This window comes from Prionailurus viverrinus, chromosome A3, assembly GCF_022837055.1.
Source record: "Prionailurus viverrinus isolate Anna chromosome A3, UM_Priviv_1.0, whole genome shotgun sequence".
Lineage (NCBI taxonomy): Eukaryota > Metazoa > Chordata > Mammalia > Carnivora > Felidae > Prionailurus > Prionailurus viverrinus.
Window position 1 is genome coordinate 51,910,618 of NC_062563.1, and position 120,656 is coordinate 52,031,273.

Sequence of the window (120,656 nt, forward strand, 5' to 3'; positions counted from 1 at the left end):
TATCCTCTGCCTCTGTGGTACCTTCTTGAGGACATAGAATTTGACCGTCTTTCTCATTGTGGTATCCCAGCACTCATTTAGGGCCTGGCTCCTAGAGGTGTGCCATATGCACTTGCCAAATGAATAAATGATGGCTGAACACATGCTACCTGTAGATGAATGCTATTTTGACAGAATGAGTGGGTATCAAGAGTCCTCTTGAAGCTCTCCCAATGATCATCACCTAGTGACAACCAGGAGAGGGCTCAGTTTTGCTCACAGGTTAATTATCTGATCTTTGAGATCATTCCCACCAATCCATGCATGTTTTCTGAATCTCTGCAATCATTTGTAAAGCCAGAGATCCCTGGTGCTGAGAGCTGGCACCTGCCCCCTGAAGCAAGCTGTGGCCATCCACTGGGTTCCTGGCTGCATCGGTGATGGCTCAGTGAAAGGGGAGGGCAGGCAGGTCAGGGTTCCATTATGTGTATCAAGCATGTGCTCTAAATTACCGTCCATTTTCCACAGCCCCAAAAGATCCCATTTACCCAGCTGTGGTCTGCAGTCTTGATTCATGTTCTTATTTAGAGAAATACTACTGATAACCTTTTGCGATTTCTCCCTCAGTCTTTTAGAAAAGTGCAAAACAGAAAAGACATACCTTCAAAGCTCTGGGACCTCACATGATGAAGATAAGCAATAATCTCTCTTGTTTCCTTCTTTCTCTTAATCAGCTGAATTAATTTGTATACTTATTTTCATTTGGGTATGATGACTATGAGCATTTCAAGTGTAACCATCTACAACCTTTCTTAATGGCATAATGTTTTGGATTTTTCAGAAGAGTAAAAAAGAACTTTTTTGTACTTCTGCTATAGCATCCATATTCAGTGCCTGTTCAGATTTTTTCTCCTTTTTTCCTGTCTTCTGGCAATATCAGTGTCCTCTCTCTTTAATAAATTTAAAGTTGCCATTTAATTTCCAATAGAAAATGGTTACACCTAAAATAATCTCCATCCTCAAACACACTTATCAAAATGAACATGCTAAAAAGTCAATAGAAGATATCAGCCCAGAATACTTACTTCCTTTTCATTTTGTTGGTTCCTACTTAATAATTTTTAGTAATTTCAATTTATCACAAACCCTCACTTTGAGTTCAACATGGGTATATATAAATGATTGAACCTGAACATTCAGGTTGGAATTCTTACTTGGGAACCTATGTAATCTGGATTAACCATTGACATTGGTCAAGTAATGGTTCTACCCAACTCCCTGAAGGCAGAATGAGTCTTAATTCATGATTCCAGCCCCCGCTGCAAGTCCCAAACATTTTGGTCTCTGTGTCTCTCTTAAGTTCTTTACTTTCTCGTGTGTGAATTAAATTGCATGTATCCAGGGTAGAGATGGAAATGGAGACAAGATGGAAAGGCAGAATATAGAAATCGAGCCTCGAGAAGTTGTTCTGTTCTTCTGTATGTTAGTGGCTTTGGGGGAACAGAAGGTCAGGAAAAATTCTTAAATGTTGGGGATTTTCCCAATCAATTAACTTGTGAGAAAGAATGGACAGACACTGAAAGGCGGTGTCCTTTCAAAATGTTTGTGTTTCAAATGTCTTCCTGATGATCTGCTTGTAGCTGGGGCGGAGGGGTACAAGAGCATCTGGCTTTGGGGTCCTAAGCAGACCAAGCTCTGCCACTCACTCCTGACAAAATCCAAAGGCAGAGGCAGGAGTGGTAGTGACACAAGAAATGAATTTATTTCAGTGAGGCCAACACTGGGAAGTAGGCTAACTTCTCAAGACTGTCTCCAAAGTGCTGAAAATACATCCAGGTTTATGTAAGGAAAATGTGGGACAGGGGTTGATGGGTACATGCAGGTGGGCAGTAAAGGTCAGGTCCTTCATTGTCCTGGGGTCAGTCAGGGGGGTCTTGCTGGCTTAGGACAGTCCTTCTAGCTTGAGGGAGTAGTTTTGGTCCCCATCAGGGGGTGCTTTGCCCACAGGGTCTTTTGCCTGAATTAAGAGATCCACTGGAAAGGAGAATTTTATCAGTTAGAAAGTACAGACAGTACTTTCAAAATGGAGGTAGTTGAAGTTGTCTTTCATACTTGTATATAAGAAGGATATATGGAGTTACATGGGGTATATATGGCTATCTAGCGTTTAATGGGTACATATGGCTCTCTAGGGTTTAATGGAGTATATATATGGCTATCTGAACTTTAATGCAGTATATATGGCTACCTGGAATTTAATGGGGATATATGTGGCTCTGGAGTTTAATGGGGCAAATGTGGATGTCTAGAGTTTAATGGGTATATGTGGCTATCTGGAGTTTAACTGGGAATATGTAGCTATTTGGAGTTTAATGGGGTATCTGTGGCTGTCTGGATTTTAATGGGGTAAATGTGGCTGTCTGGAGTTTAATGGGGAATATATAGCTATCTGGCATTTAATGGGGTATATATGGCTATGGGGAGTTTAATGGAGTATTTTTGCCTGCCATTTAATGGGGTGTATACGGCAGTTTGGAGTCTTATGGAGTATATATGCCTATCTAGAATTTAATGAGGTATGTGTGGCCATTTGGAGTATAATGGGGTATATATGGCTCTTTGGAGTTTAATGGAGTAAATGTGGCTATCTGGAGTTTAATAGGGTATATGTGGCTGTCTGGAATTTAATGGAGTATATGTATATATCTGGAGTTTAAGAGGGAATATGTGGCTGTTTGGAGTTTAAGGGGGGGTATATATAGCTATCTGGGGTTTAATGGGATATATATGGCTACCTGGGGTTACTTGGGGAATATGGTGGTGGGGTGTCCAGGGACAGGAGAGAAAGAATGGATCTGATGACTTAAAGTCTGCTGTAGGTGTGGGGGGAGGGGAGAGGAGGACAGGAATGTGTACAAACATGTGAACATATCTCAAATGGATGCAGTAGCACCCATGCCTGTGGCCATCTCAGTGGGGGGTCCTTGAGTGAAGATGTCTTCATTAATGGAATTTTAATGCTAATTTAGTTTTTTGGCACTCCAGTGTCCAAAGGCTTTAGTTGTTCTGAAGGAAGCAAGGGTCCCTCTCTAAAAAAAAAAGAAATCAATGATTTTACAAATTCCAACTTCTGTCTTTCAGGACAGGAAGTCAAGAGCCAGGTGTGTGTGTCCAGTCAGGCTGCAGAGGGGGCTAACCTGCAGAGTGAGGCACCAGCATCTCAGTGCTGGGAGAGGCCTCTAGATGGTGCAGGTGAGTCTGCAGTGAGGGAAAGCCCCTCCACAAGGACTAAGTTCCCACACTCGCAGACAGGACGAGCAGTCAAGGAGTTCCCGGGCAGTCCTTTGCAATAGAAGGAAAGTGGGGCTGGCAGCACAGAGGTGTGTTGCCCCAGGCAGCTCTGCCGGCCTCCAGCGTCGCTGGCCACCTGCCTCTCAGAACACTGCCAGACGGCCACCTGTGAAACCTGGTGGCCTCAGGCGGGACCGTGCCTGCCTTTCTCCACAGACCATCTTCTGCTTGGATTAGAAACTGACCCGCCAGCAGGGTCCAGGTAAGCCTTGGTTCTTCTCTCTGGGTTTTCTAAACTCTTCGGCTGTTTGAGACTGAGGTGTCATCGGCTGAGAAACGGCCTGAGTGCATTTTTGAAATGCACGTCATTTTTGGGTTGCGTTTGAACAAGCTTTACCAATTACTGTGCGTCTGCACTACCAAATCTAAGACCTGAGATTGTTCCTTTGTTTTCAGAAAAACATTAGAAACCCCATTTTGCTCTTGGTTGCACATTTGGTTCGTAAGCCAAACTCTGTGTGTGTTTCGCTGGCTTTAAGATTTTGGCTGCTAAGACCACGGGTGTCTCCAGAGAGCATGAAAAGTTTGTTTCTGAGATTTGCCCTTGAGCCGGGCTCATGGGGAACACACAGCAGATGGGATTTAGCTGGGCTCGGTACCTGCATCCCCGCCCCAAGTTACCTATGGTGCCTTAAGAGACCTTCCAGGTGTGATTTTGAATCAAGTATGAGACCCGATGTCTCAGATGTCTCTGTTTTCGGGTGCGCAGTGGGGAAAGTACATATTTCTGATGATTAAGGCATTCATTTCCTTCCAAGAGGCTCTTCTCTTCTCAGTGCTCTGACAGATCAGAGTAGTTTGGGTTCCTGCACAAGAGCCAGCTCTGATTCTCCAGCATCCTGTAGCAACTGCTCCTGTCCTGGGGAGGTGGGGGGGAGGGAGGGGTGGGGCTTCACAGGTTAGGGTAGAGCAAAAGGGGGCAGCTGACTGGGAGGGCAGCATTTGGGGGTCCAAGAGGGACAGTTAAAACAGTAAGGTGCCAGAGTGTAGAGACAGAGTGACAGAGCAGAAGCCCGTCAGTAGGGACATTTGAGAGTTGGTGGGACACAGGATACAACATGGCTGGAGTATAGGACAGAGAGGGGAGGTTGGCCCCGCTTTTCTGCTGTCGGGCTCACCACTGCTCTGTAGCTCTGAGGTTACATGTCTGAGACACTCTCTAAGAACAAAACAGCAGCTAATTCAAAGTATTAAGGTAAAAAGTTATAATGGACTAAGGAGAAAGGAATCAACTCAAATAGCTAACATAGAGAATATTCTTGCCTGACTTGATGCTGTAAGATTTCAAAGGGGTAGCCATTTAAAACAGTAAGAGTTACCTTTTGACAAAGTCCACCAAAAAGAGTGTTACTCATCAAAGTTGGGAGACTAGCATTTGTCCATGTGTACCCTTCCCCACTGAAGGAGAAAACTGGGGGCCCTGCTCCGTGCTGAGTCAGCTGGGGCTTCTATGGCACTTTCTCCCCATCCTTCAGTGAGGCAGGCTGTATGTAGGAATATTAATTTGTGACAGTACAGTGGGAGGGTAATCCTGGAAGCACATGTCTTTGGGAGGAAAAGTAAAAAAAATTTCCCTGAAAAGTTTGATTTTCACTCTCTGGCATTACCTGATTCTAAAAGTAAAGAAGGTTTTAATATTGTTCAAGATACATATTTGCAAAGCTCAGAAATGTCAGGGGCTCACCCTTCTTTCTTAAGCATCAGCCTGTCCCCGTACCCAGCACAGTGCCTGCCACAGGTAAGAGTCTTACCCCCTGGTCTTACCCCCTATTTCACATGGTACAAGTCAAATTGACTCTTAACTATGAAGCACCTTCTCATCAAAGTTCCTTAGGTCCCAAAAGACCAAAGATAGAATCTAGATCACCTGAGTCTCCTTTCTAGGTCCAGGTGAGTAAGTTTTGTGTTTTCCAAAAAATGAAATTGTTCTCAAGGAAATGCCCAGGAACCCAGCTGCCAAGACTCAGGTAGATCTGAAATTCTAACACAGGAGCTATAAACAGGATGGCATTTGAAAAGCCAGCCCCTCCCGTCACCTTCCTTCCCTCCCTCTACCCATCTCACAATCCCTGGCCTCCTCAGTGTCTTGCCTGCAAGCCTCTCGGCAGCTTTCCTCTGGGCCCTTGTTTTCTTAATTATCCCAGAGAACACCTGCCTGCTCTTCACTTTGATGCTGTTTGAGGCTCTGCCTAGGTGATTCTACCCTCCAATAGTATCATTAATTAACTTACATTAAGCTCACTTAGCACATTAGGTCAATTAGGAAACAGAAGCCCCAACCCTGCCTCAGAGAATGCTGCGTATCACAGCCTATCACAGTGTATCATGCAGTCTGCCTTGAATTCATGTACTGGGGCAGACTCTTATTCAATCTCTGATTATTATTTTCTGAAAGAATAAAGAAGGGAAAATAAAATGATGTCCCATCGTTTAACTTCTGCCCTACATTTCCAGACCATTTTACAAATCATTTTTCGTACAAGTCTTCCCTATTTTCAGAATAAGGAGGTGGAACCTTAGAAAGGTTAAGTGACCTGCTCACCCCCATATAACCTCTAATGATCGTGATGCCAATAGTAACCCAGGGCATCATGCTGTGTAACTTATAATTAGGAGGACAGGGACTAGACCTCTGTTCCCTGCCTCTGCGGCTGATACGCTTGCCTCTGTAAGGACATGTGGAGAAGGTTCTGGGACAACCACCTGGTAAACCTGAGGGTAGCGGGAGCAAAATTCTGCCCTTTGTAGATCCCAGCCCTCACACCACACTGTTTGCTGGCATCTGTCATCATCAGAGACAGGGCAAAGGAGAAAGCAATCTACATTCCATTGCTGTGAGCCATCTCTGTGAAGGCTTGGAGATAGAGGAAATATTGGTGTAAGAAATACAAAGCTGCTGTTTGTATATAGTACAAATGTAGCCAAATATCAGTGGTCTCAGGTACTCCAATCCAGGAATAAATGGCTTTGGGGTTCAGGCATCCCAGTGAATTTGGGCCTGTTAGTACAAACAAATGAGACTGGACTAGTTTTTCACCATTGCCCTGAGGTCATCACAGAGCAGTGCCCAAGGTGGTGACCCTGAACAATGAAAGCCAAGGAAAAAGCTTTGCCCAAGGACTTAGCATTAGGGTGGGCCATTCATTTGCTAGCAAATAAGGGAACCTACAATCTGAGGTGACTTCAATTCTTCCAGCATAGTGGATACTCAGTGAAAGTGCAGTTGACCCTTGAACAGTACAGGTTTGAACTGCATGGGTCCACTTACATGTGGATTTTATATATATATACAGTACAGTACTGTAAATGTGTTTTCTTTAGGATTTTCATTTATTTATTTATTTACTTATCTATTTATTTATTTATGAGAGAGAGAGAGAGAGAGAGAGAGAAGGCATGAGCAGGGGAGGGCAGAGAATAGGGAGACACAGAATTTAAAGTAGGCTTCAGACTCTGAACTGTCAGCACAGAGCCCAATGCGAGGCTCAAACTCACCAACAGTAAGATCATGACCTAAGCCAAAGTTGGACGCTAAACTGACCGAGCCACCCAGGTGCTCCAGAATTTTCTTAATGACATTTTATTTTCTCTAGCTTATTTTTTTTGTAAGAATACACTCTATAATATATATAACATACAAAATATGTTATTCAACTGTGTTTCTTATCAGTAAAGCTTCCAGTCAACAGTAGGCTTTTAGTAGTTAAATTTGGGGGGAGTCAAAAGTTATATGTGGATTTTTGACTGCTCAGGGGTTGGTGTACCAACCCCCACATTGTTCAAGGGTTAGCTGTATGTCCAATGAATGAATGAATGAATGAGATCCTTCCAAGAAAGGCCACTAGTTGTTCTAATCACACAGTGAGGAGCAAGGGGTTTCCCAACATCACAGTACCCTAAATCAACAAGCAAACAAATTCCAATTAACAAAGATACCCTCTGGGTGCAGAGACATGTGTGATTTCTTAAAGGGTAGGTGCCCACAAGTGTTAAACACAGTTTGGCTACAAGGTGGAACAGACACATGCTGGCAAAGCTGGAGACCCTGCCTCCTCTACCCAGCTTCCCACCCCCAGAAATGCCCAGAGGTCTGTACACACTGTTACCCATGTAACTAACCAGGAGGCCTTTGTTTTCCACTTCTAACAAGTCAGATCACTGTGGAAAGTAGATGAGTGGTAATAAGCCTTGTGTAGGGAAATGCATGTGTGTTGATAGCCACAGCTGTGCCACCCACCAAGCTTATATCATCCCCAGTCACTTCCCAACCCAGTAAATCAAACTCTGCACATGGCAGGAAGGTGCCTTGGCTTCTGAGTTCCAATGGAATCAGCAAGCAGAGGAGTAACAGCCACAGTCATGTTGTCATTACTAGTAGTGACGAGGCCCAGGGTGCATGGAAGCCAAGCTTAGCTGTGGTATTTCTAGATCCCTTAAGATTGATACTGTTAAATGATACCACTAAGTGGCTGTACACAAGCTACTAAGAGGTGAACCCAAATACTGAAATAGGATATTAGTCTCCTGAAAAGAATAGGGAGATAATTCTGCCGACAACACTCTAATCCTGACAAAAGGTGCTTTCTTAGGAGATGAAGAAAGACATGTAGATCTAGACAACAGATGAGAAGGGGGGGGGCAGTGTCATACTTTTGACAACTGTCAGATGAGTACCAAATCTTTTCTCTTAAAATTTCCTTTTTTGCCATATTTCCAATTCCATATTTCTTAAACGTCAGGCACAGAAAGAGATGAAGGTAGGATTTCATGTTGATTTTAATATACAATACCATGGGTGAGGACAGGAGATTCCCTGTTTCATGGAGCTTACATACTAGTGCAAAGAGGGAAGCTATAGTACATTAACATGGATGTAGTTTCAGGTAAATCCAATGCCATGAAGAAATAAATAATCAGGGCAAGCCGAGAGAAAGCACTGGGGGGAAAGGGCCCCCTGAGATGTTATCTGAGTAAAACCCTAAGTGAGGGAGGAAACCAAGCAGAGGCCCTGGGGTGGGACAAACCCAAGACATGCCATCACCAGCAGGAAAGCAATGTGGCTACAGCAGAGGGAAAGGTGGGAAAAACAGGAGATGAGAGAAGAGAGCCAGGAGTCAGAGCATGCCAGGCTACAGACTGTGGTAAGAAGTCTGGGTTTTCATGGCAGGAGATGGGAAGGCAACGAAAACCATACATGAACTCAGTGCTGAGATTCAGCTGTGATTATTCATGCCCTGTGCCATTCTGGGACCATCAGTGCCCGTAGCATGCCAGTTGGTATGTTGTGAAACCCACCTCCACCTGTCGTGAGTCAGGTCTTCAGGTGTGCTCTTTCTGAGAGGGCCAGTCTGGCTGACGAGCAAGCAGAAGGGGCAGTCAGCAGGAGAAACTTGGCAGGGTGGTAGGATGACCCCTTTCTTAAATTTTTTTTTTGTTTATTTATTTTTGAGAGAGAGAGGGCATAAGCAGGGGAGGGCCAGAGTTAGAGGGAGACATAGAATCTGAAGCAGGCTCCAGGCTCCGAGCTGTCAGCACAGAGGTTCAAACCCACAGACTATGAGACCATGACCTGAGCCAAAGTTGGACACCTAACCGACTGAGCTACCCAGGCACCCCAGGATGATTCCTTTCAATCCAACATCTGTTCCCATTGCAATTAACAAACAACAGGCCCCTCCTGAGAAAATTTTTGAAGATTCCAACTTGAAACGCATGCTTACATTTTTTTAAATTTTTTAATGTTTATTTTTGAGAGAGAGAGACAGAGTGTGAGCAAGGAAGGGGCAGAGAGAGAGAGGACACAGAATCTGAAGCAGGCTCCAGGCTCTGAGCTGTCAGCACAGAGCCCGATGTAGGGCTCAAACCCACAAACCACGAGATCATGACCTGAGCTAAAGTCAGATGCTCAACCAACTGAGCCACCCAGGTGCCTGCATGCTTACATTTTTTAAAGTCTCAAACTAGAAAGAAAACACTGAACATTCTTATAGAGTCCAACATTGCCTCCTACCTCTTTGCACCCTACCTGATCCTCCCACAGCCAACTCTGAGCCCCAAGCCAGCTCCACTCACCCCATTTCTCAGTTGGAGGTATGCAGGCCAAGAAGCTCTGATAGCACAGCCCAGCGCACTGACATTCAGTTAGGAAGCCTCTTCTGGGCATGCTGTTGGGGAACTAATTGAGAGATCAATTTCATACCCAGTTTGGCATGCCAGAGCTATTCTTGTCCATTGCACATGGTCCTAGGAGCTGGGGAGAACGCTGGATGCCCAGCCCTGTGCAGCAGGTGGCTCACCAACACCTGGCAAGTTTGATTTCTTTCCAAGTAATAAGATGGATTAGGGTGGAAGGTCAGCCCAAAGGAAGAGACCCTATCGCAGGGAAGCCCAGGGCAGTGAGAGCACATGGATGGGTCATGAGGGAGGAAGTGGGGGTGGACTCAGGGTCGTGGCATCTGGCCAGGCTCCTGATACTGTACAGAGAGGCCCGAGACACAAAGGATGGTCAGATGGGATGCACACATCTGTTGCTTTGGCTGATTTTGTTTACCTGGCAAATATGGTTTTATGGTTTAATATTTTGATTGAGGCTTTGTGCGCTTGCATAACAAACATTACTTCTGGCCCAGAAAAACCATAATCTTTAAATATACTGAAATGCACTGCACTTTCTTAAAAGCACCTCAGAGGGCTTTCAAGGTTCATTTTCTTTAAGATTTAGTCCTTAATAATGGCTAGAAATGGCTGTTCCTAAACCTTCCTGTCCATAATGAAGAAAATCCATCAGAATGGACGCTTTGGGGATGTGGCTGTTTAGATGCTCCACAATCTGCAGAAAGCCAGCATCTGGGAAGAGTGCAAGCCAAAGAAGGCGCCAGGCAGCTGGGCAGGGTGGCATTTGTAAATGGCACAAGGCAACTGTGCATTGGTAGACTTCTGCTTGATGGTTTTCTGCTTGATGGATTCCTTCCTGGGCAATAAAATCTCCAGTATCATTTAAATTAGAAGATTTTAAGGGAATTTCAGCAGAACCCCTTTTGGAGTTTAGCTCATTCTTGCAGAGATGGGGAGAGAGAGACCCATCCTTGAGATATGTGAACACGCAGCAGACATCTGATCTATCCAGGTGGCCTCTGGCAGGAACCAGCCCTGTTCCTACAACCACTGTGATGTGAGCTAGTGTCTTGGTCTCCCAACAGCACTCATTTAAGCAATTTTACTCCTCATTTTATGGACAGAAGAAACCAAGGCAGGGACATTCCAGTGACTCGGGACACTCGGTTTTGAGTCAAGTCTGAGAACCAAGAGACCAAACTTCCACCACCATCGCTGCCAGTTGGTTTCCAGCATGAGGTTTCCACATGAAATTCATTATGCAAACAGACCACACACAGCTCTCTGACTTCTGCAACTGGCGTGTGTGAGGGAAGCGGCGCTTGAGAATATTACCCTGATGATTATCACAGTTGCTGCTTTTGAAGGCAAATATTTATTTTGTGAGGATTGCAAAACTAAGAATAGTAGAATGTGGAGCTCCTCCTTATGTTTACAGAATAAACAGAATTGAGACACTGATAAATGCAATGTCCCTTGTTCACTGAAGAACCAGCTGTTTGCCTCCTGCATCAATTAAATAAAAGCAGGGGCCTCTGGAGGTGCAGGTCTCCTTCGGGCTGAGCATCCTTCTGCCCACCCCACTGGGTTCTAGTCAGAAGGACTTGGGCTCCCTGTGTGTAAAGTGGATGGTGGATTTGGGGAGCATCTTTCCTGTTTGCCTTGGTGGCCTGAACAATACTTCCCCAGGGCCTCCCTGGAGGTTTTCCTTCTTAAATTAGAAAGGCCACAGCATTTGCCATAATTTAACAGGCTACAAACTTTGCTTGGGGTTTTTAAAGAAGATCTGAAGGAAATAGAAGACCTGGCTCCTGTTCTTAGAGCCCATTGTATTAAAGGAAGAAGAAGGACAAATAGCCACATATTCACACACAAATAGACCAATTCATATAAGAAATGGAAATACACAGTGCTTCCCACATTGCATTGCACTGAAATCATGTGTTCAGGGGCTGTCTCCAGAGTTGCACTGAATGGTGCTCTCTGAGGCCAGGAGAATATCTCCATAGGGAGCCCACCTATGGTCTCTAGCACCTAGCATGTGCCTGGCACACAGTAGGCCCTCAGTAAATGTTTATATAAACCATCCTTTATGGAACACTTACTACCTTCACATTCGCATTTTATTTAACCTGTGTAACAATGCTAAGAAGTAGAAATTATCATCACAGTGTCACAGAGGTGAGGTGACTTGCCCAAGAGCTCCCTCCTGGTAAGTGACATTTCAGCCCAGGTTCACAAACCTCAACTTGGTGCCTTTTCTATGGACTCCTTCAAAGATCAGATCTGGGTTGAGCTGTTGCAAATTATATTGAAATGTAACTTTATATCATAACTTTCAGACGTAGAACATGATTTCTACCTAGGCAGATGTCTAAAATCCTAGATATTTTGAGTTGCCCAGATCCCTTTGCAGATAGCCCTGCCGGTTGGGCCCAGAGTCTGTGCACATGTTGTTTGAGGCAGCAGGATGCTGGGGCTGGAGAAGAAAACAGAATCTCTCTTTCCAGCCCTTAAGACCAACAGCAAACCAGGAAGCCTCTGTCCTCACAATGGCAGTGTCAGAACTGTAGGAGACCTGAGACAAGCCAGATCCACTTTAACTTCAGAGGCCTTTCTTCTGTGATGTTGGACTGAACCTGTCCTATTGGGGTCATACGGAAGTGGACACACCATGGGAGGTGGGCACAGCCATAGGAGGTGACCTGGCTTGAGGAAGGATGCTGAGGCCAGGGGCCATGTGGAAGTGTGGGCCAGAGCACAGCTTCTTGCGTCCAGTGGTTGTGGGTCCAAGTCCTGGCTCCTCCGTGTGCTGGTGATGGGATTGTGGACATTTGTTGTTGGGTAATGTGTGTCAGTTACCTGAGAAAGGATAACAGTACTCGGCTCATGGGATCATTGTGCAGAAAGAAGTGAATCGAGGCAGGCAGAGCTTTTAGAACAAGAAGGGGCACCTGTAAGTCTTGTCAATGCTCTGCATGTACTCATGGGCCGAATTTAATGTGGCAGCTAGATCTCTGCTTATCAGTCATTCACAGTGGTTTGATGAAGGCCAAGTCCATCTGAGGTGTGATAGGAACAACCTATGAATTTGGCCAGTATCCAGAATACTCCTGGGGCCCTGCAGTTAAGGAGCAGCTACTCAGAGGACAGGGCAGGGTCTGTGAGCTCCATGGGGTGTGGTGTCTGGTTGGCCACCGCTATCAGTGACACCTTGACCACACTTGGGCCACAGTGGCCTTCCTGCTGCTCCTCACATAAGCCACAACATGCTGCGCCTGCTCTTCTTTCTCCCCAGAATGTTCTTACCCAGAATCTCTGTTTCATTCATCCCCTTCAGGTCTCTGCTAACAAGTCACCTGATCACAGAAACCCTCCCTGGCTCAACTCAGACTAAAAGAGTGCTCCCACCCCAAAACTCCTGTTTTTAGCATCAGTCACTAGATGACTCACTATACACATAATGTAACCTAGGGATCATCATACATGAGCCCAGAAGTTGGTAGGCAATCAAGGTTAGAATCTCATTTAGAAGCATGTATCGCTGCTGAGACCAGATGCAGGCATGCCTGCCCAACCTGGGAATGGGAATTTCCTTCTGCTCTTTGCAGCCTCACAAGGTAGGTTTCACTCTCCCCTCCCCTGCTGTGGTTTCAGGATGTGACTCTCAGGAGACTTCCTGGGAGTTTCTCATTGCAGCTCAGTGTGGAATCAGCGAAGCAAATAGGGGAGACGATGAACTGAGCAGAGGTTAAATAACAACTAAGAGGAGTGGCCGTAGTTGAGTTTCCAGTGAGGAACCCAGAAAGCAGGGAGTGCCCCATGCTCCAGGCCACACCCACCCATGCAGCCTTGCAGCACTGGCACTACTCAGCACAGGTGTGTGCATTATCATGCACGTGCACTGCAGGCTGGGGGGCACAGGGGGGGATGCAAGTTATCACACTTTGTCACAGGTGTTGGGGCTGCAGTCCCTTCCCCACCTGCCCCTGCCCCACAGACCCACGGGCCACCCTGCCTCCCCAAATTCTGCCATCAGAGACCAGTCAGGAGCCCATCAGGAAACATGGTGCATGCCAGATGATCAAGATGAAAAAGTTTTGTTTGAGGGGCCAGTCATTCTAGAACTGAGAGCAGGGCAAAGAGGACCACAGGTCTGCCTTCCCAGACTTACCTGTCTTTTCACCTGTTGACTGCTATTGCCTGAAATCTGCAAGCCCTCCCCTGGGTCTTCAGTTCTTGACATAATTCATCGAACCCTGGGTGGAGCCACAGTGTCCGGGTCTCAGCAGCTTTGCCATCTGACATCTCCCCACTTCCTGGGGCTTCTTTCCCATCCTTCCCTTTGCACATTCTTCATTTGTCCTGGTTTGGATAAACAGCTCCACTGAATCATGCAGTCCCTGCCTCAGAATTCCCAGGTGGGGCGAGGCTTCACTATCGCTGCCCCCCAGCCCCTGGCGCCCTCCTCAGCTGCTCTGGGGTACCTGTGGAGCGTGTTTGTGTGTGTGTGTGTGTGTGTGTGTGTGTGTGTGTGTGTCTTTGAGAGAAGAGAGTGAAATGCAACAACCATGAGAGCTCGGGATGAGGCCTAGACCAGGCTAGGGGTGGAAGAGTGAGGGGCAGAAGTTGCCTGGTGTGGGCACCAGCAAAGGAGCTGGTCAGAGGGGCCGAGTTTCACCAGATGGAGGCAGCAAACCTGGAACGGTGATACCTTTATTTCCTGCACATCTGGGGTCTAAGCTGCATATTCTCCCTTAACTAATGGCAAGAGGTCCATTCCTTATGTGTGTTAGATACTTGGAAGGCGTGGTGAAGAAAGGCAGAGGGAGGTCCTCAGCTTCACTGGGTGGTTTAGCATCTGAGTTTTAAGTGAATCTCATTTTCTACAACACTGAACATCTTTGGAGCTGGCACTTCTCTGCTTACTGAATAGACACCTGAGCCCTCACTGGAAATGGACCATCTGCTCCTTATGCACCCCTGCCCCCTGCCCCCTGCTGAAAACTCTTGAGAGTTAATGGTTTCATTTTAGAAAACTTTCAAATTGTATTCATTTGAGTTTACATTAGCTGCTTCCTTCGTTCTGTGTGGATTATTCTCCTGTTGGGTTTCATTTAACCAAATTTGCAGTTGTGCTAACACATTCATTGATGCCCTCCTGCTTTCAGAATGGATTTTTCTAAGTATTTTCTCTGGCTTTACTGATAGACTGTATCCATACTGAAACTCTCCATATCGGGCAGTTTGGCATTTGCTTCAAAACCTGTTTCCTCTGACCATACTTCACTACATCTCAGATGCTAACAAGTTAGTTTTAATATTTTAATGGTTAAAACTTATGATTTATAAAAAGCACTGTAAAAACAAAGTAACACACAAAAAAATGCTTCTCTCAGTGCCATCAGCCTCAGCAACTATTAGGAGGATCTATGCTTTCCATAAACATGAAGATCCCCTGGAGGCCTACTTTTTAGAAATACATGGTGACATTCTGAGTCTTTAAAAAAAATCTTTTAAACATGCTGATTAGCAAAGATACCCAGAACCTGCCAATTTCAATATTTTTTGTGAGCTTTTTTAAAATGAGTTTCTTGTATTTAATTAGACTTAAAGAGAGACCTGGCCACCTAACAAGATTATGGTTGTTGGGAGCCAGAGAGGTACAACCGGGCATTCTCGGCCTGGATAGTATATTTTATCCCTTAAAGCACTACTCCCTTACCCTTTCTGTATCCTTTTGTACTTCAAAGACTAGTTATGGGTTCCTAAAAGATATTTCCCAGTGAAGGCAGCACCCTAGCAGGCCTTACCCAGAGGCACAACCCATGCAGGGCCAGCCCTTGTGCTTCCCTGTGTAGATGCCCTCCATGAGAAGAAAAATGACTGCATCCCACCCAGTTCTGTTGGATGAGGTTGGTTGGGGGTCTTCTATTAGAAATAGGCTCCTTGAAGGGTCTCATTTTATCCATAGATGCCACAAATCCTGTCTACGTATAAGAATAAACACATACTATTAAACCCTAATCTATCATAGTGTATGATGTCTTGCATTTAATAAAAGTTAGAAAGTGATTATTTGCATGAATGAGAGATTAAGCAAGAAAAGAAGAAACAAATGATGGTTTTTCCCTCTAAGCAGGAGCTGTGCTAAGGCCCAGAAAACCTATACTGGCCTTTCGCAGACTCTGAAGCCTGTTGCCACTGTCAGTTGTGAAGTCTTGTATTAATTAGAGTTTTGCAGGCTTTTTCAGCAATGGAAACAAGAAAGACTCTTTCAATGAGAAGGTAAATGTGAGTCTTGAAGTTGAGGAAGCAGGTATTGGAAGAGGGAACTGTCAGATGTGACAAGTCCTTCATAATATCTGGAATCATTTTTCAACTCAGAGAATATTCAGAAATATTCAGGAGCTCCCAGTCACCAGAGCTGGAGTAACCTGAGTGATGAATAAAATAGTAGTGGATTATAATCCAAAATGTAAAAGAAATATCCATGCATCCTAAAATAAATATCCATATAATGGATGGAAGGAAGGAAGGAAGGAAGGAAGGAAGGAAGGAAGAGACAAGAGACAAATCTTCCATACAGAAGAATTTGAAATAGTTTGTGTGGACACTCACCTCTCAAGGAGGTAGAGAACAACTCCCCACCCCCTTAGAGTGGAGCTCATAGTCAGCAGTCACCCAGAGTCCAAACAGGACACTGAAAATGGAGAAAAGTAACTTTAGAATGGAAAGGCCTGTCAGGCTCCAGGTCAGTATCAACCGTGACACATTATATTGGCACTATGTACACCTGACATGATGTAATGAAAAGGACACTTTACTGCTGTGATCTTCCTCCCCAAAACCCATAACCCCAGTCTGACCATAAGAAAAACATGGAATGAGCCCCAATTAAGGTACATTCTACAGAACACCTGACCAACACTCCTCAAAACTGTCAAGGTCATCAAAACAGTGAAAGTCTGAGAAACTATCACAGCCTGGGGGAGCCTAAGGTGATGTGGAGATTAAATGTACTGTAATGTGGTGTCCTGAATGGCATCCTGGGACAGAGAAAGGACATTAGGGAAAAATTAATGTGTGGATGTTGGTTACTTATCATGTGCTACTATGGGCTCATCAGTTGTGATAAATGTATCAGACTAATGTAAGGCCCATCCCTGGGTTCAGACCCCCTTCCCCCACCCCAGCACCTCAGACTTTGGGAAGGTTACAGCTCTTGGGGTGCTGGCCCATCCCTTGTCCCCTGAAGACAGCCTAACTTCTGTAGGCAGTGTCCTTGCACTGAGAGGTGGACTCTGAGGAAAAGCAGATTCAGGGATGGGCTCTGGTTCTCCAGGCCAACTGTGAAGGTGGTCCTCATGTGGGAGGCTGCAAAATGACTGGGTTTCTGCCTCCAAGAACTTCTGGATCTCCACCAGAATCCTGCAAGCTGCATGTGTTCAGCGCATGCCTGGTGGGGCAGCGCACATGGTGGAAAGACCTAGAATTCCACCTTTGCCACTTAACATTAAGTTCCTTCTCCCCTCCGAGTCTGTTTCATTGTCAGTGAAATGGGAGTAATGTCTACTTTTCATGGTTTAAGGATTGAAATAATGCTTGCAAAGAGGATACCTCTTTATCTAACCTATAATCCACCATCAATATGTGACACCTTTCATTTTTATCATTCCTATTTGGAAAATGAACATACAAGAAGGTCTATGTCTCCTAGAGATAGAATGTTAAGCCTTTTGTGAACAAAGCTGAGGCTTACAGCTCCATACTTAGTTGATGATGGATAAGAACTTTGTGCTGAAAATATCCTGGGGGCCTGATCTTGAACCCCAGGAAAAGTCATTAAGTTAGTTTCATAAAACCAGAGACCAGCAGAGTGTCCATGAGAGCCCAGTGTTAAAGGGCCTTTGAGAATCCTGCGATGTTTTTCTTATGAGGATATGGAAAGCCAAGCTTGTGGCTGCAAGCCAAGCAGTTTGCAGTGTTTGGAGTCCATCATGAACGAGCCATGTTATGAATGCAGCCCTGGGCTCCCCAACTGGCTCTTTGGAGAATGCATTCTTCATTTTGTTTCCTCAGAGGCAGCCAGTACCTTGGCAGGTGGAGGGGGAAAGGCATGTGGTTCTAGGAGCCACTGCTTGCAGGCTAGGACTATTCTAGTACAAAGCAGAGTCAGGGGCTCTACTCACTGCCAGGGTTCAGGGCAAGACACCCTTGGGCACTAGAAGGCTCTGGGGATTCCTCGAGATTGAGCTGCTGTGGGGACAGGGCTACCAGCTGCTGTTCTTACCCTACCACCTGACTCCTCTGGCCACTGCTGGGAGGAACAATCCCATTTCCCTTGGCCTGTTTTCATGCAGGGCAGGGAGGTGGCATTGTGAATACTTGGTGAAGCATTCTCATAGGAAATAATAAATTGCAGTGTTCTGGGCATGCCTAGCTTAGAAAGCTCATGAAGGCACAGGGAAGAATCTTGCTAGCCAAGGAGAGGTCAGGGAGTATGGATGGAAGAAGAGGCACAGACACAGCCTTGCATCCACCACCTTTTCTCACACCCTTTCTGAGTCTCAGAATCTAGTTTCTGGGCCACCGGCCATTGTCTGGTCATTAACAAATCAGCTGGGTGTTGTTTGTTTGCTTTTCAAATTAGCCAGACAAGTTGCCACTCCAGTGCAATCACAGCCATGGCTACAAGACAGACAGAGTAGGAGAAAACTCCATCCACCCTATGCAGACACTGCCTCTGCTAACTCTTGGAATGCAGGGCAGACATCCTGTTTCTGAACCAAGGTTGTGGCTGTGTTTTCCAAAGCTGCCTCAGCCTGACCCAGCCCTGCCCCCAGCCCTCCTGCAGCCTGGCAGGGCTGGAAAGGGCAGTGGCTGGGATGTTCGCATGGAAGCCAGCCAGAAGGGCACGGCAGATGCCTGAGGGGCTTCCAGAAAGGAGTGGGGACCACAGCATGACTGTGTCTGTGCCATGACCACATTGTGCCATGCCCTGCCTCCCTCTGTGTTTAGATTTCATTGTCATTGTCTGCTTTAAACCCTAAGCTCCTAAAAAACTGGGGTCAGCATTTCTATTTAAGTTCTATGGAACAGAACCTGATGCCACATGGATGTTTCGCCAGATGTGTGGCTGAAATAGCAAAGGACTCAAAGGTGAAGTAAAACAAATGACCCCAAAACTTAGCAACTTAAGACAATAGACCTTTGCCATCTCACACCATTTTGAGGGTCAGGGTCAGGGAGTGGCTCAGCTGGGTGGTTCTGGCTCAGAGTCTCATGAGGTTGCAGTCGGCTGGGGCTGTACCACCCGAGGGCTTGATGGAGGTGGAGGAGCCATCTCTAAGGAAGCTCATCTGCATGGCTGCTGGCAGGAGGCCTCAGTTGCTCACCATGTGAGCCTCTCCGCAGGCTTCTGGAGTGTTCCCATGACATGGCAGCTGAGCGATCCAAGACAGAGCAAGCAGGAAGCTACAGTGCCTTTTATGACCCAGTCTCTAAGGCAGCACACAATCTCTCCTGCTTTTTCTTCTGGTTGGAAGTGAGTCACTAAGACCAACCCATACTCACAGGGAGGGAAATTAGGCTCCACCTTCGAAAGGCAGTGTCAGAGTTTGTGTACGTGTACTAAACCAGACACCTGATTTCTAATCCTAGCTTGTCTCTGGCTACTATGTGACCTTGGGCAAATCACTTCAAATCTGTAGGCCTCTGTTTCTTCTGTAAAATCAGAGAGCTGACTAGATGTCTCAGAACCTCTCCTAAGCCCTCATGCCCTATCATTCATTCATTCTATGTATTCATTAACTAAACATTTATTCAGTTCTTACTTTGTGTCTAGCTCTCTTCTTGATTCCTGTCTTCATGCTGGAATACCTGGGGAGCTTCTAAAAAATGCTGGTGCCTGGAACCCACCCAAGAAATTCAGCTTTAATTGATCTGGGGTGGAGCCCAGGAGCTCCACGGTCTTAAAATACCCACCCCAACGTGATACCATTGTGCAGGAAGGATTGAGGACTATTGTTTTAGAGTCATAACCTTGAACTTTGATGGGTACACGAATCACCTGGGGATCTGGTTAAAATGCAGATTTTGATGCTGTGGGTCTGGAGTGAGGCTTCAAATTCTGTATCCCTAACAAACTCCCAGGTAATACAATGCATTCTGAGGACTACACTTTGAGTGGCAAGTTTCTCGTTGCTGGGACAAAGGTGCAGAAGTACAAGGATAATTCCCACCCCCAAAGAGCAAAGAATCTAGTTGGAGAGGAAGACATAGCATGAAAATGTAAACAGCACCCTAAGACCTAAGTGCCCAGTATGTGGCCCAGATGTGACATACCAGGGATCAAGCTTGATGTGGTGAAGGGTATCCTAGGAGTATCCCACTCCTGCCTGGACTGTCACTCACTGCTGAGACATCATTCCCTCCTGTCTCTCCATCAGCAACATGGAAGGTGGGCAGGAAGTCCAGGCCCTACTGTGATCTCTGGAAGTCTTTTACAAGTTAGTGTGTTTAACTGAACAGTAGTTCAGTCCACAGGGAAAGAAAAAAATTAGCAAATCTATTATTTGTATTTGTTCGGTCTTGTAGAATATTCCCAAGAGGAGTTTATTGTTTAGCGAGCCTGCTTTTTTTGATGCCACTAACAAATTAAAGTGTGTTTTCTGAACTTGAAATTCTAGGCTTATGGAAATTCTAGTAAAATTTCTTTTAATGAAACCTGCAAGTAACCATTGTTCTAGTTTTTCTTCTTTCTCTCATGGTTTTTCTGTTTGTTTCGCTGGGTCCTCTTCCTGTCTCCGGAATAAGGAGAAACTGGAAGGTTCACAGAACCTCAGTTGTTAGCAGAAGCCCTGCTCCTCCTGGGTTACTCTCTTCCCTTAGAACCACTCCTGACTCCTGGGCTCACTGCTGTGGGTGGGCTGACCACACTCACTCAACCTCCCAGCGCTGACCTGGCTCCTAAGGGCCTGTCCAGGCGTGTCCATGTAGTGCCTGCTCCTGGCTCCTCACATCCTAAGGAATTACTTCTTAGATTCTTTTTTTTTTCAACTGAAGTATAGTCGACATACAATGTTACATTAGTTTCAGGTGTGCAACATATGGCTGGACAATTCTATACGTTCTGTAGTGTTCACCACAGTAAGTATAGCCACCATCTGTCACCATACAACCTTATTACAATATTATTGACTACATTCACCCTGTGGGACTTTTCACCTCTATGACTTATTTATTTTACAACTGGAAGTTTGCACCAGTACTTCTCAGATTCTAATTTTACCACCTGGGGTCCTGTGAAAATGAGATTCAGACTCAGTGGGTGGGGGTGGGGACTGAGTTTGAAGCTCTGACTAGCTCCCGTGATACTCACCATGCTGGTGCTAAGTTGGGGCAGCAAGGTGCTGTGGGGTGAGCTCCCATCAGCTGACCACCCAAGGTTCACCACAATCTGGTTCACCCCACCCATCTGCTGACCATCCAAGGTTCACCCCACCCATCCCATGGGGAAGCACAGGGCTCTGTGCATCGCCCAAAAGCCCAGGCTCAACTTTAACTCGAGCCTTTGCTCCACTGTCCCCTCCCTGAGCAGATCTCCTGTTTTGCTCCCCCTGTGTTTAAATCTGTATCATCTTTGTGACCCGCATCAAACTCTAGCTTCCCCTTGAAGCTTCCCTGGCTTTCGTTTCTTTCACCCCCTTTGGATCTGTCATGACTTTGTTCTCGTCTGTTCTTTAGCTCTTAATCACACTGTGCCGGGCATTGTTATTTCAGTTTTTTACATGCTTCTGACAGTCTTTCCAACTAGATGGTAAGGCCCCAGGGACAGTGGCTTACTCATCTTTCACTTCTTTTGTATTTCTATCAGCACTGAAATGGTGTTGTGCATTTATTAGGCACTTAATAAATTTCTTTAAATGACTCAAGGTAAAATTCCTTCACTTAGTCAAAAATTAATCTGAGAAATGGAATAAAGAACTCACCCCACTTTATAGTCCTCATGGAATTGTATGAGGAATTGTCTATGGGCATCCTCACTAGATCCTCAGGATGTGACCTGCCTGTCCTCAGAGGCCCAGCAGGGTTCCTGGCCCCATAAGCCTTTGACAGATGTATGGTTCATGAGTTTGCTGACTGTTCTCTTCTCACTGGAGCTGCAAGCCAATCTGTCTTCAGCCGTCACATCCATGAGTCATTCAAATCAATAGCAGTGAAAACAAGACCAAAGGGACAATGGGTAATTTCCAAATAGGTCCTGGAGACAGAATATAATTGCGTATCTTAAAAAACAAAGGTGGGGGGCACCTGGGTGGCGCAGTCGGTTAAGCGTCCGACTTCAGCCAGGTCACGATCTCGCGGTCCGGGAGTTCGAGCCCCGCATCGGGCTCTGGGCTGATGGCTCAGAGCCTGGAGCCTGTTTCCGATTCTGTGTCTCCCTCTCTCTCTGCCCCTCCCCCGTTCATGCTCTGTCTCTCTCTGTCCCAAAAATAAATAAACATTGAAAAAAAAAAGAGAAAAAAAAAAAAACAAAGGTGGGCTGGGGATTGGGACCAGGGCAGAGGGAAGAACAGAAGTAAAAGAAGGCAGATGTCAAAACAAGTTGGGTCCCATGCATTCTCTTTGGCACATCAAACCAGAGGGTGCCTTTTCCTGTGGGACCATTTCTTAAAGAGTGCCAGGTAACTGGGATGAAGAGGAGCCATAAAAGCAGGTAGACATTTCTCTTTGGGCCTTGTGCAATCTCACTGTCAAGGAGCTAAAACCATGACTCTTCTACAGCATAAGCTGAGCATGTGTCAGAGATTTATTTTACTCATTAGTGACAGAGCCCACAAGGTAGCAAAGCTGCTTCCAGAAGCATCTGAGGAGGAACTGGATATTTACAAGCACTTTTTTAAAAAAGAATGTTAGGATAACAAAACTGCTTGAGACCCTACAGAATGATGAAATTATAATCTTTGCAGTCATCTGTTCTATGAGGCCAAAATCTACAAGCTAACATGTAACCTTGCAGTGACTGGGCCTCTAAACAGTAGGTAGCAGAGCCCCACGCAAGTACCCTCACCTAGAGAGTTAAGTCATCTTGGGCAGTCCTGGGTCATGGTGGGCCGTGCTGCCCTTCCAGTTTGCCTTATTTGCAAGTGTTGGTTCTTTGAATCAAAGTCAAGCTTTAGCCCAGGGTGACCCAGAGAGGTAAAGGGGATAAGCCCTCTCTGCACAGCAATGTGGAAGAAGGGGCCTCTCTTCTCTGCAGCTAGGAAGAAAGGAAATCCCCACAGCTAAAACCAGGGGACTATGAACAGTCAGGCCAGAATGTCCCTGGTGGTGCTGCTCTCTGAAAGCCTCCCCCCAAATTCCGGCCTGGGGGCTGGGCAGTGCCCAGGGGGCTGGTGACAGGAAGACTCTTACTGCATGTTCTGCTTCAGCTCCCAAGGAGCCACAGGGGTTTTATGTGCTCCTCATTCTTCCCTTGCAGCTCAGAAAAACCTGCCCATTACTAACATGAAAACCCTGGTTTTCAAAGTTAACAACCATAAGAAGTTTTACACCATTAGCAAATAAATATCGCTCTTTCATCTTAACCTCATGGGTTTTTTTACTTTCTGTATCTATATTTACAATGTACATAGTATCTCACTATAATAGGTATAATAGGATGTCATAATAATATGATGCTTACTCAGTCATTTTTACTATTAGGGATGTGCAGTCAAAAAAATTTTGGAAACCTGTGTAGGAATCCATTTCTCCTCAGGTATTCCAGTGTATCTGAATCACCTGGAATCTAACTGAGATGCATATTTTAATTCTTATAGGTCCATGAGAGCAGAGATTCCGTACTTCACACAATCTCCCAGGTGATACTGATGTAGCTGGTCTACGGACCACACTTTGAGGAGACGACAGGTTCTGGCTCCTAATCTGTACAAAGCTGCTGACCCAGCAGCCCATCTGAAGGTGGTGTGCACCCAAATGCCAGGGTGGAGTGAAGTGCTAGCCAGTCCACCTGCGTTCAAGAGATGGGAGCAGTGGCGGCATTGGTTAACATTCCCTATCTATCACTTGCTCGTTATTATGACTGTAGATAAGTTATTTAGCCTCACTGAGCCCCACTTTCCTCATCTGTAAAGTGAGATCAATAACAGCACCTCCCTCATGTTTTTCTGTAAAAATCAAATGAAATGGTCTGTGTGCAGCACTCGGCACAGTGCCCGGGATAGCCAGGATGGGGGCTTCTGGGATGTAGAATTCTGGGTTTTTTCTTTTTTTGAGAGAGAGAGAGAGAGAGAGACAGCATGCACATATGCAAGGGAGGGGCAGAGAATAAGGGCGAGAATCCTAAGCAGACTCCAATACTCAGCATGGAATCTGATGCAGAGCTTGATCTCAGACCATGAGATCATGACCTGAGCCAAAATCAAGAGTTGGATGCCTAACCAACTGAGCCACCCAGGTGCCCCTGGGATGCAGGGTTCTGTTTTAAACCCAGAACCATGCTGGGTAGACAGGATGGTTGATCATAGTCAGTGCTCAGGAACATATCTGTACACTGTCTCCATCATCCAGGATCCATGATTCCATTCTTAGGTGTCTGTCCATGTGTGTGACTGAGCACTGACCCTTCTCTAAGCTGTGGCTGCTGGGGCGGGGGTGCTTCATCACCCAGAGCTGTCTCTGACACATCGTAGACTTGCTAATCTCCAAGGTTTTCCTCCTTTTGTCTCTGAAGTCACTGCTCTCAGTAATATTGTTACATGAAGAGAAATTTATCTTGGTGGGCTCTTTCTTTCCTTTTTAAAAAATCCACATATGAAGCCCTCAAACAGAAATCCATTGTCTAGTTTTACCCAATAGATGGTATTATCTGAAGCTCGAGGGAAAGGGGGAAAGAAAGTGGTTCATAAAGTAAAAGTGAACCAATTAAAGGATCAAATTCACCTCAAATGTTTCTACAAAGACACACTTTTCCATGCATGGACAGCACCCAGTTCTTTTCAAGTTTTATAGCCATTTGGGCGGAAAAATCAGGAAGTCACTTGTTGCACACAGGATTGTTATCAGCCTCTTTGATAATAAAAAAGGATGAAAAGTAAGTAAGAAACCTGTAAACACTAACTTTAAAGACCTAAGAGCAGCGGGCCTCACCTTTCCTCTGCTCTGTTTCTTACCTGCAAACCCCGCACCATATTTTCTGCAGCAGTCACTGCAGCCTCGGGGAGAGCATGAAGTATTAAAGTAAAAGAAAATTCTAGCCTTTGATATTCTTCATTTTTTTTCTGGTTTTCTGTGTGAAATATGAATCCACCACCGATTATCCCAAGGACTTGATCGCAAAAATACAAGATTGACTGGTGTCGGTGGGGGAAACCCTGGGGAAAGGGGTCCCACACTCTGTCCCCTGCCTTTCCACCCACTTTGTCTGTGAGTACCATGTCCATGGAGTTGGTCCTTCCTCATGGCCCTCTTCCCAAGGAGGCTGGTCCTCCCTCTGCTACCCTCCAGGGCCGGCTCCTGGACTTGGAGCATGGACCCATCACAGGTAGTTTGGAAGAAGGGCAGCCTGAACCCCTGCACCCACCCACTGAGAGCCAGCACTGCTGAGGCTCATTCTCTCAGCGGCACTGTAACAAACACAGTAGCCCGGTGCTCCTGAAACCACATGGGTTCCCTTACTATTAGATGAACTAGAGACGTGGAACTCCATGATAACTGCTGTCCAGATGAAAGACAGCTTCTTCCTCCCAGGCTCTCAGTGCTGCCTCGAGGAAAGGACCCAATGTATGGCTGAGGTCACAGGCCCCATGCTCCAGCCCTACGTGACCGCACGGTGGCCCAGAGGGACGTCGCACAGTGGGACTTGCTGTATCCTGAGAGGAATGCTGTCCCAAGGGGCTCAGCCTGTGGTGGGCCTCCAGGACCACTGCACTCCTGAAAGGCTTGGAGTGACTTAACGCCATATTCCTAGATCCTTCACTGCAGTCCACACGTTCAGCATAAAGATGACCCAATAAAAAATATTAATAATAGAAGTAACAAAAACTGAATTTGAGTAGCTTAATGAAATGCTGCCTCAGATACATTGTTGAATACTTGGAATTTAATACATGAAATGGAATTAGGGGCAAAAAAAGACCAAGAGGAGAGAATTACATCAAAATTAGTCTGATCAAAACACCTTGATGTGCTAATGGCACCAAGTGCATTAGACCCAAGGATATGGTGATGTCAGATGCTTTAATTGTGCATGCTAAAAGCCCAGTTGTAAAGTGGGAGGTGTCACTCACAGATAAGGGAACTGAGCCTGAATTTTATAACCTAATTTAATTAGCACTGATCTGAGGTTGCTGGTACCTGGTTTTTCCAGTTTTCAGGAAATATATCTTGGCCTGGGGTGATGGGGTACTGAGGGAGGGAGAGTTCAGGGAGGGGTTGGGGGGTGGGCTGTTAGACTTGAAAGGCCTTAATATTGAATTTCATCTGTGATGTGATAAAACCTCAGGCCTCCCTCTCTTCACCTGCCAATATGCACAGAGAGCCACACCTCTCCTACATCAAACATTAAATTACCATAAACCCAAGGAAGGGCGAAGGAGACTGTCAGCTGTGGCAGTCACTGGAAGGAAAATGAAAGAAGTACACAGACACCCAAAGGTAAGAGGAAAATACCCAAATCCCTCTAAAGCCCATGGAGCTCAGGAGGAGAAAATCCTTATGAGGTGAAAGCCTTCTGAGGATCTTCCTGTGTTTGCAATTTATTTCTCTCACCAGAAGACCTGTGTCTGGGGACAGATATGTATCTGAGACACTTAATGATCATTAAAAAGAAAGATTTAACCATGATACCTCTCCATACACACAAACACACACGTTTTCTGATTTGTGGAACAGTACTGAAGTGGGGAATATGAAATATAGAGTACGTTTTTAGGAAGTTAGTGTAAAGCAGGTTGTGTTATTGAAGATGAAGGGCCTATGTTATAAAATATATATATATATAGTATTAAGCTGAACTTCATAGGATTTAATTAGAGTGAATAAATTATTCCTTATTTCAACATGCTTGTAAGTATGTTTTTGTTGTGCTACATGTTTTGAATAATTTCTCCCAAACATGTATCTGCCGCTCTCCAGAGTCTCAGGATGAAGGACTAGGTCTCCTGGTGGAGGCCTACCAATGGGCTGGTGCCACCAGGGACTGAGCCGAGAACTCAGCCTAAGAGAAGCAACATGAATCTCTTATTTTGTGAGCTTCCATGTGGATTTATCTTCAACGTTTTTTCTTTTTGGAGTTGGTTTGCTATTTGCGATTCCATTTTGCTCACAGAAACCTGGTTCTTTACATAGGAGTCTCTAAGTTGTTAAAATCTTATCCTGATTTCAGTTGTGGTTACCAGGTAGGGGTTTTTTCCCCAAAAGTGCCTGTCTTCCTCTTAGAATATGAATGTCTATTTCCCATATTTTGGGTTTCATATTCAGTGTGGGGGAAGAATGAACAGTTGCATGAATTGATTTTTTAAATCGCAGTAAAATGTCAGTGGGTTTGCTTTTGAGCACTGTGTAACACAAAGAGGGGGATGATTTGGCCTAGAAGCCTGTTCAGCAAGCCCCAGCACAGATTTGCCAGTGGGACCTCAGAAAAATCCTGTATCTTTCTGAGCTGCAGCTTCCTCAGAGGTAAGGCTCACCCTGTCTCATAGGGAGACCAGGGAGCCCATCCGGAAAAGTCTAGATATCATAATTAGAACATTTGCGAGGTGGGAAGGATCTGAAAGACCCTCTCCTGTCCTACCCAGTGGTGTAGCCACTAGCCAAATGTGGCTTTACATTTAATCAATTAAAGCTAATTACTATTAAAAATTCAATTCCAAAGTCACACTAGCCACATTTCAAGCACTCAGCTGCCACATGTAGACAATGGCCACCATACTGGGCAACTCTAGGTTCAGCTGCCCCATCTTATGGCCAAGGAAGAGGACCTGAGAAGTGAGTGCAGGACTGGCCAGTGCTGGATCTGGGACTGGACTCTGGTTCACTGTTAGTCCAGAGGGTGTAGACATCCCTCCACCAAGCTCCCACTGCCCTCCCTCTGCCTACATCTTTTCAGGGGAAGGGTAGAACTTAAAGAAAGAAGGGGCCCCTCATTTGTAGGTTGCAGGTCAGGGACAGGCACTCCTATGAGACCCTCAGCCTGGGTAGTGCCCTAAATTCGTCACAATGTCCTGAAGAGCTCCTGGATTCATTCTTCTGCTGAAATGGCAACATGCTCTTACAGATGATAGAGTTTTACAAAAACAGTCTCTAAAAAGTCCTCTTGTAACTGATCTGCGTCCTGACTTCATGAATGTCAATAGCCGATGTGAGGATGGGATCACACTATAATGTTGCAACATGAAACCCATCAGGTAAAGAGGACACCAGATCTCTCTGCATTATTTCTCATGACTGCATGTGAAGCTACAGTTATCTCAAAACAAAAAGGTTAATTTCTTAAAATGTCCCCTTCCAGCTCTTACAATTCACATCTTTTTAAATTCAAGAATGTTTGCATTCTTAAATACCCTAGAAACAGATTGTGGACAGCCTTTAAACACAAAGTGAATTTTTTCCTCCCAGCTCCTAAGAACCTCAGTTTTACTAAATTTGGAGTTCATGATGATGTTTTACTTACAGCAGCCATTTTGCATTGCCACAGAATTTCAAATAAGAATACATAGCATAAAGCTTCACAATGCAGTTTTCCAAGACCAAAGCATCTCTACTGTGGGGCTTAGGCACACAACACAAGTGATCTAAGTTAGGGAATGCACAAGGACGTGGGACCTGCACATGACGGTGATCGGTCTTGACTGGCATGCTGAGACACAGGATTTTGTCCAGTTCAGTGCACTGTTGCTGCCAGAATGACTGGCAGGAAGTAGGATATGGTGACCACAGTCAGCAAACCCTAGCCTGGCATCTCTGCTGCCTTCCGTCCTCCTAGAAAACATGAGGATTATTTGTGGACTTTTAACGCAACCATGGAAGAGTGAGGATCTTTGAACTTATGCTCAGGCTCTTGGACAGATGGTGGTATGTGTGTGGTATGTGTGGCCTGAAAAGTGTGTGTGCAATTGTGCTGGGCATCAGAGAATAGCACAGTGGCCACTGGCAAGAGCATGGGCCTTGGGTGGGAAGCCTTGGTTGGACTTCCTTTTTCATCGCTTACTTAAACAATTCACCTAACCTCCTCAATCCTCAGTTTCTTCATCTGTGAGACAGGCACACCAAATCCCACCTATTTCATAAGGTTATCATGAGATATAACTTGGATTTATATACATGAAGCACTGGAGGGGTGAGAGTGACCCTCTATAGTGGGTGGTGCAGCAAATTTACAGAACCACAAGGAAAGGCCAGGGTTGAGGGCTCCTTGAAAGCGTCCCACACGCTGGCCCCAGACAGAGTTCATATTCCCACTTAGATCACATCTTTCTTTGTAGATTTCCCTTCTGTGCTTTACAGGCAAAGTCCAACAGGGGGAAAAAATCTCTAGGATTTTATCCAAACTGTTATATTTTGGGAGAGGGTGTTGGGAGAAATAGCTCATGACTCATCCTACAGCTGCCTTTCCTCTCCTTGGTTTCCCTGAACACAGCTGGGATTTTCTGTACAAATATAAGCTCGGAAAAATGAGAGCTGGCCTGGCCACACGTGGCACGGACACAATGCCTCTGCCCTTTCCCAGCCTGGCCACCACTGATGAGGCAGTGGGCCCAGCACATTCAGGCTGCAGAGCTAGGCCCAGGACCCCTTGCATAAGAATGAGTTCATTTTGACCCCAGGGCTTCAGAAAAGAAAATAGTTGTAACACCCACCAGTGAATGCTCATTTGATATAACTATCTGTCCTTTTCAGAATCTCCATAAACAAAAAGGCAGTGCCACCTCTCATGTATAAATCTGATGTTTGTTCCTCAAGAACTTGGCTTGTCCCTCCTGGGTCCCCTCTGCCCCAGCATCCCTGTTGCACAGGTCCACCACAGAAGGGGTTCTTGGGAGGGTTCTGGATGAGGGCCTGGCACCAGCACCACTCCCCCACCGGGGGAGTCCCAGAGCAGCTGAGCCTGTGTGAAGACAATAGCTGCAGCACATCCACTGGGAGAGGCCAGCCCTTGACAGGGGCGGCTGGCCTCCAGCAATGCTGCACTCCAATCCTGACTCCCCATTTGCCACACAGGAGCCCCCATCTGAGTGACCACAGCCAGTCAAGCCCAGGGCCGCTGGCTCCTGCAGGCAGAGGTGTGACCTTGGGCTCTAGCCATGCAGCTCCTTCCATGAGGCCTTCCCTCCTGCTCATCTAGAAGGGAGAGAGCTAGACAGCACTCCCCTGCTTCTGTCTGATTCCTTGTTCTATCGCTGCAAATCGTGCTCATTTTCTTTCTTCCCTCTGCAACTCCAAAATCTAGTCAGAGACAACCAGAAGTCCTTGGTGGTGGCCATTCTGCAGAATCTGCCCCACACCTGCTTGGAGAGGCACTGAAGGAGGGGGGTAAGCTGGCTGAGCTCTCCTGCATCTGTGGACCTTGGACCCAACAATTCTATGCCTAGGAATTTATCCCTAAGGAAAGGATTAGAATTCCTCATGTTGTGTGAGTTATGTATATTGTAACATTGATTGTAACAGTGAAAAAGCTTGGGAGATGGATTAATACTCATGGGACATCCATGTAGTGAAATACTATGCAGCCATGCCTCTGGAGAATATCTCATGACAAAGGGAAATGTTCATTAAATCATTAAGCAAAAAGGATACAAAATTCTATGTGCTAAATTGTATATATATAAGACAGAAGGAAATATATCAAAATCTCCATATTTCTGGATGGTAGGACAAGTGCTTTCTAGGTTTCTTCTTTATAGTTTGATGTATTTGAAAACTTCCTGTGACTAGTATGTATTGTTATTATAGTCAGAAAACTATGAAACATTGTCAGTGAGGCCAAGTGATAAATGAGGTCATGGCCCATTCTATTTGCTGGGAGGGCGATGGCGACAGAGGTGCGCAGCTGACCTGCTTCCTCACGCTTCTTACAGAAGTTCTAAGAGATACTCATGCTTGATGATCTGGCTCTGAGAGTCTGATATCGAGTATTTTGAGGAGCATAACAGTGATACATAAAGGCACTCACTTCACCTTGTGAGCTTAACCTATTCTCCACTAAAAATTCTAAGGTACCGATCACCTGTTCTTTGTTCAGTCTCCCAGGAAAGTGTCAAGTCGGGTCCCAAGTACACAGAATTTTGGGGAATCATCAATTGCAGTGATTCCCACCAGTGGAGGATGAGCCCAGACAGACTGGTGATTGCTAAGGTACTCAGGCAGAGCCAGAACTGGAACCCACCTTCCTGACTCCCAGTCTGCTTGGCACTGTGTCACATCAGTAAGTCCCTCCCATGAGCTGAATTCCATCCTGGTTGCTAGTCAAGGGCACCCCTCTTCTCTCCCTGGAGGGCAGCATTTCCTCATACTGCCAATTTCCTCCCCTTAGTGCATCGTGAAATTGATACAGTGGGTCAAGACCAGTATTTATTTTTTTAATGACCAGAATACATAGTATAGCATTGTTATCACATAATGGAAAATATCATGTAGAAAGGGTGTTTGATAAATATTTTATTCCAGTTATATGTGTATGTGCCTATGTGTACAGTGTTCAAGAGACTCAAGTACATGGAGACAGACCGTTGCAAAAGTTGGTCTTGGAGGACACATATTCCTCATTTTCATACAGTATCAAGCTGTGGAATAACATGCAGACATAGTCTGAGGAAAGCCTCAGCCTTGGTCACTTCTGTGAGGCCATTTCCCCACCTGTGACTGCCCCACTGGTCCGGCAGCTGTTTGCCAGGCACACAAAGCTGAGTGCTCAGGGTGCGCCCATGAGGTGCCGTCTAGCTGGATGCCCCAGAGTGTGTGAGGCCCCAGCTCCCCCTCAGCCCAGTGACAATGGCAGGAACCAGGGCCTTTGGGAAACCTTACATGTGAGTCATGTCACCACACGTTTGAACATCACAGAGAACCAAGCATTGAGAGATTCAGTATTCAGGTCATGATAAACCAGGACGACCCCAGAATGGACCAGAGCATGGGGAACTCCAGGAGACAGCCTTCTCTTGCCTAGGAACATGATACTTTAGCTTCTGCATGCCAAGGTTGGCTAGCTCCCTCTCTCCACGCCCCACCTTCCTGGGGCTTTCTCAACACCAGCTAAACGGCAGTTTGGTTTCCATTTTTAAGACTCACCTCCAGGCGTCTGGCTCACTACATCCTCTGTCTCACAGACACCAGGAAACTCGAGTTTCCTTTCCATCTGCTTGCTCACTAGGAAAGCTAATTGCCAACTTCAGGTCCGATTCTCCTCTACCCACCAGGCTATGTGAGTCCCCTGATCCCAGGCCATGGGCTTCCATGGAGCACATCAGCCCTCTCCCCACACTTAGCCTCAAAATGACTTCATTGGCTTCACGGAAGCCTTTGCTTCACCTGACTTACCTCCACTCCCACCCCCCCATACACACACTCCATTAGGCACGATTCCAACATATTCTCGGAGTCAGGAGTTCCAGGGAAGCCACAGAGAGGTAGATTTGACACAAATGATTCTCTGGCTCTTGCCCCTTTCTTAAGCATGATCTTGAGAGCATAGTGTCCCATTCTCCGTGAGGTGGGTGCCAATTCCAACTGCATCAGCCTCCCGCTGGGGAGCCGCTTCATATGGACTGGCCAGAGAAGGGTGGTATTTCATTAGGGGGCTGTAGTTTCCAGGTTCTTTCACAACTATGCTGTCATCTTGTCCCAAACCTGATGTCTTTTCTCAGCTAGCCATGCGCCTGGAGAGCCCACTCCCCGCACTGGTCTTTCTGATGGGCCTTAAGGTCACAGCATCCCAATCAAAGCCCCTCTCTTGGGCTTTTAGGTCTCCTGAAGCACCCAATAACTCAGGCAATGTCACCTGCAGAGGCTAAAGAACTACAGTTCAGCCTCTGACTCCAGAGTGAGGGCAAGAGGAAGAAGTGCCCAACTCTTGAATTTGTGGTTTCTAAGTGAGGGTCCTGAAGCATTGGAGCAGCTGTGAGCTGCCCTCCAGCTGCCCTTCCCGCCCTCTGTGTGCTGTGCACTCTGTGTCTGAGTCTTTCTGAACACTTTGCTCTGTGCTCTGCCCCTTGCTTCTTATCCTCTGCCCCCTGCCCCCACCCTCTGTCCCCTGCCTTCACCTCTGCTCTCTATCCCTGCCCTTGTCCCCACCCTCTTCCCCTGCCCCCACCCTCTGCCCTCTGTCCCTGGCCCTTGTCCCCATCCTCTGCCCCCTGCCCCCACCCTCTGCCCTCTGTCCCCTGCCCTTGTCCCCATCCTCTGCCCCCTGCCCCCAGCCTCTGCCTTCTCTGTCCCCAGCCCTTGTCTCCACTGTCTTCCCTCTGTTCTCTGCCCTTGTCCCCACCCTCTACCCTCTGCTCCCTGCTCTAAGTAAGCCCTTCCCTGCAGGCCTTCAACCTCAGCCCACTGGGTGCATTTGCCTGTTTTTATTTTTTTTAACCTGCTAAAGGAAGGAATATTTCATGGTTATTAATGAAAGTGATAGCAATCCCTTGTGTATTTATCTTAGATTATGTGGTCGTTATAAGATGAAGTACCTCAAGCAGTCAGTCTGCGGTTGATTTGAAAACAGACGAGTCTCAACAATGAGCTTAAGGAAAGGTGTCAGGTATAAATCTTGTCTTCAAACAGTCAGGGTGCATTCCAGACTTCAGAGACACTTCTTTGTATAAAGGTGCTTTTTTCCCTCCCGCCTTTCTTTTCCTTGGGCCTGGAGGAGGATGAAAGTGCAGGGGTGTGTGCGTTCGTTCGTTTAGTCTGATAATGAGGGCGAGGCTCACGGGCATGGTAATTTGGCAGCTTTGGCACTTCCTGTAGCAGTTTTAATTTTTTTTTTATCCAAAGGCTGCTTAAAGACAAACATTTTTTGTTAAACTGCTGGTAGTTCATTTTCTGCAGGAACCGTGCAATTAATCTTGTTTATATTAAAGAGACAGGTTGCCTTTGTCAGCTTTCCTGAGCTATAATTAATGAAGATCAAAAACGTTACAAAGACATAATATTTAGCTTAATGCAGATGAGGCTGGGCAACAGCTGCATCAATTAGAAGAGCAAAAGGGAAAACAAATATCCTTTCCTTTGGAACACCTCAGATGCCTTAAAAAATGAGGATCATGAGGTGTCTTCCCTCCACCAGCCTTCCCCTGCAGGCCCGGTGAAAGATGAGGTTTGGACATCAAATGGTGTGTAATGCCCTGTCAATTATGCTTGAAATGCAGTCAGGGGCACCACACATCTCTCCTCACTTTGCTGAAATGTATCCAGGTGTGTGGCTCTGGTCTGAGGACCTCCTCACAGGGTAGGCCTCGAAGAACCCGGGATGGCAGGTAGAGGCTGGCAGGACCATCTGGCCCCCTGGGGCACGAAACACAGCCAGGCCACTTCACATAGAGCCTCTTTGTGAAGGACCGTTATGAGGGAAATCCAAATAGAACTGATGAATGGTACTGCAACGGCAATATCAGCTGCCCTGCCCATGACTTCCTGACCTGGTGACTAAGACCTGTGGTCTCCAAGTGAGAGCATAAAAGGGATGGCCTCCGTCTCTAAACAAAAGAATGTGGGCATTCATCTGCCTCCAGAAGCCAGTTAAAGGAACTGCCTTGGAGCCCACGAGGATATTTCATGGAGACCTGGAGTGGCTGGAACCAGCTGTCAGTGGCAACCACGCCACTCAGCACTCAGGAAACAGGACTGGGGAGATTGTAGAACCTAACCTAGTGCAGAGGCAGTCAGTTAGAGTCATCACCTTTTCTGCTGGGCTTTACAAACCTGAGATCCTAATAGCAAAAGTCCAGGGCAAGGAAGAAGATGCAAAGCAAATCATAAATCAAAGATTTTCAGCAAATTCTGGTGATGCTGGATGGTAGCTGAGCAGGTGGAAGGAGCTGCCCATAATCAGGTATCTACAGAGGGAATGTTAGCCAGGTAATACCCATCCAGCCAGAAAAGCCCCCATGGGACCCCTTGCATTACGCCCTGTGCAGTGTCTACTGGAAGGGACTAACAGATGTCAGAACCTTTGTATCTGAAGGACTTAGTACACAGATGGTGGACAGTAGGCAGAAGACATGAAGTGCTTTGAGTGGCATCAAGAACACCGAGTATTCAAAACAAAACTGTGTTCTTACCCGAAACTAAACCAAAAGTCATTTCTGGGTTTTACAGGACGCCTGTACAGGCACCATTCTCACACATCATGCCCTTCAACTTTATAATTGCACTTTTTGGAGTTTATAATTAGAATATCATCAAACAGGCATAAAGATGCTATTGCAAAGTATTTATAATAGTAAAAATTGGGAAATGACCTGAAGGTCAGATATTAGGGGATTTGTTGACTTAATTATGGTCCATCCATACAATGGAATAGTTTGGACCCATTAAAAAGAATGTAGTTTATAATAGTTAAAGCTGTAGGGAAGGAAAAGGCAAAGGAGGAACGTATATACTGCTATCCTAATTTCATTTTTAAAGACATCTATTGCAAATAAAAGACTGAAAGAAAATGCATCAAATGGATAGCTTATGATTTCTATTTCTCCTATTTTTCTTTTCTTTTCCAATTTTTCCATTGCAAAAAATTTCCAAAACTGGAAAATAGCTTGTATTTGTTAACACTTACTATGCACCAACAACTGTTAGCACTTCATATATGTCATCTCACTTAATCTTTGCATTCTGAGATAGGATATATTAATGTCATAATTTTACTAATGAGAAAACTTAAGCACAGAAATAATTAAATTATTTGCCTCAAGTCATCAGCTAGTGAATGATCATGCCAGAATTTGAACCCCAGAAATCTGACTTCAGGGTCCTATATGTCTATTCATCACCTTCTAATGCTATTACTCAAATCAGTTTGTGAGTGCCTCCCTAAGAAAAGGTACCAATTACTCACAACCTTGTATGGATTTCTGTATAAAATTATTTTCTTAGTGACAGATTGCTGAATCAAAATCACTGAGGGAATGGGTAAACAGGTAAAAACAGAATTCAGGGGCTTGGCAAAACCCTATACAAGACATAGGTCTGAGTGACAAAAGCACTGACTAAAATGGAAAGACAAAGCATATGGTTCCCACTTTTGCCAAGAGGAGTTGGTAGGAAGTCTTTTTCCAAGCATAGATTCTGGGCTGATGGCCACATGGATGGGGTAGGGGCCATACTAACCCAAAGTTAGCAGGGTCTCCAAACCTGGAAGAGAGAGGGCAGGTTGGCTTCAGAACATCTGTGAAATTCCATTAAGTAATAAACCATTCAAATGATAAACAGAAATTTCAGCCCATATATCATATGTCTTGATCCATAATCATCTGCCCATCACACTACCCATCCTCCTGCTGGTTCTGGAGTGGGATTCTTGTTCTGAAGAGAAAATGGTCCAGGACACAGAATTCATGCTATAGAAATGCTTCCTGTGCTCTCTGGGCTGTCGTAACTAAAGGATCTTATAAGGAGGTAGTGCAGGAGTTGTGGATGACAAGTGTTACTTTTTTTCATCAACTTACCTGAGTGACAATAGTAAGAAGTCTTGGAGGATACAGCCTTTTACAGAGAGGGGCTCCTTTAATTCTGTTTTTCTGACCCTAGAATTTTTATCATGCTTTTCAGGAGGGAGCTGAGAAGTACAAGGATCTTGGCAATCTTTTGTGTCCCATTAATAGTTTATAGAAAAGCATTATTTCAGAGAATATCCATGTTCTTTGTCCCTTGTACCAACCATTCTGGTTCACTTGTACCAACCATTCTGGTTCACCTTCAGTTGATTCTTGGGCAAACATTTGATGGTAAAAGAGCAAAGAAAAGACTCAGAACCGTTTTCTTCTGTCCAGCTTGCCCCCTCCCATCCATTTTCTAGATGATTCTTTTTTGTTTCCATTGCCACCACCCTACTTTAGGTCCTTATTTTCATATGCCCACCTCCAGTGTCTCATCACTCACAGCTGTCCTGCAAAGACACCATCAAACTAATTTTCCTAAAATATCATCTTACTTTGTCCTGGCCCGCCAAAAACAACTTCAAAACTGGACAAATATAAGAGGCAACTTCAACTGTTTTCAGACATTGGGCAACCAACAACACAAGACCATGATTCTTAAGAGAAGAGAAATACATTCATCACCCAGCTTTCTGCTGGGAGGCACTTTCTAGACCAGAGTGAGGCCAAGCAGAGAGGCTATATCACTGAGACTGAAAGGCAGATACTGGAATTTGGGGCTGAAAAATTATCTGGAATTTGTAGGACAAAACACCAAGTAGGAAAGAGCTACACTGAAAGGATCCCCATTTACTTGCATGAGGGTTTTCCATGGATCCTTGGCCAAGATTCAGCACAACTCAGCAGAGAGTAGCTCCTGCACAGCTATGAGCTGAACAGACCTCAGAAGTCTCACAGAGCTGGGGAAGTTTGGATTACTGGCCCAACCAGGGTGGAGAAGCCTCACTGAGAACTTCAGGCTATCAACTGATACCCCTAAAAGTCTATGCCTTCAGTATAAGGATCATGCCTTAGGACTAAAGACAAAAAGTTAAATAGACCTGCCTTAATAAAGAATGAAGCCACGCCTGACGGTTTCAAGAGAATGTGCCAGTAATTTAACACATCATTATAATGTCCAGCATACAATAATACCGCTACCAGACATAAGAAAAAGGAAAATTTGGGGCGCCTGGGTGGCACAGTCGGTTAAGCGTCCGACTTCAGCCAGGTCACGATCTCGCGGTCCGGGAGTTCGAGCCCCGCGTCAGGCTCTGGGCTGATGGCTCAGAGCCTGGAGCCTGGTTCCGATTCTGTGTCTCCCTCTCTCTCTGCCCCTCCCCCGTTCATGCTCTGTCTCTCTCTGTCCCAAAAATAAATAAACGTTGAAAAAAAAAAGTTAAAAAAAAAAAAGGAAAAGGAAAATTTGACCAATAATTCAGGAAAAAGTTAGTCAATAGAAACAGACCCAAAGACAACACAGATGTTAGAATTAAAGACTTTAGGACATTTAATATAAAACATGTTCAGTGATTTAAAGAAAAAGTTGGACACAATGAGTGAACAGATGGCTATTCTCAGCAGAGAAAGAGAAATTATTTTTTAAAAAGGAAACTCTATACCTGAAAAGTACAATATCTGAAATGAAATACTCACCAGAGGGCTTAACACCATTTTGGAGACTAGAAAAAAGAGGCAGTGAATTGAATTCAGATCAATTGAAATAATCAAATCTGAAGAAGAGAGATTTAAAAAAACACACACATCATGTTTTTCTGTTGTTCGGAAAACCCTTGTCTAGTTAATGAAAACCAAATCCTAATATTTAAGGCCCTTTGCAATCAGTCTCCAAACTACCTTCCAGCCTGATCTCCCAATACCCTTCATGCAAACACACCTTTTCAACCAAAGCAATAAACAAACCACCCCAGCACCACCTATTACCTCCCCACCCTAGCCCTTCTATGCATCATGCCCACACTTAAAATTCTTTTTCCTGCCTCACATTCTTAAGACAGTATCAAATGTCACTCTATCCATGAAATTTTCCTCAATGTGCCCAACTAGCAATGTAATTTCTCCCTTTTGATCTCCTCCCAAAAAGCAAACAAAAAAAGCAAAGCAAACAACAAGAACAAACCCATGTTTGTGCTTTCTTATGGAAATATTCTTGGTCCTGCTTTCAAGATCATTTGCCTACTATTTAAGCCCTTTTATTAGGCTGTAAGAGCCTCAAGGGCCAGTCTGTGTCTTACTCATTTTTGTATTCCTTTTGGTATCCCAGCAGCCTCTGGGAGGATGATGTTTGTTGAATTAATCAGGATATAATTAGGTAGTCCATAACACAGGCATTTGTTTTTGTAATAGTGTTGGCAAAAGCTTTCACTGAATATCATAGTTCTAAGAGAATCTCATGGACTGATAGAGAAGAAAGAACGTTTAGAAGTATCTACTATAATATGCTCACTTTATAGTTAAAGAAATTGAAGCCTCTGGAAAGGAAAGCACCACCCTGGTCCAGTGCTCTTTCCTCTAAACCGTGTTATCTCTATCTATGTGCCAATATCTATGAACACAATTACCTGTAGGATTTTGAAGGAAAGAATTTCAAGCACACATTTAAATTCTGATAAGACTAACTTCTCCCATCAAGATGTGCTTTATATTGAATTCCTCTCAGTTCTGAAGTTCACTACCTGTTAGCATAATAATCACATAAGACATCCTGGCCTTTCTGCTTGAGTCTTTTTCTGACCCTAGATACAGGGCTACCCAGATAACAGAAATAACTGATGGTTCAGCTATTTGTGATTATCTGCTAAGTTTAGGGTTTCTCAAGTACCAGGACTATGGTATGGCCACTGGAATTAGGGTTCAGAAGCCAACACATATGCTCAAGATGGATGTCAAGATGATTCTGAACACACAAGTCCTGTGGGTGACTGGGGAATGGGAAAGAGGGGCCTCGCCTGTGATGAGTCCATTAAGGAGGAGCACCAAGCTACACAGAATCCCTTCAGGATGCTGAGAAACCCCCAGTGTAGGTGGTTATCAGCCTGGGAGCAAGCACAAGAAATGGCAGTATACTAGAGCCTGTGGTGTGCCCCCCGCCTGAGACTGGGATGATGCATGGTAGATGGCTCACAGCTGAGTCCCCTAACCTGGCAGTGGCCCTTGAGGGAAGAAGGCTGCCTCATCAAGGTCACCCCCACCTTCCAGGGGGCATCACACATCCAGTGCTTGGCTGATGTGGAGGTGGAAAGGCCTGGTCCCATTGCTCCAACTCAGGACAACTCTGTAGGTCCTACCCACCTCTTTGAGGTCTTTCTTGGGACTGAATTGCAACCCAACTTCTCACACCCACAAATGTTGATCCCCAAAGCTCTTCCTGACAAATGTTTTCTAATTTAGTCTCCAGTTCAAGGAGTTTCTCGGGGAACATGACTTGAGAAGGGAGCGAGGGCAGGAAGAAGTTCCAAAAGAACAGAGGTGAGGCCAAATGGCAATGTGGCACTTCAGAAGCACCACTCAGAGCCCTGCTGATATGCTGTAGGGAGTTACATACTATCCTATCTTCAGTCACGTTACACTGAAACATGAAGGAATAAATAGTCACTTACACCTCCCTAATTAATCTGGCCCTGGCTGGGCTCGCCTGCTCTTAATGGCTTCAGCCCTTATGAAAGAAATACAGATCTCAGAGGTCTATTGTCTGCTTTGCCTTGTAGGGTTGGGTATTTCACTATGCCTGTAGCATTCAGTTCCCCAGCTGGAAAGCTCTGTCCTATGATCAGAATTACACCATCAGTGCTGCCTCCCCACACCAGGGAAAGCTCAGTGAATACAACATCTGGTCATTGACTTGTCCGTTTTGCTACACCCAGTCTCCACAGCTACAGAGGGATGCATTCCACCTACTCCCAGACACACTAGCTTCTTCAAAAACCTAAGGAAATGAAGGCATTAGCCTCAGTGAGCCAATAGAATCTTTAATTTGGAAGGGACATATTATTCTGAGGTCATTTTCCAGTCACATCTGCTTCTAAGGTGGCATGAAGACCTAGCCCATGATAAATCATAAGCTACATACATCATTATTTCAAGTGAGTCACTCTTTGGTGTTTGAGAAGAAATGAGAACATCCGTTTTCCATATGGCATACGGGTCTGGAGGGGGGTGGGGAAGGCCATCCCCCAAGTGGGCTCTCTGGCTGGTGTGATTATTTCCTGAAGCCCCAGATGAGTCTTCGACCCTCAGATTATTCTTATTTGATGGGGCAAGAGTGGGAATCTCATCACAGTTGTTAGGGAAAAACATGTTCTCATGATAAAGTTAATCACAAGTTGTGCACTGGTTTCTGAGGATCTATGACAGCAGAAAGATGATATTTACTTAGAGTAAATGGATGCACCAGGCAGTCATTCTGAAGTGATGGGCCCCAGGCCCTAGCCTAACACAGCTATTTGTAAGGACAGGATGGCCAGGCTCACGACAGCCATGTTTTCCCATTAACTAGAGAGCAAACTCATCAGATATTTTGTGTGCCTTTGCTTTTTCCATTAGAAGAATTATTTTATTCTGTTTATTCAAAATAGCGTGTGCCCATAGAAAAAAAATTCAAGCAATGTAGAAAAGTGTAAAAAAGAAAGGAAGAAAAATATCCCTAATTCTCTCACCCAGAAACAACCATTACTAACATTAAGTGGACATTCCAAGTGTGTGCATGTGTGCCTGTGTGCGTGTGCACATGTGCGCACGTGTGTGTGTGTGTGTGTGTGTGTGAAGTCTTTGGAATGTTTTCAATAAAGACTTTTGCTACTTCTCACACTGGCAAAAGTAAAGGAATCCATAGTACACGAAAGAAATGTAGTAAGGCCCTCTATTTTAAAAGTAATCCCAGGATGGGGAGCCTGGGTGGCTCAGTGGGTTAAGCGTCCAACTTTGGCTCAGGTAATGATCTCACGGTTTGTGAGTTCAAGCCCCACATCGGGCTCTGTGTGACAGCTCGGAGCCTGGAGACTGCTTCGGATTCTGTGTCTCCCTCTCTCTCTCTCTCTCTGCCCCTCCCCTGCTCATGCTCTGTCTCTCTTTCTCAAAAATAAGTAAAACATTAAAAAAAAATTTTTTAAAGTAATCTCAGGGTGCCTGTGTGGCTCTGTCAGTTAAGTGTCTGACTTTGGCTCAGGTCATGATCTTATGGTTTGTGAGTTCGAGCCTCACATCAGGCTCTGTGCTGACAGCTCAGAGCCTAGAGCCTGATTCAAATTTTGTGTCTCCCTCTCTCTCTGCCTCTCCCCAACTTGTGCTCTCTCAAAAATAAATAAAAACATTTAAAAATTGTTTTAATAAATAAATAATACATAAGTAAATAAAAGTAATCTCTGGAGCCCCTGGGTGGCTCAATTGGTTGAGCTTCCAACTCTTGATCTCAGCTCAAGTCTTGATCTCAGGGTCATGGTCTCCATGCTAAGCGTGGAACCTACTTTAATAAAAAATAATAAAATAAAATAGTCTCTTTTGAGAACAATTCACTCAAAGACCATTTTAATTCAAGTTTTTTAATTGAGATATAATTGATAAATATCATTATATTAGTTTTAAGTATACAACACAATGATTCGATACATATATGTATTTATTGCAAACTGATCTCCACAAAACATCTAGTTAACATTCATCATTACAGTTTAATTTTTTTCTCATAATGAGAACTTTTAAGATCTACTCTCTTAGAAACTTTCAAATATACAATAACAGTATTGTTAACTGCAGTCACCATGAGGTAATTACATCCCCAGGACTCACTCATTTTATAACTGGCAGTTTGTATCTTATGACCCCCTTCACCCACTTCTGTCACTATTTTCCCCGCCCCCCACCCCACCCCCCATCTCTTGCAACTACCATTCTGTTCTCTGTATCTATGAATTTGAGGTAGGGTTTTGTTTGTTTTGATTCCACATAGAAGTGAGATCATATGGTATCTGTCTTTCTCTGTCTTCTCTGACTTAATTCACTTAACCTAATGCCCTTGAGGTCCAACCATGTCCTCACAAATGGCAAGATTTCATTCTTTTTTTGTGGCTGAACAGTATTTCAATTGTGTGTGTGTGTGCGTGTGTATCACATTTTCCTTATCCATTCATCTATTGATGGACATGGTTATTTCCATTTCTTGCCTATTGTAAATAATGCTGCAGTAAACAAAGGGGTGCATGATCTAATGAAGTTTTGGGTGATGATGGGGTGGCCCGGAACCAAAAGCCAAGAATTAATTCTTGAAGATGTCTTCAGTGCAAAAAGGTGATTCTATTAAAGCATGGGGACAGTACCCATGGGCAAGAAGACCTGCACTGGCATCATGAGAGGTAACTGATTATACATCCTCAGGTTGGAAGGGGGTTAGGGGTAAAGTTTCTAAGGAATTTTGGAAGCAAAGCTTCCAGGACCTTGAGGGGCTAGCTGTTGCTAGGGAAACGCCATTTATTACCGTTTAGTAAAACCTCAGTCATGAGGTTCTTCAGATGTATATTGGGAGGCCATAGCTTGGAGTATGATTGCCAGCATATATCTTGGGGGAGTTGAAATAAAGGAAGTAAACTTACAGGGTCTTCGAGGTTGGGATAATGTTAAGCTAAGATTCCCTTTTTCCCCTAGCTGCATCATGAAGGCAGCTGAGCTCCTAGAGGGAAGTCACTCTAACGGTCTCAAGGACTTGTCAATGGCACTCACTATAGGCAGTAAGGGAATTTAATTTTTCATTTGCCTTAGTTTCCCACATTGCCATGGCAAGCACTTGAACCTCTTTCCTCTGTTCTTGGGTAGCCAGGATTGTCTGAGGAATATCACACATATCCCACCTGGGGAAGTGCTGTTAGCCTATATTTTGCCTTCAGCTTGCCCCATTCTCCCTCATCAGTCTCCATTTGAGTTAGTGCTTCTGTATTCTTTGGGTAAATACCCAGTAGTGGAATTGCTGGATCATATGGGAGTTCTAGTCCACAGGCCCTGTGGAGGACTGCCCGGAGGAGGAGGCTGACGTGTCCTCAAAGACACAAGCATTTGGAGGTTGTCCTAAGTGGCTGACTCATTCATGCCTGAAGGATAGATGCTTCCAGTAATGATGCAAAGAAATGGAGTGAGGAAATGCACACAGTGGCTGGGAGGCATCAGTCTAGTTGATTGTGTTTTAGATAGAGGAAGGGTCATTATGGGAGGATAGGGTGTGATCATCCCCATCATGAGAAAGCTCTGTTAAGCCTTCAGCCCTTGCAGTCTGACCTTCCCCTCCCATGGCCCCCACTAGGATGCACCTCAGCTCCCATAGGGCTCCGGGATCCTTGCTTCTTCTCTCTGACCTGAGGCTGAGGCTTAGTAAGCACCGAATCTGTCTGATAAGAACTAATAATGTGTTTGACTTATATTCAAACCCGTGCTCTCTGCCCCTCCTGCAAAGTCTTCCTTGTCCTGGCCTTTTAAGCTTTTACTCACAATTCCCACCCCTCTCCACTTCAAAGCTTCACGCATCACATCTGCCCTGTGAAGCTAGTCAGGCAAGGCCTTCTGGAGGCACTCCTCTCCCCTTTCTGTGCGTTTACCCTTCCTAGGAGACTTAGCCACACGGCTGTACTGACACATGGCAAGTCCCTGCTCTTTTTCACTAAACCTACATGGGCATGGCCTGCTGCCCCGGAGGGGCCACAGGTGGCCAAGCAGGAGAGCAGCCGCCCTGGCAGACCTGCACAATCGCTAGGCCCACACACCTGACCAAGCCAGCATCTCCAGACTCTGTTCTGCAAAGCTCCCCAGGATGGCAGAGGCTTCACAAAGACTGCTGTGCAGCGATCAACACAGCCCAGCAGAACTCTCTCATTTTCCCCAACTGAAACCCTGTCCCCGTTACACACCAGCTCCCCACACCCGCTCCCCCAGCCCCTGGTGCCCACCATCCTATTTTCTGTCTCTGTTGTTCAGACCATTCGAGGGACCTCACATAAGTGAAGTCATACAGTGTTTGTTCTTGGATGACTGGCTGATTTCACTCAGCATGAAGTCTTCAAGTTCACCTGGGTTGTGGCACGCGTCTGAATTTCCTTTCTAATGCTAAATAGTATTCTGTTGCAGGCATATACCATATTTTGTTTCTCCATTTGGGATCCATGGCATTTGAAGATAAATATAGGTCAGTATTTTTATTAGCTGGATTTTTATTTTTAAATCATTTCTAATTCTTTTTCCTGGTATTCTTGGTGGTTGACATTTAAAACTCTGGTGGTCCTTGGGGCGCCTGGGTGGCTCAGTCGGTTGAGCGTCTGACTTCGGCGCAGGTCATGATCTCGCGGTTTGTGAGTTCAAGCCTCGCGTCGGGCTCTGTGCTGACAGCTCAGAGCCTGGAGCCTGCTTCTGATTCTGTGTCTCCCTCTCTCTCTGCCCCTCCCTGACTCATGCTCTCTCTCTGTCTCAGAAATAAATAAACATTAAAAAAATTTTTTTTAAATAAAAATAAAAATAAAACTCTGGTGGTCCAAATAAACTAAGATTTATTCTTTCTACCCTGACCTCTGATCAGCTCCCCTAAAAACTTAGAGACTTTTTCTTTGTTTAAGAATTTAATATTTCTTTCTAATTACCAGGTTTCCAGGATTTAAATGTATTTTTTAAATTTTAATACCAGCACACTCTAGTTCCAAATACTTTGGCATCATCTTAGGGCTCTTGGCATGGGAATAAATGGCATTAAGAGTGCCAGAGTAGTGAAATATGTAATGAAACACCTAATAAAAGGTGTCTTTAAATGTGTACTTGGATGCATTGGCATAGCATTCCTTTTTGGCCCCTGGAATAAACAGTGTTCCACTAGAACAAGAACTTGAGGGAGTGGGCTCAGGAGGGGCTCACCCACACATACAGCCTTGGTTTGGCTGATGGCCACACAGCCGTTCGTCCCACATGAGGACCCCTGTTCCCTGGGCACAGAGAGTGAGGCTACTTCATAACAGGCATTGTCACAACAGGATATTGTCACAGTTCCCTACAATATTCCAGGGTCAGAAAGCTACCACTGTACCCATGCACTTTCTGGTTGAGAAGGCATGGTAGTCACCTGCAATCACCAAATTGGTATAACATGGGGATCCTAAAAACCCTCACCTCCTTGTACCAGGGGAAATGTTGGAGCTGCCAATAAGCAGAGACACCATGGGCACTGTGCTCATGTCACAGAGCTTGTAGGCTTCCCCAGATGTCAGCTCTTCAAGGGTGCAGACCACATCTCTGGCCTGTGGGTATGGCCTCTGCAGTCAGGTGTCTGGCTTGGCCACTTTGCCCAGCCCTGTGACCTCAGGAAGGTCAGATCTCTGCAGGGTGCCACAGTTGCCTCATCTACACAGTGGGGACCGTGGCAGGACTGCCTTGTGGGCTGATGTGGCAAACAGACTGGTGCCTACTCCTGACAGTGCCCATCCTGCCCAGCACTGAGCATGGTACATCTTTCTTGAGGTCTGTTGAGTGCATGAATGTCCAAATCCTGTCCAGTGTAGCCACAGCCCGTTGTCAATCCAGGAGGCCCTGCTTCGTACACTATGAGAGCAACAGCTGTTTTAGGTTAAGCCAACAGTATGGGCTCCACATCCAACATCTTGCAGTCTTGGCCAGTCTATTTTACATTTTCTCAAAGAAAATACCATTCCCACTGAGCAAAAGAGTGTTTGCTCCTGTATGGCTGGATGGTACTTGTGTATGCACACTCCTTAGTAAGCACCCTCTGCATCAAGCCTTCCCATTCAAAACATTTCTGCACAGCAGTGCTAGCGGGGTGTGTGGGGGGGAGGGGCTCAGTCAGTTAAGCATTCTACTCTTGGTTTTTGACTCAGATCATGATCTTGCAGTTTTGTGAGTTTGCATCCCCCCGCCCCCGGCCTGTCCCTGTCAGGCTCCATGCTGACATTGAAGAGCCTGCTGCTTGGGATTCTCTTTCTCTCTCTCTCTCTCTGACCCTCTCCTAGTCATGCTGTCTCTGCCTCTCCCAAAATAAACTTTAAAAAAAATGCTTCTACATAAAAGCATCTTATCCTAATATCAAAGAGGTGGGCAGGCAGGGAGCCCTGTGTCCCCATTTTAGGCATAAGGTGACTGAGGCACCAAGATCATGCAGAAGGCCACCAGTCTCTGTCTCAGGACCATCACTGGCAGAGGATAATGCCCCCTATGGCAGACCCAGCTGGGCTACTGGCACTCAGCCCAGGCCTGGGGCAGCACTGGCTGGATGGCAGCCAACCCTGTCCTGCAGGCCTGTGATGCCCTGCATAGCACACACTGTACATCCTCTCAGAAGGGAGACCCTGAGAAGCCCCTGGCCCATCTCCATGGCCTAGAGAGCAGACACCAGCACCCAGGACGCACAGGGCTGTTCTTCCACATACCAGCCCAGGAAAATACACCATAGTCTTGGCTCAGAAAATCTTGTTCAGAGAGCAGGCACTCCCAAGCCTGTGGTGGCTCTCCTCACCTTGATTCTGGATCACCTAGACTAGTTGCTACCTGTCTCAGCTGGGGCAATGTACTACTTTCAGTTGCCTTTAAAAAAGGATACTCAACACTTCCGCAGTGACTCCAGCTCCTGCTTTTTGAAGAAAGGCACAGGGTAGGAGCATGAATATAGCATGATGACAGCCATCTATGTCATATTCATGTGTAACTTAACCACATGAGGAATAAATGAAGCCATCAAGAAGAGGTTTCAGTCTCTACACCAGTGACCCCCGGGCGCTGAGGGACACAAACCCCTCACTCTCCCCGAGGGCTTGTCAGACCAGCTTCGACTGGGGAACACTTGATAAGCCTGTAAGGGGCCTTTGGTAGTTCATCCTCCCCAAGGCTCACCTGTTACTGTGCTTGAAGAAAGAACAGAAAAAAAGAGTCCTCTTTCAAACTGGTAGAACAAGACCCCGAGTTTAACAGGAAGGATCCAAATGTACAAGTTGCTTGCTTAATGGTGGGACTCTACTTCAGGGTAAGGGGCCTCCCAGGGGTTACCGGGCATGCATTCTTGGCCCTGTACTGTCCGGGTCACCAGCCCACAGAAACACCACCTGTGCTAGGCCATTTCCTCGTCAGGAGACTAAGGACTAAGGTGGGAGGAGTGGCTGATCCCAGGATCAAGGGCAGGGAAACGATCCATATGCTCAGGAACAAACAAACTCAGACTTCAAAGACTGGGCACATGAGGATGTCTGTGTTGCTGCTGGTAAGTTTTCTCAGTGCCCGCCTATCCAGGCTCTCAGGGCATGAACTCTTCAAGGGAGTCCAAACTCCTGCAGGAGCACCCAGGAGTTAAGCATCCGTGGAGCTGGCGCGATGTTGAAAGGGGAGAGGAGATAACAGGAACTCGCCGGAACCACACAGCTCCAGGCATCTTCAAGGGCCCCCCTGTGGAAGGGGAATGGAGTCTCACTCATCACAACAGGCCTACTCAGTGGGGCTGCCAGTGGGGGACACAGACAGACTGCTGGCCTCCCAAAGAACCATCCAGCTCTCACAGGCCTGCAACAGTTAGATGAAGCCCAGTCCACCTTGCACCGACCCCAGGCTCCTTTACTGACTTGCCTCTCTCACCCTGTCCACTCGCCTCTCTCTCTGTGGCTTCCTCTGTGGCTCCTGGGACCCCTGTTCCTAGGCTGAGCAGAATGGTAGGAAGTGAAGCAAGTCTGGGTTTATGCCTAAGCTTTCCCACCTCTGCCTGTGTGACCTCAGGCAAATCACTGAAAACCTCTCTGAGCCTCCATTGGCTCACAAATTAAATGAGGAATAGCAAGTGCCTATCTTGCAATGTTCAGAGGATTAAAAAAGAGTGTGTGCACGAACAGACCTGGTGCTGGGTATGCCCTCCATAAATACTCTCAGGAGTATTGTCCTAAGAGGACATCTTCCAGCAGCAAACACATCTGGGGGCTCTACTCCCTAAACATAATGCCTGAAGAAACCTTTCTCTTAAGCCCTGGCTGAGTTTTCATCAGATAAGGGGCCCAGGAAAGGCCACTGCTTTCTCTAACTAGAAGAGAACCTTTGAGTGGGGGAACCTTGCCTTGCACCTGCTGATAACCCCACACCCACCATCTAGCCCTGTCTCCCACTCCCCTGGACGCACACATTCATTCCTAGTCTGGGAAGAGGTCCCAGCCTTTCAGGTCCCCAGGACCACAGTGTCCTCAGAAGTGAGGGCCACACACATGCACTGTGATTGCTTTTTCTCTGAGCCAGTTCTGTGTGACATCTTAGGACAGAAGAATTTTGTCGAGGATGGTTGTCATGGCAAATATACCAGCAATCTTTCTGAAGTGACTGGAAAGCACCGTTGATTCAGCTCTGGGCAAATGCTGTCATTTTTCTTGTGCTTTGACTCTTCCCTTTTGGCCATATGCTCAGGCTGGTGTGGAAGGGGCAGTGGGTTTTATTTGTGGACCCTCACAACTGGTGTATAGCATCTCTGTGGCAGGCCCCAACAGAGTTGGGGGGCTGGCCAGGATGGAGGGGTCATGTGGAGCCCCTCAAAGGGAGCAGCTCAATGGAAGCAGTGTGGAAGCTGCCAGATGGTGCCTTCCAGGCCCCTCTAGTGACAAGTGAAAGTGGCTGCAACCATAAGTCCTCCTCTGGATGTGTCTAGAGCAGACTTAGACCAAGACCAGGAACAGCCCCATTTGGAACCTGTCTGATGTTTTAGTCACCTACACCAGATGTGTGGTCAGGACTGCCCAGGTCCAGGAAACAACCAAAAACCACTTTTAAAACATAATCTTTGGGGCTCACTGAGTTAAGCATCTGACTCTTGGTTTCAGCTCGGGTCATGATCCCCTAGTTCATGAGTTTGAGCCCTGCGTTGGGCTCCATGATAATAGCTCAGAGCTTGGAACCTGCTTCAGATTCTGCCTCCCTCTCTCTCTGCCCCTCCCCTGTTTATATGCTCTCTCTCTCTCAAAATAAATAAATAAAATTTTTAAAAAATGTAATCTTACAAAAAGAAATCGAATGAATGAACATCATGGTATTTCAATACATGGGGTATTATTCAGCATTACAGAGGAACTAGCTCTCACAGCCCGGAGAAACCACAGTAATTACACTCAGTGAAAGAAAAGCCAGATACAAAGAGCCCATGTGGCATGACTGCACTCGTGAGAGCTGAAACAAGCAGAACTCATCTGGAGTGATCAACAGTGGCCCAGCAGGGGCAGGCTAATAGTAAAGGGCTGCATGAAGACCTTTGGGAAGTATCACAATTGGGTGCTGGTTACATGGTATATACTATATTGAAATCACTACCTGTGCCCTGGAAGCATGAGGATTTTACTGTGAGTGAATTATACCTTAAGAAAGCTGATTGTTTTTTTAAAAGAACAATAAGGACATAAAAATATATGCCATTCCAACAGGCACATGAAAAGATGTTCAGCGTCGCTCCTTATCAGGGAAATACAAATCAAAACCACACTCAGCTATCACCTCACTCCAGTCAGAGTGGCCAAAATGAACAAATCAGGAGACTATAGATGCTGGAGAGGATGTGGAGAAACGGGAACCCTCTTGCACTGTTGGTGGGAATGCAAAGTGGTGCAGCCACTCTGGAAAGCAGTGTGGAGGTTCCTCAGAAAATTAAAAATAGACCTACCCTATGACCCAGCAATAGCACTGCTAGGAATTTATCCAAGGGATACAGGAGTACTGATGCATAGGGCCACTTGTACCCCAATGTTCATAGCAGCACTCTCAACAATAGCCAAATTATGGAAAGAGCCTAAATGTCCATCAACTGATGAATGGATAAAGAAAATGTGGTTTATATACACAATGGAATACTACGTGGCAATGAGAAAAAATGAAATATGGCCTTTTGTAGCAACATGGATGGAACTGGAGAGTGTGATGCTAAGTGAAATAAGCCATACAGAGAAAGACAGATACCATATGGTTTCACTCTTATGTGGATCCTGAGAAACTTAACAGGAACCCATGGGGGAAGGGAAGGAAAAAAAAAAGAGGTTAGAGTGGGAGAGAGCCAAAACATAAGAGACTGTTAAAAACTGAGAACAAACTGAGGGTTGATGGGGAGTGGGAGGGAGGGGAGGGCGGGGGATGGGTATTGAGGAGGGCACCTTTTGGGATGAGCACTGGGTGTTGTATGGAAACCAATTTGTCAATAAATTTCATATATTAAAAAAAAAATATATATATATATATATATATATATGTGCCATTAACCAGAACAGTAAGCCATCAGTTCTTAGGAGACATGCAGACTCTGAGAACACAGCTTTAATCATTTTGAACTCTTCCCCATTGGATGTGCCTGTCCACATGTGGGCCATAACGTGTGCAGCACATCACATGTGTGCGATGATGGAGCGCACTGCCTCAGAAGCAGCTTCTCTCTTGCTCTGTGCCTAACTGCACATGGATGTTGTATGATGGCACTGTTAGGTTTTGCTGCAGAAGATGAATAGAACAGAAGGCCTAATTGCCTTCATCTCCAGCATCTGTCTGAGGCTCAGGGCCACCAGAGAGCCCGGAGTGCAAAGGCCAAGTATGGCCACCTCCTTAGCGAAAGGCCCTCTTATCTCTCTGGGCTCAGACTTCAAAGAGAGGCATGGAGGGTAGAGCGGATGGGGGTGCTATGGGGGTGGAGACACGGGGGAGCCGCATGCCCTTGGCCTGCCTTCTGCACACCCTCAGCTCACCTTTCCTTTCAGACACCCATGTGGGAGGCCCCCCGCCCCGCCTCCGCCACCCAAGTGGGAGCCGTCTCAATTACCCACAATAACCATCCTCAGAGAGCAGCAGGCTGTCTGAGGGCCCCTCGGGGGCAAATAATAATAGCAACAATTTTTAGATCCTTCTTGCCTCATTGCTTGCCACGGCTTTGTAGCTAATTTAGGATCTATTGATCCCAGTGCCAATAAGTGGTTTATCTCCTTCAACTTCCTTTACTTAAAGGATATCTTCAGCGTCAAATTAATGTCTTTTACTTGGCCGACAGGGCTTGGGATTCTCGTAGTGTGTCTTCCAGTAATTGTTTATTATGTTCTCATTTTGGTTGTGCTGTTAGGTAAAATTTCATGTTTCAGATACATCTGTGCATCAAGCCTCACCTCCATAACACAGTGAACAGTTTTAAGGTGCCAATGCTCTGCTCTCTAGTGGATCTTGACAAATGAAGAATGGCCAGATTTGGGGGTGATGGGATGGGCTGAAAGTGTTGCTTTCCAAATATCTCTGAGCTGGTGAGAGCAAAGAAACAAGGACTATGAGCTGCGAGAAACCTGGCACAGTAGCCCCTTGGCAGAAAATAAGAAAGAGATCTTGATTTTGTCAGAATGCAGTTCAGGAAGTAGCTCATTTGTCTGTTGCTTGGAGAAGAGGACAGAGCAGTGACCTGGAGGGAATGCCCTGCAATGTTCAGTGGCCCCAGTGGGGCACATACCTCCTCAAGCCTCAGTCCATGCCCATCCTCTTTCCTCTCCCTTTCCATGTATTCCTGGATAACCACTGGCCATTCTTCCTTGCCTGGGTCTGGGCAGGCTTTCCAACTCCCCACATCCACCATATTGTGAGACAGTACCAGGGCAGGGACTGTGACAATTTGTTTGTTCAGCCTGGTCCAGAGTAGGTATCTAATTAATATTGTATGCATGGATGGATGGCTGGAAAGGATAGCTGGACAGATGGGTGGATGGATCAATGGAAGGACAGATTAGACAAATAGAAGGATGGATGGCATGCATATTGAAGGGCTGGAGAGTGGCTGGTACTATATCTCAACAAAATTTCATGTTTATATGTTTATATAAAAGCCCTAGAAAAACTTGGTTATGTAATTTAAGGCAACACATTCGAGTTACAGTAACCTTCCTGATTTCACCCTAAAAATGCCTTCTGTCGATTTGGGGAAGGCAATAAAACAGGGACTCTTTTTAAAGCTTCACCTGGCTTTATCACTTCTACAAGATCCTTTCAGCTTTGAGGTATTAAATGAAATAGAAATGAAACTGTGAGCACATATCTTTACAGCAGGAGCTCCGGATAAGGATAATTGCTCTCCCTCTGAACTTTCCAGATGTGTATTTTCTGGCCATGTTATTTTCATGAGGCAGCCATCAAGACTGCAGTAGCATGCAAGTGCCATGTTCTGTTCCAAATGCAGGGGAGAGCTTCCCTCCTCTTTTGGGCTCTAGCCCCAGCTCTCGCTGCACAAATGCAGAAGCACCTGCTTAATAAGGTAATTAGTATTCTAAGAAGCCCGGGCCTAGTCTGACAAACAATAATAATAATTTTGGTGTTTAGGGAGTGTTCTTAGGCCATGGCTGTCTACAGCACTTCATAAACAATTACCATCAGCACTGGTTTCTACGTAGGAAAATGAAAACTGACAGGAAAGGGTAAGTCAAATAGAAAGATCTGATGAACAGATTTGGTGAACAGAAATGTCCAAAATGCTGATTTTCCTTGCTCTGTGCTGCCTTTCCCGATTCTGCTGCTGAAGAGTGAAGGCTCCCCACAGAATCTGGAATAGTTTGATGCACTTATTTGTATTAGTAGTGATGCTTCAAAGAAAAAGCTAGAATTATCAAAAATAAATGTCATGTGCTGTTTTTATTTGTGCAAGAATGTCTGTTTCCTGAGTATTATTTCAGTTAAAACTTAAACCTTGGGGACTCTCATTTTCAACCTTCAACTCAAATCAGCAGAGCTTTTATCAGCAGAGCCCCCTGAGGGTTCAGCTACAGACAGATCTCCTGTGCAGGGCAGGGGGTTGGTGGGCTGTGTATGGCTTTCCCTGCAGAGCAGGTAGACTTCCTTGGGCCTTTGTACCCAGCTGTCCCTCTCCATTGCCTCCCCGTGCCTGCCCCAAAATTCTGGGAACACGGAGGTAGCTCCTCCTGCTCCCCCTTGAGAACCCAACAACCCTGTGTTCTGTTAACTCTTTTACAGTATAGCTATCAGATGAACATCTTCTGACCAAAGCCCCCAGTGGCCTCTCACCCAGGCTAGGCCACTGCAGGCTGACCTGAGAGGCAAAAGGTGGAGCCCTAGACTTGTCCCAGGGATGAATTCTAGTGGATGGAGCCTGGTGGCCCCTGAGCACAGTGCCTCCAACAGACAAGGAAAGATCTTTGACCTTAGAAAAAATTGTTTTGTATACCCACACATGCATGCATACGTATGTATATATACATATATATACAATATATGATGTGTATATATTTTCAATCAAAATCACATTGTTGAGAGAATATATGGACATTGGTGATGCTGGTGAAGGTTAATTTCCCTGTCATGGCCCTGAAACCTTCACCTCGGAGCTCTAAGTGCAGATTTCTCAGGGCAGTGGTCAAGAACAGAGACTGGCCCTTTAAAACCCTCATGCGCTGTGATTTAAAGCTCTAAGACACCCGGCTGCACTGCATTGCAGGGACTTCTTTCAACCTTCCTTCTCTGTCCCTCTGAGATTCTGCTTTTGAGCTTTGGGAGGCAGGGAGGCACCTGTCAGTCTTGGCAAGACATTAGCACCTCTGCCCCTTTTCTTGTGCTGTCCCTGACCCCTGGCTGCACTTTCCTGGGCAGGGCAGCCCAGTAGTCAGGCCCTGTGTGGCAGCGTTGCCTGCCCAGCCAGAGTGGCTAAGAACAAGACAGGCCATTTAATTTGCAGGTCTGTGCAAAATGGAAATGGGGTGGGGGGGGCAGTCTCCTTTAAAAATCACTAAGAACTTCAAGATGGCAAGCTCAGGGCCCTTCCTATGGGCTGGTGTGACAGCAAGGTCCTCATTCCCTGTTGCAATGGGATGGACAGTCCCAGGATGTCTTGTAGGCCTTCCAGTGAGACTGACTTGACTCAAACAGAAATGAAAGACAATGAGTTCACCTCTTCACAATGTAGCATTAATTAGCATGATCCAACTGGGATGGGGGATGGGGGGGGTTGCTTCCTGAGAGCCATAAGTCACATCAAATGGAAATGTTTTCAGCTGCTCTTATAATGACCTCCACAGGCTCCTGGAGGGTGAGTGAATCTGTCTCTGTTGGTGGCAAGTGGAGGCCTTTCCGGGGGGAGTCTGGGGAGCAAAGGAATCCTGTGGATGAGTGGGGAGGAGGCCACCAGCAGCCTTCCCCCGGGCATTCTTCTGCGGGAGGGGAGAGTGTGGGAGGCCGGGGAGAAGAGGGTAGTGTTGGGTGGGCAGGGAGTGGGGAGCCACCTCCCCAGAACACAGGCAGCTGCCAGTGCCTTGCCTCTCCACAAAGCGCTTGTGCTGAGGACCAGGGTGGGCTGGCCACAGACCTCACCATCTCTGTCTCCTGTCCCCCATCCTGCGGTGTGGGTCACAAGGACAACACTGTGCCCGGGGGGGGCCGTGGGACCTCTGTCCCCAGTCACTGCAACCAGATGAGGATGAGGGCAGTCAGTCAGCACCGCCTTCTGAGAATTCTCTGGCAAGTGAGCATGCTGTAGAGGTGGAAGGGGCCAGGAACAAGAGGGACCCATGCTCTACATGCTTTGAAAGGTAACTCAGAAGCCCTCATTCCTACAAAGTCTTCCCCAGCCCAACTGCCTCCACCCCTTCCCACAGATTCAGGGCAGACAGTGCCTGAGGTGTGGCTCTGGGGCTTATACCACCTTCCCAGAGAGAAGCAGCCTTTAAGGGAAAGGCAGCATCTTCATAGGTCCAGGGCAGTCAGATGGAGCTGGGGGGAGGGGGATGGCAACTGGATCAAGAAGGTAAAGCCACCGAGACTCAACTGTCTGCTGTATCTGGTAGTGACTCTCTCTATTCCAAAGGTGATGACTAAAATGGAGCACAGCCTCCTTCCTGCCATAGTGCTTGCCGGACCCCTGGAGGCCATTGTGATGACAGGTGTCCACTGTAGCAGAGCTAGCCCCCTGAGGGCAAAGGTCATCCCAAAAGCAAACTGCTGTAGGGAAGGAAAATTTTTACCTTCTTCCTTTCTCAGTTCTTTGGCTGGTCTGATAAGTAAATTGATGGAAGACAGATTAATCGGGGGGAAACCATTTAATTTTGTACCTATAAGAGTGCATAAAAATATGGGACTCGAGTCACCAAAGCAAGCAGCTTTGTACCTTTTAGACAGAGAAATGGTAAATTAGTGAGGAATTGACAAGACAAGGAAGTCTGGGCTTGGGGTGGTAAAGGAGTGAAGCAGTACAGGGTTTGTATACACAGCCTTCTCAGCCCTGAATTCCCAACTCTGGCAATGAGGATGTATCTACCTCCAGGTGCAAGGGCACCTTTCACATGGGAGATTTATGTCCTGCTTTGAGGGGGACAGAGGAGGGTCAGAGTGTCCTTCTTGCACCAGCTGTTTCTTGAGTAACTTAAAATATGCCATATGCGAAAGTGGCATATTTAGTGGTGGCCTGCCCTGAACCCCATTATAGCCAGCATGAAGCTAGACCCGAGGGAGTGGCCCTTAGAAATGCAAGAAGTGGGCTGAAGTTTTGTGTCATTGTGTGTGTTGTATCTGTGTCCCAGGCAGATGAAGATGCAATGGGGCAGGGACCTTTCTGTCTCTCACCATCCCCAGGGTCTCTATACACAGTAGCAGCTTGTGGTCACTGTTGAATAAACCATGAATGAATGAATGAATGAATGAAAGCAAAGGAATCCCAGTGTCAAGCACACAGTCCTGGGCGGGGTGAGGCTAAAGACAGCATTCATTACTTGGGAGAGGGTCAGAATTTAAGGAGGGAGAGACCCAGAAGAAGCCCTTTCCTGGGTCTGCCAAGGGTACTCAAACACAGCCTGAGTACAAAGTCACTGGGAGGTCACAGGACCCACACTTCTCATGTTTTCATGTGCGCACAGAGCACCCAGGGAGCTAGCTGAAAAGCAGATTCTGATGCTGCAGGGCTGTAAGGGGTCTGAGATTCAACACTGCAGCCGGGTGGTGCTGCAGCTGCCCCAGAGATCCCACCTGGGCAGCAAGGTTGGATGGACACTGCTCTTAGTGGCTTCCTGCCTGCTGATTTTACTTTATTTCCACCTTACCTGAATATCCAGGCAAACCTCAGACTTGGAGGCAGGCCCAGTCCACACGTGGCTGTGTGAAGGGAAACTGCTCCCACTCACTGGTGTCCGAAGCTCGGCAGTCACAGGCAAAGGGATGAGCTAGCAGTGGCCTGAGGACCATGGACAACCTCTTCCCCCTGTGATGCTGAAGGCTGTCACACCTCACACGGACTGCCAGTTGTCCAATCCCCAAGGCAAGGCTAGTACCCATGACCCTGACACACAAACACGCAGAATCCTTCTGCTATGCATGCGGCCTTATCAATGGGTGGGAATACCACAAAGAGCTTCTGAGAGTGCGATGTGGGGTGTCATCTCCTGAGGAGACTGCTACTGCTGTCAGACGAGCAGCAGACTGGGTTCCACCAGCAGGGTCCCCACCTGGAGCCACCAGGCCCTGAGCGCTAACAAGTCACAGAACCTTCCTGAGCCCCTGCTCTTGGAACACGGGAGCCCTGCTATCTAATGATGCTTGTAGGAAGCAGTGTAGGAGACAGCATTTGAGACTGTCAAATGCTATTAAGGAAGATGGCATTATTGTTCTTTCTAAGCCACTCATGCAGATGGCAGTAACTCCCAACCATCCCCACAGTAACTCAGAGCTAAGAAAGTCAAACCCCCTCCCACAGCCTGAGATGCTGTCACACAGTGGTCACTGTGACCTCTGTTTCTTAAGAACACTGTCACTTTTTACTTTCGTGGTGTTGCCACACCCACTCAGGACTGTCACACTTGGGGTCTCCTGGATTCCTCACAACAATGACTCAGTTGGAAAGGGGGCTGAAATACTCCATTTTTATAGAGAATGTGTGCTGCTCCCTGAGGGGGTCATACCAAGCAGGACAAGAAAGCAAAACCTCCTAAGGATGGCCCCTAAGGGAGCCCACAGTCCTGCAAACCTTGTCATTCCCTTAGAATAAAAAAAAATTTGCCTACATCGTGGGTACCCTGGAACATGTTTACTTACATACAGCAGGGCAGTGGTGAGCAGTGGGGGCAGGCTGTGGGGACAGACTGTGTAGATTCAAATCCTGGCTCTGCCTGACCACTGCACAGCCTTGAGCAAGTTACACAGCCTCTCTGTGCCTTGGCTTCTGTGTGAGCAAATGGAGTTGTAGAAGTTCCCACCAGCTCAGCAGTGGTGAGGATTAGGTGGTTATACAGGCTGAGGTGCCCACCCGGCCTAGTGTCTGGGAGGTACTCAGTACTCTAGAAGCGCTGTTAAGGAGGATGGTGGATCCTGTATGCCGACACCAGTAAATGAGGTTGAGGAGATGGGTGCACCTGGCCTCAGGGAGTGAGTGAGCACAGGCTGTGCTGCTGGAGAGGCCTGAGGCAGTGGGTTGGCACAGTCTGGCATGTGGAGTCCCTGCACCCTATGCCCAGGTGGGGACCCAGTGCCAGGGTCTTGGGCTGTGTGGGCCTGTGAGTCCCTCCCAGGGAGGCCGCAGCTCTGCCATTCCCCGTAGCCTCTCTGTGCACATGGTCCTGCTTCACGCACAGCTAAATGCATGGGCCTCACTTCCTGGCTTCTCTGGAACACCTGTCACGAGCAATTTATATCCAAACAAGCAAGACTCTTCTTCACCTCTCAAGTTAACTGCATTTAGAGGTGAAGCCGTGTGCTGGAATGTGGTGTCTCTTCTTTACTTTCTATCTTGAAATAATTTCCACCTTACAGAAAAGTTGCAAATGTTCATTATTGTTTTTGCCAGATGTGGTGTCTGTTGGCCCCTGGTTTCCTTCCCTGTGGGCAAAGAAGGATGTGCTTCCCCATCTGCAGGAACCCTGGCTTTCTCTTGAGTTCCAGAAAGTCTCCTTGAGCAAAGGAAGTGATCCAACAGTCTCCAGCCTGGCACTTATCTATCCAGAGAAAAGAAGGCACCTGAGAATGGGGTCTCCACCCCTCCTCGAGGCCTAGACCAGGGCTTTTTCTCATGAACAAGTCCTTGTCCACATGACAGCAAAGGATGGACCAATAGAACTCAGGCTGCCTTGACACTGTGACAGCCACGTCTCTCCCTTGCTCAGATATTTCTCACAAGCTCAACTCATGTGTGCAGCTTCCAGAGGCTGCCTCCTTTTGGAGGCCCTCCAGGTTCTACAATGTGTTCACAGTTGTGACATCTCCCACCTGTGTTCGTTCCAACTCAGGAAGAACTTCACATGCCTCCCATGCACCCAGGAGCCAAACGGAGACCTGGGTCAACCTTGGTGCTCTGTTTCCTTAGTCCTGGCCCCTCCAGGCCCTCCTCTCCACCCTCTGACCCCCTAAGGTCAGGCCACCATCAGCATCTTTCAGGCTTCCTCCCTCCTGCCTTGTCCTGTCTAAGCCAGTGGTTTTCAGATTACTGATCATGTCCCAGTGATGGTTTTCCTGATCGCTGTCTTGGGCTACAACCACTGCCATTTTTCTGTTGGAATAAAAATAGTAGGATGGAGTAGATCACAGTCCATTGTGTTTGGTAAGTATAAATATTGTTTCACGTGCTTTGGGGCATGTGTGTGTGTGTGTGTGTGTGTGTGTGTTGGGTGGCATTACGACATAGACTTCTTGCCAGAGTTGGCCTCTTCTGTCATTGCAATGGCAAGTTGGTCCCGCCACTCTCTCATTGCATCGCACAGCCTTTGTGTGAGACCCATGGCAACCTGATGATGTCATCTGACCTCATGCTCAGCCCTCTGGTCCAGCCGTGGCTTCGCCTCCAGCCATTTGGGCCCCCTACTTCCACTTCCTAGGAGACCTTTTTCCCACCTCTTTCCATGCGAACTTTTACCTACTCTTTAGGACCTACGTGAGACTCTGCCTTCCCTGATCTCTTCAAAAATGGATCAGGTGCCTCTGAGGGTGCAAGCCAGCTGCCCCTCCAAAGCTTCTTCTCAGTCAGTGGTCTTCATGGGTGGCTTCAATCAGCAGCTGAAATGGCCATGGTGAGAGTGTTTATTTTACTAAAATAGTCAAACACTGCAAATCAGACACCTTCCCTGCACACCACAGGATGCCCTGAGCATCTTGGACCTCTAGACCCCAACGTGTGGGTGACCATCTGGCCCCTTAACTCTCCAGTCACCTGGAGAGCAGGAGGTGGGCCTCATTCTGTGAGCCCCCCAGCTCTAGCCCAGGACTGGAGAGCCTTCATAGTTTTGAACAACATCACAGAGTTGATATATCTCAGCTCCATCCAACCCTCCTGGTTAATAAACCACAAGCTTCTTAAGGGCCACACCTCTGAGAGCCATCCTGAGTCTTCTGGTTTTGTGTTAAGCACCAAGCTCTCCCAGGAGCACTGTGAAACAGGGTCCCAACCGCTGTTCTCAGAGCATCCTTCCAGCCCAGGTCTCCAGAGGTCAGCCTGCTTGGTGTTAGCCAAAGTCTTGCTATAAAGTGAGGATGTTATAGGGAAACCATGTGCCAGAAATGCCGAGGCTGGAGCTAAGGTCGTGGTCACAGCAGGGGAGGCTAAGTTCAAGTTTGGGAATACACAGGCCTCCCTTCCTCCCCAAATGAAGTAGGCATTCATCTTATGCCTGTTTTATGGATAAGGGAACTGAGGCACTGAGAGGCCACATAACTTGCCAAGATGTGATTCAGCCCTTGCTCTTAATCACTACCCTTTTTTTCCTATTTGGTTAACAGCAGGTCTGGGACTGCAGGCTGAGGTCACAGAATGGAAAGGAAACAAACAGGCCAGTAATCCTAGCCACACTCGCCTCTGCATGTGGGCCCACAGTTCCAGCCTGTTCTCACTGACCCTTGAGTTAGAGCTTGTGCTGGGGTGGTGAGAGTTAAGCCAGAGCAGTGCCTGGGGAGGGGTCAGAGGTCCACAGTCATCAGCTGTTGTTTCCATTGTAGTGTTGTTGTTCTAGGAGGATATGGTGCTGAGGAAGGAACAGTAGACTCCGTGGAAGGCAGGAGAAGCAGTGAACAAGGGCTGGGTGAGCAGAGCTTTCCTGAAAAGGGCTCACCTGGCCATGGGTCTCCATGCTATCATGAAAGTGGCCACAGGCACTAGGAAACAAAATCGTGGCCATGAGACTGGGTGGTGGCTGGATTCACATGTGGGAAGAGATGTTTTGGGGACACCTCCATTTCTCCGTCACTGTTGGAGCTATAGGGGCTCAGCTCCTTCCACTGTCACCTCTGACGGCTGGCGGGCAAGGGTGCTGCCCTGATCAGGGCACTGGGGGTCCCCAAAGTAAAAACCAGGAGGTCACTTCTGGAAACAGCTTGGGCCCCACCTGCTCCCAGGCCAGGCCAGCTCCCACGTGCAGAGCATCAAGGGAAGTCAGACCTTGGAAATGGAACCCTAACCAGAGGGCTGCCCTTGCCTTCCTCCCCCCACCCCATTACCTTCTTTGAGAACTGGTAATCGTGGCATAAATGCATCCAACACGACAGACTTTGTTTTGCCTTGTGTATTTGTTTTTCTTTTCTGTCTTCTTGGGTTGGCCTGGGAACATCTTTAAAGAGCCTTTCAATAAATGCTCTAGGTTGACACTCCGGTGCACCCAGCCCAGCCCTTCTCAGTATTTACAGGGAAGCCCTCCCAGGCTCAGCTATAATTGGAAGTCAATTACATTAGAAAACCTTAGTATTGTTCTTGGAAGGCCTCCAGGGCTGCAGCTCTTCTGGGAAGAGCCACTGCCCCGTCTGTAGACCCAGTGCAAACCCATCTCTGCTACCCACCATCCTGAAGCAAAGTCTGGGCTGCCACCATCATGAAGCTGGGGTGGCAGGCAGGGAGTTGGTTCCTAAGATCTGGTTGGGACTTTGTACCTTACCCTCCCCACCTGGCAGGACTGCAGGTGGGGCCTCCCTCTGCCTCCCTCCCTGCCTGTCCCAGCTTGCTCCATTGCTAGAAGGAAAACACCAGAAGTTCACTGCTGGGGTGGCTGGGTGCTTTAATCTTGCCTCAGTTCATTTAGTGTGTCTCAAAAGTAAATGTGGCACTGAATTGCAAGACAGCAAGCATGGTAGAAAGAGAGAAGAGGCAGCTTTTGTATCTCTTCAAGAGATTCTGGAAACCTAAGCCTTCCCCAAAGCCTCCCTACCAATGTTATTCACAAGTGAAGACACCTCAAGGTAAGCAGGGACAAGATGATGGAAAGAGCCAAGCCCCCCAGGGCCCTGCCCCATTCCCCTTACTGACACAGTAGTAGCCAGTGGGCCCCTGTCTCTGGAATCACCCTTGGGACATCCTTCTCAGCCTGTTCTCAGAGTAATCAGATGCTTCTTCCCAAAGTGAAATGTCTTTATTGCCTTTTTTCCTGGTCACAAAGTTCACATCATTCTGACACTAGGAAATGTGTGGAAAGGGAGCGTTCCCCATAACCCACCACAGTCCATAGTCATTCCCACCCTATTTCACTCCTGCCAAAAAAAAATCTTTATTGAAAATTTAGTGAATATCACTCCAGACCTACTTCTGTGTATCACGTCCCATGTCTTTGTATAGTCAGGCTCCCAGGTAAGACTGCTTTCAGTTAGAAACACAGGCCTCCCAGTCTGAAAATGGAAAAGTGAAAAACAATACCTCCTCCTTCAAAGCAGTGCATTAATTTAGCAGTTGGTGAAAGCATCTAAACACCTGGGCTGTAGCCACCCCTCTGTTTAGTGGCTGTGTGGCCCTGGGCATGTCACTACCCTCTCTGGGCTTCAATTGTTTCAGCTATAAAATTAAGTGGTTGGACTCATGCACTGAGTCCTTAATCACTCTGACAACAACTGTTCTTAACAGAGACAAAAAGAGTCTGACTGTGGGGCAGGGAGAGAGGGCAGAGGGCTTGGGGGAGAGGCTATCCTGCCACCATCTCCAGGACTGCTCTGGAGCCAGAAGGTCAGGACCAGCCCTGAGTACCCCTTGACACACTGTGTAAAGCCAGGCTTCCTCAGACTCTGTGAGCAGGTGAACCATCTGCCATTGCCCTGGCTTCCATAATTGGCTCTCAGTGCACTCTGGACCTTTCATCCTTGGTGGGGGGGGGGGGGGGGGGGGGTGGTGATACTGGGAGGGCCATGGATGGAGTAAGTCCAAGTGGCCTGGGGTTCAGCTTAAAACCTGCCTTTTCTTTTAGGGTGCATTCATTTCCTGCCTTGCTTGCAGGGAGGCCCCTCACACCCAGTGGGACATGGTGGAGGCAGCCAGACTGAGGGTGGGGGCTGGGCTGTGGCCAGCCAGTGCTGGGGCAGCTCAGGCCCTGTAGGCACCGGGGTGCCATGAAGTGTGTCTTTCAGGCAAGGCCCCAGGAGAAGATGGCCCACGCTGGAGACTGCAAGCAGATGCCCTGGCTCCCTGTCCTGGTGGTAAGTGCACCCTCACCCTGCGGAGCACATGCAGTGTGGCCTGGGAGGAGGTTCAGTGGGAGCTCCTTCACCTTCCACACTGCTGTAGGCCAGTCCCTTGGCCTCTTACACCTCAGTTTCCACAGCTGTGCAGTGGGATTAATGCTAACGGCACCTGCTTCACCAGGCTCTTTTGAGAGTGCAAAGCACTGAGCAGCACCCGGTCCAAATCAGACTTCTCCTCAGTAGCTTCCTTTCTAGGGGTCTTTAAATGCTTCCTTGTGTTGCAGTCTATGTAACCCAGTGCCTATGTGGTGAGCACCATGCCTGTGGTCCTATAGCTGAGAAAGATCCAGGCCCCCATCATGGGACTCCCCAAAGAGGAGAGGCTGCATGTGACTGAAACCTGCCCTTCTAGAGGCTCCAGGAAGAGGGCTGCCTCATCCATAACCTTAGAGAGGCTGGAAGCAAGATTTCATGGGTGAAGAGAGTTTGGAGCAGGCCTCAAAGATGGGATGGAGTTTTGATGGAGGGGTAAAGGAGATGCAGGAGTGAGACCAGCTGGTGGGAAGCGGGTTGGCCTGCCCAGTTTATTAGTTGCAGTTTCTAGGATTTGGTACCACATGAGTAGTAGCAGGCCCCCACACCCAGACTCCTTCCTCTGCAACACGTGCATGGGGTGCTCACACCTGAGTGTGTCTCCAAGGAGGCACAGAGGCCAAAAGGACCCCCTTTCTTATGGCAGGTGTCACTGCTGTGTTCAGCCAGAGCAGAATACTCCAACTGCGGAGAGAATGAGTACTACAACCAGACCACGGGACTGTGCCATGAGTGTCCCCAGTGTGGCCCGGGAGAGGAGCCCTACCTGGTAAGGCCCCTGCTGGCTGTGCCTGGGCCTGGCACTATCACATGAGTGTTGCCCTCATCTGTACCACTCTACTTGTGGTTCCTAAGCTAAATCAGGCTAGTCGTCTATAGTCCTCAGATGTCACAATTAAAGGGTTGAAGCAGCAGTGAGCACAGAAACGGTGTCTCCCTGGCAAGGAAGATGGCCGAGCACTTGTTACAGATTTCTGAGGACCTGTTTTTAGTTTTTTAGAGGATGATTACTTTCCTACTCTTCTTTGATCAAATAGGTTTCAAGCCATCTGGATTGGAGGATGACTGATGTCCTCCAGGAATGGCATACTGATTCCTGAGTGCTGCAGTGCCCCTCTTCTTTGGGAAAGCCTCATTATGTTGTTCTGTTAAGTGCTGAGCAAAACACCCACAGTGTCAGCATTCACGGTTCTTGTACAGAGCTGAGGACATCAGATGCCACAGGCTGCATCACTGGCAGGTTATCCCTTTAGCTGGCTGCCTTTATTCAGAAACCCTTGGGAGAGGGGCAGTGTCTAAAGCCTAGAAGCACTGAGGAAAGAAGCTCAGAGTTGGAGATGCAGGGGGGTTGCAGTTAAGGCAGATCAGGAAGCCAAAGCCTAGCAAGAGAAGCTTCTGGAAACAGCTAGTGTGCCCATTGTGCGCAGTGTGCCCAATTCACCCACTGTGCCTGGTGTGCTGGTGCCCCCAAGGACTGAAGGCCCAGTCATGGTGGGTGTGGCTGCTGTACTCACCTGTATCTTCTGTCCGGTTTCTTGGCCAGTCCTGTGGTTATGGCACCAAAGATGAGGACTATGGCTGCGTCCCCTGCCCAGCGGAGAAGTTTTCCAAAGGAGGCTACCAGATATGCAGGCGTCACAAAGACTGTGAGGGCTTCTTCCGGGCCACCGTGCTGACACCAGGGGACATGGAGAATGATGCTGAGTGCGGACCGTGTCTTCCTGGGTAAGCATGGCCGCTACCAGACCACACCCCAGGACACTTTGTGCAGAAAGCCCTGAATGTGAGCACCTCAGGCTGCAGCGTAGCATCACTCCTGCATTTGCCCATTCTATAAGGAGCAGCTCAGCAGGGAGGAGGGCATGTGTCTGGAGTCAGGAAGCACAGGGTCTAGGATGGTGAGTCCCACATCTTTCAGAGGATGGGCAGCCCACCCAGGCTCAGCTTCCAGATCTCTTAAGCAGATGTTCATCATAATAATATCTTCTGATGACCCAAAACAAACAAACTTGTTGAATACTTACTATAAGATAACACATGTGGAATGCTTTGGAGAAAAGAAAACTAAAATTCTGATTAAATTTAGTGTTTTTGGTATTCTGGAAAAATCTGAGGGTACATATTCCTACTAAGGAATATGTGAGTCATTTGGTGCCTATAATTCCACCACAATTCTGTTATTTATCAAAAGTTATCCCATAAAAGCAAAGTGAAAATGCAGTTAGTGTGAAAGACAGAAAGATAAAATCTTCCTTCTTACAGGCAGGACACATTAGCAAGTTCTGCCTAGGAGAGCAAAGTGCAATCTTGACACTCAGATCTACCAAGCCATGGCTGTTGCTGCTGCCTCCCTCTAGTGGCCACATAGCACAATGCTTGCAAGGGTTACAGATAAAACTGAAAACAGTGACAAAGGCGGTGTGGTAGTAGAGGTGGTACAGGTGGTAGAGGTGGTGTGGTGGTAGTGATGATGGAGGTGGTGATGGTGATGGAGACAGTGGCAGTGATGATAGAGGTGGTGGGGATGATGGAGACAGTGGCGATGGTGGAGGTGGTGATGATGGAGGGAGTGGTGGTGATGAGGAGGGTGGTGGTGATAGAGGTGGTGGTGATGGAGGTTATGGTAGTAATGATGGTAGTAGTGATGATAATGATGGTGGTCATGGTAATAGTGGCATTTTGAATAGCACACTATACTTTGCAACCCATTTGTGCACATTATCTTTCTAGATCTCTGTCTTGGATTAAGAGGAGAAAGAAAACAAGGAGGATATATCCAAACAAGAACACCAGGCATTAGTCTGTAAGAAGAAGGAAGTATAAGGAAGGCATAAATACCCACCAACTTCAGAATAGATTGAAAGTGAATAACTCTTTAAAATGAGGAGATCTTTTAAAATTACAGAAATTGACCTTAGTTCAAATTTGTGACTGAGAAGCATTGATTCCCGTGGCTTCCACCACCATCTTTCTACTGGGGACCATCCCCCAGCCCTAGTCTCTCCCATTTTCTGTCTTCAGTTCAGACCTACCTCCAGAGCTACAGACCTTCATTTCCAAATATCTGCTTGACAACTCTATGTCAGTGTCCCTGACACAGAGTATGATTCAAACATATTGGTCAAATTAATAAAGAAAACATGGAATCTTATTACAGAACCTTATTTTTCAATATGCAAAAAATCAGGTAATACACAGGGAAAATATTAGACTATCCTCTTAAAAATGTGATAAAATAAAAGTTATAGGTGGCAGTCTTTAATTTAATTGTTGAGGCTGTTGTGTTGTGGGGGCTCCACGAAAAGGAACATGTTAAGAGAAGCAGAATCAATGCATTCCCACCCAATGGTACAAGCATCCATTGAAGGACTGCTCTGCACAGATGCCATGCTTGAATGAGACAAATTTAGTATGCTCTTCACATTAGGTGACTAGAACTAGTCTCTGAAAATATATATGCTTCCTGGAACTTCATCTTCACTGGTTTTTATTGGTGCAGATACATAATTCATAAAAGATACACAGAGTTTCACAGATTAACTATAAGTGTGCCAAGGAAAAGTGTGCACATCTTGCCATGCTCACGTTGGAAAGTAAATAACCCTCTTTGCAAAATTTCAACTTATTCTCACAGTCTCTCAGGGTGAGAATCTGACTTTGCATTCACGACCTAGCATAACTGCTTCTGCATTTGTTTTAGTAAACCTGTGAAGTCAGAGCCTACTAGGTAGGCACTAGTGAGGCAAAGAGGAAAGACACTTTTCTGTGAAGGAGACAAGAAAATCAGTAACCACAGCATAGTATGGTAGGTGTACATGGTGTTCTAGAAGTCCGGGAAGGACCCCTCGCTTCATGGTTGGGGTGGTGGGTCAGAAGGGGTCTCAGAAGACTTCTCAGGGTGACATTGGGAAGGTGGGAGTTAGGCTAAGAATTAGGACAGAGCTCTCCAAGATGCTCAGGGCAAAGCTCAAAGGGGCAAGCAATCTGGTGGGATGTAGAGCTGAGGGTCCCTGTGGCTGCAGAGGAGGCATGCCCAGGGGTTGTGGAGAAACCAGAGAGGGGGGCAGGGGCCAGAGGGAAAATGGCTCTGGAGAACGATGTTGAAGACACTGGTCGTTAGCTCAGTGTGGAAGCAGACCACCATGCAGACTTCTAAGCTGGTATAGGACACAATAGGACTGTACCTTGGAAGATCCTTTTGGCAGCAGTGAGGAAAATGTGCTGTGTAGGGAAGACACAGGAGCCCAGGGGCATTGTGAGAACTGGGGCAAAGTGGGAGCCTTAGGAATTGGAGGGAGAGGAAACATGAGAGCTCACTGGAAGATAGCATTGACCGGAGTTGCAGACCAAGGGCGTGGGGGATGGGAGAAGTATATTTTGAAAAGGAATCTCAGATGTCTTCCTTGGCCAGCTGTGTGGACAGTGAGACCCACTTGCTAAGAGGTGGGATACTGGAGGAGGAGGAATTTTGGAGGGAAGGTGAAGGGAGGGTGGAAGAGGTGTGTGTGTGATTTGAGGTGGTTGTAACATCCAGACCAAGCTATCTGACACAGAGATGGATAAACAGGTATGAAGTTCAAGTCAGATCTGCAAGTCATCTCTGCACTAATGGTGTTGTCCAGACAGGCTGTTCCAGTGAAACAGAAGGGGAGCATGGGTAGATGCAGAATGGAGCCTCACTCACAGCATTGCTGGCTTTGTCCTAGCAGTGGCTCAGACCATACATGCATCCCACAGTGGTCTCTGAGATTCAGCCATGGCATAATTACAGATGATCTAGAAGGGGCAATGATAATGCACATTGAGCAGCCTGTTTCATTCTTATCTTTAGGCTACAAAGACTTTCTAGCCAGAAAGCACAAGCCCGGGAACCAATGCAGTAAATAACCTTGTCCTGTAAGCAGGTGCCTCCTTGGTCCCAATATATTTACCAGAAAGAAGATTACCAGTGGAATAGTTGTGAGTGCCCTGCTTCTAGAAGGCTTCAAAAGATAAGAATGACCATCTGTAGATTAATGGGGAAGCCAGCATCTGTACTCTTAAAAGGGTCTTCCGAGCTCTGAAGTCTTGAGTAACTCGCTCCCTGCTCCATAGGAACAGTGACCTCCTTCTTCCACACCTTGACTGAATCACCCAGGGCACTCATTGAGTGGATGAAGGCCACTGTGCCGGAGATACGTCTCGACTTTCATCTCACTGCATCCTTCACAGATATGAAGATGTAGTTGGTTTCCAGTTTGGCCCTGTAGTGTGACAGACCATTCAAATAAGTCACTCCCAACCCCAAGGCCACTGTAACAGAAGGCCCCTACTTTATCTCTGGTCCCCCAGCCTCCTCAGAGGGGCTCTATAGAGTACTGTGCTTGTCAGGGGAAGGCTCCAGGGCCTCAGGACCTCCCGTCTCCTGTTACCCACCATAGGCCCAGAGAACAAATGAGGCTCTCATGCTCTGTGTCACAGGGGAGGGTTACCAGGAGTCTGGGTAAGCTGGCGCTGTTCACTCAGTGAAAGGCTGTTTTCATGGAGTCCATGTGGCTGCCAGGCCACAATGCAGGCCGCCACGGATTTGTCTTCCTAACACCATAGGCTCCCTTGGCCCTGCCCCCCTTGTGGTTTGGCAGGCACACTCCCCTTATTCTTTGCCCTCTCTGCTGTGCGTCAGTATGCGGCTGAGATGCTGGCAGAACAATGAGCATACATGGCTTTCCTGTTGAGAAATGCTGTGTGGGAGGACAGGGAACAAATCAGGAGAAGAGGAAGACATGGAGGTTTTATTTCATAGCCCACCCCTACCCCCTGCCAGAGCAGCGTCTTATCCATGGCTGGCAGTGGCCCATCTTACCTTCTGTTGGCCGGTTTCCAGTCCACGTCCACTCCCTTCAAATAAGGCATTCTAGGGTTGTTGGAGGGCCAGGTGAAGGACAGGGTTCTACGTGCCTCATTGTGTGGGAAGACAACATCCAATGGCTCCATCACATCCATTACAAGCTTAGGAGCCCTGAGGAAAGGAGATCTTTGGGGGAAATCTATATATCTGTTTACATGGAATAAGTCAACCCCTTCATAGAAGATTCTAGAGGCCCCATTTAAACTGCGTTTTATCTTTCTCCTTACCTTAATCAACCCTTAAGGAAAAAAAACAAAAAACAAAAAAGAACTAAGGAAAGTCAAAACATATATCAAAGTGTAGGAAATCAGGCCTCTACAGAAAGACAGAGGGACCCAATACTCTGTGGCAGGGACACAGACCCCTGAATGAACACCCAGCTTCAGGCTGATGGGAATCTGTCAGATAGAAGCAGCCCAGCAATGATTCTCCACTCCTGTGTAGCCAGACTGAGAGGTTTGGGTGTAAGCTGCAGCACGAGTTGCTGAGGTTAGCCCTGAAGAGGAAACCCTCACACCTGACAATGTTCTGGGCAGTGGTACATGCCTGGAAATGTGAGAGGCAGTTCACATGCCGACTCAGGCTGGGAAGTTCCTCTGGAACCAATTTATTTTTTTCGATGTATTGCCTTTCAGTATTTTGTTTCTTGGCTACGTTAATATGTCACACAGCTTGGTCCAGACACAGCATCAGGACAGGAGGCCCTGCTGCAGCCCTGCCAAGCCCCCATGGGAGTCAGACAGACCCCCCCCCCGCCCCCCACTTGGGATGAAAGCGAGAAGGAACTGTGTGCGAGGAAGGGCAGCAGACCCTCCCCCAAGTGTGCACAGAGCGTGGCGGCCCCGCAGACCCATCAGGGAGCCATGTTCTAAGCCCAGGCATTCTCCACCCGCTGGGCAGCTGCGGCTCTTCAGCTCAGACAGAGCTCAGAGCTCAGGTGTCAAACAGGGTAGGTTTAGCTGTGCTGCTTCTTTTTTAAAAGGGAGGAAGAAAGATGCACAGAATGCCCTCAGGGCCCTCGTCAGGCTGTGAACTTTGAACTTCTGTGGAGGAGAACTTAGTGTTGTTCATTTGATTTTTCCAACCAATGTTGGCCTAGAACCATGCCTCCTCAGTGCCCTGCACAGATAGTAGGAATATAGCTATGAGCAAGACTGGCCCTGAGGGACTCCCATGCCAGGCACACCAACAGTCCTGATCCAGCAGAAGAATGTGCCCGAAGGGGAGGTGAGGACTAACTCAGAGCCCCAAGTGCCAACAGTGGGTCTGGATGTTAGAAATCAGGGGGCTGGCCTGAAGCCTGTCACCCTCATGAGGCCACACACAGACACGTGCCACCTCTTGGGAGCAGATGCTCCATAGGCCCCACTGTCACTTCCTGCATCCCAGGCACAGATGCCTTATGGAGAGTGGCAGAATATTTGTTTGAGAGAGGCTTTTTCCAGAAGGCTTAACTGTAAAACTGGCTGTTGTGGCTTCTCTGAAGGCTGTTTTAAGATTGACTAATTAATGTTTATGAGATACAGAGGGATCTGAGGATAAAAGGCCCTGAGGAAGGGTAGGCAATTATGATCATAATGTTATTGGTAATGGTCCAGCTCATGGCGGCTGGAGTCCAAAGACAACCCCAGCACCCCTGCCATGCTGCCACCTACCCTGCCATCAGTGGGGCCTGGGTGTGCATGGCTAATAAGAAAGAGATTAAAAACCAACCATGGAAAAAGCCAATAGTGAAGAGGGATTTTTCATCTCTTGAAATCATAAGGAAAAATGTTGGCACCAGCTCACGTTACTTAATCGACCTCTCATGATGTGATAAATGGTTTCATGATCACCGCTGAATGTGTGAGGCACATGCCAAGAGAGGTGCCAAAGTCTGCATGTGGAAAGGAGCCAGAGCTGTGAGCACTGGAGGTGAGGATTGCCAGGTCTAAGGGGTCCTGACTCAGGGTACAGAGCTCTGCAGGCTAGCGTGGTCATCAGGGCTGGCACACTGACACTGGGAGGCTCAAAATACGTGGCATCAATGGGGGTAAACAACTTCACAGTCTTATTGTGAATGATTTCTCTGTTTCATTCAGTGCATGCCACCCCAGTGCGAACACTTGAGCTTATGCAGCGTCTGAGTCAGGTGCTTCCTGAGGTGGAAACAAAGGAATTTCAGTTATGACCTGGTTGTATGTCAGGCCAACCCTAAGGCCTTCTGCGTTGACCTCTCTAGACATTGCTGCTTTCTGTCCACTGCAGCCAGCTCCGTTCAATCTTAGCAGGCATGCAGAAGGTCTGTGAGGTGCCAGTATCATAGGGGCTTATAGACATATTTGCCAGTAATCCTGCCAGGCTAGAGGTTCTGAGACAGGCTTTTGCTGAGGGGGGGAAGCTCCTCCTCCAGGGAGATCTGGCTCGCTGGCTGGAACTCCCAGAGAGCTAATCAGGGTCTACATGTGGTAGGCACACAGATACTTTGGTCGATGATGTGGATGAAGATGATGAGGACACACACACACACAACAAATTCATCAGTGAAAACAATCAAAAAGGAAAGGAGATTTAAAGGCCCAAAGTGGCCTATTATTAGAAAAACTATTTTTCCATTTCAAGACATGCTGAAAACTCCCAGAGAAATTCAGTGGTCAAAATGGGCTGCTATTTCTGAGGGTTCCCGATTCCCATGGCATGTGTCTCATCCCTGACTTTGGTTACACTTTGATCATGCCTGAATCACGGGCATGCCAAGTGATCAGTACTTGCTTGTGGTGACACCTGGCTCACCTGTCTGCTTTGTCTTGTCTCGCCCTCCCTGTAGCTACTACATGTTGGAAAATAGACCCAGGAACATCTACGGCATGGTCTGCTACTCCTGCCTCCTGGCACCCCCTAACACCAAGGAATGTGAGTGCCCTTGTCCTTCCATTGGAACACTGCTGCTTCAGCACTGGTATCTCTTGTTATGCGGTGTTGTAAAAAATAAGCCAGTCCCAGCACCCAGGCAGATGAATACAGTGAAGGCATAAACAAAAATGCTCCCATGGCCTGGCCAGTCAGGCAGCAGGTCCCTGAAGGGAAGTCTGCTATAGCTGAACCATGAGTCAGTCACCTGACACCTTGAACAAGTTTTGTCATCTGTGACATGCGGCTTTAAAATCTGAACCCTCCATCTCATGCAATTATTGGAAAGACCAATGAGATCACAGTTGCCAAGGAATTTTTGCAAAGTCCTGCAAAGTACTAGATAATTTTAAGTTCTTGTATATACATTTCAAACCAGATGAGACCAAGGGAAAGATGAGGAGTGGTCACAGTGAATGAACTGGACTCCACAAAGCCCATGTAATCAGTGAGGCTCGCAGATTCAGAGTCCCACCTTAAGCTGTCTCTTTCCCCTTCTCATTCTGGTTGATTCTCACTGCATGTATCTGTGAGGAAGGGCCAGGGACCTCTGCTCCAGAGAATGTAGCATGTGGCCCCTTGGATCTATGGTCTGGAGAGACGCCATGGAAGAGAGTGGGTGGACAGCTGTCCCTGGGCTGCAGGAGCCCTTCCTTGCTCTCCCCCAGGCCCACTCCTACCACAGGGCAGAAGAGGGGCTGTGCGGGGACCCTGCCTCTCCCCCACTCCATGTTCTCACAATATTCCTGCCCAGGGGAGTAGAACAAGGGCCTGCCCTTAAGAGCAGTGGGAGGGAGGGAAGGAGAGAAGCAAACAAGGAGCACCACTCCACACCGCGCCCCCCGCCCGCACCTTATGGTTCAGGGGGAGGAGATGCCCAAGTGGGCAGGTGGGCATGTGGCAGGTTGCCCCTGGGGGGCCACCCCTCTTTCCTAGATAACTTCAGTAGATGCATTGGCAGTAATGGATTTGCATATCTTTAAAGCTAAGCTTTGTACCCAGCCACATGCTCATTAATTCACAAGTTAGGGGAGGGCCAAGGGCTCCAGGCTTCCAGCAGTTCCCGTGGTGAAGTCTGCTCGCCGTGCCAATGCCTCCTGCTAGAGGATCCCAACTAATTCAATACCAGATAGTTCTGGGATGGAGTTCTCACTGGAAAGATGTGAGGCACTCCCCTACCTATGCAGAAAAGTCTCTTTGCCTGAAGAACCTGGAAAACAAGCTCACACACATGAGGTTTGTTCTTGCCCAGGCCTTCCATAACCAGCCAGATGGCTGGAAGAGCTCTGAGGCAGGGGAGGGGTGCCTCCCTCCTCTTGCCGTCCAACAATGGGGTCCATCACACGGGGAGAGAAAGCAGAGCCCCTGAGCCCTCGACACTTTGAAAATAAGTGCATCCTTTCCCCAGCCCCCAGCCCTGAATTGCTTAACTGAAAACCAGCTTCCAGTAAGGCCTTGTAGTGGGTTCATAGCATCCAGCCCTAAAAGAGGCCAGCAAAGACACTGAAGCCAAGAGTCAAGGGGCAAGCCTCCAGACCTCTGTCTGCCAATCTGGAAAATGGGGAGAGGTAACCAGCTAGGTTGTGGGGTGTCATGGTGAATGGAGCCCTGTCTGGGTCAGGGTTTCAAGTGTGCATGTGAGAGTTTCTCTCTCCAGCTCTGGGGTCTGCACCTCCCCCCTGCACCAAGCTTCAGTCCCGAGATCTTTCAAACCAAGGCTCCTGCTCAGGAGCAGCCAATAGAATCAGAAAAGCTGGTTGTGACCACAGCCTCCATGAAGACCCTGGGACTCAAATCCATAGGGCTGCCTTCAACAGCTCCACCCCAGGAAAGCCAGGAGAGTCAGTGAAGCCTCATTCATCAGGATCCTGACATCACTGGCTGGCTGTCCCAGTCCCATCAGGTGCTGCCTTTCCTGAGCCTACAGTCAGTGGTCAAGAACTCCTTTGCCTCCAAGCTGAGATGCTCCCTCTAGTTTTGATGTGATTTACCTGGGCACTTGCTGCATGAAACTACCCAGAGTCAGTGAGTAGCAGAGTGTGCAAACCTGTGGTCAGAGACCCTGGCATGGACCCTGGGCAAAGCATATAATGCAGACCTGGAGCTGACCAGAGGTGACAGGAGCCCCCTGAAAGACACCCATGCAGGAGTCTGGAAGACACCATACCAGAGAAGGCCAGCCAGGAGCTGTCACATCTCCCCCCACCCTCTAGGGCACTCTCCCTCTCTCTGTACAGGGGTTCCTCTTCCATCTTACAGAAGCATCTTCCCTACACAGCTCTATGAAATGTAGGGTGAAGGGGCCATTGTTTGCGATCATCTTGCCTTTGGGCCAGTTGTTCTCTCTCATGAGAACAGAAATTAGTGGACGTTACTGTGGAGCCTGGTATTCAGGGACTGTGAAAAACCCTGCAAGCCAGGAACCACCCTCCATCTGTTTTCTCTCCTGTATAATTGAGAAACTAATATCCTCTCAGTATGCCAATAGGGCTGACCTACGTGCACAAAATACTTGCAGTATTGAAAGCACAAAGCAAGTGCAAATGAGGACTCCTCTCTAAACCAACTAGAGTGCAACAGGGAGGCCCCTGGATGCTCAGAGCACCCCCAGAGGAGCCTCCCCTCCTCCCCTGCTTGTGACCTGCCCATAGGAAAGTGTGCAGCTTCCTTCCAGATGCAGCAATGACCGCAGTCACTTCCAATCCCATCCCTATCTGGGCGCTGGCAAATCAGCACCAGATGGAAAAAAGAGAAGAAGCCCAAGTCAAAGAGCACTATTCACTTGGTGAACCAGCACTGTCTGTTTTTATTTCCCGCACATTCTGAAGAACTCATGCCTGAGGGCTGCCTCATAAAGGAATCTGTGGTGTGATAACACAGAGGTGGCCTGGTGCCATAGCCAGGAAGATTTGGGTTTCATTATGAGTTTCCCCTCTTAGGACAGTTACTTAACTTTATGCCTTAGTTTCCTCATCCTTAAAATGTGGATATCTGTGTCATAAGATGTGGTGAGGGATGGTGCATGGATGATGCATCATCCGTGGATGATGAGTCCACCCAGTACCACACAGGGTGCTTAGGGAGCAGATGGCAGAGTTCCACAGCCCAATGGGTGAGCGTGGTCCCACCCCAGGTAGCCCACACTGACTTTCTGTCCCCCACCTGCCCCAGTGGGACCAGACCAACAGGAGCCCACCCTCACAGAATGCTGGAGGGACCAATGAGGCAGGTCCGGGGCTGGGTCCTCACTTGTCCCAATGTCCTCATTTTTATTATCCCTCCTCCGTGATGACAAGCCCTGCATCAGGTCCAGGATAGACTCAACCAGAGTCTGTTTTGGAGAATTCTGCTTAGGAAAGCTGTGGCAAGTTTCATTCAGATGCCATCATGCAATGCCCACTAAATGTGGAGCTGTGGCATTCCCAAATGCCAATGGCCAGCTGTTTCTAACACAGTGTCTCTCAAACTGCAATGTGTACATCCATCACAGAGTCCTGCTAAGAAAGAGATCCCGACAAGGCAGGTCTGGGGTGGGTTCCTAGACTGCATTTCCAGGGAGATCCTGGAGACACCCTCCTGCCAAGTTTCCAGCAGCTTTGCCCATTGTTCCAAGCTCCGCCACTGGGGGGCACTGGGCCAACACAGCATCCTGGGGGCACCTGCGCCGACAGCTCTAAGAAACAAACCACTCCTGAAAATCCAACCTGTTTGCCCTATGCAGAGAAGACCAGCAGTCTGTAACACATACGGCATATTTATAAACTGTGTGGATTAACAAACCTCAAAGGCCCCATAAGTCCTGTCATCACATTGAATAGAGGTATTATTACATTGAGCCACAAGCTTACAGTTCTCAAAATCTTCTTGAGGAAAATGGGCCTACACCGTGTAGAACCCCCACCTCCCCTACCTACTGTTCAAGTTAGTCTGCCCCGAACACACCAGTGAGCTAAGCAGAGCCAGGACCCACTTGCTTTCATTTTAATATAGACCTTGTGTGAAGATGTCTGCCGATTTTCTGGGCCTACGGTTTTCATCTACTTCTCTGACTCTGTGTGTAAAGGACTTATCTCTGCTTATTCAAAGCTAGGCTCCAGTGGGAGCATTATGCTGTGTAAGATGGACCAGTAGTTGGCCACCCAACAGAAACTACTGAGAAATATGTTCACCTAACAATCCATTCTGAGGAGGCCAAGTGGACCCAAAACGTGCCATGTGTTGGAGTGGAGGGAAACCTCCCGGACACCAAATACTTGTGTCAGTACTGAGTTAACCCTCATTAGACCAAAGGGGAATCTGGAATAGGGAAATTGCCATGCAGTGGCCTGGTGGCCTGGTGGCCTGCTGTACTCAGGGCACCTACCCACAGAGATAGACCTCTAATCATGCAGCCTTCCTGCCTACCCTCCCTCTCTCCCTGGGATGTGCTCAGAACAGAACATTTTTCTAGTAGGCTCAGGGCTCATTGAACAGTCAGAGAACACCCCACCCAGCACCTGCAGGCCAGGGCCATTCATTTGACACTGGCTAGAGCTCAATTGGGGGAACGTCTAGTGAACCAGGGTGGAGGCAGGGCCCACCTTGCCACCTGACCGACTTCAGGAGCTGTCCATTGGGTGTAGTGAGATGTGTTTTACTGACATGCAGTAGCCTGGACACCTTGTTTGCTGATGGCGCTGTGTGAGCAGTCCTGCCAGTCGGGTGCAAAGGCATCTCACAAGTCTGTGTGTGGCTGGGCTGTTCTCATTGTTCCTCCCTGGACCACAGGCCTGGGCACATTTGTGCCTCTAACCCCAGACTCTGTCACCCAGCCTTGGCCGGCAAGCCCTGGCAGAAAGGGACAAGAAGAGACAAAGATGACAAATCCACAAACAGAGCCCATGGGTATTTTTTTTTCCTGATGAATAGCTTAAACTCCTTTCAGCCCCTTACCAAACAGATAGATTAGCTTTATTTTCAGTGTCCTGTTTGCTTTCAAAAAAGAAATTGGGTTCTGCTTAAAGCCATGCCCCATGTTGCTTTTCCTACTTGCCTGGATGCAGTTGAAGGCCCCTTACCATGATGAAGGGGAGCCGCATGGCCTGTGAGATGCACACAGCAGAGCCCCCAGCCCCAGGGTTTGCTGTGTGCACATAGCCCTCACAGGGAGATGGAGAGGGGGTGCACCTTCCCACCAGCACTTCCTGAGAGGCCACTGGTTCTGAGGCCAGGTGAAAAGGCTAAAAAGTTTGGGGATGGTGGGGGAGGAAGGTGCAGGCCACCTCCATTCTGAGCGGGTCAGCTCTGCAGTCTGCACTAACACAAGGGTCTGCTGCGTTGGTGCCCCGTGCACCCCTCAGCATGCCCCCCTTCTTATAATGGCAGAGCTAAGAAGTGATCCCCATAACCAGCAGTTGAGAAAGAGGAGAGAAGCCAGAGCCACAGAACTCAGAGTGCCCTGTGCAGGGGAGGGGACTGCTCCATCCATTGTGTGGTGGTCCTGGCACAGCCACATCCATGTCTGGGGCAGCACAGCAGGTGACAGAGACCAGGTGAAAGGGCAAAGACCAGGAGCACCAGATAAGTTAGACCCCTGGGCTCCAGAAGTGACGGATCCCCAGACAGGAGACACCTCTGGTGCTGAGAGGTCTGATTTAGCAAGACTGCTCTGGCCTGGGCTGGAAGGGTGGCAGGGTGGTCCCAGCACGCCCCAAGGTGACTTTGCTGACAAGCCTTCTTGGGCTCCCAGGCTGGCCCCTGTGCAGGGGCTGCTGGGGTTATTTGTGCCTCACACACCTCAGTGCTTCCTTACAGTAGGTGTGTGGTTTAAAGAGCCCACCTCTTGACTCCTCCACCTGCAGATGACATTTCTCATCCAGCAGCAACAGTTACATTCCTGGCAAACCCAAGTGACAGGCCAGCCCTGAGACCCATGGCACCCAACAGAAGTACAGTGACCCCGGGAGCCAATCTTCAGTCTGTCCCCGTTGTATTTGCAGTTTTCTCTTTTGTTCTGGCCCTGCTCTCCTGTGACCTTGTCTACTTACTGGACACAGATGTGTGGATACTTCAACAGGACTTTCCTCACCCAGTTGGCTGTGGTGCCCATCTCCCAAGCTGACCCAAGCTGTGTGCACGGGTAGTTTTGGAAATACCACTTACAGAGTGTGGTTTCTCCTGAATTACTTCTCTTAAAGAAACTGTGTTACAGATGGCTCTCATGAAAGCCTTGAGGCTGGCTGACCAGGGTCCCAGGGAAGGTGTCACTCCTTGCTGGGCCAGCTGGGGGACCGAGTGTGTGACTTTTGGAGAGGCCAGCTCACCTGCCCTTACTTGGGATCGTGCAAGGACACTTCACAAATTACTCCAGAACTGGCAGAGACAAAAATGAGACAGAGGAAGCATATTTGAAACATGATCATTTTCGTTAATGGCAAAACTCAAGTCCAGCCTACAGGAAGATTGGCTATCAGGATGTTGTGTTTTCTGTGGCAGAACATTTTTGCTTTGTTTTAACCAATTTCTCAGTGATGCAATTGGTCACAAAACCAGCGTCCATTTCATCCCTGCTAAGTGATAGAAGGAATAGAGAAGGGAAGTTTTAGGAGTCACAGTTTTGAAAGAAGGCAAAGTTCATCTCTATTCTTAAACTGCTTGAGGACAAGTATTTTTAAAAATGAATCCTAGGAGGGGCACCTCGGTGGCTCATTCGGCTGAGCATCTGAATTCAGCTGAGGTCATGATCTCGCGGTCCGTGAGTTTGATCCCCAGGTCGGGCTCTGTGCTGACAGCTCGGAGCCTGGAGCCTGTTTCAGATTCTGTGTCTCCCTCTCTCTCTGCCCCTCTGCTGCTCATGCTGACTCTCTCAAAAATAAATAAACATTTACAAAAATGAATCCTAGGAAAATCCTAAAGGAAAACACACCTAATTTTCAACTTCAGCTAGCAATTCTTTTACTTCTTTCTTGTGTTCCCATTTTTTTCCTGATTTTTAATAATGGAACATATTACTCTTATAACTAGAAAAAGTATTAAAAAGACATTTCTGTTTTGTGTAATTGAAGAAATTTCTCAATTATTACTTTCCTCCAGTAATACTTGTATGTATATGTACTTTTCTCATCTTTATAGATTGCATATATTTTACCTCTGTTCATAGAAATATTGAGTTGGTGAGGCACCACTTTTTAGTCTTAGCAGATTTACCTACGTGTCTTCTCTTGAAGATTAACCCTTGGGAAGTCAGAACACTCTTTAGGGATTATGAAACATTCTAGGAGATTAAAATGTTTCCCTGTCCCGTGCCCCTTGCTGCAGTCCCTGCATAATCTAGAATACTAGATCTGGGCTCTGTGACTACACCTTGCGTTCCATCCTTGGAGGTGGGGCTTGTCCAGGTCATCCCGAGGAATACACGGTGACTGGGTTCTCATTGCAGGTACAGGAGCCAGCTCCGGAGTCTCTGCCAACTTCCCCAGCACCTCTGGCAGCAGCACCCTCTCTCCTTTCCAGCACACCCACAAAGGTAAGGATTGCACTTCTGCAGCTAGCCAGCTTGAAATGAGGGGCTTGGATAAGAGCAAAAGGGAGGCTGGAAGCAGCTATGAGGAATAGCAGTAGGGCTCCTCAGTGCCCCCAGTAGCAGGAAGGTGGTCATGATCTCTGCAAGGAGTGGAATGGATCTCTCCATGGGTGTTCTGGGCCCCTTAGAACATGCTGGCAAGAAAAGCACATCCCGGGGATGGCAGGGTGGTGCTCAGAGCACAGGCGGCCCCTCAGAGGGGAGCCAGCTTCCTGGCCGTGGCTGGGCTGGACAGCAATAGCCATTCTGTTGCTGGCTTTCAGATAAACCTACTGAGTTCAACACTTTAATATTTGTTTCCAGTAGCTACGTTTCACTACCTATTCCCTTAGGGATGGAAAATCTTGAGGAGGGCAGAAGACCCCAAGACCCATGTTTCTCTCAGGTCAAGGCCTCATGCTGCCATCTGGCAGTTTTAATGCTGTTATTTAAGCATATTTAGGGCCCTGGTCTCAGTGAGGCTTGGGGGCCCTTCAAAATCCCACAGTGCACTCAGCGTGCCAGCCTTGGCATTGCTCTCCAAACCTGACCTGTACTTTCACAGAGCATCAAAGCAGGAAGACTTTGCTAGGATATATGAGTCTCATTTCCTCCATACCCCAAGTGAGGGGCAGGAATAGCACACCACAGAGAATATTACAACGTTTATATCATCCATACCTGGCATCCAAATAATGATACTCCCCACATGACAAGCTGAGGCCAGTTTTCCTGCAGACACACCCCACTGGGGAGGATGGGCAGCTGTGGAAACAGGCAGTGCTGGGGCTACAAGCTCTATGCCTCTTCCTAAAGGGCTGCCACCTCCCTTACATGGTCCCCAGTGCTTTAGATCTTATCCCTTTCCCATGGTGGGTAACCTGGATCCTGCCTCATGACAACAAGAATCTTGTGATTTCAGAGAATTAGAACACACGTCAGGGCATTGTATGTATCAACAGCAGGCATTACTGGGGAAATGACTGAGAACCGCCTTGCGAACCGCCCCAGGGAAGAATCATGGTGGAGGTGATGGAACAGAGGAAGAGGTGTGGCAGCACCTGTACCACCTTTGCCCTGAGACTCCGATTATTACATGCAACTGAAATTGCATGAGACACAGGACAGAGCCAAACCAAAAATAGAATTTCTAGCCCTCAGAAAAACCTTGGGTGGAACTGTCTTCAGGACACTTGCTCATGGGTCTCTTCCTCTCCATATCCCACCTGACCCAGGGCTCCCAAAGTAGTAGAAGCACAAGCAAGCACCTCAGGAACAACTGAGTGAACCCAAACCATGGGGTTCCAGAGAAGTCTGGATCAGCCTTAGTTAAGACCAGCCAGGAGAGCTCCTGGGCAGTCCTGACATGATTCCCAAAGAAAATCTGTACAGCTTGGGTCTCAGGCTAAGCAAGTGTTTTGGATTCTGAGGGTCCCCTGGAAGCATCTCCTGCCACAGGCACTGCCATCTTCTCAGAGGGCGGGTCCTGCCGGCCTGATGGGCTCTTGTAGGGAGTCCTGAGCCCTATGTTGCCCTCTCTCCCTGCCTCCAGCAGAGCTCTCAGGCCAAGGGCACCTGGCCACAGCCCTGATCATTGCCATGTCCACCATCTTCATCATGGCCATAGCCATTGTCCTCATCATCATGTTCTACATCATGAAGACGAAGCCTTCAGCCCCAGGTGACTGCTCCCCAATGCCCCTACACCCACCCCACAAACCCTCACTCTCAGACTGCTCCATCAGCTTACCCTGTCAGCGAGCCAGGCTCCTCACACCCTTCCCTTTCTCCAACCAGCATGCTGCACCAGCCACCCAGTGAAGAGTGTGGAAGCCCAAGTGAGCAAGGAAGAGGAGAAGAAAGAGGCCCAAGGTCTGCATACACAGCCCCCACAGCACGGGTGTCCATTTCCAGGGTGGAGGTTGTCTGCCCCACTCACCAGCCTGGCCTCATAACACTGGTGCTCCCATGCAACGTACAACAGGGCTGCAGGAAAAAGTGTCAGTGCCCCCACATTGTGCTTGGCTCTGAGGGTGGTGTGGTTTAGACACCAGTCAGGCCTGCTAAAGAGGAAGTGAGCAGGGAAGGATGAGCTCAGAGTCAGGGGCCGACTCCAGCTCCCTTCTCCCACCCCCAATCTTTCCATTTATCTGCAGACAGCGTGGTGATTTTCTCCGAGAAGGATGAATTTGAGAAGCTGACCACAGCTCCAGCCAAGACTGCCAAGAGGTAAGCCAAGCCAAGGCAGCCACTTACCGTGGGATGGAGCAGCCCCCAGCCCAAGGTGAGGTCAGGGATCCTCTTGGGTTCCTGAGCAGGAAGGGGAGCTGGGTTGCCAGATGGGGAGCACATGGAGAAGCCTAGCCACTGGCTGGAGGCTCCAGAGGGAGCAGGGCCTCAAGACCGGCAAGGCAAGTGAGTACCAGGTTTCAGCCTCACCACTGACCTGCAGCAGGGGCCAGGCAGCATGAGGGGGCAGGTGGTTAACACCTTGCTCCAGGGCCAGATGCCCTGGGCCTTCTTCTACATCCACCTTCTGCGTGCAGACCCAAAGCCTGCGAGTGCCCCTTTCTTCTCCAGCAGCCTACTGCGGCCAGCACTGACACTGACATCACTAGTGCTAAGGCCAGCACTAGTATCCCTAAACCCTGAATGGCAGAGGTGATGATGATGGCTACCAGACATCTGGCCGCCAGGCACCATGCTAAGTGTAAGCACCCCATGAGCAAGGTGCTAATATCCCTGATTGTGGGAAGCCAAGGTCTGGAAGCTGTCACATGCCTGAGGTCACACATCCATGAGTGGCAGGGCAGAGAGCCAGAGCCCCTGGAGCTCTGACTCCAAAGCCCACATTGTACAGGCTCCAGACCAACCACTAATGCTTATGAAGTAAGGCCTCTTAAGGAAGAGGTTTGGCATATGAAATTTGCACCATACTTAGTGCACATTAGGATGTAGAATCAGCCCTGGCTCTAATGTCTAGGGCAGAGGGAAGTGAACTTTTCCTTAGCCCCTTAGATGGTAATTTGAACTTGGTCCTGCTTAGGTTCCGAAAACCCACCCCATGGTATCAGCACCCTGTCCAGCCTCCACCCACTTGGCCATTCCAGGACACCATCTACCCAAATGCCCATGTATTTGGGGCACAGAGGCCATGGGAGACCCCCAAACTAGTTACAGGAAGAGCAGAGGAGCAATGCCTCCTGTCCTGGCCTCTGGCCTGGGACCTTCCTGTGGTGGGTGAACTCTTGCAAAGGCTTTCATTTGTAGGAATGATCATGAATCCACATGTTCATGTAGACCTTTGGTGTTAATAAAGCACTTCTAAACATGTTACATTTGGAAAACCCCAGCATCTCTCAAGACCCTTGATACAAGGTCAGAAAGCAGACTTAAATCATGAAATCTTTGCATGCTGGAAGAAAAGAAAGTGTGTCCACCTCAGCAGGCCCTCAGATGGCAGGTATTTCCTGTGAGTACCTCCATTCCCACTGACCTCATTTCAGAACACCAGGGCATGCAGGGGCCATGATGCAGGGTCTGGCTCTGCAGAGTGCCTCCCTGGGGACAAGTTTCTCCTCCACCCTCCAGTCTATCCAGCCTGGTGTTGTGGCGGCCTCTCCTCTTCTGTTCTTCCAGCCTTTTCTCAGTCTCAAAAGTAAGGAAAAAGGAATACTAAAAAGGGCAGGGATGTGTCCCATGACTTAAGCTTCATCTAAAGAATAAGGGAAATTTGGGGTATTTGGAAAAATATTTGGAAAAATAATACTTGTTTCATATGTAAATGTCAAGTAAAACTTAAAACCCAACGATGGTGCTATAGAAGACAAGGCACAGAGCTCCTCTCCCCTCTGCCTGCTCTCAGTTCTTAGGGAAAGGACCTAGGACAGTCAGTGGTCTCTGGGGACAACCATGCTTTTGTTCCTAGCCTGCTGTCAAGTGGAGACAGCAGCAGGCCAGCCAACTCCAAGTGAGTCCCTTGAACCTACTGGGCCTCACCTTTATCTGGTCTCTACAGTTGTGTTTGAGTGTGGGCTTCATTACTGTAACCCAGTTGCTAGAAAAGAATAATTCTTTGTAAGTCTTCAGCCAGACCACAGGAAGCCAGCAGGATGCCTATAAAAAAGAATGCTGTTTTTTATATATTTGGAATGATTTTGAGAGTTTAAGCTCCACCCCACATGTGCCTAAGGCTGTGGACAGTGAGCAGTGGTGGAAGTGGGCCCACATGACTTCCTGGGGGATTTCCCAGAGCCCCTCACCAGGCTCTCTGTGACTCCCCCCCACCACAATGCACACATTTCAGCCAGATCACCCCCTGGTCAAGAGGGGGTCCCCAGGCAGGCTCCATTCAGCTTTGTTTTGGGTTATTCCAGAGAGCTTGCACAGATTCGGTGCTGGCCACATAAACTGTTTGCTTTTAGACACGAGGCTGAACCTGGCACTTTCCTGCATTAAATATAGGAAGCTGTGGTGTATTTAAGAAAGCTTGACTGAGCTAGGTCTGGGTGGACAGATGAACAGATGCCGTCCCCCTCACTGTTGGACCCCAGCCCTGCGGGGCTCATGAGACACCTTGTGAGTCCTCTGACAGGACACCTGCAGGCCACCCAACATCCGGGTCACTAGTTGGGAAAATAGCAGACAACGAGGAGTAAGAGCGGGGCACGTCTCTCTCGCTTCATGCCCAGAAGCTGCTCAGTGAAAGCATGGGGAACAAGTCCCTGACCCGGTTGTCTCCCCACTGGGAGGACGTATCAGGGCTGCAGTTAACACACACCTTTCTGTTTCCACAGCGAGAATGACGCATCATCGGAGAATGAGCAGCTGCTAAGCCGGAGCATGGACAGTGATGAGGAGCCTGCCACTGACAAGCAGGGCTCCCCAGAGCTGTGCCTGTTGTCACTGGTTCACCTGGCCCGGGAGAAGTCGGCAGCCACCAAGTCAGCCGGGGTGAGGCCCTGGCGCTGCCGCACGCACGCTCACCATTCCCCAGTAGACACACCGCCAGGAACCTAGACAGAGTGGCAGGTTCAAAACGATATAGTAAAAAAAAAGGAAACTTATCTCTCTATTATAGAACTTTACAAAAGAAAATGAAAATAAGCAAAGAAAAAAAGTTAAAATTGTTTGGGATACCATAGGACAGGAAAAAACCTTTGCAAACATACTGGTGTGTATCTAAGCAGACAAGCGTATGTATATGTGTGGGGTGGGGGTGGGAATGGGCATATGAATACACACACATACATAATATGCATTTTTCATGTAAAATTGTCCAAAGGGCTCGTCACCTAAATCAGGCCCCCACCCTCATGGCAGGGTGCATGGGCAAAGAAGCACAGGTCTGCCCAGGCTGCCTGAGTGTGTAGCACTTGGGTCGTTGGCAGCCCCTTGGGACCTATTCTCCCAACCCCAGGTCAGCATGTTTCTAGGTAATGTAGCTTAGGGTAAAAAAAAGTCCCTCCATTGGGAAGCCGAATCTGGCCTGGGTCTGGACAGGGATGCCATGCTCTGGGCTGCCCTGAGTTCAGGGATGTCTGTAACGGCACCCATCACTTGCAGGGACCCTGGAGGCCTATGGAGTTTTTCTGAGAGGTATTGGCTCCTGTGGGGCATGGGACTTTTCAGCCAAGGTCCCTTCTGCACTCATCCAGCATGGGCCTTGTGTCCTTACCCCAAGCTGTGTGCTCTGGGAGAAGAGTCTGTGGATAGCTGCAGACACGGCCATAGCATCTCAGGCCACCGCCAGCCGGCTGGGGTCCTCACCACTTACCCTCCCACACAGACTGATGCAGGTGTCTTGTGAGCCCAAATGTTCAGTGGGAGCAGCAGCCTCTACCTCTGTGAATACTGAATGTGCTTCAGGCAGAGACCTGAAGAAAAGGCTTTCTCCCTGTGATTTCCTGATGAGATGTTCATGTGAGGGCGCCATTCAGCATTTCTGACTAGAAGTCAGGGGAGAGCAGCTGCCAACACTCCGATGGAGAATTTGTATCTTTGATGGCTACCACTTTCCCTTATGAAAATTAACATTCTCTTAACTTTTCCTATAGATTCAAAGTCGAAGGAAAAAGATATTGGATGTGTATGCCAATGTGTGTGGAGTTGTTGAAGGTAAGCATGGATGCACTGTTGGGGGACACTTAGCCAGGTTTCCCCAAGGATCTTGTCCCAATCATCAATATGTAGGAAACAGCTCTGGTAGGAGTCCTGAGGCCCCATGAGGGCTGAGAAAGGCCGCCCACTCTAGCTTGTCATGCTCCTTATCCCAGTGGCTGGGGAACCCACTTCAGGTGTGGAAGGACATAGGATTTGGCATGAAGCTATTTAAAACTTTTGCCTGGCACTCCCCACAGCCCTTTCCCTCACAGGACAAGAAGATGACACCCATCCCCAGGGCAGAGCCTCTCTAGGGGACTGTGGATTCAGGATGATCTAGAGAACAGTGTCCTCCAGTGTCCCCAGATCCTGTCCCCACATTGGTGTTTTCAGTCACTTACCCAATAATTAACTGGCCTTGCCCTTTCCCTGTGTAATGGTCTCCATCCACAAAGATGCTTCTGGAGCAAGCAAAGTCAGGCTGTATCACAGCAAGTACCCTCCAGGTATGGGCAGCAGGACTAGGAATATAAATATTTCAACCTGAAACAGGAATCCACACTGCCCACTTCTTCTCAATCCAGGCTCTAAATCACCTTTGTATTCACCCAGGAGACAAAACCCCTTATCACTGAGGTTAGGGTCACTGGTTAGGATCACCCAGCTTCATCAGGCCACTCAGTCCTGCTCTCACTGGCATCCCTCCTTGGACTTCAAGGTCTGGCCCAGGCAGCAGGAGTGGAGCCTGGTGCTCTCAGTTCTCCGCACAGTTAGAGCCCAGCACACCTTGCCTGGGGCAGGCTCCCTGGCTGGGTGCTCTGTTGGTCAGAAATAAGTTCTAGGGGCCAAGAACTCTACTTGGCTGCCTGCTGAAATATGGCATCTCTTCTCCAAAAATATACATGCCCCAGGGTCAGCCTGTGTGATAAGGCTGGCAAGGCCAAGGGACCTCAGCTGCCCAGTGGAGGGCAGCACTGTGGAGTTATTCCCAGTGCCAGTGGCTCTCTTCAAGGCTGAAGGAAGGACACAGAGGAGAAAGTGACTGCTGGTGACTCATCCCTGCATGGGAAACACCAACAGCCTTTGGTTCTAAAACCTCCCAGAAAGAGGAGGATCCATATATCTTTTCTTCCCCCACCCCCATATGCAATTTTCTTCTAAAGGAAAGTCAAGGGAACTGACAGGAACCTAATAAAGATCTCTGAAAAGAAGTCTCTTCATTTGAAAAATAAACCATGTCTTTAAATGCAATAACTCCATGGAGAAATAAATGTAATAAACCAAATTTCATCCCTGACAATAGAAAAAAAAAGAGGTTGTTGTTTACTTTCCAAGTGTGTGAAGATTTTCCTGTTATCTTTGTTATTTATTGATTTATGGTTTGATTCCATTGTGGTATGCAAATACACTCTTTCAATTCTTTTAAATTCTTTTGTTGAAATTGAAGGCCTGTATTCTGCTATTGTTGAGTCAAGTGTTCTATAATGTTGATTGGATTTTCTTCATGGTTGGATTTTCCTTGTGTTGTTGAGTTCTGTATTCTTGCTGATTTCCTAGTAATTGTTCTATGAATCACTAAGGGAAAGGTGTTGAAGTCCCCAACTGTAATTGTGGAATTGTCTATTTCTCCTTTAAGTTCTTCAGTTTTTTGCTTCATATATTTTGGAGCTCTGTTGTTTGATGCATATAGATTTAGGATTGCTATGTCTTCACAGACAGTGGATTGACCCTTTTATTAATGTCCCTCTCTATCTCTGGTCATTTCCTTTATTCTGAAGTCTACTCTGTCTGATGTAATAGCCACTTGTGCTTTCCTTTTATTAAGTGTTTACATAGTATATCTTTTTCTATTCTTGTACTTTCAACCTGCCTATATCATTATATTGGACATCAGCTTCTTGTAGATAGCATATAATTAGGATGTTTTTAACATAGTCATTGATATGTTAGCATTTAAGATTGCTATTTTATTTTTTGTTTACTCTTTTTTTGTCTCTGTTTTTCATTTCTCTGTTTTCTTTTTCCTGCTTTCCTTTGGGTCACTTGAAGATAATTTAGAAATACACTTTGATGTTTTTTGAGTGATGTATACTATATGTTTTGAGTGCATCTTTTTCCATAGCTATTTTAGCAGTTTCTCTAGGTACTGTATTATATATACATATATAATCCACTGAGGTCATCCTTTCACTAGTTCAAGGGAAGTATAAAAACCTTACGTCCTGGGACACCTGGGTGGCTCAGTCAGTTAAGCATCCAACTCTTGATCACAGCTCAGGTCTTGATCTCAGGGTCATGAGTTCAAGCTCCCCACTGGGTTCCGCACTGGGCATGAAGCCTACTTGAAAAAAAACAACGGCTTCTGTTTATGTCCTTCCTGTTTATAGTTGTCTTAAATATTTCCTCTCTATATATTTAGAACCACATCAGTTGCTTCAAACTAGCAAACATAACTCAGAAAACCTAAAAGGAAAAGGAAAGCTATTGTGGTTACCAATATTTTTGCTTACTGTGCTCTTTACTGATGTTCCAAAGTTCCTTCTTTTAGCATTTCCTTTCTGTTTAGAGACCTCCCTTTGTCATTCTTTTAGGGTAGTTCTTTGGTGACAAATTCTTAGTTCTCCTTCATTTTGAGAATGCCTTGATTTTCCCCTCACTCTTGAGAGGTATTTTCACTGGGCATGGGGCACTGTGTTGACAGTTCTTTCATTTCCGTAGTTGAAAATACAGTGCCACATCCCTTTGGCTTCCAGGTTTCTGATGAGAAATACTTTCTCATTCTAATACTTTTCCCCTGTAGGTAAAGTGTTGATTTTTTTCTTGCTATTTTCAAGATTCCTTTGTCTTTAGTTCCATGAATTTATGATGTATCTTGGTATGAATTTCTTTGGGTGTATTCTGTTTGGAGTTTTCTCAGCTTCTTAAATCTGTAGGCTTATGTCTCTTTCCAAGTTTGGGGAACTTTCAGTTATTATTTCTTTTTTCATCCACACTCTCTTTCTCCTCTCCTAGGCCTCCATGACAAAAATGTGAGATATTTTGTTATAGCCCCACAGGTCCTTGGGGCTCTGGGTTTTTCAGTTTATATTTTATCTGTTGTTCAAATAAGTGATTTCTATTCTGTTACCCAGTTCACTAATTCTTTCCTCAGTCTATATTCTGCCATTGAGCATATCTACTTAACTTTTTATCTCAATTGTATTTTTGCAGTTCTAACATTTCTACTTGGTTCTTATATTTTCTATCTTTTGCTAAGGCTTCCTATTTTTTTCACTTGTTTTAAGTATGTATGTAATTATTTGTTGAAGCATTTTTATCATGGCTTCTATAAAATCCTTGTCAGGTAATTCTAGCATCTCTGTTATCTCTGATATTTTCTATTTTTATTTGAGATTTTTCTAGCTACAAAAACCACAGAGAACTTGGCTGACCCTGCCTCACACTCTTTATCCCTTTTTGGAAATATTTTCAAAAGTAAAATTAAGAACATTTGAGATCTTCCTAGTTCTTGGTATAAGTGGGTTTCTATTGAAACCTGGAGAGTTTTATGTCATGTTATGAGACTCTGTGTCTTATTTAAACCTTCTGTTGTATCTGGCTTCCTCTGACACCTCTATGGAGGTAAATATCTAGGTTCCCACTCAGCCTTCATTTACACCCAAGTAGGAATCTCTTTTTGTTGATGGCAGAGGGGTGGGGTGGGAAACTGTTTTTCCAAGTGGTCTCCACTGATACCACTGGGCTGGGAGGCTTGTTACCAGCTGATGATGATAAAGTCCAGGCTCTTGACCTTGCCTTCCCTGAAACCTGGTGCAATGTAACAGCCTATGGAGAGTGGACATCCAGGCTTTGCTGGCCTTGTTGAGGGTGGGGCCACAGTTTTCTCTGTGGTGTTTGGCTGTAACAAAGCAGTTACTGTCTAAATGTTTTCTTCTTGCTAAGCTTCTTTTTTCCTAGTGCTTTAGTTAGAGCAGGCATCTGTTGGACGATTTTGGTTTGTTATTGTTCATATTTCTGGATTGCCGGACTCTTCAGCTCCATGTCTTGGATAATGATGCAAAAGGCTCAGCACCATGTCATTGCTTTATTCCCAAGCTCTCTACCAGTCTGTCTTTTCTCACCACTTTCCGGAGTCTCTTTGTGTTTGCTTTGTACAGAGCATCTAGGGTTTTTAGCTGTACTTACTAGGAGCAATCAGGAAAAGCATGTCTACTCCAGCTGCCAAAAGTAAAAATACATCATTTTTTAAAAATGCTCCCAGGTAAGTCTAACAGGCAGGAAGATTGAGAACCATTGGACCACTCAGGTTGCAGTGAGTTGGCTCAGGTAACACCAATTTTGGGCTGTCTTTGAAATCACTTTACATAAAGGTGACTGCTGTCTCCATAAAGGGCATAATACTGTCCTTTTGACTCCCTCCTCAGCCCAGCTCCATGTAAAGCACGGTAACCTAAGGGTAGCCCATATTCAAGGCTTTGGTGACTGCTGACAGTGTTCTTGAGGGGATTATTGTAACAGTCAATATAGTGGCTATTTTCCTAGGAGGAAGGGGCTGTTATTGGGGTTAGGATCCATGGTAAGGCTTCTCGTGTGGCTGGCAAAGTCCTGGGTGTAGTTCACCTCAAGCTATGCACTTATTTTATATGGTTTTCTGCATCTGTGTTTTATTTTACAATCTTTTTTTAAGTTTTAAAAATAATTTTTAATGGTGTTGAGCTTCTATTGACTGCCATTTGCAATGTCTGACTATGGCTATTTGTCCGCAGGTCTCAGCCCCACAGAGCTGCCATTTGACTGCCTTGAGAAGACAAGCCGAATGCTCAGTTCCACGTACAACTCCGAGAAGGCTGTTGTGAAAACATGGCGCCACCTTGCCGAGAGCTTTGGACTCAAGAGGGATGAGATTGGGGGCATGACAGATGGCATGCAGCTCTTTGATCGCATCAGCACAGCAGGCTACAGCATCCCAGAGCTGCTCACAAAACTGGTGCAGATTGAACGGCTGGATGCTGTGGAGTCCTTGTGTGCAGACATACTGGAGTGGGCTGGGCTTGTGCCACCTGCCTCCCAGCCACCCACTACATCCTGAGGAGCCTATAGTCTGCCCTCCATGGGAGGCACCAAGGATCGACCAAGGGCTCTGGAGCTGTGAGTGCTGGCGACAGACTGCCAAGAGTCAGGCTATTTCTGCTGTCACGAGGATTTGCCTTAGGCCATTCCAAGGAACAAGAGGAAATGAGGCCTGTCTTCTAATCTAACCAAAAATAAAAGATTAAAGTTGGGATGGTCCCAGCTACCCACCTGTACCTCACCAGGCAGGATGAATATTTATTCAACTCATTCAAGGGATGTTTTTGGGTGCTCAGATGAACCAAACAATGTGGGGATGACAGAGGTGAAGAATCTAGTACCTGTTTTTAAGGAGTTTACAACCTCAGGAGAGACAGAAGACGTGTCTACAAACCATCTTGCTAGAAAACATCAAACAGTCTAGACAAAGGGATACTAAGAAAACATAATAAGTTCTGAGGGAGGGAGATGGCTCCCCACTGGGGTGATGAAGGAGGGCAGCATCATGAAGAAAGAAGCTTGAATGCCTGGTGAAATGGCTACCAAAGGCAGATGCCACACTCCACATAGTGTGTCAGGTTTGGTACAAGTCTGTTAATATCCTAAGTGGCTGTTCTTAAGGTCATTCGTATTCCTACAGCCCTTCCAATCACTAATGGAAGAGTTCACTCTGTGGCCTGCCTTCTGTCACTGATCTACAAGGCATGTGTTTGTCCAGTCAAGTAGACCTGTGTCCAGTGGCCAGTTTCACCTATTGCATGATTCCCAGGCCTGAGACCCAGTGGTTTTGTATTACACATGAATTGCTTTCCACTCTCATCCCTAGTCAGATTTGACCCTTTGGGGGCAGCAATGTTCAAAGACACAGTCCATTTAAATTATGTGTCAGCCTGTTTTTGCTTCAAACAGAAATGAGTGGTCAGCTATATGTGGAAAGAGAAATTGTGACTTCCTAGGAATTCAGCCATGCATAATTTTAGATTCTGAGTGTCTGAGACTTGTGAATGAGCCTTGTGACATGAGGGTTTCTGAGCCAGTCAAGGAAAATGGAGCCTCACAACACAGGCAGGCCCTGGGCTTGAAATCCAAGGACCTAATTCTAGTTGTGCCAGCTTGGGCCATTCTCTTCTCCCTCTTGGGATTCAGTTTCTCTTTTGCAAAAGAGAGATTAGTCTGTGATTCTGTAATCAGGAAAAGTAAGGTTTAGGTGGGCAACAGGAAAGTGGACTTCAGGAAATGCCAGGCCTTCAAGGTGCACATTGAAGTGAACACGATGAGTCATCAAGATGAGACTAGAAGCAGAAAAACTCGGAGTAACTATAATTGTTTGACATACACTTAGAGGTAAAGTAATAAACTGGCATTGTTCTTGGCAAAATCTCTTACTACACCTGCAGTTGCCAAGAACATGGGAGCCGGGGTAGTGATCATACCAGGGGTTTAATTTAGAGTTCACTGCTGAGCTTCCTAATGACAGATCCGACTATAGTTATTACCAAATTAAAACCAGTCTCTGACTTACAAAGTGATGTTTTTAAAATTATAAGTCACATGACTGAGCAAATGTTTTGGGGAGAGGAAATCAGTCATACATTTAGAGCCAACAAGCAATTTCCCACCAATGAATGTAGAACATACTGTGATAGGATCATAATTAGGTCCTGAATATTTAATATCATCATTTTCTGTGTCTCTTTGCTGTTTTTCAGAACCTATTTGCTATATCCTACAAGCTAAGTACTCCATGGCAAAACTTAATTATCCTTTTAATCCCTCTTTGAAATCCTATGGCACCCTTTTCTCCTGCTTTGTGATGATGATGATGAGATTGTCCCCCTGAATCAGGCTGCAAATGTCACATGTGATGAGAATGCTGTTCCAGGGAGACAGCTTGCAGTTTCCCAAGAACAATATTTTCAGTGAAGAAGCAGAGGCGGCTGTTCCTGGACCCAGAGCTTTGCCTCATTTCACACTTACAATGCTGGGGCCAGATGTCTAGCCAGCATCATGCCATGTTTCAGTGATTCTCAACCTGCCATTTTTAGAAAGTTAGTCCTTATAGAGCTAAACATTCCTTTGTCATTTACTTATTTGGACATAAATCCAAGAATAGTCTATTCTGATGAGATTTAGCCTACATTTGGAATTCAAATCAATGTGACCATAATGATTATCACTGACCAGAACAGGGACTTCCACCCTGACATTTTGTATGGAGGCATTCATTATTTTACTATACGTAAAAACTTTTAGGAAACACCCTAACCTGGAGCTGTGGGCCTTAGCCAGTGAAGTCTTAATTGTTAATAGTTTTGTCTCATCCTGTATATATAACTTATTATATTTTACTGTTTCAATAAACTAATAAAAAGGAGATCTACAGACTGCTACAATGTGAGTTCTTTCTGGGGGTGGAGGGAGGGAGAGGGCAGGTGAGTGGAGAAGCCTCTGATTGCTCTGTTCCTGGTTATTGCACGTGTAAGATGAGACCGTATGATTGTGACCAGCCTAAATGAACTTCCTAAATTTTTATGGCCTGGGCCATGCACTCAACAGAAGCAAACATTACAGTGAGATTGTAAAACAAAAACAAAACAAAACAAAACAAAAAAAAAAACGTTTTGCTTTCCAAGTTGCCATCACTGTATCACTTAGGTACTGCTATGTAACAAACCATCCCAAAATTCAATGGCTTAAAGTGACAATTTATTATTATAGTTCGGAGGTCACTAAGGATCCCAGGTGACCTAAGTTGGGCTCAGTTGGCTATGATTTAGATGGGGCCTATGGCTGTTGGGATACTTTAATTGGGGTTGCTGTGTTCCAATGTCCCCCATCCTTGTCCTCAAACCAACATCTAGCCTATGCCTGCCTTCATCATGGCAATGACAGAAGTGCAATAGTGAGCAGACACACAAAGTTCCTTCAGGCCTACACCCAGAACTGGCACACCATCACTTCTAGCTCATTCTTTTGGCCAGAGCAAATCATATGGCCAACCCAGAATCAAGAGTAGGAAAACAGGCCCCACTCTAACTCTGTGAGCAATAAAGTTAACTCACAAAAGGCAAAATATTAAGGCAGAAAATGTAAACATCTACAGTTATGTTCATTTCCTATGGCTGCTGTAACAAATTACCACAAACCTAGTGGTTTCAAGCAACACAAATTTATTATCTTACAGTTCTAGAGGACTCCAAAGTTTTAACACAGTTGTGTTCCTTGTGGAGACTATAGAAGAAAATCTGTTTTCCTGCCTTTTCTAACTTCTAGAGTCTGTCCATATTCCTTGGCTCATGCCTCCCTTCCACCTTCCAGGCCAGCAATCCCATCTCTCCAACCTCTGTTCCCATTGTCAAATCTCCTTCCCTGACACCCTCCTGCTTCCCTCTCTTCTCCCTTGTGATCACACAGGACCCACCTGGGTAATCCAGGATCATCTCTCCATCTCAAGATCCTTAATCATCTCTGCAAAGTCCTTTTGTAACATCATGTATCACAAGTTCTAGGGCTTAGAGGGTATATGCTTTTGAGAGCTCATTGTTCTACCAACCACAATAAGTATGTAAGTGGCTGTGGAATATAACAACATAACACCATCAGAGGAAGTGTGCTGTCAAAGCATACTTTCCAGCTGGGGCTATTTTATTATATGAATAAATGTAAACTAAGCAGTGGTGGCCTTCCCACTGGGAACTATGAAGAAGGGATGGATGAGCTGGGCTGCAGGTGCTCAGCAGCAAAGACTTCAGTGAACCACCTGCCTCTATGAGCCCCGCTCTCCTCCACCTTCAGCCTCAGTGGTCCAGGGGAATGTGGCAGAGTCTCATGAACACCCAGTTTGGATTGGACAACATCTCTTTATTCAGGGCTTTGTTTACACTATTCTTCCCCAAACATTTCTAGTGAATTACTTTGGCAAAAACTATGGCTTTTGGAGGCTTAAATGAATTGTTGGCTTTATGTAAAAACCAACATATAACCTGTATTTTGTGGCTTCACTCTATGCATTTGGGGCCCTTCAAAGACATCTTGAATTTGTAATAAAATGCAATAGTCCTGGTACTATTTCCTCTATGTTGGAATGCTTTATGAATAAGGAAAATCTGGAAATAGCACAAACATTGTATTAAAAAAGCATTTTCGAGTGTCAGAGGAATCCTGCTTAGCGTAACATTCTGGTGTCAAGAGACCTTGTGAGGAGTTCAAGTAATATAAGTATTTCACTTTTTTTAGACCCAGGGGAGAGATAACCAGAGGGTGAAAATGGAGACAAGCTTTAAAACCATTTTGCTGAGAGTCACCCTAAGCCTGATTTGTCACTCAGACTAAAAGTTATGTAGTGATTCCAATGAAACAGGTTAGTCATGTTCTGTCTATTCTTGTTTTCAAAATGCTGGTCAGCATCACTTATACAGGATAACTCCTCCAATGAGGGAAAATGTTCTTGTTCACTCATAGTCACTAGTGTGGGACTCTTTGAAAGATCACATGATTTTTATCCTTATGTCAATGTGGTGTATTACACTGACTGATATGCAGATGTTGAACCATCCTTGCATCACTGGAATAAATCCCACTTGTTCATGGTGTAAGATTCTTTTAATGTATTGTTGAAATTCACTTTGCTAATATTTTGTTGAGGACTTTTGCATCTATGTTCATAGTGGCCTATAATTTTGTTTGTAGTATCCTTGTCTGGTTTTGGTATTAGGGTTGGCCTAATGCTGGCCTCATAAAATGTGTTTGGAAGTTTCCTGTCTTCTATTTGTTGTTGTTGTTGTTGTTGTTGTTGTTGAAGAGTTTGAGAAGGATTGGTATTAATTCATTTTTTAATGCTTTGTAAAATTTACCAGTGAAGCGATCTGGTCCTGAATTTTTGCTTGATGAGAGGTTTTTAACTACTGATTCAATCTCCTTTCTGGTTCAGATTTTCTATTTTATTATGATTCAGTCTTGATAAGCTATATATGTTTCTATGAATTCATCCACTTCTAGGTTGTCCAACTTGCTGGCTTATAATTATTCATAGTAGTCTTTAATGAGCCTTTGCATTTCTATGGTATCAGCTGTAACATCTCCTCTTTCATTTCTGATTATATTTATTTGAGTGCTCTTTTTTTCTTGGTGAGTGTAGCTAAAGGTTTGTCACTTTATCTTTTCAAAGAACTACTTCTTAGGTTCATCTGAAAGATTCAAGATGGTGACTAGAAGATCCTGAACTCACCTCCTCCCACCGGCATATTGAATCTAAAGCTACATGTGGAACAATTTCCTCTCAAAATATCAAATGTGGCTGAGTGGTGACTATGCATTGGGCAAATGAGAAGAAAACCACATCAAAGCAGATAGGAGAGACTGGGACACAATCTCACCATAAACCACACCCTGGCAGAACAACCCATAACTTGAAGTGTACTAAAACCTAGAGCTTCTCCCTGAAGGATGAAGGGTTCAAACCCCACATCGGTCACCCCAACTTTAAAAAAAAATTATTTAAATTTGAGTTAGTTAATGTACCATGTAGTATTGGTTTCAGAAGTAGTAGAACCCAGTGATTCATCACAGCTAGTGCTCATCCCAACAAGTGCCCTCCTTAAATGCCCATCCTCCATTTAGCTCATCCCCCCTCACCTCTCCCCCAGCAACTCTCAGTTTGTTCCCTGTATTTAATATATATTCTTAGGGGCACCTGGGTGGTTCAGTTGGTTAAGTGTCTGACTTTGGCTCAGATCATGATCTCACGGTTCGTGGGTTTGAGCCCTGCGTTCGGCTCTGTGCTGACAGCTCAGAGCCTGGAGCCTGTTTTGGATTCTGTGTCTCCCTCTCTCTCTGCCCCTCTCCCACTCACATTCTGTCTCCCTCTGTCTCAAAAATAAATAAACATTAAAAAAAATTTAAGTATTTTTTAATGCTTATTTGTTTTTAAGAGAGAGAGAATGTGAGCAGGGGAGGGGCAGAGAGAGAGAGAGGAAGACACAGAATCCGAAGCAGGCTCCAGGCTCTGAGCTGTCAGCACAGAGTCCCACATGGGGCTCAATCTCATGAACTGTGAGATCGTGACCGGAGCCGAAGTTGGACACTTAACAAACTGAGCCAACCAGGTGCCCCTGTTCTCTGTATTTATGAGTCTCTTATGGTGTGCCTTCCTGTTTTTTTTTAATGTTTATTTATTCTGAGAGAGACAGAGAAAGAGACTGAGCATGAGTGGGGGAAGGGCTGAGAGAGAGAGAGGGAGAATAAGAAGCAGAAGCAGACTCCAGGCTCTGAGCTGTCAGCACAGAGCCTGACAGGAGGCTCGAACTCACTAACCAAGAGATCGTGACCTGAGTCAAAGTCTGATGCTTAACCGACTGAGTCACCCAGATGTCCCACTCTCTGTTTTTATCTTATTTGTTCTTCCCTTACCCTATGTTCATCTGCTTTGTTTCTTAAATTCCATATGAGTGAAATCATATGATATTTGTCTTTCTCTAACTGACTTATTTCACTTAGCATAATACACTCTAGTTCCATCCACATTGCTGCAAATCAGTCATCCCAAATTTTAAGACATGCACTTGAGAGCCCCCAAAACATCTTATTATGAAAGCCAACAGGGCATAGGTAGTAATCTGTGGGGTGCCTGGGTGGCTCAGTAAGTTAAGCATCTGACTCTTGATTATAGCTCAGGTCATGATCTCACAGTTCATGTGTTAGAACCCCACGTCGGGCTCTGAAGCTGGCAGCACAGAGCCTGCTTGAAATTCTCTCTCTCCCGCCCTCTCTGACCCTCCCCCATTCATGCTATCTCTGTCTCTCTAAAAATAAATGAATAAACTTAAAAAAAATGGTAGTGATCTGAGAAACAGCTATTAAAGGGCTCATGCACTTGGACTCACCCACTCCAGGGCCTAGCTGAGGCACCCAATTGTGTTCAGAGTAAAGTGGAGGATCACCTTGGCCTGAGGGACAGACATCTAATTCAACACACACACTGCTGCTGGAACACTCTCTGGGCACAGAACTGGCAGGTGTCATATTCACGTTCTCCCTTTGCCATACTCCAAAGCACCAGTATCTTCCAGAAAGGAGCCTTTATATGTGTCTGCTGCCCTGATTTTTGCAGCTGCTACCTAGAAGATGCCTCTTGATGCCTGACTCTGGAGGCCAGGGGGCGCTTATGCTCATGGCCCCTCAAGGCTGTATATATTTGCATACTTTTAAAAGCTGATCTCCTTCCTAAGGGGGACCCTGTGAGACAAAGTCCCAGAGACATCACTACAAGCATAAAACATACAGACATCACAATGACTCTAAACCCGTATCTTTCTATAATAACACTGAATGTAAATGGATTAAATGCGCCAACCAAAAGACATAGGGTATCAGAATGGATAAAAAAACAAGACCCATCTATTTGCTGTCTACAAGAGACTCATTTTAGACCCGAGGACACCTTTAGATTGAGAGTGAGGGGATGGAGAACTATTTATCATGCGACTGGAAGCCAAAAGAAAGCTGGAGTAGCCATACTTATATCAGACAAACTAGACTTTAAATTAAAGGCTGTAACAAGAGATGAAGAAGGACATTATATAATAGTTACAGGGTCTATCCATCAGGAAGAGCTAACAATTATAAATGTCTATGCACCGAATACCGGAGCCCCCAAATATATAAAACAATTACTCATAAACATAAGCAACCTTATTGATAAGAATGTGGTAATTGCAGGGGACTTTAATACACCACTTACAGAAATGGATAGATCATCTAGACACACGGTCAATAAAGAAACAAGGGCCCTGAATGAGACATTGGATCAGATGGACTTGACAGATATATTTAGAACTCTGCATCCCAAAGCAACAGAATATACTTTCTTCTCGAGTGCACATGGAACATTCTCCAAGATAGATCATATACTGGGTCACAAAACAGCCCTTCATAAGTTTACAAGAATTGAAATTATACCATGCTTACTTTCAGACCACAATGCTATGAAGCTTGAAATCAACCACAGAAAAAAGTCTGGAAAACCTCCAAAAGCATGGAGGTTAAAGAACACCCTACTAACGAATGAGTGGGTCAACCAGGCAATTAGAGAAGAAATTAAAAAATATATGGAAACAAATGAAAATGAAAATACAACAATCCAAACGCTTTGGGACGCAGCAAAGGCAGTCCTGAGAGGAAAATACATTGCAATCCAGGCCTATCTCAAGAAACAAGAAAAATCCCAAATACAAAATCTAACAGCACACCTAAAGGAACTAGAAGCAGAACAGCAAAGGCAGCCTAAGCCCAGCAGAAGAAGAGAAATAATAAAGATCAGGGCAGAAATAAACAATATAGAAACTAAAAACACTGTAGAGCAGATCAACGAAACCAAGAGTTGTTTTTTTGAAAAAATAAACAAAATTGACAAACCTCTAGCCAGGCTTCTCAAAAAGAAAAGGGAGATGACCCAAATAGATAAAATCATGAATGAAAATGGAATTATTACAACCAATCCCTCAGAGATACAAACAATTATCAGGGAATACTATGAAAAATTATATGCCAACAAACTGGACAACCTGGAAGAAATGGACAAATTCCTGAACAACCACACTCTTCCAAAACTCAATCAGGAGGAAATAGAAAGCTTGAACAGACCCATAACCAGCGAAGAAATTGAATCGGTTATCAAAAATCTCCCAACAAATAAGAGTCCAGGACCAGATGGCTTCCCAGGGGAGTTCTACCAGACGTTTAAAGCAGAGATAATACCTATCCTTCTCAAGCTATTCCAAGAAATAGAAAGGGAAGGAAAACTTCCAGACTCATTCTATGAAGCCAGTATTACTTTGATTCCTAAACCAGACAGAGACCCAGTAAAAAAAGAGAACTACAGGCCAATATCCCTGATGAATATGGATGCAAAAATTCTCAATAAGGTACTAGCAAATCGAATTCAACGGCATATAAAAAGAATTATTCACCATGATCAAGTGGGATTCATTCCTGGGATGCAGGGCTGGTTCAACATTCGCAAATCAATCAATGTGATACATCACATTAACAACAAAAAAGAGAAGAACCATATGATCCTGTCAATCGATGCAGAAAAGGCCTTCGACAAAATCCAGCACCCTTTCTTAATAAAAACCCTTGAGAAAGTCGGGATAGAAGGAACATACTTAAAGATCATAAAAGCCATTTATGAAAAGCCCACAGCTAACATCATCCTCAACGGGGAAAAACTGAGAGCTTTTTCCCTGAGATCAGGAACACGACAAGGATGCCCACTCTCACCGCTGCTGTTTAACATAGTGCTGGAAGTTCTAGCATCAGCAATCAGACAACAAAAGGAAATCAAAGGCATCAAAATTGGCAAAGATGAAGTCAAGCTTTCGCTTTTTGCAGATGACATGATATTATACATGGAAAATCCGATAGACTCCACCAAAAGCCTGCTAGAACTGATACAGGAATTCAGCAAAGTTGCAGGATACAAAATCAATGTACAGAAATCAGTTGCATTCTTATACACTAACAATGAAGCAACAGAAAGACAAATAAAGAAACTGATCCCATTCACAATTGCACCAAGAAGCATAAAATACCTAGGAATAAATCTAACCAAAGATGTAAAGGATCTGTATGCTGAAAATTATAGAAAGCTTATGAAGGAAATTGAAGAAGATTTAAAGAAATGGAAAGACATTCCCTGCTCATGGATTGGAAAAATAAATATTGTCAAAATGTCAATACTACCCAAAGCTATCTACACATTCAATGCAATCCCAATCAAAATTGCACCAGCATTCTTCTCGAAACTAGAACAAGCAATCCTAAAATTCATATGGAACCACAAAAGGCCCCGAATAGCCAAAGGAATTTTGAAGAAGAAGACCAAAGCAGGAGGCATCACAATCCCAGACTTTAGCCTCTACTACAAAGCTGTCATCATCAAGACAGCATGGTATTGGCACCAAAACAGACACATAGACCAATGGAATAGAATAGAAACCCCAGAACTAGACCCACAAACGTATGGCCAACTCATCTTTGACAAAGCAGGAAAGAACATCCAATGGAAAAAAGACAGCCTCTTTAACAAATGGTGCTGGGAGAACTGGACAGCAACATGCAGAAGGTTGAAACTAGACCACTTTCTCACACCATTCACAAAAATAAACTCAAAATGGATAAAGGACCTAAATGTGAGACAGGAAACCATCAAAACCTTAGAGGAGAAAGCAGGAAAAGACCTCTCTGACCTCAGCCGTAGCAATCTCTTACTCGACACATCCCCAAAGGCAAGGGAATTAAAAGCAAAAGTGAATTACTGGGACCTTATGAAGATAAAAAGCTTCTGCACAGCCAAGGAAACAACCAACAAAACTAAAAGGCAACCAACGGAATGGGAAAAGATATTCGCAAATGACATATCAGACAAAGGGCTAGTATCCAAAATCTATAAAGAGCTCACCAAACTCCACACCCGAAAAACAAATAACCCAGTGAAGAAATGGGCAGAAAACATGAATAGACACTTCTCTAAAGAAGACATCCGGATGGCCAACAGGCACATGAAAAGATGTTCAGCGTCGCTCCTTATCAGGGAAATACAAATCAAAACCACACTCAGGTATCACCTCACGCCAGTCAGAATGGCCAAAATGAACAAATCCGGAGACTATAGATGCTGGAGAGGATGTGGAGAAACGGGAACCCTCTTGCACTGTTGGTGGGAATGCAAATTGGTGCAGCCGCTCTGGAAAGCAGTGTGGAGGTTCCTCAGAAAATTAAAAATAGACCTACCCTATGACCCAGCAATAGCACTGCTAGGAATTTATCCAAGGGATACAGGAGCACTGATGCATAGGGCCACGTGTACCCCAATGTTCATAGCAGCACTCTCAACAATAGCCAAATTATGGAAAGAGCCTAAATGTCCATCAACTGATGAATGGATAAAGAAATTGTGGTTTATATACACAATGGAATATTACGTGGCAATGAGAAAAAATGAAATATGGCCTTTCGTAGCAACGTGGATGGAACTGGAGAGTGTGATGCTAAGTGAAATAAGCCATACAGAGAAAGACAGATACCATATGGTTTCACTCTTATGTGGATCCTGAGAAACTTCACAGGAACCCATGGGGGAGGGGAAGGAAAAAAAAAAAAAAAGAGGTTAGAATGGGAGAGAGCCAAAGCATAAGAGACTTAAAACCTGAGAACAAACTGAGGGTTGATGGGGGGTGGGAGGGAGGAGAGGGTGGGTGATGGGTATTGAGGAGGGCACCTTTTGGGATGAGCACTGGGTGTTGTATGGAAACCAATTTGTCAATAAATTTCATAAAAAAAAAAAATAAATAAAATAAAAAAAAAAAATAAAAAAAAAAAATAAAAGCTGATCTCTTAAAAACTGAGAATAAACTGAGGGTTAATGGGGGGATGGGAAGGAGGGTAGGGTGGGTGATGGGCATTGAGGAGGGCACCTGTTGGGATGAGCACTGGGTGTTGTATGGAAACCAATTTGACAATAAATTTAATATTAAAAAATAAAAGTTAAAAAAAAGCTGATCCCTGGGTATTTCTCTTCCAGTCAGCCTGAATCTAGGTGCTAACATTCTCCCGTTTGGGGTACTGACAGGTCTTGGCACATCCTCATCTACTGGGATTGATTGCTTAGATAAGCACAAAGGTTTGAGAGATGACCAAAAGCTGGAGTAGTGTTGAATGAAAAGTTTCATCTGCTACAAGAGGCCACTCCTTCAAACTGGGAGAGGTGGTGGTTTCATCTATTGTGTAGAAACCAACACAGAGAATCAAGCAAACTCAAGAAATGGAAGGATATATTCCAACTGAAAGAACTAGATAAAACCTTAGGGGAGAAAATGAAATGAAGATAATTTACCTCATAAAGTGTTCAAAGTAATGGTCACAAATAGTCTTCTTCCCACCAGACTGGGAAGAAGAATGGATGAACATCATGAGAAATTCAGTAAAGAGATGGAAACTATAAGAAATATGAAACAGAAGTCACAAAGCTGAATAATACAATAATTAAAATGAAAAATACACTGGAGGGGTTCAATAGCAGCTTAGATGAGGCAGAAGAAAGAATCAGTCAACTATAAGACAAAGCAGTGGAACTCACCCAATCAGAGCAGCAAAAAGAAAAAAAATATGAAAAAAATGTGAAGATAGTTTAAGGGATAGGATAACATCAAACAGGCTAACATTCATATTATAGGGGTCCTAGCAGGAGAAAACAAAGAAAAAGGGGAATATTATTTGAAGAAAAAATGGCTTAAAACTCCCCTAATCTGGGGAAAGAAACACATCCAGATCCAGGAATCCAAAAAGAAGAACTCAAAGAGACCTACAACAATACACATTATAATTAAAATGTCAAAGTTAAAGACAAAGAGAGAATATCAAAGCAGCAAGAATAAAACAACTCATAACATACAGGAGAACCCCATAAAACTAGGCACATTTTTCAGCAGAAACTGTGCAGGCCAGAGGGGGTGGCATTATGTATTTATTTAAAGTGCTGAAAGAGAAAACTTCCAACCCAGAATACTCTACCCAGCCAAGTTATCATTCAGAATTGAAGGAAAGATAGAGTTTTCCAGATAAGCAAAAGTTAAAGGAGTTTATCACCACTAAGTTGACCTTACAAGAAATGTTAAAGGGACTTCTTCAAGCTGAAAGAAGAAAGGGTGCTAATTATTAGCAAGAACACATTATTAGCAAGGGCCCTAATTATTAGCAAGAACAAATCTCACTTGAAAAGTAAATATATAGTAGAGGTAGTGGCTTAATTACTTATAAAGCTAGGATTCAAATTGAAAGAAAAAAGTAGTAAAAATAACTATGATTATAATAATTAGTTAAGAGATACACAAGATGGGGTGCCTGGATGGCTCAGTTTGTGGGGTGTCTGAATCTTGATTTTGGCTTAGGGTTGTAAAACTAATTCCCATGTTAGGCTCCACACTGGGCATGAAGAAGCCTGTTTAATATCTGCTCTCTCCCTCTCCTTCTGCCTCTCCAACATGCTCACTCACACTCTCTCTCTCTCAAAAAAAAAAAAAAAAGATACACAACATAAAATGTCACATAAAATACATAACATGAGGGAGGAGAAACAAAAAATGTTGAGCATTAAATGGAATGAAACTTAAGTTGTTAAAATAGACTGTTATAAATATGTTATATGTAAGCCTAATGGTAATCACAAAGCAAGAAAAAACAAAAAAACAAAATAAACAAACAAACAACAATAAAAAACACAAAAGATAAACAGAAAAGAATCTAAGCTTACTACTAAAAAAGTCAGGAACTGAGGCACCTGGGTGGCTCAGCTGGTTAAGTGTCTGACGTCAGCTCAGGTCGTGATCTCATAGTTCATGAGTTTGAGCCCACATTGGGCTCTGTGCTGACAGCTCAGAGCCTGGAGCCTGCTTGGGATTCTGTGTCTCCCTTTCTCTCTGCCCCTCCCCCTGTCATGCTCGCTCTTCCTCTCTCCCTCTCAAAAATAAATAAATGTTAAAAAAAAATTAAAGAGAAGAAAGGAACAGAGAGGAATTACAAAAAAAGCTAGAAAAACAATAAACAAAATGGCAATAAGCACATACCTATCAATAACTACTTTAAATGTAAGCGGACCAATTCTCCAATCAAAAGACATAGAGTATCTGAGTTGATTAAAAAACAAACCCATCTATATGTCGCGTATAAGAGACACGCTTTATACGTATGGACACACACACATTGAAAGTGAAGAGTTGAACAAAGTGAAAGCTTTATATGTATGGACACACACACATTGAAAGTGAAGAGCAAATGGAACCAAAAGAAAGCTAAGGTAGTTATACTTCTATCAGACAACATAGACATTAAAACAAAGATGGTAAAGGCACAACAACACACACATAGATCCATACAACTGAATGAGAACCAGAAATGGACCCTCATTTTTGACAAAGCAGGAAAGAATCTCCAATGGAAAAAAGACATTCTCTTCAGCAAATGGTGTTAGAAAAACTGGACAGTGACATGCAGAAGAATGAAACTGGACCACTTTCTTACACCATACACAAAAATAAATTCAAAATGGATGAAAGTCCTAAACGTAAGACAGGAAACCATCAAAATATTGGAGAAAACAGGCAAAAGCCTCTTTACCTTAGCCACAGCAACTCTTACTTGACATGTCTCTGGAGGCAAGGGAAATAAAAGCAAAAATGAACTATTGATACCTTATCAAGATAAAAACTTCTGCACAGTATAGGAAATAATCAGCAAAATTAAAAGGCAACTGATGGAATGGGAGAAGATATTTGTAAATGACAGATCATATAAAGGGTTAGTGCCCCAAATCTATAAAGAACTTATCAAACTCAACACCCCAAAAACAAATAATCCTGTGAAGAAATGGGCAAAAGACATGAATAGACACTTTTCCAAAGAAGACATCCAGATGGCTAACAGATACCTGAAAAGATGCTCAACATCACTCATCATCAGAGAAATACAAATAAAAACCACAATGAGTCACCACCTCACACCAGTCAGAATGGCTAAAATGTACAACTCAGGCAACAACAGATGTTGGTGAGGATGCAGAGAAAAGGAAACCCTTTTGCACTGCTTGCGGGAATGCAAACTGGTGCAGCCACTCTGGAAAACAGTATGGACGTTCCTCAAAAAATTAAAAATAGAACTATCCTATGACCCAGGAATTGCACTACTAGGTATTTATCTGAAGAATAAAAAATGCTGATTCAAATGGGCACAGGCACCCCAATGTTTGTAGCAGCAGTATCAACAACAGCCAAGTTGTGGAAAGAGCCCATAACTGATGAATGGATAAAGATGTGGTATATATATATATATATATATATATATATATATACACACACACACACACATATATATATATACATAATATAAAAACAGGGAGGGGGACAAAACAGAAGAGACTCATAAATATGGAGAACAAACTGAGAGTTACTGGAGGTCTTGTGGGAGGGGGGATGGGCTAAATGGGTAAGGGACACTAAGGAATCTACTCCTGAAATCATTGTTGCACTATATGCTAACTAATTTGGATGTAAAGTTTAAAAAATAAAAAATTAAATTAAATTTTAAAAAGATAAAAAAATTATCTTGTGACCTGGCACCTTGCTAAGCTTTCTAATAGTTTTTGAAAATTTTAAATTCATTCCCTTGTGATTTCAAATCATCATACTGGTAAATAGTAATACTTAAAAAAAATCCCAATATACAGGCAGATCTTGCTTTCCATGGATTCAATATGCATGCTTATCAGTTGCTATAGTTTAGTTAAAAACACTACTCCTCCAACAACACAGTTCAGATTTCAGTTACCATGAAATATGAACTGTGAGTAATTGCATAAAGTACAAATTTTTTACTGGCTCTTCAGTGCACAAATCACTACATAATAACAGATGCACATCATGATCAGTGGCCTATCACACTACTTCTTTCAAAGTCTTTTTTTAAACTTAAAAAAAAGTTAAATCCAACTTAGTTAACATGGTACAATAACGATTTCAGAAATAGAATTTAGTAATTCATCACTTACAACACCAGTACACATCCCAGCAAGTGTCCTGCTCAATGCCCCTTGCCCATTTAGCCCATCCCTCCATCCAACACTCTGTCAGCAGCCCTCAGTTTGTTTTCTGTATTTAAGAGTCTCTTATGGTTTGTCTCCCTGTTTTTATATTATTTTTGCTTCTCTTCCTTTATATTCTTCTGTTTTGTATCTTAAATTCCACTTATGAGTGAAATCATATGATATTTATCTTTCTCTGAATGACTTATTTTGCTTAGCATAATACTCTAGTTCCATCCACATTGTTGCAAATGGAAAGATTTGTGTTTTTTTATTGTTGAGTAATACTCCATTGTATGTATATACTACCTCTTCTTTATCCATTCATCCATTGATGGACATTTGGGCTCTTTCCATACTTTAGCTATTGTCAATAGTGCTGCTATAAACACTGGGGTGCATGGAACCCCTTTGAAACAGCACTCCCGTATCCTTTGGATAAATACCTAGTGCAATTGCTGAGTCATAGGATAGTTCTATTTATAATTTTTTGAGGAACCTCCCTACTGTTTTCCAGAGTGGCTGCACCAGTTTGCATTCATACCAGCAGTGCAAAAAGGGTTCCTCTTTCTCTGCATCCTCACCAACACCTGTCATTGCCTGAGTTGTTCATTTAAGCCATTCTGACTGGCGTGAAGTAGTATCTCATTGTGGTTTTGATTTGTATTTCCCTGATGACGAGTGATGTTGAGCATTTTTTCATGTGTTGATTGGCCATCTGTATGTCTTCCTTGGAGAAGTGTCTATTCATGTATTTTGCCCATTTCTTCACAGGATTATTTGTTTTTGGGGTGTTCAGTTTGATAAGTTTTTTATAGACTTTGGATACTAACCCTTTATCTGTATGTGGTTTTCAAATATCTTCTCCCATTCCATAGGTTGCCTTTTAGCATTGCTGATTGTTTCCTTTGCTGTGAAGAAGTTTTTTATCTTTTTTTTTTCAACTGCTATATGTATGCCCACCCACAGGCCAACCTCCAGAGATTTTAAATGATAACTTTTACTAGTTACAGTTGTTTCCCTGGAAAGCAGATCCATGTAGCTTCTCACATGGCCATTCTAGGAGCAAGCTTTCTTGTTTACTTTTTAAAATAATGTAAAGGCATTCTTGTAGATTTTGGATACAAGTTCTTTGTCAAGTACATGTACGGCAAATATTATCTCTGAGTGAGTGGCTTGCTTTTAATTTTCTTAAAAGTGTCTCTTGGGGCGCCTGGGTGGCGCAGTCGGTTAAGCGTCCGACTTCAGCCAGGTCACCATCTCACGGTCCGTGAGTTCGAGCCCCGCGTCGGGCTCTGGGCTGATGGCTCAGAGCCTGGAGCCTGTTTCCGATTCTGTGTCTCCCTCTCTCTCTGCCCCTCGCCTGTTCATGCTCTGTCTCTCTCTGTCCCAAAAATAAATAAACGTTGAAAAAAAAAAAAAAGAAAATGTGTGTAAAAGGCAAAAGAAAGTCGGAGCGCAGCCTTTAAAAAAAAAAAAGTGTCTCTTGATGAGCAGAAAATGTATAATTTTTATTAGTTCAGTTTTCTCTTCCTCCTCTTTCTTTCTTCCCTTCTCATACTGCTTCCGTCCACCTCCTCTTTTTGGTTACTGTTTTGAGGAGACTTTGCCTACACTAGTTATAAAGATTCTTCTATTATTTCTTATAAATGCTTTATATGCTTAACTTTTATGTTTAGAGTCTGTTTCAAACTAATACTTGTGTATGGAGCAAAGTAAGCATTGAGATTCACTTTTTTTGTTGTTCTAGCACCACTTACTTCTTTCCCCATTGAATTGCTTTATCACATTTGTCAAAAATCAAAGGGCTATAGAAGTGTGGGTGTATTTCTGGAGTCCTGTTCTATTCCACTGATCTATATGTTTCATGCCATACTGCCTTGATTACTGTGACTTAATAGTCATTTTTAAATCAGATCATTTAAGCCTTCCATATTTGTTCTGATTATTTCTTATAATCAGGCTCTGACCCTCTCTTTCAAGTTAATGGTTTTTAGAGACATGAGGATGTGCAACTGAGCCAAACTAAACTTACTTCTCACTAGGCCTTTCCTCATAAATCCAAGCTCCCAGGTACATAATTAGGTTTGTGGTTCAGCTCTTAGCCTTCTCCACTGGGGAGGGTCTTCTAGATATTTCATCTTCTAAGGATCAGGCTCCAAGAAACACCACTCAGTACCCATACTATCCAAGGTGCTGGCTGCTTTCATTGGAAGGCACTTATGCCAACAAATGTAGACCCATGTCCTTCTCTCTTAAAGTAACAATTTATATGTAGCTGGATCCACAGTAAATATATATATTAGTTCAAGTTTTTCTGCTTAATGCTATTTCGTTTGAATTTCCCCATGCATGTAGACAGCTGTTGAGTTTATTTTGTGAATGTTTGCATAATACTTCAAGTAAACCATCAAGCTTTATGCTCTATTATACTTAGACGTGTAACAGGTTTCTAGAGATTTTTTTTCTATTAAAAAATATGTTGCCAGAAACATTTTTAACACATATTCCTTCTTTGAAGTTTTTATTTAGGCTAAATTTCCAAGTCTAGAGGACTGGCTCCATCTAATATATTTCATTGCTATATTTCAAGGATAAAATGGAGATGATGGGATGTTGTATAAGGTAGATGATTATAAATATATTTAAATTACTAGATTGATAGGGTAAAAATTGTACCTAGAAAGTATTAAGATCACTAGTTCCAAAATTCCAAGTTAGAAAGTCAAGTGAGATATATTTTTACAAAATCTAGATATGTTAAAAAGATAATCCTACAACTCAATAGCACAAAAAATAATTCAATAAAAAATAGGAGGTGGAGGCACCTGGCTAGTTCAGTTGGTAGAGCATGTGACTCTTGATCATGGGGTCATGAATTCAAATTCCAACCCCACACTGGGTGTAGAGATTACTTTTAAAAATATATAAAACCCCAAAGCACAACATCCTCAGGAAAAAAAAAAAATTTTTAAATAGGCAGAGGATCTGAACAGATATTTTTCCAAAAGCCAACAGGTAAATGAAAAGATGCTCAACATCACTATTCATCAGTAAGATATCACCTCACACTTGTTTGAATGTCTATTGTCAAAAAGACAAGACAAAACAAGTGTTGGTGAGGATATGGAAAAAAGGGAACCCCGGTGCACTGTTAGCGGGAATGCAAATTGGTGTAGCCGCTGTGGAAAACAGTATGGACGTTCCTTTAAAAATTAAAATAGAATGGGGTGCCTGGGTGGCTCAGTCGGTTGAGCGGCCGACTTCGGCTCAGGTCATGATCTCGCAGTCCGTGAGTTCAAGCCCCGCGTCGGGCTCTGTGCTGACAGCTCAGAGCTTGGAGCCTGTTTCAGATTCTGTGTTTCCCTCTCTCTGACCCTCCCCTGTTCATGCTCTGTCTCTCTCTGTCTCAAAAATAAATAAACGTTAAAAATCAAAATAGATCTACCATATGATCCAGTAATTCCATTTCTGGGTACCTATCCAAAGGATGTGAAAACACAAACTCAAAAAATATCTGCACCCTCATGTTCAGAGCAGCATTATTTACAATAGACGGAAACGTCTAAATGTCTACTGATAGATGAATGAAGAGATTCATATATCTATAATATATACAAATGGAATATTATTCCACCACAAAAAGAAGGAGACCTTGTCATTTATATCAATATATATGGACTTTGAGAGCTTTATGCTAAGTGAAATAAGTCAAAGACAAATAATATAAATACTGTACATATACGAGGAATCTTTAAAAAAAGAAAAGAAAAAGAACTCATATATACAGAGAACAGATTGGTGGTTGTCAAAGATGGAGTTTGGGGGTAGGTGAAAAGGGTGAAAGTGGTCAAAAGGTACAAACTTCCAGTTATAAAATAATTAAGTTCATGGATTGCAACGTATAGCAAGGTGACTATAGTTAATAATACTGTATTGTATATTTGAAAGTTGCTAAGAGAGTAGATCTCTCAAAAGTTTTCATCACAAGAAAAAAAAGCTAATTATGTGTGGTAGTAGATGTTAACTAGGCATGTTGTGATCATACCATAATAGATACAAATATTAAATCATAATTTTGTACACCTGAAACCAGTATACTATGTCAATTATATCTCAATAAGAAAGACAATCTCAACAAAATGAAATAAATAAAATTAAGTTTAAAAATCAAATATGGGGAACACCAAAGAAAAAGGAGTAACAAATTCTTGGAGAGATGTCATATAAGACAAATTTTAAATATACTATAAGGGAATCTAAAACTAGAGATAAAAATGGCCTCCTGTATTCTGAAATCTAAATAAGCAAAATATATTAATAGAAGTCTTTGTTACCTATCCAAATGAGCCTAGAGACCTGAGTCCCACATCAGGGAGAGAGCAGGCAAAGTGGATGTGTGTATGTCTTGGGGAGGGCATCCAGCAAGCTGCCAGCACAAAGCAGTTTCCTGGAAGAAAGGGCACATGGCCCAAAAAGGGGAGGCTAGAGGGGATGGAGCAGGAGGCCGCATCAGGGAGAGGAAAGGTAGGAAAGAAAAAAGCCAAGCGAGCTTAGAGCAAACTGTGATATCTGTCTCATAACTAAATAGATGCAAACTGCTGATGAATGAATAACTGGATACATTAAGTATCACTGATAAAAAGGTCCCTTCCTTCTACGATCCTGCGTGAAGGGGGAAGTGTGACAGGACAGAGCACTGCTGGGGAATGGGCTGTCCAGTGATGATGCCATGCTGACCTCCCTATGCTTTAGTCTATGTACCTGCCAGAGCCCCCAGGCACAGACGGCACCCAAATCAGGACAAGATAAGGGAGGTTTTATGAAAGGTTGGTTACCAACATATGCCCAGGGTGTACAGCCATAAATGCAGTTCCAGACCAGCTGTTACCAGCCCTGGGCCCAAGGGGGGTGGGCAGGGAGTTGGAGAGCGTAGGGAGCAGTTTCCAGAACCTTGAAGCAGAAAGTTGTGAATAGAAGGCCATCTTGAGAGGCCAGGACTCCGCCAACAATGTAGCCCCATGGGAAGGATGTGGGGAATCCCATAACCCACCCTGCTCTCCCCTCTCTCTGACCTCCTATCAGGGCTCTCCAGGAGCCCTGCCCTGGCAGACTTTTCAGGTCTGAGAGTGGGTTGGGAGCAAGGCTCAAGGTTCAAAGAGAGGGTGACCAAAATGGAGCAGCTTGCCAAAGGGCAGGTAGGGGGTAATTGGACTTCTTGTGCAAATTTCTCCCCTTGTTATACTCATGATGCTGATAAACATTACCTATTCATCTCCTCCGGGACTAGAGGTAGATCACTTGAACCTACCTCTAAGGCCCAGGTTAAAAAGGCCTGGCATCCTGGGCATGACCTTCTGTGCTAGAATTATTCCCAGCTACTTGTATAACAGTAAGGCAAGCACAGTGGCAAAACTCTAGGGTTTATTCTTGCCTGTAACAGGAAGTCTAGAGGGGCAGCCCACAGCACGGCCAGCAGAGACTTAGGCTCCCACTGTGTTTATGCATTGAACAAAGAGTAGGGGCCACAGCCCAGGCAGGATGTTGGGGGTGGGTACAGTCCCAGTAGCTCTTCTGGAAGCCCTGTTAGTAACTTCATTTCATCATCAGAGTGAGTCTCACAGCCATCGTAACTGCAAGGCAATCTGGCAAGCCGAGTCTTTTAACTAAGTCATTACCCTCAGTCAACTCAGAATTTTGTTAGGAAGGCAGAAGGGGAGAGTGGGTGCAGACTAACAGTAGCATCTGCTATGTGCACTGGAATTCCCCTACCCCAAGCTGGTTATTCATCAGAAATCTTCCTCCACTTACCCTTTCAATTTATAAAACACGATGGGGAAATAACCTACATCAAACACAAAGTCATCATCCTCACTCAGAGCATTTTCTTCAAGTAAACAGGACAGTTGTCCATACAAAATGCAGTTGGAAAATTTCTCAAAGTTGTTGATGTGTACAAGTCACCTTCCATTATTAAGTTGGTAGACAAGACACATCTAAATAAAGAAAAACTGCTTGAGGAGCTATAATGTTTTGTTCTTTAATTTTTAGACAATGTTTAGGAGACTCAAAGCCTATTTGTTTAAAACATATGTAACACTTTCTAACAGCCATTTTTTAAAGATAATTTTTAAAAATGTATTTGGTTCCCAAACAACAAAATGTCCAAGCACAACTTCATCATCAGGAGTCAAGCGCTGGTAGAGTGAACAGAAAGAAAGCTCAGAGGTCTAGCTCCCATCAGATTTCCTGGGAAGGAGACACTGATGAGTAAACTATATCCGCTGAATCATAATTCAGCGTCTCTCGGCCTCAGTCTTCTGCAAAGATTTTTGTTGGCAGTATTTGGATTAGCTCCCTGGGAAGGAATGTTGGTGTGGCTGTTCTCATTCTGCAGACAGGGAAATTCCAGAAGCCTCTGCTGACAGAGAGTGGGGAGGTGCTGAAACACCTGGCCACAGAGCAAAGGTTTTTTCAAATGAGGGAGTTTGGCTTGGCAGGCACACCTTCCATTCCTGTGCCTGCACCCAGAGGTGGCATGCCTGGACTCACAGCGGCCTGGCATTTGAAAGAAAAAGAAAAAGGCCAAGTGGCCCTTCCCAGCTTGAAGATTGCAACCACAGCTGCTGGAGAGTTCTAGCTGGGCAGGGGAGGGAGATGGCCTCTGGCACACACTCACCGAGAGGAACCCGCTAGGACAGCTGTGGTGTGTTTACCTTGCTTCTTGGCCAAGACCATCACCTTGGATGAAATCAGCCTTGACTTTCTGATGTTTTTATTATGTGTAGTTTTATCACAGGATCCTAAGTAAGGGGGCTTTTTAAATACAACACCACTACCACCAAAAAACAAAAAATAAAACAAAGATCTTGTTTCCTCTCATTCTCTTCTGTAATATTATTTCTGCTATTTTGCTTTTATTAGGCTCTTCAGAATAGAATCATACTCACCATCTCAGAGTCCCATTTTCTCATGAAAGATGTTCTAATTCAAATCAGGTTATGCATTAAATGCCCATTCTGTGCCTCACAGAATTACATTGATAGCACACCCTTTTTATGTTTTCCAAAGTGCCTTTCCATCTGTTATTTTCTTCAACATTCACAGCAAGTGAGGCCAGGGATCACAATCCCTGACTGACAGGTAAAGAAAGTTAGGTCTGGGCTTTGGATCAAGATGGTGAAGCAGCATGGAGAGCCTCAGCTTGTCTCATCCCTGAAACGCAGCTAGATCAGCACCAAACCACTTTGCACGCCTAGCAAATTGATCTGAGGATTAACACAACAATCTGTATAACTTGAGCCACAAAACTTAGCAGGTATGCAGTACATAGAAGTGAATTGTGGGAGAGAGAAGCCACCAAGGGTAGGGAGCTGTTATAGCAGAGAAAGGACAGAGAAAGGGGAGAATGAGGCACATCAGGAAAGTACAGGAAAAACAGTTTCCCAAAATTAGCTGGAGAGAAAGAAAGAAAAAGAGTGAAAACACTTGCAGGGGACTGAATAAGAAATCTGTTCCCCAAAACCATGGACAGGGAGAAAGGAGAGGGTCTCAATACCACTAGGATTCTATAAACAGTGGAGAGCAGAGTCAGAAAGTCTGGAACTCAGTGCCTGGTGGTGCTCTGGTGAGGAAATAAGGTGAATCCCCAGGAGCAGGCAGTGGGGTCTGAAGGGTCCATGTGCCACATTGGGAGAAGCAGTTCCTCTGCTTGGAGTGCATTTGGTAGAGGCCATATGCCTTCCCCACAGGCAAAGGTCCCAGTGGACCCCAGAGAGCAGCCAGTTTGCTGGTATTGGGACAAAGATGCCAGAGTATTGTAAAATCTGGTGCTGGCTGTGTGTTGTGTTTGGCACAATCTCTGAACCTCTGTTGCTGTGTGATCACACAAATGTTTTCTGGGGAAGCCGGCACCCATCCATAGCTCAGCAAGACTCTCCCCCAGAGAATCAGTGTGGGTCCAAGCTGCAGGCGTCTCTGAAGTGTGGGATTTTGAAAGAACATTGCATTTGAGATAAAACTCTGGAGGGAGGTGCCACCTAGCACCTGACAAGGTAGAGGTGGGGAGTGGACAGAGGACTGAGACAAAGCAGGGGTGCTTGATTACAGGTCTGTGAGGGCACAATATTCCTGTGCCAGAGACTAGGGAGCTGGATGAAGCCATTTCTACCTCTCCCACGCATATACATGCTTACCACACTGATCCAGTAAGCTAAGCAGTGCCATCTAGTGGAGAACGGGGACATTATACCAAGTCCCGCCCCCTGTGCCCTCCAAGTACATCCCCTAGAAGACCAGGACAAGTCCCTCCATCTGCTTAGTATATGGACTATAGAAGGGCTTCATAGTTTCAGTTCTAGGGGAAAGTGGATGTAACTTCATTCAGGTTTCATTCTGTTTGCTGGTTAATTTATTAGTCCGGTTTTCTGTTTTTTGTTTTTTTTTTTCCTTCTGGTTTTGTTTACATTGTTTTCTCTTTTTTTCCTTTCTTTTCTTTTTCCTGGATACAGAAAGAGAAAAATTTATTTTTATTTTCTTTTTTTAATTTTTAAAATTTTTTAAAATTATCTTTTGCTTTCTTTTTTTATTTTTTAAACTTTTTATTCTATTTCATTTTCCGTATTTCATTTTATTCTATTTTATTCCATGATTTTTTTAATTTAAAATTTTTCTTACCTTTTTTTTCTTTTTTTCCCTTTTTTTGTCTATTCTATCATGCTTTTTTCAACAAGCAGACCAAAACACACCTAGGATTGAGCTTCCTTTGATTTTTTGTTTTGTCTTTAATTTTTTTAAAATATAATTTATTGTCAAATTGGCTTCATATAATACCCAGTGCTCATCCCAAAAATGACCTCCTCAATTCCCATTAGTACTTTCCCCTTTCCCCCCACCCCCCATCAAACCTGTTTGTTCTCTGTATTTCAGAGTCTCTTATGGTTTGCCTCCCTTCCTCTCTGTTTGTAACTTTTTTCCCCTTCCCCTCCCCCATGGTCTTCTGTTAAGTTTCTCAAGATTCACATATGAGTGAAAACATATGGTATCTTTCTCTGAATGACTTATTTCACTCAGCATAAGACCCTTCAGTTCCATTCACATCTTTATTTTTTTAACTTTGTTTTTATTAAAAAAAAATTTAATGTTTATTTATTTTTGAGAGACAGAGTGCGAGCAGGGGAGGGGCAGAGAGAGAGAGGGAAACACAGATTCCACAGCAGGCTCCAGGCTCTGAGCTGTCAGCATAGATGCATGCTTGAATGGATGCTACAGTGGCAAGGATGGATGAAGCAGAGCAGCGAATCAGTGATAGAGAAGACAAAATTATGGAAAATAAACAAGCAGGAAAAAGGGGGAAGGCAAAAGAGCACAATACAAGACTTAGAAAACTCAGTGACTTATTAAAAAGTAATAACATCCAAATCATAGGAGTCCCAGAAGATGAAGAGAGAAAAAAGGGGACAGAATGTTTATGTAAGCAAATTATAGCGGAAAACTTTCCTAATCTGGGAAAGGGCACAGACATCAAAATCCAAGAAGCACAGAGAACTCCCATTAGATTCAGCAAAAACCTACCATCACCAAGGCATATCATAGTCAGAGTCACAAAATACACAGAGAAGGAAAGAATTATGAAAGCAGCAAGGGAAAAAAAGTCATTAACCTATAAGGGAAGATAGATCAGGTTCGCAGCAGACTTATCCACAGAAACTTGGCAGGCCAGAAAGGAGTGGCAGGATATATTCAATGTGCTGAATCAGAAAAATATGCACGAAGAATTCTTTATCCAGCAAGGCTGTCATTCAAAATAGAAGGATAAATAAAGAGTTTCCCAGAGAAACAAAAAATAAAGGTGTTCCTGACCACTAAAACAGTCCTGCAAGAAATTTTAAGGGAAACTCGTTGAGTGGGAAAGAAATGAAACAAAACAAAAAAACTGGGGCACCTGGGTGGCTCAGTCAGTTGAGCGTCCAACTTAAGCTCAGGTCATGATCTCACAGTTTGTGGGTTTGAGCCCCACATCAGGCTCTGCGCTGACAGGACAGAGCCTGGAACCTGCTTCACGTTCTGTGTCTCTCTATCTGCCCCTCCCGTGCTTGTGGGCTCTCAAAAATAAAAAAAAATAAACATTTAAAAAAAAGGCCAAAAGCAACAAAGACTAGAAAGGACCAGAGAACAACACCAACTCTACAGGCAACACAATGCCACTAAATTCCTAACTTTCAGTACTCGCTCTAAATGTAAATGGACTAAAAGTTCCAATTAAAAGACACAGGGTATCAAAATGGATAAGAAAACAAGATCCAGGGGTGCCTGGGTGGCTCAGTTGGTTAAGCATCCGACATCAGCTCAGATAATAATCTCACGGTTTGTGAGTTTGAGCCCCGCATTGGGCTCTGCTGACAGCTCAGAGCCTGAAGCCTGCTTCATATTGTGTCTCCCTCTCTCTCTGTCCCTTCCCCGCTCATTCTCTGTTTCTCTCTCTCTCTGTCTCTCTGTCTCTCTCTCAAAAATAAATAAACATAAAAATTTTTTTTAAAAAAGAAGAGAAAACAAGACCCATTTATATACTGCTTACAAGAGACCAATTTTAGACCTAAAGACATCTGCATATTGAAAGTAAGGGGATGGAGCACCATCTAACATGCTAATGGTAATCATAAGAAAGCTGGATTAGCCATACTTATATCAGACAAACTAGATTTTAAAATAAAGATTGTAGCAAGGGATGAAGAAGGGCATTATATCATAACTAAGGGATCTATCTACCAAGAAGGCCTAACAATTGTAAACATATATGCTCCAAATGTGAAAGCACCCAAATATATAAATCAATTAATCACAAACATAAAGAAACTCATTGATAATAATACCATAATAGTAGGGGACCTCAACATCCCACTTACAACAATGGACAGACCATCTACGCAGAAAATCAACAAGGAAACAATGGTTTTGAATGACAAACTGGACTGGGTGGAATTAACGGATATATTCAGAACATTTCATCCTAAAGCAGTAGAATAACCATTCTTCTCAAGTGCACATAGAACATTCTCAAGAACAGATCACACTGTGACACAAGTCATCCCTCAACAAGAACAAAAAGATTGACATCATACCTTGTATATTTTCAGACCACAACACTATGTAACTCAAAATCAACCACAAGAAAAAATTTGGCAATACCACAAATACTTGGAGATTAAAGAACACCCTACTATAAAATGAATGGGTAAACCAAGATATTAAAGAGTACATGGAAGCCAATGGAAATGAAAACACCACAGTCCAAAACCTCTGTGATGCAGCAAAGGTGGTCATAAGAGGGAAGTATATAGCAGGCCTTCCTAAAGAAGAAAGAAATGTCTCAAATACACAACCTAACCTTACACCTTAAAGAGCTAGAAAAAGAACAGCAAATAAAGCCCAAAACCAGCAGAAGAAGGGCAATAATAAAGATTAGAGCAGAAATCAATAGGAGCTGCTTCTTTGAAAGAATTAACAAAATTGATAAACCCCTAGCCAGATTGATCAAAAAGGAAAAGGAAAGGACCCAAATAAATAAAGTCACACATGAATTGGAGAGATCACAAGTAACACCACAGAAATACAAACAATAATAAGAGAATATTATGAGCAATTATATGCCAACAATTTGCACAATCTGGAAGAGATGGCCAAACTACCAAAATTGAAACAGGAAGAAATAGAAAATTTGAAAAGACCCATATCCAGTAAAGAAATTGAATCAGTAATCAAAAATCTCCCATAAAACGAGTCTAGTGCCAGATAGCTTTCAAGGGGAATTCTATCAAACATTTAAGAATAGATAAAACCTATTCTTTTGAAGATGTTCCCCAAAAATAGAAATGGAAGGAAAGTTTCCAAACTTATTCTACAAGGCCAGCATTACCTTGATTCCAAAACCAGACAAAGACCTGACTAAAAAGAATTACAGACCAATTTCCCTGATGAACACGGATGAAAAAGTTTTCAACAAGATATCAGCCAACTGGATTGAACATACATTAAAAGAATTATTCACCATGATCAAGTGTGATTTATTCCTGGGATGTAGGTCTGATTCAATATCCAAAAATCAATGTGATACATCACATTGATAAAGGATAAGAACTACATGGTCCTCTCAATAGATGCAGAGAAAACATTTGACAAAATACAGCATCCTTTCTTGATAAAAACCTTCAAGAAAGTAGGGATAGAAGGATCATACCTCAAGATCATAAGCCATATATGAAAGACAGACTGCTAATATCCTCAATGGGGAAAAACTGAGAGCTTTCCCCTCAGGTCAAGGAACATGACAGGGATGTCCACTCTCACCACTATTATTCAACATAGTGTTGGAAGTCCTAGCCTCAGAACTCAGGCAACACAAAGAAATAAAATGCATCCAAATCTGCAAGGAGGAAGTCAAATTTTCACTCTTCACAGATGACATGATACTCTATGTGGAAAACCCAAAACATTCCACCAAAATACTGCTAGAATTCAGCAAAGTTGCAGGATACAAAATCAATGCACAGAAATCAGTTGCATTTCTATATACCAATAATGAAGCAGCAGAAAGAGAAATCAAGGAATCAATTCCATTTACAATTACACCAAAAATCATTAAATATCTAGGAATAAATCTAACCAAAGAGGTGAAAAATATATACGCTGAAAGCCATAGAAAGTTTATGAAAGAAATTGAAGACACAAAAGAATGGAAAAACATTCCATGCTCATGGACTGGAAGAACAAATACTGTTAAAATGTCAATACTACCCAAAGCAATCTACATATTCAATGAGATCCTTATCAAAGTAACACCAGCATTCTTCACAGAGCTAGAACAACTAATCCTAAAATTTGTATGGAACCAGAAAAGATCCCGAATAGCCAAAGCACTCTTGAAAAAGAAAACCAAAGCAGGAGGCATCACAATCCCAGACTTCAAGCTATACTACACAGCTGTAATCATCAAGACAGTATGGTACTGGCACAAGAGCAGACACTCAGATCAATGGAACAGAATAGAGAACCGTAAATGGACCCACAAATGTATGGCCAACTAGGGGCTCCTAGTTCCTATCCAGGAGCATGGAATATTTTTCCACTTTTTGGTGTCGTCTTCAATTTCATTCATAAGCTTTCTATAGTTTTCAGTGTATAGATTTTTCACCTCTTTGGTTAGATTTATTCTTAGGTATTTTACGGTTTTTTGTGCAACTGTAAATGGGATCGATTCCTTGATTTCTCTTTCTGTCACTTCATTGTTGGTGTATAGGAATGCAACCAATTTCTGTGCATTGATTTTATATCCTGACACTTTGCTGAATTCATGAATCAGTTCTAGCAGTTTTTTTGTGGAATCTTTTGGGTTTTCCATATGGAGTATCATGTCATCTGCGAAGATTGAAAGTGACCTCCTCCTGGCCGATTTGGATGCCTTTTATTTCTTTGTGTTGTCTGATTGCAGAGCCTAAGACTTCTAATGCTGTGTTGAATGACAGTGGCGAGAGTGGACATCCCTTTCTTGTTCCTGACCTGAGGGGAAAGCTCTCAGTTTTTCCCCATTGAGGATGATATTAGCATTCGGTCGTTCATATGTGGCTTTTATGATCTTGAGGTATGATCCTTCTATCCCTACTTTCTTGAGGGTTTTTATCAAAAACGGATGCTGTATTTTGTCAAATGCTTTCTCCGCATCTATTGAGAGGATCATATGGTTCTTGTCCTTTCTTTTACTGATGTGATGAATCACGTTAATTATTTTGCGGATGTTGAACCAGCTCTGCATCCCAGGTATAAATCCCACTTGGATGTGGTGAATAATTTTTTTAATGTATTGTTGGATCCGGTTGGCCAATATCTTGTTGAGGATTTTTGCATCCATGTTCATCAGGGAAATTGGTCTATAGTTCTCCTTTTTAGTGGGGTCTCTGTCTGGTTTTGGAATCAAGGTAATGCTGGCTTCAGAGAAAGAGTTTGGAAATTTTCCTTCCATTTCTATTTTTTGGAACAGTTTCAAGAGAATAGGTGTTAACTCTTCCTTAAATGTTTGGTAGAATTCCCCTGAAAAGCCATCTGGCCCTGGACTCTTGTTTTTTGGCAGATTTTTGATTACTAATTCCATTTCCTTACGGTTATGGGGTCTGTTCAAATTTTCTATTTCTTCCTGTTTCAGTTTTGGTAGTGTATATGTTTCTAGGAATTTTCCATTTCTTCCAGATTACCCATTTTATTGGCATATAATTGCTCATAATATTCTCTTATTGTTTTTATTTCTGCTGTGTTAGTTGTGATCTCTCCTCTTTCATTCCTGATTTCATTTATTTGGGTCCTTTCCTTTTTCTTCTTGATCAAACTGGATAGTGGTTTATCAATTTTGTTAATTCTTTCAAAGAACCAGCTTCTGGTTTCAATGATCTGTTCTACTGTTTTGTTTTGCTTTTGTTTGTTTCAGTAGCATTAATTTCTGCTCTAATCTTTATTATTTCCTGTCTTTTTCTGGTTTGGGGTTTTATTTGGTGTTCTTTTTCCAGCTCCTTAAGGCATAAGCTTAGGTTGTGTATCTGAGCTCTTTCTTCCTTCTTTAGGAAGGTCTGGATTGCTATATACTTTCCTCTTATGACTGCCTTTGCTGCGTCCTAGAGGTTTTGGGTTGTGGTGTTATCATTTTCATTGACTTCCATATACTTTTTAATTTCCTCTTTAACTGCTTGGTTAGCCCATTCATTCTTTTTTTTAATGTTTTTTAAAATTTATTTATTTATTTATTTTTGAGACAGAGAGAGACAGAGCATGAGCAGGGGAGGGGCAGAGAGAGAAGGAGATACAGAATCTGAAGCAGGCTTCAGGCTCCGAGCTGTCAGCACAGAGCCGGATGCGGGGCCTGAACCCACGGACTGAGATCATGACCTGAGCCGAAGTCAGATGCTCAACTGACTGAGCCACCCAGGCGCCCCGCCCATTCATCTTTTAGTAGAATGTTCTTCAGTCTCC

General features: G+C 45.3%; 1 protein-coding gene across 5 annotated transcripts; it reads left to right on the forward strand.

Moving 5' to 3' along the window:
- Nucleotides 1-3,291: 3,291 nt before the first annotated feature.
- Nucleotides 3,292-92,391, forward strand: EDAR (ectodysplasin A receptor). 5 transcript variants are annotated; one of them, XM_047854565.1, is made up of 12 exons: nt 3,292-3,532; nt 62,379-62,447; nt 63,172-63,294; nt 64,069-64,250; nt 71,219-71,304; nt 78,719-78,805; nt 80,394-80,522; nt 80,639-80,713; nt 80,998-81,070; nt 83,638-83,794; nt 84,898-84,958; nt 89,710-92,391. In XM_047854565.1, exons 2-12 carry the CDS (start codon nt 62,397-62,399, stop codon nt 90,030-90,032), a joined length of 1,347 nt encoding a protein of 448 aa, XP_047710521.1. In that variant the 5' UTR covers nt 3,292-3,532; nt 62,379-62,396; the 3' UTR covers nt 90,033-92,391. The 5 variants fall into 5 exon arrangements, with proteins under 5 accessions (XP_047710521.1, XP_047710522.1, XP_047710523.1 ...); XM_047854566.1 differs by having other exon boundaries at nt 80,397-80,522; XM_047854567.1 differs by lacking the exon at nt 80,639-80,713.
- Nucleotides 92,392-120,656: the final 28,265 nt, after the last annotated feature.

What these genes read in the sequence shown, in the direction of transcription:
- EDAR (XM_047854565.1), top strand. Translation starts at nt 62,397, where the DNA reads ATGGCCCACGCTGGAGACTGCAAGCAGATGCCCTGGCTCCCTGTCCTG. An exon ending in TGCGGACCGTGTCTTCCTGG is followed by an intron (nt 64,251 to 71,218) that starts GTAAGCATGGCC and finishes CCCTCCCTGTAG; the next exon opens with CTACTACATGTTGGAAAATA. An exon ending in GACGAAGCCTTCAGCCCCAG is followed by an intron (nt 80,523 to 80,638) that starts GTGACTGCTCCC and finishes TTCTCCAACCAG; the next exon opens with CATGCTGCACCAGCCACCCA.